Source organism: Leuciscus leuciscus, assembly GCF_965113295.1.
Source record: "Leuciscus leuciscus genome assembly, chromosome: 10".
Classification (NCBI taxonomy): Eukaryota; Metazoa; Chordata; class Actinopteri; order Cypriniformes; family Leuciscidae; genus Leuciscus; species Leuciscus leuciscus.
The window spans coordinates 11,138,866-11,266,802 of NC_138734.1; the positions used below are offsets into that span (position 1 = coordinate 11,138,866).

Consider the following 127,937-nt stretch of genomic DNA (forward strand, 5'->3'; position numbering starts at 1 on the left):
TTTGATTGAAAGCTGCCATATACCTATCTCTAGTGGAGGCAGCAGGCTCATTCTGTATAGACCCTTAGATGAGTCCAGCATTGCTAGAGGACCATCAGTACCAGGAAGAGATTGTTGAACACCTGAGAGAGAAAGATAGATAAGACAAATCATTCAGAGCAACTTACAAATGAGGAATACAACAATGCAAGTGATTGATCCTCGGGAGACTGTAACATGTGAAGTGGCTGAATATGAAGTTCCATAATTCTTTAGAGAGGTACAAGATAGTACAAAGATGTACTGTAGGTGATACAGAGTGACGCAGAGAGATAATGAAGTGTTTTTCTTTATAAGACGAAGTGCATCAGCAGGGATACATCAAGGGATACTTCTGTCTTTAGGTGTTTTAATGAAGGTACAGTGAACATAAAGATTGGTCTCTTTTTTTATGGTTAATTGTAAACTTGGAAACTTGTCTTTGGAGTTCCCCCTACCTCCTGACATGCATGTTTTGACTAACACAGACTATCATTCAGCAGTGGGCCCTAGAAGTCAGATTGCACTGTATCTGGCAAGTTTCCTGGGATCTCTGTATGTGCTGAGTCCCTGGTGTTCACTTCCTTTGGTAGTCTCAGGCCGCGTGTATAACGGGGGCCAACTAGTAAGAGCTGTACAAATTAAACACACTCCCCTGGACTCAAGTGGGACATTAGCGACTGACGCTAGAGGCTTTAGTGTCCTTGTTAGCACGCCCATCTGCCATGCCGCAGACGCCTGTTTGAATCTTGCTCAGAGCAGTGAAAGTAGAACTGGAGGGGTTACTTTGGTGCCGTGACCCGGATGAGAATGAGGTTCAGGGGGTGATTTTAATGGAGGGCAGCAGTAAGAGCTGCGTTAGTAAACCTCACTGCTCTGGCCTCAAGAGGTGCACTAGTGACTGACACTAGAGGCTGTACTCTTTGAGGGTCCTTGTTAGCATGCCTACCTCCCATGCAGGAGACGGCAGTTCAAATCAGAGCGGTACGAGTAGAACTGGAGGAGTTACACATGGAGTCCTGAGACTGAGCATTGAGCACACGCAACTCTGCAAGTGAGAGTTCTCCAGTTCTCCAGTTTCACTTTAGTCAGTTAATTGACTTTTTGCTGTTATTTTTTAGTTCACCTTGGGATAACCTTTAAGAACAGAGTGTAGCAGTGTGGTCTTTGCGACTTGGTATAGGACGTTAATCTGGTCATCAAACACCTGCAAGTTATTGGCTTATCTGCATGTCAATGATGACCCAAGATAAGTTAATGTTCAGGGGAGCATATTTGTCTGTGCTTGGTTGACTGTTTTAGTTTTCTGTATTAGTATGAGTACCTAAGGGACTGACAAGCTCACAATGTGTGAGCTGGCCAGTGATGTGCAGCATCACTTTCGTCACAGCTTTGTCCACTCTGAAGGAGTTTGATGAATCCGATTCACTCTCTGCGTGAAGCAGAGTGACCTATTCAGAGAAAGAAACATGGTTATGAAGAATTCTGTATCCAGAATCCTGAAAGGACTGTATATAATTCTTGAAACAGGCAGAGATTATGGTCTTTTGGTCCTCTTGTGTTTCCAGTTGACTGTACCTTGCTGGAGGTAGTGGTGTCTTCTACAATGGCTGACACTTGGTGGATGTCTTTGTTTGTCGTGAAGATGGTTATTCCTCCAGATATAGATGAAAGAGAGGAATACAGAGAGAATCTACCAGGAGATAAAGTTTCTCTTTTTCTCTTTCTTTTCCCTCTTTCTCTTCCTTTGAAGCTTGGATCCTCAGTGAGCAAGAAGTTTACCTAGCACATGTATTGATTAAATGGAGGAAAACACTGTCCTGAACATAGTTTCCTACATAGACAACTTCTTTCTAAGGCAGCTTCCTAGCTGAAATGGAACTTCATAAATGACTGATCTGGAATATGCATCACATGTATAGCTTTCCTCTCATGAGACACAATACAGTTTGGCGTTAGCATGCTGCTATAAGAAAACAACAGAACACTTTAATAAATAGACAGAACACACAAAGTAGGAATGGATAGTAAATTTGTAATTAGACTGAACTATTAATACTTTTCATACATTACTGAATGAATAATAGCATTACTGTTTATTGCTTTTAATGCAGCCTGTGTGTTTTTGAGTTACCTTTGTTTGCTTCTCCAGTATGAGAGCCTGGACTGCTCTCTGTAGATGACGGTCTTTAGGAGAGGCGTCAGTGAATACAAATATCTCTGACAGCGGAGGGCTGTGGGTCAGAGCCAACTGATCCACAGACAAATTCACACACAAAAGACACACACAGATGGAGACACACTTGTAAATAATTGTGTTTAGTTGTGTTCAGTGTTTTCTAAGAATGTCATGAAGAGTCAATATGGTTACCTGAAGAGCAGAGAGACACATCTCTGGTTCATCCCCACCTCCAAGAGCCATCAGATCCTCCATGTATTGCATGAACTGATGAGGGTCATCTGTCTCCCTCACTGGCCCGAAATCTGATATATAACAGACTTCATCATCAGTGTGCTCAACATAGAATTAAATATAAATACATACCATTTTCTTCAAATTTTTACATATGCCAGTGGCACAAATTGTTGAAGTGACACAATAATGTTTACTAACTCAGATTAGGGTTTTGTTCAGTGTTGTAATGTGCTTGTAATAGGCAGAAGATATCACTCTAACCAGGGTCGTGAAAAGGCACCAGAATGAAGGTGCCAGGCAGAGTAGTGCGTTGGCTCTTTTCACGAGCCTGTATGATGGAGAAGGTTCGGCGACGTGCAGCTGTGATCTCCTCAAACATGCTGCCGGTGGTGTCAATGACGAAGACCAATGCTGGGGGCTGCTGGACACTGAAAAGCCTACAGGTTTCCACAGAATTCATCACTTATGTGTCTTGCATCTTTGGACAACTCTGTTTCACAAAACTAGAAACAGGAAAGTAAAACTTCACAGGCAGACCAATCTTTTCTCATGTACTCAATATTAAAAAGAGGTGTCATCATATTTCAATCATATTGAATCATATTTCTTGCTACAAAAACAGCCTTCTTCCACCTCAGAAACATAGCTATGCTAAGGAACATGCTATCTGTTTCTGATTTCTGTTTCTGCAGAAAAGTTAGTTTATGCATGCATGACCTCTAGACTAAATTACTGCAATGCATTACTACACTCTAAAAAAATAATTCAGTGGCTTAGTAAATATCACAGTAATAATTAACTTGATTAAGCCACCGGCAACTATAGTTGCCGCAGTGTATAGTTGTCATTTTCCTTTTGTAAGTATTTTTCTAGATGTTATCCATGTTTTATGTCTCAATGACATGCAAGCAAACAACCAAGTAAAGGATTTAAAAAAAAAAGGTATTCACTTCCTTCCTGTTACATGATGCTGTCAACTTCCTACCCCTACTTCCAGGAAGCAATGGCGAAGGCAAACCCTCCCAAAGAAAGGTAATTTTCATGTTACTAATAAGTATATATATAAGGTCTCTAGAATCATCCAAACAAAACAAATCTTACAAGAGATCTGTCTATAGTTTGTATGACTTAGTCAAAAGTCCAAGCGGCAACTATATTTATTTTCACTTAACTTTTTGATACACAATGCCCTTTTATGGCTGCACTTTGTTCTGCACTATGTTCCACCACTACCCTTGTGCACTGTTTGTTTGCGGTTTACAGGCGGGCTGTTTGGGGATTCAGAGACCCCTGGCAACAAAATGTAATTTAATGATTTTACTCCACAAAATGCATATAAATAAATATTTTTTAAATAGGTTTTTATAAAAAAAAATAAATAAATTTAAATTCACCTTATAAAAGACCCACATTTCTAAATTTCATTCATGGGGATAACATGGATAATTTGACATGGTTTAATGTAAGATTTCTGTAAGATGGCTTTGCCCATATTTTGGAAAATGCAGTTTTAAAAGTAAAAAAAAAAAAGAAAAAAAAAAGAAAAATCGCTTTAACCAGTAGATGGCTGCAGAGCTCTAAAAGTACCAAAAGTTTAAAACTAAAATACATCTTTTCACAAGTTTTTCCAGTTAGATTCATATCTACATATTATGAAATCACAATTATAACAATAAAAGTTACTTTTTGTCAAAGTTTGCAGCAAAAACTGCATTTTCCAAAAGATGGGCAACCTTACACTGAACCATGTCAGATTATCCATGTTTTCCCCATGAATGAAAGTTAGAAATGTTGGTCAAAAAGACCCCGAACAGCGCACAAGGGTTAAGACAAATGGATTTGTTATTTGTTGTGTTTTCATATTCAAGAGATTAAGCTAGATGCAGCTTTTTTGGGTTCACATCAAATGTTCTTCGACTTTTATACATAATACATTTGTTTATGAATAAAGATTGATCTGTTGAAAGCAGTTATTTTGAGATAGATGCCAAATGTTCTCCTCCTATTCATATATGACATTGAGGGGATGCATACAACATATTTGCCCACCAGCAACTATAGTTGCCGCACATTCAAATATGATTTTCAAGAAAATAAAAAAATAAAGAAAATAAAAAAAAAAACCTGGGGAAAATAATTGCAGAACATGTTCACATAGGACACTATTAATACGACTATATGCATGAAACCATTCAGAAAAATGTGGGCACAAATGGGTTAAGTTAATAAAATCTCTGAATATCATGTACTTGATGGTTTGAGTTGAACATACCAAAATAATTGACTAAAAATCCAACAGTTAATTTTGTCAGTAAAAATAAAAAATGTAGTTATATTTAAGTTTTTTTTTTTCACAAAAAGAATTTAGTATTTGATAATACACTTAATATATTTGTGAAATTTCTATAAAAAATATTTGACAATGGAGAATTAAACTGATCTGTTTCAAGAACCACAAATATTACTTAATTCAAATCAATATTATTAATATATTTAACACATTCTTAAAGTCCCCGTGAACCGGAAGTTGCAAACAACTTTTCTCCAGTGTTGTGACGTATTTCCAAGTGAAACTGAATATTGTTGTACAGAGGGCAGGGTTTTACTTTAGCGCTCCTCCTCTCCATCTTTGCTCATAGCAGACCAACGGTTTGAGGGGAGTGGTTAAGCATTTTCAACCCAAGCCGTCAAACTGACGTCATCAGAAAAGGAACGCCATTCCTGACCGGAAGTAACTTTTCAGATTTTGATTAAAGATTACCACGGCAAAAAAAAATTTCTGTGTATTAACTTGCACAAATTAATTGTCCTCCACAAGACTAGTAATATGCGCTAACAAAGTAAATAGGTTCAATTTTGATTTCATGTCGACTTTAAGAAATTGAGTGAATAAAAAACAATGCACCCTCCTGCAAGGACTTCAGATGAAGCAAACTCTGAATCAACATGCAACACTGCTAAATCTTTCTATATATCCAAATCATTTGTTCACAACATGGATTTATTACTTCAATTAGCTCATTGTTTCTGCCTAAATGAATACATTGTTTAAATGAATACATTGTTAGATAAATGTGTGATTTGTATATATGTACATTTGTGACCCTGGACCTGGACCTGGTCACATGGTTACATTTTTGGAAATTGAGATTTATACATCATATGACAGCTGAATAAATAAGCTTTCCATTGATGTATGGTTTGTTAGGATAGGACAATATTTGCCTGAGATAACATTTTGAGATAACAGAAACATTGAGAAAATCGCCTTTAAAATTGTCCATTTATGTTCGCAATTGTGCTGCATTCACTCACAAAGATAAATGTTTTATATATTTACGGTAGGAAATGTACAAAATATCTTCATGGAACATGATCTTTACTTAATATTCTCATGATTTTTACCCATACAATATATTGTTGGCTATTGCCACAAATTTACCCGTGCGACTTATGACTGGTTTTGTGATCAAGAGTCACATTTCTGAAATACGTAACTTGGACACAGTCACCTATGATAAAAGATCACTCTAAATTGTGCATTTTTTGCACACATGCATTTTCTGTAAAGCTGTTTTGAATCTATATGTATTGTGGAAAGCGCTATACAAACAAATGTGAATTGAATTGTGTCACACATGAGGTGTCTAAAGTAAAACAGAAATTCCTCTCTTTGCCTCATATATAGATCCCTTTTAGCAGTATTCAAGTTAAATTAAAGTGATCTCTGACCTGAGGAAGCTTTTGGGCCCCACCTCTTTGTGGAGGTCTTGGAGCACTCGAAGGGTTGCTGTGGTAGCCAAATGGGCAGCTTCTTTATGGAGGAAGTGATGAGGGGAGAACAGCGGAGATGTGCTGTCTTTGTTGATTCCGCCCTCAGCTCCTTGGTGACGACTACTGTCCAGAATTCCACCGTGACTGCACTTGCCTTTAAATAGCAAGACAATGCATGTTGCTTTTCTTATGTAAGTTATTTACTAAATCATCAGAATGAATTGTAACTCAGTTTACCTTTATTAATTCAGCAAACATTGTTCTCTAAACTGACATACAATTAAGGGGATCCAATTGTGCATATTAATTCATTCCAGTAATCTTATTTGTTGTTGGCATTACAAATAAAATAAAATAAAATAAAATAAAATAAAATAAATAAATAAATAAATACATAAATAAATACATAAATAAAATCTTAAAAGTAACATTACAGTAACAATGTTTTGAAAAGGAAATAATGTCACAATGCAAAATCTTATTATCCTAAAAATAGGTTTCATTTTAATTTTGAGGTGAAATGCGACCAGGACATGTTTTAGTCAATCAAGTTACACGATGATGCCTATACCTGGCGGTTTGACAGGGTAGGTGCTGAAATAGCCAGTAGTCAGTAGCGGTTCTGTCTGATGAATCATTTCCTCCAGGAGATTGCTGTAACAGCTAAATCTGTAGCATTCTGCACAGGTAGGGGTGTCCACTGAAAACAATAGAGATTTATTTATTTACAATAAAAGATTTAAGGTGAAGAGTGACTGTTTCATGATTTTACGAAGGACTCACCTGAGGCTAAAGGAACTGAAGGTTCTTCTGGGTGAAGAAGGTGGAGATACACTTCTTGCTGACCCATCTCCACCCAGTTACTATGACTGTAGAAGTCCTACACACAAACATAGGCACAGAGTTTGCTTAATATATTTTGTATTGCTAACAATATTCTGATTAAACAAGAATCTTGTTTTACATTTTGAGGATATTAATCTGTTTATGTGTTTTAAAGATGATTTTTTTTTTTTAAGTTACAATTTTGATCTTTATTATGATAGGACAGTTGACACAAAGACAGTAAGTGATAGGAGAGGGGAATGGGATAGGGATTGGACCATGAGCAGGGACTTGAACTTGGGTTGACTCGCCTGAAGCACAATTGCATATTTGTTGGATCATTGCCCTCAAGGATATACTGTAGTTCCGACATAATCTTTTATGTTAAAATACTTTCTGCTATCCAAGCAAAATATATAACTGTTAGGAAACCATTATAGGTAGATTTCCCCTGAAAGGTGTGAATACTGTGACTTTGGCTCTAAAACAAACTCCTGATACAACATTGGCTCCACCAATGGCATGAGATTGGGGTGGGAATATCCTAAACCTGTTTGAAAACAGTGCATATTTTTACAATTCCAACTGGTGACATTGGTGGTGCAAAAACAGTGTTGCTATTACATGAATGTGTTTGCCAACCTGTAATGAGTGAAAAAGCTGGCCCAGACTACGTCTAGCCCCCTGGTACTCTTTAGTCCGGGTCAGCAGCACTGTCTGACGCCAGAACTCTCGCAGCATCTGCGTGGCTCCTTCTACACTCTCAGAGTCAAAGTGGTACACTGGATCAGACCGTGTGGCGCTTAGGAAATCCATGGCAGCGTTAGCGCTTGCAACCTCACCCACAGCATGCCAAAACCCCCGACCAAGCCCAGTATACTGGAACAAAAAGATCAGTGAGACTATGCAATACTCCACGCAAACAAAGGCAATAAAATCATCATTGGCTAGTAAGACTTTCGTCGCACACGCATAAACATGTAATATGGCCAATCTGCTCCTCTTTACAAAATGACACATTTACGAAGATAAATTCTCACGTGATATAATTTGAAAGCATAACAACTAAACTTTTAAGAAACATCAGGCAATCAAGCATTTTTTATGATATAACTTTAGTGATTAGAACCAAAATGTGGCAACCTTGTGGGTGCTTGAGACGTTAATTGTTTTCAATGTTTTTGTAAATATTTTTTTATTTTTTTATAATAACAATTAATCTACTAATAATGACTTACAGACTTCTGGGCTCATGGATTTTAATCTCATTGCATTCGCTCAAAATTATTTGCTTAAATGTGTGAAATAATTTATAATTCCAAAAATAATAATAATAATTTGAAAGAATTTAATTTACATTCACAACATGCAGTGAAAATATCTGTTCTAAACTTATTCTCATCCTATAACTCAGTCATTGGCGTGTGAAATGTAACAATTTATCAGACATTGGCCAACAACATGCATTATTTAGTCACCTAGTGCAAAATGAATCGCATATGCGCATAAAACCTACCAGCTCCTCATTATTTAAATCTTGTTGATGTTCCACCATTCTGCTCAGAGTTTCCATTGTGATGTTGAGTATAGCTTGTTCTGTCATGTACTGATGGGTGTATGAATCCCAGGACAACGTAAGTACGCGTGACCAGAAGTTGGGCAGAAAGGCTTGACAAATTGGCATATAGATGAACAGGACCAGGGCACATAGGTGGGTCAAAGCCGAGGAGTCCATCCCTTCACATATCATTCCACACCGGTCAAAACACCTGAACTGTTTTAGAAAGATACATCAAACCTGCAAAGGATGATGAGAAAGAGCTTACCATAAGGCTCAAACAAGCAGTTGATATCTATTCTACAGGATGTGGTGAGCTGTTTTACCATACACACACAACTCCATCCAGCTATCCATAACTGCAAACATAAAACATATAAAACATATATTTTTGCCTATTTAAATAAATAAAGCAGTTGTGACACATAATATTAAGAATAATATATCATATACATTTTTCAATTTTAGTTTATTTTACTCTTAAGGATTTAAATGTAAACTTATTTTGATTAATAGATTGAAACCAAATGTTTGGTCTTATTTTTTTCAGGCTTGCCTAAACATGATTAGTCTGTTTTTTAAAATGTTTTGATCTAGGTAAAAAAAAAAAAAAAAAAAAAAACTATTTGAATGTATTTTATTTGGATGTTCTTGTAAAGCGCTTTGAGATGCAACTTTGAATGTAAAATCAAGTTTATTATTATTATTATTACAGTATTAATACCATGCAGAACATTAACTGTAAAACCATACAATTAAATAATTATTTTTTTCCTTGACAGATTTGGGTGTGGCTTCATCCACCTGCTCTTTCAACTGCTGATTAAATTGTTAATTTATTTTTGTCATAATGCAACCATACATTTCTAAGATTTGTACAGAGTGCTGATACCAATACGCATATTATGTAATCACAAACGAGATATAAAACACAGGTCTTTTTTTTCTTACCTCTACTGGCTTCTTTCCTTTTGTGGTCTCAGTCTGGCTTTTTTCAGCTTGTTCGTGCATTTTACCATTTGACATATTCAAACTCCAATCAGCAATCAGAAATGCCTTGTGCACATGTTGTGGTTTTACCCACAGACTGTCTACATTATGTGCAGTCTTTTGAATAACAGAAGCTGAATAACAAGTTTTAAGACTCTTGTATTTCTGGAGGTGCTCCTAAGCTAAGAAAGAGACAGAAACATGCCTGCAACCTGGTTAAGATGGATGTCCACGAGACTCATATCCTCAATGCATGTGCTTCCCTCCTTGTCTTCTTTCTCCTCTCTCTACAGTTTTTTTTTCTCCCTCACTTGCCCAATTTTAGCATGCTGCATTGACTCCACACAATAGTGCTGCATATATTAAGGGCCACTGTGTCCCCCTTCCCTGCTCTTCAGTCCTGTCTTTAGCTTGACATGAAAACACACACCATGCCCACTTCCCCCAGTGCTTCTATTGTCACTTCATGGTGAAAGACTTAAGACGTGTTGCTAACCAACCCCTCTCCTGGCATTAGACTTCAGACTCAAGCTTTAGGAGGGCTAGAAGGATAAAATTGCTTTGTATTGTGGATCTTTTGTAGTTTGTGAATTTTGCCTTTGGAGTGCCTAGGCTGAATGTTTATATAGATTATTGCTTACTAAATGCAATTCAGTACATACAATATTGCATGCACTGCAACAGCACTGGTGAAGCTACTCCAAGTTGAAAATAAGAGTAGGGCTCGCAACTTAAACATGGACAATCAAACAATCAAGTGGACCGTTTAGCAAGCATGAGGAACTTTGTCCCCCTACCTCTTTCTTTCACATCCAGCCAGATAATCATCTACAGCACTCCCAATGGTTCAATGGCATCAATCCTCAGTGTTACATTACTTTGAAATGTATTTGTCAAGCTACAAAATACTCATAACTTTTTAATTATTATTATTATTTGGTAGACAACCTAGATTTAGGTTAGATCGATTTATTCTAGATCTAACTCAAAAGAGTCGACTGGTACAAAAAGACCTGGAATGCCACCTTGAATCAGTAAACCTTTTGGAATCTGATCATTAACAAGAACTGTCCAAGCGAACATACATATGTTACTCATCCTCCACAATGAGGGAACATTTGCTGCTTTTGACCTCTAAGTGGCATTATAACCATAGACTTCCACAAGTTAGCAAACAAACACATCAAAGCACATTTTTCCAAGTAGTATGAGAAGGACATTTAGTGATATATTTAGGACATTTAGTGAAATATGGACTATAATAACTGTAAAAAAAAAAAAATGTTGCTGCAAAATTTGTTGAGATAACTTAAATATCCAACTTACAGTAATTAAACTAAAGTTAACTAAACATAATATTTTAAGCCAAGCACGAACACATACTTTTTTAAGTTAAAACAACACATTATTTCTTATTCTAATGTTGAATTTTAAGTTGTGATAAATAATCACAGTAATCATTTTCTACAGTGTAAATACAGTACCGGAGAGAGAGAGAGAGAGAGAGAGAGAGAGAGAGCTGTGTGTGTGTGTGTGTGTGTGTGTGTGTGTGTGTGTGTGTGTGTGTGTGTGTGTGTGTGTGTGTGTGTGTGTGTGTGTGTGTGTGTGTGTGTGTGTGTGTGTGTGTGTGTGTGTGTGTGTGTGTGTGTGTGTGTGGTCGGTCCTGATAAACTCTAGTTTATGGGGAAAAAATATCCCCACAAAGATGGCAATATCTGAAATTCTTGTCCTTGTGGGGACATTTTTATAGTCCCCATTACGATAACAGCTTATAAATCATACAAATAATGTTTCAAAATGTAAAGTTTTCTGTGAGGGTTGTGTTTAGGGGTAGGTTTACAGTATAAAATATACAGTTTGTACAGTATAAAAAGTTGAATTTGCTATCAAATATGACAATAAAACAACGTTTGATTGCACTACGCTCATCGCTGGAAAATGTTGCTTATTACTGGAAAGCTACATTGTTTCGAAAGCAGCTGAAGTACTGTAATGCTATAATTAATGTAGTTGGAGTGTCATCATCATAGTGGTTTGTGTGTTGGATGTTAAGGATGACATGACAAACTACCTTGGTTTAATTTTCTTGTTGTCGTTTTACTCTGCATCAACCCTTTATCCACATATCACACAACTATGTTATTGTGCGAAATAATCACTCTTAAAGTGTAAAAATGATCTGTGTGGATCAGCTGTGCTACACGCTGTATTCATAGAAATAGCGGTCGGAAGGATGTGAACTATATGCTAAGAAAGTATTTTGAAATGTATGTTGAGGAATAATGAATATCCATCAGAAAAATCAGGTGTGAGGTAGATTTAAAATAGATTTAAAATACACCTGTCAGCGCTATTTGACAATGTTTCCGGCTTTAGAACGCCTTCACAGCATGACTGCTATAGATTCTTTAGTGCAAGCACTGCCTATTCTGTTCAAAGAGCAGTGACACTGCAACAGCGTATTGACTGCAAGCTAAGAATAACTCAGTTATTTTGTAAAAGAAGAAAAGTCAAAGAAATCTTGATCAGCAGCCATGGTTGGTGTGTTTCTACTTGCATGTAAGTAATGAAATTACAAAATCTTAAATGTGACCCTGGATCACAAAACCAGTCTTAAGTCGCACGGGTATATTTGTGGCAATAGCCAACAAAACATTGTATGGGTCAAAATTATCGATTTTTCTTTTATGCCAAAAATCATCAGGATATTATGTAAAGATCATGATCCATGAAGATATTTTGTAAATTTCCCACCTTAAATATATAAAAAATGTATTTTTGTGAGTGGATGCAGCAACAATCGCCTATAGAAATGGACAACTTTAAAGGCGATTTTCTCAATATTTCGATTTTTCTGCACCCTCAGTTTCCAGATTTTCAAATAGTTGTATCTAGGCCAAATATTATCATATCCTAACAAACCTAATATCAATGGAAAGATTATGTATTCAGCTTTCAGATGATGTATAAATCTCAATTAAAAAAAATTACACATAAGACTGATTTTGTGGTCCAGGGTCACAAATATTCAATAAATAAAAAAATAAAAAAAATGCTGGTGCTTTTTTTATGAAAATATATTATTATTATTTCCTAGATATCTCAGTGAATCTATTCCTTCAAAGTCAAGGTATGTTTGAATAGTGCACTGAATAAACACCTTTGCAGTAAATGTAATATTGTACATTATTAGGATGAACAAACATCTTATTTCCTTCACAGGCCAAAAGCTTCAAAAAGCTAAGATTTTCAGTGAAAATAGAGAAGTACCAGAAGGTGGTAGACTGGAGGTTACTTGCAGTACATTTGGTTTAGCAAAGTCAGAGGTAAAGGCAGTTTATCTGTGTAAAGATGGTAAAGCTATAGATGTGAAAAACGGACCCACTCGACAAGACATCACCTTTAAAATAGAGAGAATAGAAATGGACCATTCGGGAAACTACAGCTGTATGTTTTCTGAAGAGCAGTTGGAAATAACCGAAGTGATGGGATATGGTTATACTATCATCTTCATAAATGTGATTGGTAAGATGCAGCCTACAACATTTCTGCTTACATTTGAGAGTGTGTTTGGTTCCTGTGCACAGATGAGACATGTTGAATAACACACTTGTGCAGATTAACCACAATAGACTCACTGTTGTACAAAATTGGCTTTAATAAGAGAGACATTTTTGAAATTGTGTTTTTCTTTTTGTTTTAGACCCTTTGTCCTGGAATGCATTAAAGGCCATGCTAAATATTTAACCATAATTGTTCCCTTTCTCTCTACAGAATCTTTATTTAATTCACAGATACATTTGCTAAAGTCTGAGGTGGCAGTGGGAAGTGATGCTGAGTTTAACTGTACAACATCCAATCCTATAAACAAAAACCTGTCCAATAATATGATTTTGGCTTTTCTCATGAAAAATGAAAAGCCTATTAAAGTCAATATTTGGGACACAAAAGAGACAATGACAACATTCACCCTCAGAGAGGTCCGGATGGAAGATGCTGGAACATACAGTTGTGCTATTTTGTTAAACATTCTCCCTTACCATGGAATGAGACTAGATCGAAATAATAAAGTCAACCTTCAGATCGTTGGTAAGAATGGTAAGAAACTTTTTGTATGGTTAATGTGTTTATAAGGCTGTACAGGGTGCCATGCATTCTTACTATTATGATTTACTCAGTTTAGTGAGAGAATATACCTTTGTGAAAAAGAAGTACACTTTAGCATACCTTTGAAAATAGTTGTTATTACATAAATAATGTACATACTTTAAAAGAATAGTTACATGCAAACAGATGTTTTCAGTGACTACATTGCATGTTAATTAAAAAATAAGTTCAAATTTATATGAAATACAATTAGGTGAAATTCAGAGATTTTTTTTTAACCCACTTAAGTACAGTAGTACGTACTACCGAATGTAGTGACAAACATTTATAGTACCCATAATGTTGCCGTAACTTTGCCAAGTAAGACATGTTCCTGGATCATTTGTTGACCCTGGAACAACAATCCTGTCCAAAAACAGTAAACCTAACCCTGCCCATAACTTATCCCTAAAATCAGAGGGTAATTATAGGTGTAAAAGAGTGGTGTAGAAGCCCTTTACAGTTAAACTGATAGCCAAGTACTTTACATGTGATTTAGTATGTTAGCCAACAGATCAAAAATAAATGTCCTCCTTTAAAGCATAACAAAAGATTATTTAAAAAATATAATGATTTTATCATAATGAAAGGTTACTTTATTGTTTTAAAGGGTTAGTTCACCCAAAAATGAAAATTCTGCCATTAATTACTCTCCCTCATGTCGTTCCGAACATGCAAGACTTTCGTTCATCTTCAGAACACAAATGAAGATCTTTTTGATAAAATCGGAGGGATTTCTGTCCCTCCGTAGACAGCTACCAAACTACCACTCTGACGCTTCAAGAAGTTCAAAAAGAGATCGTAAAACTAATCATGATTTGAGCGGTTTAGTCCAAATTTTCTGAAGAGACTCAATCGCTTTATATGATGAACAGATTGAATTTAGGCTTTTATTCACATATAAACATTGATCAGTGAACATAAACAGAAGCTCAACCGAACCTGCTTGACACGCAAGAAAAAACCTCTTGTGGAAGCTCAAACGTGCCGTGTAAAACAAGAGAATGAACCTCATTTGCTCTCGCACGTCAATCTCACATGCTTGAGCTTTTGTTTTCCACAACTGATGTGTGAGTTGATGATTGTTTATTTGTGAATAAAAGCCTAAATGAAATATGTTCAGCGTATAAAGCGACCGAGTCTCTTAAGAAAATTTGGACTAAACTGCTCAATTCATCTGGATTAGTTTTACGATCTCTTTATGAACTTTTTGAAGCATCAAAGTGGTAGTTGTGTAGCTGTCAACGGAGGGAAAGAAATCACTCAGATTGCATTAAAAAGATCTTCATTTGTGTTCCGAAGATGAATGAAAGTCTTACTGATTCGGAACGACATGAAGGTGAGAATTTTAATTTTGGGTAAACAAATCCTTTAAGAAGCATAGACAAGAGTGTGTACTTTCTAAGTTCAGTCAAGTGGCCTTTTATTTCATTAATATCATATTACCTGCAAGAATAGTTTAAAAAATACACTTTATTTTAAGGTGTCTTTGTTACACTGTAATTATACATTTAACTACTGAGTAAAATTAAGTAACTACATGTATTTACTTAGGATTAGGTTTTGGTTTAGGGTTAGTTACATGTAATTATGCATAATTTGTAGTTATTACTACTGTAACAACATGTAACAATGACACTGTACAATAAAGAGTTGCCAAATATTTGTAAATATTAAGTACACCACAAATACACATTCAATAAGCACACTTTTTCCTTTTACAAGGGTAGTTAAATACAGTATTTTATTGTAACATTTAATCAAACCTAGAAAATAAGAGTTTTTTGTGTTTCTGGAATTTCTTTGACAGTGGCATCTAGCAGCAGCTATGACAAAATCATAATTGTCATAATAATGTGCTCTACCATAGTGTTGTTCCTCAGTCTGTTTCTGGGAATTTGGGCAGTAATCCGAAAGAGAGGTACTGGGGCACTTTCTACCGTGAATGAAGGTATTCATTGTATGGTTCTTCTTGCTTTGTTAAACTATTTTCTATTTACAACAGGAGATTCGGATGGGACCAGTAGTGACAGAAGTAGTTGGGGAGGAGAGGGGTTGTAAATCTGTCCCTATACATAACAACTGAGCTCATGAATATTAATTAACTCGTGTTGCTTAGTAATCTTCCCATAGTCATTCTTAAAAGTTTTGCTTATATTTTTCTGTGCATAAATGTAAGTGGCAATGGTATATATTTTGAAGGGGTAGTTTGTCCAAGAATGACAGTTCTGTCATCATTTACTCACCCTCATGTTATTCCACCCCTGTATGACTTCTGTGGATTGTGAAAGATGATTAGAATCAGAAGAATGCTGGGATCCAAATAATATTGAATGCCATTGACTTTCATTGTATGGACAAAACCATTATTTTTTCTTATTTTGTGTTCCACAGAAACAAGAGATGCATACTTAAATATGTACAATTTAAATATTTATCTGATAAAAGTATATTTTGTAAGCATTTACGTGTCCACTACCATACCAATAGCCTCAAAGCTAAACTGTTAAACTCCAATTTCCAAATTTCATAGGGTGTTTTTGTTCTCTTTGCTTCTGTTCTGGGTAAATTTTGTCTCTTACAAATTTATATTCTAGAAATGCCCAAACCTGATACAGCTGGTACTGGTGAAATACGAACTGTTGACTGGTAAGCCAGTAAAAAAAAAATAAAAAATGAATGAACGAACGAATGAACGAATGAGCTTTGCACTGTTCAATCTTTAATATTCCAGTCTCTGATTGATTACATATGTATAATGTCAGCTTTCAGATTATTGATGTTTTATTATCTATTTTTGTTCCTTATTTCTTTGACTCTCCATGCAAATGCTGTAAATCAATGTCCATGATGGCTTAGTTCTGACACAGTGTGGGATGAGTTCTCTGATATCGGTACGTCTGCACTCTAAAAGATTTCTTGTAAATTAACTGTTGTGTTTTTTTAATGCAATATTACAGTACTGGAAAACACAATAATTAGGCTATACGACAAACAATATCATCTTGTATTTTTAGCGTGAAATTTGTCAATTTTGTGCTGCACAATTACAATGATGTCTGCATTACACAAATTACTTGTATTTTTCACAGATGAAGAGTATGATGATCTGGTCTTCCAGCAGTCTTAATGGCCTTCCTGTGGCTCAGTCAGTAGAGCATGAGATAGCAATGTTGCATAGGTTCGATTCCCAAGGAAAGCAAGAACTGATCAAATGTGTTCCTTGAATGCAATTTAAATAGCTTTGGATAAAAGTGCTAAATGCATAACTGTAAATGTGATAAATTGGGTGTCTTTTTAATATTATTTGTTTGTCACTATTGTTGTTGTTTTTATGACCATAAAACCTGAAGAGTTGACCATCTCTTTAGTCATTGTGACATTTTTTTCATGACTTTACTAAAGTCTAAAAATCTCTCAGAATGAATAACAAAATACAATATACATGTTGTTTATGTGACATACTGTATGAAAATTCAGAATACATGTTTTTGAATAATTAATTAAAAGAATAAAAATCTGCAACCTGTTACAATGTTCACAAATGTACTGAAGAATACCTAATAATAAAATGTTTTGAATGAAAATATATTTCACCTGGTAGGCTACAGACTGTATTTCATCCTTTTTAAACATTGTAAAAAAAAAACGGTCTTTTAAATGTTGATTAAACAAAAAAAAAAAAAAAAAATTGACTACATAAAAGAAAAAAAATATTAAAAAAAATATTGTATTATTTAAAATATTAAATAGCTAGTACGTACAATGTCACATTTGGTGATGAGGGTCTAACTAACAAACTGGCCATGCTCAGTTTGATCACTGGTGAGGCACTTGAATAATCACAGGCACTTATGATGACAAATCTGTTATTCAGAATTAAAATATATTTTTTTAGCTCTATGTAATTTTTTTTGATTATATTTTGTTGTAAAAGTTGTGTTATGATTTAAGTCAAGAGTGATTAGTGTTCTCTCGGGTGAAGTTTATTCCATTTCAATGAGTATATACAACTTTTTTTGTAGAATTAATTCTAAATTAGACAAACTAGAAAGTCCCACAACACTATTATGTTAATGCTCAGCCTAACTCCAAACGTAGGATATTTGAACTTGTATCCACAAGTAATAAACTTTACTATTTTTGAGTTTATAGAATTTATATTTGATGAAAGCACAGACTAAAGCCTGTTTTATGCTTCTGCGTCGAATTGACGGCGTACCCCCGCAGACCCTTCAGCGTTGACGCGAACCCCTCTCCGCCCCCTCCGCCGTAGCTCGACGTGCACCTCCAAAAAATTGTAACTACGCGTCGAGGCGACGCAGACCACAAGGGCTGTGATTGGTCAGATTGCAGAGGAAAGGCTCAATGTAATTTGCCAATGCATCCAGTGATTACAGCAATTACTTAATGTAATTTTCAGTGCAGGCTGTCACTAAAAAGAACATGGGAAAGACACTTGGTGTAAGTGTATCCCTGCTATACCTCTAACCCATTCACATCTGTGATTAGGCTACTCTCTAATTACACTGACATATGATCTTTCTAGTATGCTGTTTATTTATCTTGGAGGTGTGCGGTCAACATAGGGACCATGTCAAAAACAGTATAATTATATCTCTGATTACAAAACCTAAAACAATAAGGGTAAAAAAAGTTCTTGGCTGTCAGCAATCTATGTAATTATTGTTGATGTAATTGGTACTGTAGATCCATTGGGATAAAATGCCTAAAATTCCCAAGGGTTTGTGTGTTTCAAATTCGCCAATCCTTTCCCTGTCTTTGTGCACTGGTCGTACAGACCACCTTCGCTGACGTCTTCTTTTTCTTCTGCGATTAAACATTTGCAATAAAATCATTTGTTGTTCAACGTCGATTAGCTCCAGCTGCAACAACACTCTCTCTCTTTCTCTCGCCATTGTCGCAAATGAAAAAGCGGAACCGGCGCACGGAACCAAAACAAACTAGCAAAGAGATTCGCGTATTTTTACAACATAAATGAATCAATATCTTTGCAATGCTTGTAAGCATAGGCTACTAAATGTTTATAGAGATATCAGGTGAGCAGAATGTTACATATTTAACTGTGTTTAGCAGTTAGCAGTATCCTAACCTTGTTTGATAGGTAGAAATATATAAAACTGGTCTTCTTTCTGTTTCTGAAGAGCCAAATTCAGTTATGTATGTCAGATTTTAAATTATTTCACAAAGACATATGAGTGACATTTGAGATACGTTGAGTTTCTTATCAGATTAGCTGGACTTCAATGCAAATGTTTAAAATAGATTAAACTGGCCTAAACACGTCATCCCTAATCTGAAATTATTAATATTAGAAATCAGAAATAAATACTTACATACATAGATTATATATCACAGGGAGATGAATTTGTCTTTTCTATTTCTTATACGAGTACAAAGTAGAATGCCATACCAAAGAAATGTCAAAGAAAAAAGTTTGGTAACACTATATTTTAAGGTGACGTAGTTAGACGCTACTAAATGTACTTACTAAATTATGCATAATTAGAACTAACCCTAAGCCAAACCCTAACATGTAACTCAGTTTAAAGTAAAACAAAAAAAAAGTTTAAATAAATAGAGTAAGTACATTAATATTACATTAATATAAAAGTAATTAATATTACTCAGTACTTATCTGAGTAAGTACAATGTAAGTATGTCACCCTAAAATAAAGTGTAACCAAACGTTGTTCTCTGCCACTTCAGCAGTGTGTTTAAAATTATACCTGATGGAAAATTAGTTAGGTTAGAAAATGTCTCTGAGCAAGACCGTTATGACACACGCAAAACTGGCCATTTAAAAACTGAGATAAATTCAATCAACAGACATTGACCCTTTGAGTCAAAGCAAACAGATTTTGTGTGTATTACAGGTTTTTAACTAAGTGTCAAGAGCATATATGTGCAGCACATGTATAACCACACTCAAACACACACACATACACACACACACTCAACTGACATAACCACCTTCACATCATACGCCTCAGCAAATTCCGCTTCACGAGAGGCGAAACTAGAAATAGAGCAAAGCTCTTTATCACACGCTTAGCATTGTTTATCTGTATAATAATTCTAACCACAGCTCTCTATAAAAAGCAGTGGAAATTTACAAAAGGACCTTCTGTAACTTTGATCCACTGAACTTCAAACAACAAAAAGAAAGCAGCACAAATGTGCTTGCCCAGTGACAGCAGTTAGTATCCATGAACTCTGTTCAACCATGTAATTACTTTATACCAAGTCTAATTTAAAATCTTGTGCAAACTGCCGCAAGAAGATAAAATGCAAGTTTGTTATGGCCACATAATTTAGCTATGGCCTAATTTCGAATTATAATGTGAACAAATGGCATGATTGTAATGCTTTAATAAATCTTTCATTAGATTTTATATGTCTGAAAAGTAGTGAAAATGTCTCAGTTAAAAGGACACTTCACCCATTTGCATTAAGCTTTGTATCGTTTGAAACCCAGTCATATTTTTGAATGGTCGTGTATTATTCCCTAATTTTCCCCTGAGACGGGAGAAATACGGATTTTAGTGTTGCAGTTCCTGCTTATAATGATGTAAAAATCGTCATTTAGCGTCATTCTAAGCAGGAAGTCCCATATTTTTGTAGAGGGGTTGAGACTACAAACACTTGTTCCTCATTTTTCCAGGGGGTGGGACCCACTCACGCTACAGACCTATTACATATCAGTGGGTGGGACTTCACTTGCAGAAACTAAAAGCAATATCCGCCATCTTGTTTGGAAGCTAAGCTAACAGGCGCTGTTGGAGCCAGATGTAAAGTTACGACAATGGCGGAAGGTACTCAATATGATGTGGAAGAAGAGGATTTTGAAATCTCGAATCAGATGTTCGTGGCTATCTTTATGAGCCGCAATATAGCGAAGAGCAGCTGAGGCTGATGGAGGAACAGGAGGCGGCTGCAGCGGCTTCTGCAGCCGAGGCAGAAGACCTGCCTGTAGCGGGTGAGGAGCCCGGACTGGCTGGAGCTGGGGTGGACTGGTGGTGCCTGTGCTCTCACTGTGCGCCTACGGACACAGAGATAGAACCCGTCTGCTACAAAGAATTTCAACGATGCCAATTTCTCCTGGACGAAATCTCTGAATCAGACGAGGACACGGACGTTTGTGTTGTGAAAATTAATGGGAGTGGCTTGCGGAGCTGTGCAATGTGGTGCATTGTGGGAGTTGTCTTCCATACAAATGCGCCCTAAAGTTACTTTCTGTCTTTCCTCGGTCAAGAAGGCACCAAATTCAAAATGTATGTTACATTTCGATTACATAATGACCCACTTTCAATAAAGATTAATGTTCCCATGGGTGAAATGCTCCTTTAAAAAAAAAAAAAAAAAAAAAGTAAAAAACCTTTATTAAAGTCCGCGTGAACCGGAAGTTGCAAACAACTTTTCTCCAGTGCTGTGACGTATTTCCCAGTGAAAAAGAATATTGAACAGAGGGCAGGGTTTTACTCTAGCGCTCCTCCTCTCCATCTCTCGCTCATTACAGACTAACGATTTGAGGGGAGTGGTTAAGCGTTTCCCAAACCAAGCCGTCAAACCTACGTCATCAGGGAAGGTCCTCCAATGCAGAGGGGAGGGGCATTTTCAGATTTTGATTAAAGATTACGAAGCCAAAAAATGTTTTTCTGTGTTTTAACTTGCACGGATTAATTGTTCACCACAAGACTAGTAATATGCGCTAACAAAGTAAATAGGGTCCATTTTGATTTCAGTTGGACTTTAACATTCCATTTCATCTTGTGCTACTATATTTATTTTGGAAATCACATGTGAAAATGTAAAAAAAACTTGAAACTAATTCAGATGCAACTTTGCTGCCTTGGAAGTACTGAAACCATGTCTTAGGGCGTTTTTCCACTGGGTTCGTTTGCTGCGGTCCGAACCCGAGTGCGCTAGTTCCCGGCGCCCCCCGCAGCGTTGGTCTGGTTTCACACTCAATTAGTTGTATCGAACCCAGGTGCGTTTGCAGTGATCTTACGTCATCGCAAACGCAATCAAACAATGATATCGACAGTGATACGCATGCGCGGGATACTATACTTCCTGAACAAGCGCGCACCCGAGTCCGTGTTGCTTGCACATTAACGCGAACTGCACCACGGTTCGGGAGCAACCGAGCTCAGACCACCTCCTCCAGGTAGTCTCGGGTTCGGTACTCTAGTGCGCACCCGGGTCCGATGACAGCGTTCACATTAGCGATTTTTCATGCGAACCGTGCCCCGGTCCGCACTAAACTGCCAGTGTGAAAGCGCCCTTAGTGTTTCAAATAACATACATTTTTAAAAAATAAATAAACTTTAACATTGTTTCTTTCTTGGAATTCCAAATCAACTATTGTAGCACAAGTGAAAATCAACAAGACTTTTCTTTTTCAGTGTACACCACATTTTTCCACACGTAACTAGATTTTGACCTGTTTAGTCATAATTTTTGGAGCATCCCAGCTTGTCAGTGTAGTGAGGCCAATAGGCAGTAGCATATTTCCTAACCTCTGGTTGTATTATGGATCACATCTTCCAAACTGGCATAGGATACTCTACTCAAATGCCTGACTTCCATAACAATCTATGACTTATTTTCTTCATCTCTACCCTCATCCTCATAGCTTATCCTCATTGATCCTCAACCTCTTCTTTTCTTACTTCTTTTCTGATGCTCTGTCATCACCATCATCAATACTTTCTGGAAAAAGTCTTCTATATACAAACGTACTAACATCAACCTAAAACACAGGCAAACAGGCTATTATACTGCCTGCCATTACTGAACAATAGTGCCAGCTATACGAAATATATACATCTCCTAAAAGGAATTTGTCATTTATGCATAATACACAGATTTTTTGGTCTTTGAGTTATTGATTTTACAAAATGTGCAATAAAAAATGACCAAAAACTTTAAAAAACACATTTTGATGTACAATTATATTTTTTACTCTCAATGGAGCCTTGACAGCATGTGACCTAATATGGGCTAGTGTCTCCTTCACTTCCTTGTTGCAAAAAATGTCATGCACATGGCACAGATTAAAATTGTATTGACTTGTCATATTTTTATGGGGATACATTTATTACAACATCAATTTATTGGGATGTCATATGATAATGTTTTTTTTTGTTTTTGTTTTTGTTGGTTGTTTATTATTGTGTTTTAAATGCAGTTGTCTCTGCGTCATTTATAAATGTCGATACACCACTGAGTATCATACGTGAATATATTAAATCAACTTATATTAGTAGTTCACAACCCAAGTTAAGGTCTTGGTGAGATTAGCAGAAAATTACGAGCAAGTTATTATGTTTTTTGATTAAAGATTACTAAAACAAGCATTTTTGGAGTAACATGAATCGTTCACATTATGACCGGGAATGTCCAGAACGAAGGGGGTTAATTTTCATTACTTTAATATGGTACTAAACATGTGTGTTATTTATAGTGCAACCAATAAGCCTGTCAATTTTACACATTATGTAATATAAGTTCTTTGCTGTCTCTCTATCCACAAAAAGCTAATTAGCCTAAAAAGAATGGAAGGACCTCTGTTGTACTCTCATAAACATGTGTGCATATTTTTGAACAGGAGGGGGCAGACTTTACAAGATAATGAGGGATCCATGGCTGTGATTGGCTGTTTTTTTCCTGTGCGGGAAATTGCAAGAGGGTGAGGGGGTGGGGCTGCCTTTATGAAGGAGGAGGAGGAGGAAGAGGAGGAGGAGAAGGAGTTGGAGGAGACCATGACTGCTTGTATGTGAGTAAGCAGCCACACACATGCTGGTTGGCATGGACACACGACAACCAAATGGAAAAGAAAAATTCTAAAGGATTCCGCTCTCTTCCAGTCCATAATCAGGTAAGGAAAAGAAATTGACAAAGAAAGAGAAAGGGAGAGAAACAGAGAGAAAGAGACACTGGGTGTTTGCAGACTGATGAATGCGAGTAATCTCAACAGACAGGTGGATAGGTACATGCTTTGTGTGCTTGTGTAAAGGTCTGTTCACATGTGCATGATGCAGAACATTTTATGTGATCAATTGCACACACATGAAAGATGCAAAATATGCAGCGTTCAGGTGCATGTGCAATGTCTCCACTGCATATCACATATATGTTTAATTGCTAACAGGCTTCTGAGTCTTCAATAACAGGTCGGACTGTATTTGTGTGTAATAAAGTGCATGCATGCCTATGTCTGCTTGCAGGTCTTCTCTGTGGCTTTGCTGCTCCTGATGGTATCATGGTAACAGCTCACAGCATTATTAGAGCTCTCCTCCTGCTAGTCTGCTGTGCGGTCCTCTGCTCCTCTTTAGGTAAGTGTCTCTGACCTTGGCTCAATGCCCCACCTTCATGCCATCTGTGCCAGGGTGAAATCTCACAAAGCCTGTCATGCCCATAATTCAACCCAAAATTTAAAGAAAGAAACTGTAATTTATATATAAAATATAGACAATTTCTAAGAATAGATACATTTCATAGAATATTATCTTAGGACCATTAAGAGAAGAAAAAACATAGGCCTTACTTTTTATTTATAAAAAAAAAAGTGTTACAAGTGTGCTGATATCTCGGAACACTACTGTTCTAATCTTACTAGTAAATCTAGGGTAGGCAATTTCGCAGAGGCTAGCAATAGCAAGCTAGCTTTGAAAGCATGAGATCCCACCCTCCCTTCAGAGCATCTCTAAAGCCATGCCTCCTTTAAAACACATGAACTCACACAGCAGAGTCTGCAAAGCGTCACGAGAGACGGCGTTATTTTACCTCGTATCTCAAAGCACATAACATTACAATAATAATTAACAGAATTAGAAATCATTTCGACGTTAATAGTGTTGTGAGCAGGGTGCTCGGAGGTCTGCAAATACATACGTTACAGTAGGTCATCCTATTATTGCATATACATTTTTTGGTCCTGAGACTTCCACAGAAGATATGTACATTTTAAAATATTTAGACCACTTCTATTATTGAGTGCTATCAGAATGTGAAGAGACTTTCAACCAGTATAACATTTTTTTTTTTTTTTATGAAAAACATTGCCTACATTAGCTTTAATTAAAGGGATAGTTCACAAAAAAAAAAAAGGTCATCATTTACTCACCCTCGTAGTTTCCTGAAACTGTATGATGTAAAACAAATTTTGTTTATTTTTATTTTTGATCTGTTTTTTGGTTCATAAAATGGAAGGGAGTTGTTCCCAAAACGGTTTGGTTACAACACTTCAAAATATACACGCATTCTTCGAATAACCCACTTTAAAGTACGCTTTACAGAATTAAACATGAAAAACAGTGTCAGTGTCTCTTTCTTTTATAATTACAACTTTAAATTCTACTATAAAGTAGCTATCAGTTTTTAATCTTTTTTTTTCTTTTTGCCGATGTAAAGTGATGCCATGGATGACAGTGATCTCTGGCTGGCGTGATTGGCCAGAATCGATTATTCCAGAGCAACTTTAATAATATAATATAATATAATATAATGTAATGTTATGTAAAATAAAATAAAATAAAATAAAATAAAATAAAATAAAATAAAATAAAATAAAATAAAATAAAATAAAATAAAATAAAATAAAATAAAATTATATTATATTATATTATATTATATTATATTATATTATTTTGGGATAAAATGTGACCTGTGATTCAGTCGCTTGTCCATCACATCACATCTCTTCATCCAATTATTATTTACGAAAGCTCTCTCGCTCTGTGACCCTCTCTGTGATAGAGGTTCTCAGTGTCACTGATAAGATTACACTCCAAAATGGATTGTCTCCTGCTGGGGCTTGACAATCAAGACCAGACAGAGATGAAGACTTTTATGTTTATAGTATAAAATATCAGGTGCCATAAAACTGTAAAGAATGTGGCATGCTATATAAGAAGTCACAAAGGCCACAGATAATCCAACTGTTGGATTTAGTTGATTTCAAAATGTTATGTTATGCAAATGAACTGACAGCAGCTGAGAATAAGTTGTTTGTGAATTGAAGCCAAACTGATGATTTTAATGCACACACAGTGCATACAGATGTTATATTAGGCTGCAGGGCTCATATAGCTTTAGTAAAAACACTGTAGAAAGTGAAAATATAGGAAGGTATCTGACCCTTAAATTACTTTTGTTTGTGTAACCTAATGTAGTCATGTTGATTTAGTCATATTTAATAATATAATTCGAATACCACTTAGATTGTAGAACTGACCACCTAAAGCCTTGCATAATTATGCTTGTAGTGCATATGGGATACACGATTAATTGAGCATTGCAATTGCATTTGTCACGGTAATTTTTTTTGCATTTTAATTAGTAATGTTCAATTCAGTTCATGAATGTGTTGCAAAAATATTTTATTCTAAGATAAAATAGTAAAAAACACAACTATGTTCTTTGAAGATGTACATAAACAGAGTTTAGAGCAGAGATCAGATTCTGCCTGCAGTGATTCAGAGTGTTTTAATAAGTCATGGTCCACATGTTCACCCACACTGATTATCCCTTTATGAGTTTGTTCAGGTCAGTTGTAACAGTGTGACCTGAGGATTAATGCATTTTTTAATTAGTCTTATATTGATCAAGGGAGACCAGAACCACAGATATTGATCAATGGCAAAACAAGCTGAAACTGGAATACCATCTGTGGTTGTCTGTGGTTGCCTTACAGATTTATAAGGACAGAAACTGAGCTTTGGGGCAGAGATAAAATTGTAAAATCCAATCAATATCTAAATATGGAGCTGAATAATCGGCACAGATATGCATCAATCAATATAAGGTATTTGTGTCTTACCACATTTTTATTTTTATTTTTATTTTTTATGATAAATGCAGCACCAATGGTCAACAACCTCATTTTAGACAGAAATGAGAAAAATGACACTTGCAGTGTTTTATGGATTCTGGGTCAAAACATTCCCTTGAGTCTCAGTGAGGCTAGATGATTTATTCGGTCTTATATTACATCCAGCTTTAGATGTGCAAAAAAATTAATTCCAGCAGGCTACCAAATATTATATACGGTTTAGATTTAAAACAGCCCGGTGAGTGTAGTATACTTATACTATATACTATACAACTTTAACATCATAGGATGTCCTGTTACTTTATCCGCTACAGTAAAAGACCTGGGTGTTATACTCGATTGCAACCTGTCTTTTGAAAATCATATTTCATATGTTACAAAAACAGCCTTTTTCCACCTTAGAAACATTGCTAAGCTACGTAATATGCTATCAGTTTCTGATGCAGAAAAGTTAGTTCATGCATTCATGACCTCGAGACTGGATTACTGTAATGCCTTATTAGCTGGTTGTCCTGCATCCTCAATAAACAAGCTACAGTTAGTCCAAAATGCCGCCGCTAGAGTTCTTACGAGATCAAGAAAATATGATCATATAACACCGATTTTATCATCACTACATTGGTTACCTATAAAGTTCCGTATTAATTACAAGGTATTGCTACTGACTTATAAAGCCCTAAACGGCTTAGCTCCAGTCTATTTAACGGATCTTCTATCGCCCTATAATCCATCGCGCTCTTTAAGATCACTAAATTCAAGGCTTTTGGTCATACCTAGGATATTCAGAACCACCAAAGGAGGGAGAGCATTTTCAAATTTGGCTCCAAAACTCTGGAATAGTCTTCCTGATACTGTTCGTTGCTCAGACTCGCTCTCCCAGTTTAAAACTAGATTAAAGTCGCATCTCTTCAGCCAGGCATTCATATAATCCTATAGTTCAAACTACAATCCGGCCTCTAGCTCATAAATGCCAGAGGAGAACTGGCCCCCGACTGAGCCTGGGTTCTCCCAAGGTTTTTTTTCTCCATTAGGTCACCTGATGGAGTTTTAGGACACCATTAGGTCACTTGATGGAGTTTTTCGGTTCCTTGCCACTGTTGCCTTTGGCTTGCTCAGTTGGGGATATTTTGGGGATATTTAATTTAATTTTATCAATCAATAAATTCCTCTTGAAATAAACTTTGTTGTATTATTTAAATTTAATACTGTGAAGCTGCTTTGATACAATCTGTATTGTGAAAAGCGCTATACAAATAAACTTGACTTGACTTGACTATATATAGTAATGTGAAAAAAGCCAGCAGATTAAACGTAGATATGAATATGGTGTTATTAGTTTATCAACATGCTTATGGCAAACTAGTTTGACATCAAATGTACTTCAATTAGGCACATGAAGGGTATTTGTCTGATGCATAGAATTACTGCAAATTTAAAACATTTTAAATCAGTCCTGTTTGAACTTCCATTTTAGTTAGGATGCTTCCTTTGGATACAACTTCCTAAAACAGTAGACAGCTCACTAGGTTTTGGAACATAAAGTAGCTTGACATTCCACTTTGAAGAATATCCCTCGCACCAGCGATGGTAACACAGCCCAGATCATCTAAACCAGTTTCACATTCAGAGATTCATAAATCTCCATTCATAACTCTATCTGCCCTCACAGACAAGGACACATGTTTAGCAAATCATGTTTCCCTTAGTGACTAAGACTTTGGAGGCCTTGAGAGGCAAATCTGATCAGGATATAGGCATGATAGCAGCAGCTGCTGGAGATCCAATAACAATGCCAAATGAGCTTCATTCGAGTTCATCAAGTATACACTGCAAGTCATTTTTAAAACAGCTTTGAAAGGCTCAAGATATTCACTGATATCCCATAATTTCATTAAGAATTTATTCTATTGGACTGAATTTGTATATGACACCAAAAGGTGCAGGTGCAAGCTTGTTACAAAGCCTATGTGAGATGAATATGTTCATTGACAAAGTGTCAACCAAATTGTCACACCTTCTATAAGCCTGTGTGGTCTTTGAATCTGAGACTGTTGCCATCTAATTACTGTTGTTTAGTGTCCCAGTACCTCCTGATTGAATGGAAGAGAGATTAACATGAAGTTGTTGTTTTCTTGTAGGGCCTCCTGTGCTGTCTTCCTATGCCAAGACAGAAGACAAGTTGTTTAAACATCTCTTCAGCAACTACCAGAAATGGGTGAGACCAGTGGAGGATCTAAATGGAACGGTGCAGGTGAAATTTGGCCTGGCAATCTCCCAGCTGGTGGATGTGGTGAGAATTAGTCCTTCTGAAATAGCATTCTCCTCCTTTAGGCAAAATGTTACCCTACAATAAAGATTACATTTTTAAATATATACATTAGGCAATTCTCTATCATTAAAATAGTTCAGGAATTTATTTATTGTTAATCTTTATGTTCTGTTTGGAGTCAGTAGCAAAAAGAGTTAGATTAACTGGGGTTAGTAAATAATCCATAATATCTGTCATGTACAACATTGGGGTATCTGGGGCATAAAGAACATAAAAATCAATCTCAGCAGAACATGAAGGCACATAGAATAACACAGATATAATATCAGATTTTTTGTTGGTTAGGATGAGAAGAACCAGCTGATGACGACCAATGTATGGATAAAACAGGTAAAGCAGGACTTAAGAACCCAATGAGGTTTATCTGATTAATATGAAATATACTTTTTCTTTATTTTGCCTTCATATTGTCTGCATTTTGATAGTAGTTAACTTTTTGATAAATTCAATTTTAACTATGGCCAATGTGTCCAATTGCTTTCTTTACGGTTTTATTTGGTGATCAGCTTTGCTGATAAATCAATGTCTCTCTGCATTCAGGAGTGGACAGACATGAAGCTCCGATGGAATCCGGATCACTACCTGGGCATCACTTCTATTAGAGTTCCCTCAGACTCCATCTGGAGACCCGACATCGTGCTCTATGACAAGTACGTGTATGAGTCTGAAAGGAAACCAGAGAGGGGCTGAACAGTATGTTTAACATTTCTGTTAGAGCCATAAATAACAATAAAAGTCTAATAACATTTTTGTGATATTTTATATTTTAATACACACATATTTTGAATGTTTATACTGTGACTTTAGTGAATTTCATATAGTTATAATCCTCCCTGTTTTGTCTAGGGGTAGGAGAGGATGTAACAATTATTGGAAATAATAAAAATAAATAAATATAATGAAAAAGATGGACAGTAACTTCAATCCTCTGATCCAGAAAAGAAGCAGAACAACAAAATGCAGTCCTGTTTCACATGAACATACTATGTACTTACTGTGGTAATGAGACTAACTGGGTAATAACCCAAAATTAAACAAATAACACTTGACTTTAATCAAACTCAAAGGTAGCAAAAAGAAAGCAAATAAATAAACAACACAGTCTTATATCGCTCCCTGTCTAACATAGACATTGGCAAATTTCAGATTCAAAGAAAATGGCACCCTCTTCCTACAGCTTCCAAATTCATAATTAAAAAAAAGTATTCACATAAAACTAAGAGTAGAATAAAATAACAATATTCACATAAGGGAAGAGCTCACTCAGCATTCCCCATGCTCACTGTAGCAGGTACAAATCAATAACAAAAGTGAAAAAGGGAGGACCGCACTCTGGTCGAACATGTTTACACAAAAGAGAATTCACTAATTCATATACAATCCGTGTATCATTCGTTCAGTCGTTTTTTATTTAATATTGAAAGTATAAGAATGAGAAAACAGTCCCTTTTTCGATTTTTCATTTTTCCCCAAAAAACGAAAAACAAGAATTCAGCTTGATTTGTCATTTTTCGTTCTGAGGTAGAACAAATAATAAACAGCTTGAATATTCGATTTCTACACATGGGCGGGAATGAAACGCCCCTTTCCTCTGATTTGTCAGCCGAAGATTTTCCTCAGTTCTGCACTGCAGAATAAGAGTCCTCCGTTGTGCAGATTCTTAATGCGTTTATTGCAACTAGGCTACATTTCATCTTTTTTTCATCAAACAACCAGACACAGGGCTTTCTTCTGTGTAGATATAAATTCACCTACGCTTTGCATCAGCTGGGTATGCAGGGTAAATGACGGCTGTTAAGCCTACCATGGTCGCCTCACCCAGTAATTTTTTTTTTTTTTTTTTTTTAATAAATGAAGATATAAATCAATATAATTAGTTGTAAATTAAATATTTTGAACACTAATACACAAAGAAAAGAATAATGCATTGACAATAGGCCTATTTTAACGTAAACGCATGAACTGTCATTCAGACTGACTATCTAACAACCGGAGAACAGAGAACAACAGAGATATTAAAATACATACTCTTCTGAGTTTTATTATGTAGGCCTTGTGTTTTATTAAAATGTATTAATTTATATCTCAAAGATGTGCGTGCAGCGCACGGTCATGTTGAGAGGGAAACAAACGCATTTTATTATTAGCCTATTCAGAAATAGTGTAAAAGACCGTAAATAAAATACAACATTAACATTATAAACACTATTAATAACATATAGGCTATGTCTATGCGTATTTTACTTCCCCTTACTGTAGCCTATGTCAAATCCTTAAATGAATGGTATTCAGAAAACAACAAGAATGAAAAATAAGTAGCCCGTATAATAAAAATATAGCCTAACCTAATAACTTATAATAATAGCCTATTATGTCCTTTATTGAAACTGAAACTGTACGGACATTGGTTTCGCGCATCTCTCATTCGGTCCAAGGTTTCCATATTTGCAATGTAACATTTGGATGCTAACTAGTAATGTAAAGAAGGCTTCGTACTTCAGTCGAGTCCCAATATACACGTATGCTAAATCATCATCTTCACAGCAAGGGAAATGAGTTTGGAATAACAGCAAGTAGGACTGTGCAGCACAGCCTTTATATTGTACAAAAGACCAATTAAATTAAGCAGAATCATTTTTATATATTTGGTTGACTGTGTTTTATTTTAATAATGAATAGGCTGCGATGTCAAGTTAGCAATGCCAGAAGTGAACTGATAATAGCCTAGATGTTGTGTGAGCGAGCAATGCGCCAGCACCATCACTTGGAAGTGCGTATCTATAGCACAAATGATAATATCTCGTATCATTTATACGCCAAAACGAGTTTTAGCGTAAATATGGTACGCAGTTTTCGCGTGTATATGATACGCACTTTATGGCGCTTAATATGCACGCCCTCCTCACCCCTAATCCTACCCAAGGGGTTTGCAGTGCGTATCATTTGAACGCTTAAACTCGTTTTGGCGTATAAATTATACGAGAATTATCATTCGTGCTATAGATACGCACTTTTATGAGATTGTGTTGGATTTGTTGCTCAGCAGGGGAAATAACTTAATATTCTGTCGTTTAATACTCTGTCATTCGAAGCAGTAAAATGTTTATTTTTATCTGTGTACATTCAAAATGACTACAAATGACCTTTAAAAAATAAAGAAAACAACATGATGCGCTGCGTCTCAAACTCCTTGAACATCTTTCTGGCGCACACCAAAAATGAACCAAAATAGAGTGAATAGCCTTCTGACGCGCCTACTTTTGAAAGTCAACATTTAGATTATTTTAAGTAAAATGCATTATATAGTCACTTAGGATTAAAACACAGCGTGGTTCATGATAAATAAAAATAAAAAAGTAAAAAAAACGTGACTTTACAGTTCGGAAAATAGCAAACCCCTGGCACTTGAGAACTCTGGTCTACACAGAAGAAAGCCCTGTCTAGTCTATTCCCCAGTACGGGTTGTGTTGAGCCATTCGTTAGTCTGGTTGATGGAAAAAATATGAAAAAGTTGCAATAAACACGTTAAGAATCTGCACAACGGAGGACTCTTATTCTGCAGTGCAGAACTGAGGAAGAACTGATGACGGGACAGTTTGATCTTCGGCTGACAAATCAGAGGAAAGGGGCGTTTCATTCCCGCCCATGTGTAGAAATCGAATATCAAGCTGTTTATTAATTTTGCTACCTCAGAACGAAAAACGAAAACTAAAGCTGAATTCTTGTTTTTCGTTTTTTGGGAAAAAATGAAAAATCAAAAAAGGAACTGTTTTCTAATTTTTCTACTTTCAATATTAAATCAAAAAACGACTGAACGAATGATACACGGATTCTGTTGTCACATTTTGGTTTTGTTTCATGTTCTTGTTTCATGTCTGTCATGTTATCCCTGTTCTAGTCATGTGATCCTGCCATGTGTTCTGTGTTGTCATTGGTTCATTGTTTCATTGTTCACAGGTGTCCCTTGTGTAGTCATTAGTCTTGTGTATTTAAGCCCTCATGTTTGCTACTGTATGTGTCTTTAAGTATTGTTTCCTGTTTGGTAAGTGTCCGCGTGTCCAAATTGCACTTGGATTCTCAACAAGCTCGCCTTCAGTGGACTAACTTTACAGAATACTTTACCTAAAATTAACCCAGCAGTTGCCCTCCTATGCCTACGTCAAGGTAACAGGACTATTGAGGACTATATTTTTGGGAATTTCTGGAAATATCTTACCAAGTGGATTTTAAGGACGTTGCCCTTAAGGACATCTTTCAAATGGGGCTAAACGAACCAGTTCAGTCTCGATTGCCAGGGGGAAAAATTAATTTTTCCCTGGCCCAATTCATTTACTATGCCCTTCTGTTGAGCAGTTCATTTACTGTGGGTTTTGCGGATGAGGAAACCCGCAAACCCGCAATATCCAGTAAACCTTAGCCACTTCACGTCATGCCTGCCAAGTCTGACTCTCTTCACGTCATGCTTGCCGAGACTGAGCCTCTTCACGTCATGCTTGCCGATCCTGAGCCTCTTCACGTCATGCCTGCCAAACCTAAGCTTCTTCACGTCATGCCTGCCAAACCTGAGCTTCACGTCATGCTTGCCGAACCTGAGCTTCTTCAGGTCATGCCTGCCAAACCTGAGCTTCACGTCATGCCTGCCAAGCTAGGTGTCCCTTGTCTAGTCAGTAGTCTTCTGTATTTAAGCCCTCATGCTTGCCATGTGTCTTTAAGTATTGTTTCCTGTATCCACTGTTTGGTAAGCGTCATGTTCATGCCACACCGTTCTTTTGTTTTCGGTTTGATCACGTTTTTGTGAATAAACTGCACTTGGGTTCTCAAGCTCGCCTTCAGTGGACTTACTTTACACCTGTACACTCTCAGCTAGAACTCCATTAGCAGCCTGCGAGAGGGAGTGAAAAGAGCAAGCACACAACACACAACATGTCCAATAAGGAAGTATTACACTCCCCAGATCACGCACATATAACATACGTCCACAGGACGTAAAAATACATAACGTATGTGAGTAGGGTCAAATTTTTTTTTTTTTTTTTTTTTTTTTATCTGAAGAAAACGGAAGGGGTTTGGTGCAAGACCGTGGAATTTGTTAAAATCAGATTTAATTTAAAGCTTGATCTTATGTGTAAAAAGTTCTTAAGTTTGATTTCTGAAAATCGAACTGAACTGTTACATTGCGAGTTTATGGACCCCGGTGGAAATGGAGAATGGAAAATGCTTTCGACTCCATTATAAGTTCTATAGGTCAATATTAATGTTTCCAACTTTTTTTTTTTTTTTTTACTCTCAAATGACTTAATTCTCACTAAATTTGGACTCTGTATCTCATTACTGAATGTTTCTCACCTGCAGTGCAGATGGTAATTTTGAGGCTACAGTGACAAAAGCAGTGGTGAGATATGATGGTACTATCTCCTGGACCCCTCCTGCCAACTATAAATCTGCCTGCACCATCGACGTGACATTTTTCCCCTTTGACCTTCAAAACTGCTCCATGAAGTTTGGCTCCTGGACCTACGATGGTTCCCAGGTATGTTTTTATCTATTATTAGAGGCATTAAAACTAGTGTTTGCTTGTTGAAAGGAATAGTTAACACAAATTAATTCTGAAAATTATTTACTTTTTAAAAACCTTTATTATTTACCTATCTATTGTCAGTTCATAGTGACTATTAAAAGTAGCTAATATGACTTGTGTTCTATATTCCATGTCTTCTGACACCATATGATAGTTTCTGTGTTTAACATTTGGATATTTATATAACAACTGCATAATATTCTTTTTTTTTAAGGTGGACATTCTCCTTGAGGATGTCCAAGTGGACAAACGTGACTATTTTGACAACGGTGAATGGGAGATTGTGACGGCCACAGGTAGCCGGGGTTTGAGAAGCGATGGGACATTTTTCTATCCATCCATCACCTACTCCTTTATTATCCGACGTCTTCCACTTTTCTACACACTCTTCCTCATCATTCCCTGCATTGGATTGTCTTTCCTGACCGTACTGGTGTTTTATCTCCCATCTAATGGAGGAGAGAAAATCTCCCTCTGCACGTCTGTCCTCGTCTCCCTTACTGTCTTCCTTCTGGTGATAGAAGAGATCATCCCTTCCTCCTCAAAGGTGGTAGTCCTTGTAAAAATTCAAAGCTATTTTTTTTTTTTTTTTAACAAAGCTTTTATCATTTCATTTTTGTCTTTCTATTTTGTAATGCAATTTTTGTTGGAGATAAAAAAAAAAAAATGTTTGTACCTTTTAAATTACTAGATTTTATCAATGAATAATATATTTAAGCACAAACCTCACATTATTTCAACCTAAATTCAAAATAATTATTTAATACATGCATAAACCAGCTCAAATTAGCTCAAAAATCTCACATAGGGTCAATTTGGGTGTCTCTGACGACCTCTATATAACATGATATTTCATGACTCTTGCCATTAGATGACCTCATAGCAATATATGGAGCAAATTAGTTGTTCTGCTGGGTGCTAAAGTCAGTTCTTGAGTTTATCTCTTCAGTATACATTCAGATACACATGTAGACATTATAAAATAATTTTTGGTAAGGTTTTTGCATTTATAGTTTTAATTTTGAGCATTCTTTTTAGGTTTTTCTATGTATGCTATTACTGAAGCATTCTTCGCATTCCATTTATTCCTCCTAAGGGGGTTGAATTGACCCTCGAGGGAAGGATTTGTTACTTTTTTTTATTACAACAAAAACTCCTAATCCGAATCCAGTATTTTTTTTGTGTGTATTCGTGGTTCAAGTGCGACAAAAGTCCTTAAGTCTTGGACCCCTCCAATGAACACTCAACCACAATTTTTCGGGTCAAAGTGACACGAGGGAAGGATTAAAACATCTAAAACACTAGGTGGGTCCCTAGGACTGGAGCTGAAAAAAAGAAAGAAAAAACAACCCTGCTTTACGGTATTAAATTACCATACATAAAATGTTATATTATTACAATATTTTTATTTTGTTTTTTAAACGCATATTGAGATCATTTCCAATGATTTTTATGTTTACTTTCAATTCTTTCATTCTCATTTTTAAATAGCTCTGCAATTGTCAAATGACTTATTTTTTCTGCTATGTTGTTTTCTGTCCCAGGTGATTCCTCTCATTGGAGAATATTTGGTTTTCACTATGATCTTTGTGACCCTTTCCATTGTCATCACCGTCTTTGCCATTAACATCCATCATCGCTCCTCATCTACTCATCACAGCATGGCACCCTGGGTCCGCCGTATCTTTCTGCACCACCTGCCTAAACTGCTGTGCATGCGCAGCCATGTGGACCGCTACGCCACCACCGCAGCGAGGCAGAGAGCAGACAGGACTGGAAGAGGAGGGCTGGGGTATGAGAAGAGTTTAGGCCATGATACCACTCTGCTCAGTGCAGAACACAGTCTGCGGGCAGCCTTAGAATCTATACACTACATCACGCTTCATGTGGTGAAGGAGAATGAAGTAAGAGAGGTAAGCGTCTCACTTTAGATTCCCAGGCATGATGTGTTTTTATTTTTTTTTGGTCTAATGTAATGCCTCTTTTTAGGTTGTTCAGGACTGGAAGTTTGTGGCTCGGGTCCTGGACCGGGTTTTCCTGTGGGCATTTCTCTTAGTATCACTGCTTGGCTCTGCTCTCCTTTTTATCCCTGTCATTTATAAATGGGCCAATATCATTGTTCCCCGCTATGCTGGAAGTACCAGCTAAAACACATGAATGTATAAAATTACTAAATCTTTTGCTTGGATAAAGTTTTCGCATTATTGTTATTTATTATTGTAGTCTTCAAAACATCTATGCAACTTCGAGCGCTGTCATTTATGCTGTAACATGCTGCATCACATTTATTGTTATATGCTGATTTCATTACAATAAAATTTACAATAAATAAATTCTTCTGAGAAAATTAACAAAAAATATAGATTACTCATCTTGAACTCATGGGCGTGTACATTTTTTTTTTTTTTTTGTCCAGTTAAATGCTCTCTGGTATGAGAATGCCCCTCCCCCTTATATCATCTGCTACATAGCAATATTAAGCAGCTAAGCATTTTTTTTTTTTTTTTTTTTTTTTTTTTTGGGGGGGATGGGATGTTAGCTAAAAGCTTGTGGCAATTTAACACTTGTTAAATAGCCTAGCCCTTACCCTTAAATGAGATTTTTGTCTTTCTCAGGTTTAATTTTTTTAAATCATTTTGCCTGTTATTGTCAACTACATAAATTTGGGCAAATGTGTGTTTTATTTTTTTTATTTTATTGGAATATTGGTATTTATTAGAAAATTTATTTTGGATGCAAAATAGTTACACTTAGGACCTTAAAGGGTTAGTAGGACCAAAATGAAAATTCTGTCTGTAATTACCCACCCTCATGTTGTTCCAACCCCGTAAGACTTTCGCTCATCTTCGGAACACAAATTAAGATATTTTTGATTAAATCTGAGAGCTTTCTGACTCCTTAGGCTTCTAGGCAATTTCATTCTGCCGGTCCAGAAAAGTTAGTAAACCCATTGGGTAACACTTTATTTTACGGTGCCCTTGATACAGAGTAATTACTTAATTAGGTACTTAGTAATAGACGTTGTAATAACATGTAACAAAATGTACTTAACATGTAACTAAGTTATGGAACAGCCTGTACTTACAGATTGTAATTACACACATGTAATAGGCAGCTACTGTTACACATGTGTAACAAGCCGAGTTGGATGAGGTTTATAGATACACATGAAGTACACTTAAGTACATTCTTGATACACTTTATTTTACGTAGCTTATACCTGTGTAATATTATGTAATTACAGTGTAATAAGGAAACTACTGCATGCATTTAAGCTGTGAACTAGTGAGTTAAATCAAACTAAGGCAGAGAAAGATAAGGTATGTATACACAAAGTACACTTAAGTACATTCTTGATACACTTTATTTTACGTAGCTCATCCCTGTGTAACATTATGTAATTACAATGTAATTAGGAAACGACTGCATGCATTTAAGCTGTGAACTAGTGAGTTAAATCCAAGTAAGGCAGAGATGGATAAGGTATGTATACACAAAGTACACTTAAGTACATTCTTGATACACTTTATTTTACGTAGCTTATCCCTGTGTAATATTATGTAATTACAATGTAATTAGGAAACTACTGCATGCTAGAGTTCTCAACGGGCCTGAAAATTACAACCCGACCCGACCCGGCCCGTGGTTTTTAAAGCCCGGACCCGATGTAACCCGACACATCAACTTGAATTATCTGCCCGAACCCGCGTTTTTTTTTTTTTTTTTTTTCATACACCTATTATCATGACCAGCAGACGGGAATTCAAATCAACCTTTAATGTTCACGCCTTTTAACAATACAAACAATAAACACTTTCCAGACCTCTGATTTTCCCACTCCTGTAGTAGCGACGGTGAATTCACCTGCGGCAAGTTTACTTTTCACCAACTCCATCTTCTCCAGGCTAAAGGCTTGCACGCAGCGGCGTCAGGTCTGCCCCCACCCCTCTCCATGATGCACGTTGCACGCAGCAGCCAGACTTTCTTTACGGTGAACAGCAGCGATGATTAATAAAAAATTGTTTGTTGTTGTTGTTTTTTTCACTGAGCGGAAAAGATTAAGCCCGAGGTCCGACCCGACCCGAGTCATTTGCTTATATTTCCGACCCGAACCCGGACCGAACCCGCGGGTCCCGTCGGGTTTGTCGGGCCGACCCGACCCGTTGAGAACTCTACTGCATGCATTTAAGTTGTGAACTAGTGAGTAAAATCAAACTAAGGCAGAGATGGATAAGGTATGTATACACAAAGTACACTTAAGTACATTCTTGATACACTTTATTTTACGTAGCTCATCCCTGTGTAATATTATGTAATTACAATGTAATTAGGAAACTACTGCATGCATTTAAGCTGTGAACTAGTGAGTTAAATCAAACTAAGGCAGATAAAGATAGGGTATGTATACACAAAGTACACTTAAGTACATTCTTGATACACTTTATTTTACGTAGCTTATCCCTGTGTAATATTATGTAATTACAATGTAATTAGGAAACTACTGCATGCATTTAAGCTGTGAACTAGTGAGTTAAATCAAAGTAAGGCAGAGATGGATAAGGTATGTATACACAAAGTACACTTAAGTACATTCTTGATACACTTTATTTTACGTAGCTTATACCTGTGTAATATTTTGTAATTGCAATGTAATTAGGAAGCTAGTGCATGTATTTAAGCTATGATCTAGTGGGTTAATTCAGATGGATACCATTTGTAGATACACAGGAAGTGCACTTTAGTACAATCTTGATACACTTTACTTTATGTTACATACAAGTAATGTGTATGTAATATGTAACAGACTCGGCTTGTTACACATGTGTAACAGTAGCTGCCTATTACATGTGCGTAATTACAATCTGTAAGTATAGGCTGTTCCATAACTTAGTTACATGTTAAGTACATTTTGTTACATGTTATTACAAAGTCTATTACTAAGTAATTAATTAAGTAATTACTCTGTATCAAGGGCACCGTAAAATAAAGTGTTACCAAACAGGGTAAAAATAGTCTAATTGACTACATGGCTCAACCTTAAGTTTATCAAGCGACGAGAATGCTTTTTGTGTGCAAAAAAAACCTAAAATAATGACTTTATTCAACTATTCATTTTCTTCTGTGTGGGCCTCTGACGTGAGTTCACGAGAGCGCCACGACGCATGAACTGAGAATATGGCGCTCACGATCATTTGATGGGAAAATGTGAAAGGTAAGCCATTCATTTTGCGGCATTGGTAAGGCACTTTTACGTTTTCTCGTTGGTTTCTCTTGGATTCGGACATCCAGGAAATGCACACTTTAACCATTTTAAACACTTCATCGAGACCCATCTGCGTCATCTTCTCAGTTCTCGCGCATGCGTCGTGGCGCTCTCGTGAACTCACGTCAGAGGGCCACACAGAAGAAAATGAATAGTTTAATAAAGTCGTAATTTTTAAGGTTGAGCCACTGTAGTCACTTGGACTATACTAACAATGTTTTCAAAACTTTTCTGGACCGGCAGAAAGAAATTGCCTAGAAGCCTATGAAGGAGTCAGACAGCTCTCAGATTTCATCAAAAATATCTTAATTTGGGTGAGTAATTACTGACACAATTTTCATTTTTGAGTGAACTAACCCTTAAAGGACAAAAATGTCTATTGAAACCCATTAAAATTTATATTTTAATCCCAGGGTCATTTGACTATTCAATTATGCTGACTTTGTTAATAGGCTTTCATTCTGTTGGCAAGGCTTCAGATTTATTATTATTTTTTATTTTTTTATAAGATGGCACCATTTTCTCAGGTTTGGCCTATAAAACAAATACTCACTTTTTTCCTGTTTTCTGCATCTGTGAATTATAGAGCCAATTGGATAAATTATGCAGCTATAATTCTGTGGGTGTGTTGGTATATGGATGTCAGTGTGGTTTGTATTTATGTAAAAAATTGTGTGTGGTGTGTGTGCACGAAATATATGAGAGAGAAATTATTATACTGCAAATCATAAAACCAACCACTGTGTATCAGTGGAGCTTTGCTGGGATCAAATGGAGAAAGTTTGGTACTGCGCCCAAACCAAATTTTATGTAAGCAAATTTTTTTGAGATATCAAGCTCAAATTTGGAACACAACTTGTTTAGATTAATGGCTTTGATTTTGTTATTGTTTTAAGCAGAGATGAAGAGAAGTGAGAATCCAATTGCATACTGTCCCGGTCCTCCTTTGCCAGATCATCCCTGCCAACAGTAAAAAACTATCTTCTTTATTAACACACACTCACATAATTGTATATTTTGAAACAGTATGCTGAATAGACTTATTTAGATGAATTTTGCTCAGCTTCTGCCTTTATAATTCATTTTGTAGCAAGGTTAGTGATTCAGGGAAGAAGGAGGCGGGAACCAGCGAACGATCAACATACTTTAATATCAAAATAAACAAACACAAAACGAAAGTAAAGCGGCAGCCCCTCACAGACAACTGCCAAACAAACATAAAAAACACAATGTAAATAGTCCAAACCTGGTCCTCTCTCCAAAGCCACTAGAAAACAAGCCTGCATCCTTTAGTCAAAAAAGCGTAACGGCTAATGCTAACGCTGCTGCGGTGTCGGTAGGCAGGAGAACAGAGGCCATTTTTTTTAAATGGATCTCAATGGAGGAAGAGGCACTACACTAAATAAACCGCTTTTGTAAGGAAATGATTTATCATTTAATGAATCGACTGCCTGTCCTCTAATCTTCAACATGTTTTACACTAAACAATCCTTTTGTTGTGAACGATATGTAGATTTTACTATGATAAAAAGGTTATTTTACAAGAGAAGGCAGAGAAGGGAATGTCGCGACAGGTAGGACTAATTTACGCCATTACTATAGTATTTAATAGCAATATTGAGTGAAATTGTATATTGTCAAAAGAAAGTAAAAAATACAAATGTTTTCTTTCTTTTGCTTTCAGGTTTTACCAATTATGATAAGACTTGAATTGTAATGACTTATAACTGCATTTATGCATATGACGCTGATATTTTGCATTTTAATGAATAAAGAGAAAATAAATAATTGAATTATAATGTATAACTGCTGTGTGCACTGTAAAAAAAAGAGAGAGAATTTAAAAGTTTAATCTCAACTTTTCTCAACTTTTTTCATGTTAAATAGTTGAATAAACTTTAAAAACTGAATTTGTCATACAAAACGTAAGTTGGATTTTTTACAGTGTGCCTATGATGATGATATATAATGCTGAATAATAATGAATGATGGTAAAAAAGTTTGCAGTGACTAGTACTTTGCAGCTAATAGAGATATTCACACTCTTTTTTTCCGCAGTAAAGCACATTCCACAAACATTGCAGTCCTGCTGTATGTACATTTACTAGCGATATAATACCAAATATAGAACATTTATTCACAAGACCAACGCGCTAATCCACAAGAAACTGATTCACGTAAAATTGTAACTGACTGGCATAAAACTTTGAACTGCGGGCACTGACGTCACTGCCATTACACGATAGGATGAGGTGCCTCACGTGATCCAAGTTAGCCATTACGCTTTCTCCAATGGTAAGAGATACAGACCCTCTTATCTCCCAATAATAAGACAATCTCTGGCCTCGCTCCGTTCCCACGCCTCTTGGACCCACTCACACATTTATTTAAACCTCTGACTCTACACTGTGAGACATTCACTCACTGGCTTCATCTAAGGGTAAGATTTTAATTTTAATTTTAAGAATTTAGACAGATCTTTTATTGTTTGTTCATGTTTCTGTTGAAATTTCTCTTCTTAAATTTTTTTTCAGTAACACTTTACAATAAGGTTTCATTTGTTAACACAAGTAAGCTAGTTAACATTAACTAAGAATGAACGAGACTTCTACTGCATTTATTAATCTTTCAACATTTCCTAATACATTTTTAAAATCAAAAGTTGTATTTGTTAATATTAGTTAATTATCTGTGAACAAACATTAAAAATAACTAAATGTAAAAATATATTGTTCACTGTTAGTTCTTGTTAGTTAATAGGCCTACATTAACTAATGTTAACAAATGAGACAGAAGATACAATGAGATAAAACAGTAAGAAAAACTCATTTTTAACTTTGTTTGTAGCTTCCATGCTCCCACATCTTCTTAAATCTTTGTTTTTCACATCTCCATTCCCACTTCCTATTGTTTGGTTGCAATTTATGTTGTATTTAAGTAACTTTTTATGAAATATCACCTGCAATTCACATATCAGAACATATTTAATTTTAGTGACTACAGAATGTAGGAAATGTTGTTGTTTAGGTACAAAACATAATATTGTCATAAAAATTGTTATGCAGTTATCTTATATCTATCTTATATTTATCATATATTCTATTTGTTTTTCCAGTAGAAATATTGAAACATACTTAAAACAAGATTACCATTGAAGCAAATTGTTGGGAAAAAAAAAGAAAGAAAAAAGATTGTTCTAATTTGTTTTCTGCTGTGTGCCCTATAACATTAAAATTCAAGTCCCTACATTTTTCTTAACACTGCAGAATGGGCAAATTCTATTAAAGCAGAGCAACCCGCTTCACCAAAAAGAGCTGCAAACACAATAAGCTCATTTGACATGACAAACCCCTCGCCTTGAATGCAAATGAGAATAAACAGAGAAAAGGAGCCTGAGAATGAACCAAATAAGTTCTGTCAAGAGCTGAGAATTTTCATTTCTCTTAGTCGACAAGCAATATATGTGAGCAAAAAGCAAATTATTATTAAAATGTCACGCACATTTTTATTTTTAGTTATAAGTGGATGCATTTGAAATGTATTAGAGTTAATATTTAACAGAACAACATTAGATACGAACAAAACATCTCAGTTGTGAGACACGCTGCAAATGGTGTAGGCTTCTTATAGTTGTCACTACACATTGAATAGTATTTAATAAGATGAGGAAAACATATTTCAGCTTTAAAATTGTTTTTGCATTGTTTCTTAAAGGACTCTAATGGATCTGAGAGGGTACTTCAACAGGATTGGGTTTACTGGCCAATATGACAAACCTGACCTGGACACTTTACGCACCATCCACAAGCTGCATGTTATGAAAATTCCATTTGAGAACCTCAGCATCCACTGCGGAGAGAAGAACACGACAGACCTGCTCATCATCTATGATAAATTAGTCAAGAGCAATCGGGGAGGCTGGTGTTGTGAAAACAACCTCTTGTTCTCATGGGTCCTAAAGGAGATGGGTTACAAATACACCACACTAGGCTCCAAGGTGTTCAACAAGTTCCAAAATGATTTTCACCCCGTGGACTCTCATCTCATCAATCTGGTGGAGATTGATGGGAAGCCTTACATTACTGATGTAAGCTATGGAGTGTCATGCCAACTGTGGTATCCCTTAGAGATGGTCTCGGGTAAAGATCAGCCACAACCTCCCGGTGTGTTTCGCCTCCTAAACGATGGGATGAGGTGGGTTCTTGAGAAGACCTCAAGAAAGCCAGTGGTCAAAGATAAGGTCTATGCTAATTCCAGCCTCCTTGACCATCGCCTGACGAAAACAATGTATTGCTTCCCATTAACACCCCGTAATAAAGAGCATTTCGTGGAGACGCTGGATTGCCTGCAGACCAGTCCAGATTCTCGGTTTGTGCTGAAGTCCATTTGCTCCCTTCAGACGCCCACAGGCTTCAGAGCTCTGATTGGCTGGACCTACAGTGAGATCACCTATAACCCGGAGGAGGACTCTGACTTTGTGGACATGAAGGAAATTCCTGACTCTGAAATAGAGGCTGTGTTGAGGGAAAAGTTTAATGTGGTGTTAGTTAATAAGTTCACACCTAAAAACAACAAAGCTAATTATTGCATGTAATGCTCAGAAGCATTACATAGGAATAGGAAGAAGAAAGCAGCAGTCAATAGCAGTAGGATTAGAGCAGCAAAAGCCAAGGCTCAAACAGATTATACAAAAGAAAACAAAGCAGTGAAAGGGGAGTATAAAGAAGGATAAGAAAGACTATTTGAGAAGACTGGCAGCTGAAGCAGAGCAGGCAGCATACAACGGCAATATGAAACACGTGTGACATCTATAAAATAATGGGTAGCACTTTATTTTACAGTCCTGTTCCCCATATACATACTATCTACTTATTTTAGTAATTACAATAACTGGGTAATAACTAACCCAGAACCTACCCCTAAACCTAACCTCTGTGGTGTCTTGATGTTTCTTATGATTTCTGAATGTTTTATTTTATTTAACATAGACATGGAATCAATGTACTAAAGATTAAAAATGATTGACTCGTGTTTGTCTCAGTGACTGACAGATTAGCATGTATGCTAATACAGCTCTATTTGTGTCAACAACAAGGCATTTTGAATTACTGTCTGTTGAAAGAATCAATAGGGGATAGAAACAATAACAAATGAATTGTAAATTTGATTTTTGTTTTGTTTTTATTTACTTCAATAAGCCATTTTGGTCATCACTTGATGTTTAATGTACAATTCAAGTCCAGATGAGAATTATTCTTTTAAACCTCATCAATTTCTAACAAAGTTTGTAAATGGTTGTCAAGACCCTTGCTGAAATAGCACACAGCACAGCATTGCTAATTAAAATCAGTTACTAAACTACTGGTCAGGTTAAGATTTAAAAAATCAGCAGGTCTAAGTTTTGTACAGGTAAATAGTTTACAAACAAAATGGACATGACATTTTTTCCCAATATCGACATTTTAGATTAAAAAGTGTATAATTATACTTTATACTAATTATAACAGAACTAAACTACATGTATAATAATTGTACATTTGTGGAATAAATTGGGTTTATTCACTGCACAATATATTTAAAATATGTTTGGGCTAACCCTGTAACATTCAAAATGTTTGAAGTTGAATTTTATAGGGCAAAAGTCAGAGTAATGGCATTAATTAGGAAATATCACTGCCTCATTTTTTTTATTTTTTATTTTTTACAGTATAGTAAATGTTATCTGATATTGAGAAATATTTTTCTGTAAAAAAAAAAAAGATTATGGCAAATTCAGATACATGAACGCATAAAATATTTTAGAAAAATAAAACTACACATAGACAGGGAAAGTAACATTTTATTATTCTGTACAACCCATTAAAAAAAAAAGTGAGTCATACAAATTGTCATCTGAGATTCAGATGAAAAACTTTGGAAAAACCTTTAATTTTTTTTATTATTTTGCATTAGTGTTACCAGACCTGCTTACTAGAGACTTTTGGCTTGCCTTTTGAAATATCCTGATGTTTTCCAGCCAGACATAATGTCATCATTAATTAGTAGGTAGTTTCTCTTTTTCTCTAAAGTTCAGTGTGCAGTTCATTACATAAGTAATAATCAAAGTCATGGGACAGACATATAAGAATAATCCATGTCTATACTAAATATGCAAATGTGTTACTCAGTTTTCCTTTTTCTGCTGCAGCACTTGACACACATATATCGAACTGTTAAACATATAGATAGAGTGAATATCAAAACAACTGCAAACAATGTAACTGCAACATCTACTGAGTAATAGGAGTACCAAGGCAGTTTGTAGGACTCTGTACGTAGGTGAGCAGCACCTTTGTGTCTCATTACAAACTCAATCCAGAAGAGGGCGCTGTCCAAAGGTTTTACTGGCTTGTCTCTGTGCAGATGAGAGAGTCTCTGCATACTCAGTCTGTAAGATGGTTCATTGATTACTTCCTGTATGGCTGCATGCAATGTGTTTTTATCTAAATTTGCGATGGAAACAATCTTGGCTCCTCCCCTTTCTTGCAAACGAAGAAGATTGTCGTACTGGTCAAAAAAGAATGGAATTCCAACCACTGGAATACCATGGTACAAAGCTTCTTGAACCCCATTGGTTCCGCCATGTGCAACAAAAACTTTAGTCTTTGGATGCCCTAGAAGATCGTTCTGTGGCATCCAGTCAACCAGTAATGTGTTGTTCCCCAAAGTAGATGGTCTCTTTCCAGTGTATCTCCAAATTACCTTTTGCGGGAGCTGAGCAAAAGCAGTAGCTATTTCCGCTGTTAAATCATCTGGTAGGGCACTGATAAACGACCCTAAAGACATGATGATGACTCCATGCCCTCCAGAACTTTGCATGAAGTCTTCCAGATCATGTGGAAGGGCCTTTGCTGGTTTACACTGAAAGCCTCCAATGTAGATAATATTTGGCATTGTTGGACGTGGAAATTCAAAAACAAAATCAACCCTCATAAGCCATATATCAGCTCCCTGGAGAAGTTCATAAAAATTGACAGGTGGATGGAAATATTTGTCACAAAGTGCTTGGTACTGTGGCAAATTAAAATAGCTGTACTGAAAGGCCATTAGGAAATAGTGGAAAACATTTTTTACTCGTTGAACGAAGTTCATCTTATCAGTGTTTCCAGATCCTGTGATAGGGATGTAAGACATTGGTGAGGAAGCGATGTTAAAGTGTCCCTCACCAGTAGTGGTCCATCTCACATTATATACCATGGGTAACTTGAGTTTATGAGCCAAGAAAATGCCTGCACCCCATACTGGATCAGTAAGCATCAGATCATACTGCTTTTCCTTCAGTGCCTTCATAATTTCCTCACTTTCAAACATGTTTATTATAAGCTGACATATCATTTTATGCATTTCATACATGTCACTAACCACATCCAAAAACAGCTGTACAGTGCTCAGCCAGTGGCTCTTTCCTCTTTCATGGTCTATTGTTTTGGAGATCATGTCTTCTACAAATTCTTCATCCATTCCTTTGGTGTTTGGTATGGTTATAGAGTTGTAATAAGTTGAATTCTCCTTTACGAACCAGCTATTATAGGTGCGTATTACATCAATGCTGTGCCCTTGACCATGTAAAGCCTTGATGAGGATGTCCATGTTCACCCAGTGACTTCCTTCCAAAGGCACCACCAAGATTTTGCCCCCATCACAGAGAGAACCAAAAAGGACTACGACTGTTATCCAGAGAGAGACAGAATCCATGTTCTTAGAAAATGGTGGCATCTTGCCTGTAAATAATAAAATAATGGGATTACATAAAATCAGATAACATTATTTGTTTATTTACTTCAGTTAATGTTTCCGACACTGTGCAGTACTGACATAACAAAATAAATAAATGAAATAGATTTAGAGTAGTAGCCAAGTTTATTTGTGTTACAGGCAAAATAGTTCATATTGAAGGCTCCAAGGTGGAATGACTTGTTCCGGAAAAGCTGGTGCCTAGATAACGCAGTTCTGTGACACAGGGGGTCACCTCATACCTAACTCAGGGTCTGGGTGTCAGCCTTATCATTGATGAAGAGATGCTTCTGCCTATCAGTCCATGTGTGGAAATTTACTGTGTATCTATTTCTTAGCCAATCAGAATCATTCAACCTGACGTGATGACGTATAGTAAGTGATGTGTTAGAGTATAATTAATGTTGTTCTGAGAGTGTAACTCCTTGTGAATCTTGAAACTGACTTCTGCCTGATGAAACGGCAAACTATCTTCAGTAAAATTGTCTTCAATTGACTGCACATCTGACTCAGGGTCTTCATTCATCATTCTGGGTCTTTAACTGTCCCCAACAATATAGTTTATTATCTTACACAAACAGAATACCTTTGAAAATGTGAACAGCAGTTATGCTTAACGTCAAAACTTTATCAACTTTTTGAAGAGCATGAACTAAGTGTGAAGAGCATGATTAATTTGCTTGCCATCTCAAGAATAAAGGGGCTGCTGATGAATATTCATGAAGCCTTGTCTAGTGGAAACAAATACCTCAGGATAACTGGCTCTTGGATCGTCAGTTTAACGCTCACAGTAAATTTTTCAGACCACGCAAATGCTAAAAATAAATAAAAATAACAATAAAAATCAGAGTTCTTTTTTACTTCATCCATGGATAATTATATGTACATGCAGGGGCGTCGGACTGGGGGGATAAAGGGTACCGAGTTCCCAGGGCCCGAGGCAGGGGGGGGCCCTTAGAAGTCAGTTTTCTATACATACATATACATGCACTAACATTTGTATAGCATTTATGTACAAATAAAAAAGTTCCTGTGCAAAACTAAACTTGTAGTTAGGCACTGGTTTGGTATAAAAAAGTCATTTTCATGCTGTGCAGGGCCCCACCACCCCTCTCGAATGAATGTAAATGGTACGACTCGCAGGTCAGGTGCTTCTGCTACGGACCCGCGGTGAATCAGTTGATGAGAGACAGGAGGAGCTGGAGTGAGCTGTGATAGGAACTAGGAAGACAGGGGAAGAGTCATGTTTTTCCTTAAGAAAGGAAAATAAGGGGCTCAAAAACGAAAAGAAAAGAAGATTAAAGAGAGAAAGGCAAATGAGGGCAAGCAGTTGCTCACTCAGTTTTTTTTAAAAGAAAGGTGAGCTCCAAATGCATCATCGAGCATTGACATTGTTTTAACATAAATATCTACTCCAGGTAGAATAGCATACATTTATGTTCGTACTCTGTTTGAATAATATACCAATACTTTATAGTATCACACAGGGATGCAAACAGCGCGCTTTTCGGCGCCTCGCGCTTTTTTCACGTCAGTTTGGGTGACAAAGTCATCTGAGGCCATTCCATAGCTTAATGTGAGGGACAGATGTCGTATTACATCATTAAAGTTTACGGAAACTCGTTTTCCCTCCTCTGCGGCTGTCAATCTCCATTCAGTAACAGCTAACTAACGTTATTCAAACAGCGCGCGCGCCTCTGTCGGTTACAGCAGGATGCACGGTAAAACTCTCTCCAATATGATATATTAACATTATAATGCTTGATCTGTAGAGAAAAGGCTGTGGATTTGCATAAAATGACTTTATTTTGTTGGAGTTTGTTGCTGTTTTTAAACGACTCGCTACCGTGTGCCTGTTAGATCACAAACAGCACAAAGACTATGAATCGGCATCAAACGCACAATAACTGGAATTTAAAACTGAAGAAACAAATGATCAATAAACTGTTGGACGGATAAACACTAGGATTTGTGTGCTCGACATGTCTTCGCTTTGTGCCGTGAACTTTTAAATGCACACTTGCTGTGACTCCATGTCGCTTTGAGCACATCATTCTGCACCCGCGATGCGCATACGCGCTGTTTTGAAGCGTTTCATATTATCATGGTTTTGCGCACTGAAAGATTATTAAAAGCCTATATTTTTTTATACCTAGCCTGCTCAATGCATTTAAAATAAGCATAATTTAATTGTGTATTATTTCTGTGTAGTGTAGCGTAGGCTATATAAATACACTTCTAAATTCTTGACATTAATATATAAATATAAAATTGAGAAATGTATGATTGCCTAATTGAATTTTATACTAATAGTACTAATAGCAATTTGTTTTTATTAACGTGTAGATTTGATAAAATTACTGTGCAGATTTTTTCAAGAATTACTTTTTGCTGCTGATTTATAGGCATATAATATAAAAATACATAATAATACATTTATGTAATATTTAAAGGTGTTAACCGTAATCTTACACTGCAAAAATCAGATGTTTACATGAAAACACTGTATATTTCCCTCCGTTGTCAAAATCTAACACCCGCAAAAACACAGATCGTTAGCGCCTATTTTACCGCATTGCTATGCAAATTAGCTCGCGCACGCTCTTACATTAAGTACAGAATTGTTCTCAGTTTAATGCACATCTTAATGATTGAAAATGACTAATTTTAAAAACGTAATTCAAAGACTGAATGTCTAGTTTGGCGGTTAGTGTACCCTGTGATTCTATAGTCTGCATTTATTTTAAACAGACAAATAATCATCAATTAACTTGTACTTTTGACAATAAAACAAAAATATATTAATCAGAGTGTGGCTTATTTTGTTTACATTTTAAGTGTTTTTATGATAAAAATGCAATACCCCACCCATTGGTATCACTATGGTATTTGGTACGGGGGCCCAGCAAGATGGTTTGTACCCAGGGCCCAAAATTTGGTGCTACGCCCCTGTGTACATGTGCTCTCTTTTTTATTTGTGACAGAGTGATCTGTCACCTCCATTAACGGATGCACTGGCTAGGGGTTGAACGACTTCAGATTTTTTGAAGTCGACTGTTATGACATCAAAGTCGAGTCGACGTTGACTAGTCACTCACGTCATTCATAAAAACACAAGAGATGGGACTGCTTTGCAACATGCCCCAATTTGCAATTTATTAGCAGAAAATGATACAGATGCTGACATACAGTTCATAATATGTTGCAACTTAACGGTAACAATGCAACAATAACTCCCGTTTTAGTGCAAACATTTTTTAGTGATGCATTATGTTGGCATAACAATGCCATTTATGCAAGATGGGCTGTAAGTAAGCCTACTCACTGTCACAGTCCTGCTCATTCACAGTTTTTACTTTTCGATCATGGTTTGCATGTTTAGTGAAGTTTCTAATTGACCGTTCGCAAAGACCCTCCCCCTTTAGTTACTGTTGCTATGTCCGACACAGTGAAATAAACATCGCGGAGCAGAGAGGACAGAGGACACTGACAACGTGCTGACAGACAGGACAGAGCAGGTTACTTTTAATATGTAAACAAAGTCTCAACTTTCATATTTGGTCATTTTATAAAGAAATTTAAACAATAAATACCGTTTTGTGGCTCTTTAATGTGTCGTGGCAGATCGCTGTAGAGCCTCTTAAAGCTGCTCGTGAACCGATCATCTCTTCCTTCTAGTTAATTTATAGCATCAAATAAACATGAATATACATAAGAAGGAATGTTGTTTTAACTGCAGAAAGACGTCAGTAGCAGTACACGCCGTTATTCAAGTTCAAATCCTCCAACGTTAATCTACTAACTCTCCTGACTGCTTTGTCGGACAGAAATGGCGGATTCGGCGGATTATGATTGGTCAGATCGCCTGTCAATCAAACTCCCTGCGAAGGGTAAATTTACTGCTGTCGAGATGATTTGCATTCCTCACTTAACATTAGCGGATGCCTTTTCAGATGAGTGTGCATTGCACTTGTACTTTTGTTGTACTTCAGGACAGACTTACTTTCCAAGTGACATTTTTACAAGCTTCATCTTTAGTGAAGTATTTCCACACACTTGATGGTGACAATCATAGTGTCACATGATCAACGCGACTAGTCGACGTCAAGCTTAAAACATCACGGCATTGCATTAAGGTCGACTAGTCGGTACAACCCCTAGCACTGGCTTTGATAAATTCTAAGCATTTCAAAATAATCTATCTGTTATTTTAATATTTTGAATAGAATATCATCACACATATGAATTCCCTCACATCTGCTGCAGTTTAGTTGTGTTCACATACATGCACTAAAGAACATCCGTTAGGGCTCTTAGAACAAAGGAGCACATATTTGGAGACATTGATTTTTTTTATCACATGTTTGCGAAATATTTCATCATACAGAATACCATTTCTATTCATTTCACACTGAATTACACTGAGCTAAAACAGTTTGTCAGTTATGACCTTAGCTGTACTTGAATCAACATGACCATAATTCTGCCAACTGCATGACGCTGTCCTGTACACTTCCTCATTCTGAGCTCTGTGAAAATCAAAGCCAAATAAATATTTCTACACATGAAACAAGAAGTTAATAAGCACACGATTACGATAGTTTATGGTTTGTGTGTGATTTTCATGCGATTTGGGGTATATGCATATGAATAAAGAATGTTTACAGTATACATGCTAAGCAGGTGTAACAATTAGCTCCATATAAAATGCTAAATATTACATATTTTAACAACATTAGATGACTAAAGTCTACATTAGATTGCGACCGGAAGTTCATACAACCAGTCAATGGTTGTTTAAAGGGAGTTTTGAGTAAAAGTATAATCTTTTAAATTGTGTTTTTTTTATTTTTAGAAATACTTCAGATAATAGGTAGATTAATGTAGACTATAGTAGGATGAAAGTGGTGTAGATGGGCAATAAAGGCTAATAATGGCTGAATACAAACAAAAGAATAACAAAAATAAATTAAAATGAGATTTAATACCAGCAGAGGTGTGAAAGTTTTGTGAAGTGAGAACAATAGAACGTGAATTGAGCAGAACTTGCCAGACATTAGATACTAGACTGCAAATGGGTGTTTAAAGGGCAATACAATATTTTATTAGCATCTTATCAGCCTTCTCTAAAAACTCACGACGTAAAATTCATAGTTCTCTTACGAGAGGTCTCTCGTACTTGCGTAAGTATCTTACGCTAGGGGAAAACCTCTTTTCCTCGAGATATTGAAGCCAAAAATGATCCTTAATTTTGCAATAATGTAAAACGCATTGCAGCAGCATGCAGACATGGGCGAGACAGCTCGCGCGCCCATTGGCTGCTCTGCGGCAACTGCACCAGCCTATCGATAGAGGCCCCTCATGACGTCAGAACCAATGAGTGTGCTTCGCGCCCATTACGTCATGTCCCGCCGAAAGCGGGTGGGGCTAGGGCTATAAATACGGCCCAGAGAGGCTGGTGTGGTCAGTTTTTCATCTCTTCAGCGGGCCTACGCATCGCTGGATCCTGAGAGGAAGCCGCGCCGTCTGATTCAAGCACCCAGCGGGATTATAGTCTGCATCTGAAGCTGCCGGTCGACAACTCGCCGCCTTCAGTCGCCGTTCCTGCTCACGCTTTCCGGCGTACATATCCTTTTCTCTGCTACTGTGTTTTGTGTATGTGTATGTGTGTGTTCGCCGCCGCGACACACACTCCCATTGCACTAAAAGAGCCGGGCGTCTTTTTCAAGACGCCCCTTTCCTGAGGACGCGCAGCTCTCGCGCTCGCTGACGGCGACTGCCCTCACTGCGAGCTAGTTACTGCCTATGGTGACTCTGCGGACTCACCTGGCATCCTTCTCCGAGACTGCGCCTTTATGTCCCGCTGCGGCCGGGCCGAATTCTATTTCTCATACATTTCTCATTCCCCTCTGAAGTTCAGACGACTGGAAATGTCAATACTGCAGTGAGCGAGCCTGTTGTAATGCACGCACGCACGCCTGCATACAAACGCCAGCATGTTGACGAAACCAACATGCATTCGCTCTGCTCAGGCGGACAATGCTCTCAGTGTTGTAAATGTGCCCGCTATCCCACGCCCACATTCACACATAGACATGACAGGTCTTACGGGACTCGCCCAGCCCTCCCCCTCTCGGTTGACCACTGCAGAGGAGTCGAGCGCGGGCAATCTGCCCGCTGTTATCAGCGCGCCCCCTGCCTCAAATGTCATAAGCGCGACGCTTATGTTGCAGCACACTGAAGCCCCTCTGTCGCTGAGCGACCAGAGCGCGCTTCGCATTCAACCCCTAGCCATTCGTGCAAACGCATGGGCAAGGCTACCCGGGGTTTTCGAAGTGGGTGCTAGACATTATAGAAAGAGACTATTCGCTACAGTTCGGTCGACGCCCGCAACGCAAAGCGGCGCGAATCGATACTACAGTGAAAAGGAAGTAGCACACCTACTTCGAGCCAAAATAGCGAAGCTACTGAGCAAAGGGGCTATAGAACCCTTACCACAAGCTCAGAGCGGAGGGGGCATGTACAGCAGGTATTTTTCTGGTACCCAAAAAAGACGGGGGTCTCAGACCCATTCTAGATCTAAGACGACTAAACAAAGCACTTCTGAAACTACGGTTCAGAATGCTCATGACCAAGAAAATCCTCTCGCAAATTTGCCAAGGGGACTGGTTCATGTCGATAGATCTGAAAGACGCTTATTTTCAAATACAAATAGCGTCACGTCACAGGCGATTTTTGAGATTCGCCTTCGAGGGTCAGGCATATCAGTACACAGTCCTGCCATTTGGCCTATCCCTGGCACCTCGCGCATTCACGATGTGCATGGATGCAGCACTCGCACCTCTCAGGCTCCGAGGCATACGAGTGCTGAATTATTTGTACGATTGGCTGGTTCTAGCTCGATCACAGTCGGAGCTCATAGAACACAGGACCATATTACTCAATCACCTCGAGAATTTAGGTCTCAAAGTCAATTGGGCGAAGAGTTTGCTGTCTCCCAGTCAGAAAATATATTTTCTGGGCATAGATCTGGACTCGCTGTCTAGCTAAGTATTCTAAGTATTCAGCGCATGACAGAGATTTTTCGCCACGGCGCTTTAGTCCCGCTCAAAAAGTTTCAAAGGAAGCTGGGTCTCATGGCTTCAGCATCCTCAGTGCTTCAGCTGGGTCTGCTTCGCATGCGCCCGCTGCAGTATTGGTTAAAAGTGCGCGCCGCGCAGAGCTTGGACCTCCGGTCTCGCGCACCTCAAGGTCGATCAGAAATGCGTCGCAGCTCTGAAACCTTGGACAGTGACCGACTGGTACCGGTCAGGAGTAAGCCTGGGGACTTCGTCGAGTGTGAAGGTGGTGTCTACGGATGCCTCAACCTCGGGATGGGGAGCGCTGCTCGAGGGCAGACCGGGAACGGGAGAAGCTTCTGCATATAAACTGCCTGGAAATGATGGCAGTCGACAACGCGCTGAGGCGTTTTTTGTCCCCAGATAAGACACCACGTCTTGGTCCGTTCGGACAACATGTCAGTGGTGGCTTATATAAATCACCAAGGAGGTATCAGATCCAGAATCCTTCACAGGCTGACGGAACACCTCCTGGTCTGGGCTCAGCACAATCTGCGCTCGCTCAGGGCAGCGCATGTGCCCGGCCATCTGAATGTGGGACCAGAAAGACTGTCCAGAAACTATCTTCCGGCAGGAGAATGGTCTTTACACCCAACAATCAAAACTGCTATGGAGGACATTTGGCAGAGCGAAAATAGACCTATTTGCGTCTCAAGAGAACGCTCATTGTCAGGAATTTTTCTCCAAGAGCAGGGATGCGCTGGCTCACGTGGCCCCGCTGCCCGCTCTATGCGGTTCCCCCTGTCACGCTCCTACCCCAGGTGTTAGAGCGAATCAGGGAGAGCGGATGCCCGGTGCTACTCGTCGCCCCATTTTTGGACAAACCAAGTCTGGTTTCCAGCCCTGATGCAGCTGACGAGTACCGCCCCGTGGCCGATACCGGTGAGGAGGGATCTCCTCTCGCAGGCAAACGGCTCGATCTGGCATCCTCACCCAGAGCTTTGGTCCCTACATGTGTGGGCCATCAACGGGTACCCATTAACCTCCCAGCGGGAGTGTTAAACACGATCACACAGGCTAGAGCTCCATCTACGTGGCGACTCTATTCCTCAAAATGGTCTGTGTTCACTAGCTGGTGTACAGCGAGTGGCACTTCACCCTCACGCTGTGGGGTGCCGGAGGTTCTCTCCTTTTTACAAGAGCTTCTGGATAAGGGCAGAACCCCATCCACGCTCAAAGTTTATGTGGCGGCCATAGCAGCGTTCGCTGAACCACCGCTTGGCCAGTCATTAGAAAGGAACGATCTGGTCATTCGCTTCCTTAGAGGAGCTAAGAGGCTGAACCCTCCCAGACCTTCCTCAGTTCCCGTTTGGGACCTTTCCACGGTTCTGGAAGCCATGAAAGGTGCCCCATTCGAGCCAATACAGTCAATAGACCTGAAACTCTTGTCTTTCAAAGCAGTGTTTCTTCTGGTTCTCGCTTCAGTGAAGCGCATAGGGGATTTGCAAGCACTCTCAGTGAGCGCGACGTGTATGGAGTTTGGGCCTAATGACTCGAGAGTCATACTCAAACCAAAGCACGGATATGTTCCTAAATCCCTCAATACACCGTTTAGGGCACAGGTTATCTCCCTGTAGGCCCTGCCGGTATCTGAAGAGGAAGGGGATGCAGTCCTCTGTCCAGGCCGAGTTCGCCCTGGCTGTGTGGAACACTTGATATAACATGCTCTTATCAGAGCTCCATATTACAGGAATGATGCTATTCTAGCCCCTCTTCCCGGATTCTCTGTGAGTCCCTTGTGATTAGGCACTGTATGAGCCCCGGGCACCTGCCCTTGGGACTTTAGTGTTATGTCTCAAGCATGCACGGCGTTTTACATTGTGTTCCCCTAGCGTAAGATACTTACGCAAGTACGAGAGACCTCTCGTAAGAGAACGTACTCGGTTACTAACGTAACCTCGGTTCTCTCTAGAAGAGGGAACGAGTACTTGCGTATCTTGCCGTGCATGCGTCATGTTCTGATTCGCTTCAGCGATGAAAAACTGACCAAACCAGCCTCTCTGGGCCGTATTTATAGCCCTAGCCCCATCCGCTTTCGGCGGGACATGACGTAATGGGCGCGAAGCACCCTCATTGGTTCTGACGTCATGAGGGGCCTCTATTGATAGGCTGGTGCAGTTGCCGCAGAGCAGCCAATGGGCGCGCGAGCGTGCAAAATTAAGGATCATTTTTGGCTTCAATATCTCGAGGAAAAGAGGTTTTCCCCTAGCGTAAGATACTTACGCAAGTACTCGTTCCCTCTTCTAGAGAGAACCGAGGTTACGTTAGTAACCGAGTACGTTTAAGAGATATCATCCTCAGATCTGAAATGAAGCATGACCACACTCGTGGCTTCAGTTTAATGGTGGTTATAAGTTGTTATACTACATTCACATATTTTTATACATTTAAAAATTATATTCTTAATTTTATTTACATTTTTTATGTTTGAGCTTATATATCTCCATATTAATAACAGTCTGAGTAATTGAGTCTTAAACTGTAAACTCTAAAGTGTTGACATTCTAAATATATGTTGGTTATGTGTCTATTCAGAATGACTTATGAGCAGATACCTTTTTTTGTATGTCATTTATGCCCCACTTGCCAAAATGGGGGTGTTGGGTAAAGGTGTTAATGGCAATCCACTTTTTAGGAGCACTGCCATCTGCTGTACTGGACAACGAACGAAAGTTTTGTATTTTGTTTGGTTTACTAATTAACATTACATTATCACTAGGGGGCCAACTTTAACATTTATCTTAAAGGGATAGGTCACTCATAATTTACTAACCCTCATGTTGTTCCAAATATGACTTTTTTCTGTTGAACATAGAATTTATTCTGAGAAATGTTTTTTATTTTATTTATTTTTTTTTATCCATAAAACTGAAGTCAATAGGCACTAAAAGTGGTTGAAGAAAGAAGTTCACACAGGTTTGGAACAACTTGAGAGTGAGTAAATGATAACGTTTCAGTTACGTATGGTAACCCTCGTTCCCCGAGGAGGGAACGGAGACGTACGTCATGACTCTATGAATGGGGATCTCGCTTGAGAGACCAATCCACTTCGAGTGTAAAGTAAACGAGCCAATGCACATTGGCATTTCTCCGTTCCCTCCTCGGGGAACGAGGGTTACCATACATAACCGAGACGTTCCCCTTCATCAGTCACTATTATGTACGCTGATAGTGGAGGAATACACATAGTCGACGCAGGGGCCGCTACATATGGACACCCAGCCTAGCACAGGTTCCACAATGCATACGAGTGTAGGCCTGGCGTCAGACGCTCCGCAACGTCTGACTGCCGCAGGGGTGACGGAGGAACTCCACAGGGTTAGCCATTTCTAGGGAACACTACTGGAGCAAATAGACGCACGTATACGGCCCAGCGGGCGGGAGTGGTGTTGCAAGCCGACAATAAGAACGGGTCCTTCGCGCTACTGGCCTTGGGCTAACCTCTGCTTGGAGACAGCCTTTCCATTCTGCTGGCCTTTGTAACAGAAAAAGAGCTGGTCTGAGGTCCTAAAGCTTTGCGTGGTTGACAGACCTCTGAGGTAGGTCACCTAGAACCTCCGTGTCCCTTTCAGGGACAGAGGTCTGGACACGGGTAACATAGAGTGCCCTGTCTCTGAGAAAGCAGGTCCTTCCGCAGAGGAATGGGCTAAGGAGGGGCTGTCACGAGGAGCATAAGTTCTTTGAACGTACGCGTCCCTCAGGTCGATCACTGCAAACCAATCTCGGGGACGGATGCATTTGAAAATGCGTTTCTGCATTAACACTTTGACGGGAGCTTGTGCAGGGCCCGACTCAAGGTTTGCAGTTCCAAAATTGACCATAACCCACCACCTTTCTTGGGTACAATGAAGTAGGGGTTGTCGAACCCTGTCTTCATATCAGCTGGAGGGACCAGCTCGATCATGTCCTTCATCAGTAGGACAGATCTCTGCCCGCAAGACAGGGGCATCGCTGTTCAACACAGAGGTGAACTGGATGCCCCTGAACTTGGGAGGGCGCCGGGCAAACTGAATCACATAGCCGGGTCTAATGGTACAGATGAGCCAGCGAGACGGGCTGGGGGCGCTAGCCAGGCTCCCAGACACCATGCAAGCGGGACCAACGGGACCACGGACATAACCGGGGTGGAGCAGTGAGGTGGAACACAGGGACTCGACTCAGGAGGCACTGAGGAGGCCTGAAGTGGGGTCTGAGTGTGCTGTGCAACATTACCTGGTTCCAGGGTGGGGCAGAGAGTGCGTGGGAAGGCCTGGTGGCATCCCCGAAATGCACATTGCTGCCCGCTGGCGATAGAGAGGGACGGGAGTGGCAAGGCATGGAATCGTCACTCACTGCCATCCGCACCATCTTGAGACCCAGAGATAGAGAAGCTGCTCTTACTGAGAATTTGGGTACCGCTGACTCAATGTTATATGTATGTTATGTATAATTTAATGTCAGCCGGAACCGGGAACACTCCCCATAAATCCTGATGTACGTTACATCATAAGAAGGATGGCGTCTACACTAATGTTAGTCTCTCTGTTTATCCGAGGTTTACCGCAGCCCGCCGGATCCAGGCCGTATCCAGATCTGATGAAGGACCTGCACCTGGACACGATGACAACGCAGTCCTGAAGTGTCAACCAGTCCCTTCCCTGTTTACTGAAGTCAGCCGGATCCCGGCCATATCCAGATCAGATGGTGGACTTGCACCTGGACCCATCCATGACGCATCCTGAAGTGCCAGCCTGTGCCAGCCCTCATCGACACGACAGCCATCAGCACTGATCCTCAACAAACTCGTTTCCATACCAGCGTGATGACTCCAACTTCCAACCAGATGGAACAGGATAAATATTCTGAATGTTCTGATCTAATCTGACTTCTGACCTGTAATGCTGGCTGGATCATAATCATACACTGTTCGCTCGTTGGCCAGAGGAGAACTTGCCCCCGACTGAGCCTGGGTTCTCCCAAGGTTTTTTCCTCCATTCTGTAACCTGATGGAGTTTTGGTTCCTTGCCACTGTTGCCATGGCTTTTGGCTGGCTTAGTTGGGGACATTTAATATTCAACAATATTATTGATGTGCCTTACTTAAGGTGGACGATGGCGCAATTTTCTTCTAGAAACAAACTTTATTTTAATGTTATCACTGTGAAGCTGCTTTGATACAATCTGTATTGTAAAAAGCGCTATATAAATAAAGATGACTTGACTTGACTGAGACATTGTTTGCGGCGGAACAGAATTTGATTAAACAAAAGATTCTCCACCTGGCCCTCCACCAGGAAAGAGCAGCTGACTCTGGGTCGACAGTCTCAGGGCTGCTGAGGCAGGAGACAGGTCATCTGACCGAGGGGCCAGCGCTGTGACTTCAACCACAGTCAGTCACTATGCGCAACTCAACCCCGACTTAGAACTACCCTTGTGCATTGAGTGTTTTGGCCTTCCACAGACTTGTAGGGTGGCCATCACATGCAGGGAAGAGGCGGTCTGCAATTAGCACAGCCGCCCCACCACCAAGGGTAGTGAGAGAGGAAAAACTTTTTCTGCAGATTCATGTTTGGCTTGCCATATTGGCGCCAGTATGCTTCCATACTGCCAAAGTTTTTCACACACATCCAGGCAGGCACGAGGGCGGGGCAAGGCGATTACACGCTGCACAGCGCCCCCAGAGTAGCCCGGGAAAGTGTGGCTGTCAAGTCTGAATCTGATTCAGCATGAGCACACACACCATTATAGTGGGAACTCAGCATTATCTTCATTTCCAGAGCGTAACAGCCCTCTCTCCGATGCAGCGATCAGCATCTGATCCTCCCCTGGAGCCCCGAATGAAATGCTTGGTCCCTCATGAGAAGGACCAGTAATCCCATCCGAAAGCTGCCAGGCATGCGAGACAGTGAATGTGGCCGTCAAACTCGATGGCAAGCTGAACACTCAAGCCCTCATGAGAAAGGCAAGACGAACAACGTGTCGACGTGGTCATGCTCTCATGAGAGCATGAACCACCCACGAATGCAGTCTCAACATGTTTGTGATGCGCTAGAGGAGAGAGGGGCCCGAGGAGGTGGTCTCGTCGGGGAACGCTCACTGTAATCCTCAGATCACCCATGCTATTAGCCAAAGTAGCCCTTTTCTGGTGGTCACCAGAAGAGGAACTAAATCAGGGAATAGGCAAAGGGACTCCACCTCGTTTGAGGCACTTGAGTCTCGATGGCGCATCTAGAGCGCCAAACGGCACGCGCTGGGTTGCCGTGACAACCTGTGCTGTCAGCCGGCAGCTCGACGGCACGCTGAGCGGCACAAGCCATTACGAGAAAGGGGAGGCGAACAATGTGCCGACGTGGTCATGCTCTCATGAGAGAACATGAACCACCCACGAACGCAGTCTCAACACGCTTAAGCCCAGGCATGTGAAACAGTGATCGTGGCTGTCAAATGAAGACAGGAAACGACCGCATCCAGATACACACGGTTTGAATGACATCTTGAAAAAGACGCAGTGTCAAACCTTGTATGTTCTTTCAGGAAACTGCTCTCTCTGCTGCTGAAGCACCCAGGGATGACCGCGGCTACACAAACAGGACAATAGTTCAAGCCTGATGTGAGCACTCACATTCTCATTGAAGGTGCAACATTCTGAGCTGTGAAAACAGCTGTTTTGTTCTCTGTGAGCCAGCACTGTGTGCGCTGTAACACCAACACCAGCTTGAAGAGGTGTTGCACACTCAATTTATAAAAGCAAAACCAAACCATTTTAGAATATCTATTTATATAGGAATTTTAATTTATATACCATGTTTTATAACTTTTTATTTAGATTAACTAGAAATAATGATTAATTTACAAACTTTTTTGAACTATTTTGAAATGTAAGTCAATTGACTGAGGCCAGAGCCAATGGCAAAAGTCTTTGCACGTGGAGAGCCCGCCCCCTTTTGGAGGTTCTGCCCAGTTTTGGAGATTTGGAGAGCTCCGGTCTGCAGCTCTTCCTACTTGGTTTCAGCAGCAGTCAGTTCTCACCATAGTTTTGACAGAAGTGGAAATGGTTGAGCTGTGAAGTGGAGGAGAGACAGACAACACAGCAACGGCTTCTGATTCAGACAGTTTTATTTCGATTTCATTAAAAGCATCAAAGTTCCCACAAGTGCACAATGCAAATTACCATTACATGCAACACAAAACACACAAGGTTTTGTAAGCTCACTGTAAATTACACAAATACATACATATCCTGTGACAGCTGTAATTTAATGCACAAATAATGCACAGCCATTCACATCTCTGCATAGAAGATATGTGAACATGATGTTGCATCTTTGATAACTTTTGATGCTTATTGTGCAGGGTTTTTATAAGCTTTTTGATCGGTTAAAGGGCCATAAATACCGGTTTCACTCACAGCGTGGATGAATCGTGTTTGTGTCAAAGACTCAGGATCTTATAGAGAACTTATGCAATGCAGAAACTCTTACAAAGCAAAACCTATGAAGGTAATATGATGCCATAAAGAATCGCATGCGCAGGGTAAGATTTGTGAAAGTGTACATAAGATTGCAAGCGTAAATTAAATTAGCCTGTGCAAGAGAAGATTTGTAAAGGTGTAAATCACCTTTCAAGTGTAAGAAAAAACATTTGCAGGATTTTACAGTTATTCAAAAGTGTAATTTATGTATTGTGAAGCTGTAGCCTGGATGCCAGCTGAACTTAGCCCCACCCACAACATTTTTAGGTCAGGAAGTTTGGTCTGGACTTGATCCGTTGTGGAGCAATTATGCTCGAACCAGAGCTGTTCGGACCAATCAAATTGTCAGGGCGGGATTTATACGATGATGGACAGATGATCAACAGTAACGTAATAATCCACGTCACCAAAAAGCACTTGGGTTGAATTCTTTTACAACAAAGATGACTGCCGCTGGAAAATTGAGATTTCACCAGTTCACACTTACTCACACGTATTCAGCCCGAACCCAAAGTACTCCCCCCGTATTCCTGGCTGTGGAAGAACAAGCCAAGAGTGAGTGGAGGGATGCTGAAAACTCTCAAGGAATGTTAGGTGAGTTGACAGAGTGATTAAATATATGCTTCCTCTCATGCTGATAGGGTAGACATGGTTATTGTTTGATGACAAGTTGATTGGATTGATTTTGAACGTGCTCCTCCCGAACTTTGTTTATGAAACATCATGTGTAGATTCCGCCATCGCGTGTGTTATAGAAGATATCGACAGTGCACTCATTTTAAAAGAGGAACAGAGAACCGCGATAAAGGCATTTGTCGATCGGAAAGATGAATGGAGAACATACGTCACTTACTCCGTTGCTCTGATTGGTTGTAGGTCTATCCAATTGAGTGCAGAGGCATTTTCTTTCCTGGTTCGGTTGAAACACACCCCTTAATCACAGCCCAATGGAGCAGTATCAGATTCATATTCTGACTAGAATCTGAGTATGATGACGTCAGGCTAGTGAAGCTGCAGCTTCATGCTAACGCAAAATAAATATGATCTGTATTCCTCTGACTTCCATTTTTCGCACAAATACGGCCAAAAGCACTGCAAGCCTGTGAACAGCAATTTGCAAGCGAAAACAACAGAGTCTGGAATTTCAAAACAGATTGATCGCGTAAAACCATCCTTTGTGTAAAAAAATGAACTGTTGCAAATGTCTGAATGACTTCTTGTGTACATGGGGCAAAAAGGTTTCCGAAATAACCCTATTTGTACAGTTGCGTCTTTCTTTTAGCTGCGCTTACAGTTTTGACACGATTCTCTCACTGAGTTTTGCAAGCGCAAAGAGGAGGGCGGGTCCACCTTCTTCATGTAGCCAATCAAATGAGCTTCTCGCTGACCCTCGATTTACTCTTATCTGATTGGTTCAATAAACACGCCAGTCACCAGAACACATCTTTATCTTCTTTTGGCTCAGCATAGGATAAGGACATCCAGTTTCAGGAATAATTATGATACACCGATGAGTCATCAATCTACTATTGTACAAGTAAATGTCACATCCCGTGACACTCACACAAAGACAAATGTATACACGGAAGTTGAAAATAGCGCAAAAATGTTTAAAATTAACTAGTTTTCTCCTACATTAAAAACTAACAGATAGTAATTAACTTTTATGATGTTCAACACTCATAACTCACTTAAAATTACAGGAAATTTGGTTTATGTCTTCATGACCCTTTAATATGCAAATATGTCACTCAGTTTTCCTTTTTCTGCTGCAACACTTGCCACACACAAATCTAATGGTTAAAAATATGAAGAGAGTGAATATCAAAACAACTGCAAAAAATGTAACTGCAACATCTACTGAGTAATAGGAGTACCAAGGCAGTTTGTAGGACTCTGTACGTAGGTGAGCAGCACCTTTGTGTCTCATTACAAACTCAATCCAAAATAGGGCGCTGTCCAAAGGTTTAACTGGCTTGTCTCTGTGCAGATGAGAGAGTGTCTGCATACTCAGTCTGTAAGATGGTTCATAGATTACTTCCTGTATGGCTGCATGCAGTGTGTTTTTATCTAAAGTTGCGATGGAAACGATCTTGGCTCCTCCCCTTTCTTGCAACCGAAGAAGATTGTCATACTGGTCAAAAAAGAATGGAATTCCAACCACTGGAATACCATGGTACAAAGCTTCTTGAACCCCATTGGTTCCACCATGTGCAACAAAAACTTTAGTCTTTGGATGCCCTAGAAGATCATTCTGTGGCATCCAGTCAACCAGTAATGTGTTGTTCCCCAAAGTAGATGGTCTCTTTCCAGTGTATCTCCAAATTACCTTTTGCCGGAGCCGAGCAAAAGCAGTAGCTATTTCCGCTGTTAAATCATCTGGTAGGGCACTGATAAACGACCCTAAAGACATGATGATAACTCCATGCCCTCCAGAACTTTGCATAAAGTCTTCCAGATCATGTGGAAGGGTCTTCGCTGGTTTGCATTGGAAGCCGCCAATGTAGATGATATTTGGCATGGTTGGACGTGGAAATTCAAAAACAAAATCAACCCTCATAAGCCATATATCAGCCCCCTGGAGAAGTTCATAAAAACGTACAGGAGGATGGAAATATTTGTCACAAAGTGCTTGGTACTGTGGCAAATTAAAATAGCTGTACTGAAAGGCCATTAGGAAATAGTAGAAAACATTTTTTACTCGTTGGAAGAAGTTCATTTTGCCAGTGTTTCCAGATCCTGTGAAAGGGATGTAAGACATTGGTGATGGAGCGATGTCAAAGTGTCCCTCACCAGTAGTGGTCCATCTCACATTATATACCATGGGCAACTTGAGTTCATGAGCCAGGAGAATGCCTGCACCCCATGCCGGATCCGTAAGCATCAGATCATACTGTTTTTCATGCAGTACCTTCATAATTTCCTCACTTTCAAACATGTTTGTTATAAGCTGACATATCATTTTATGCATTTCATACATGTCACTAACCATATCCAAACTCAGCCGTACAGCGCTCAGCCAGTACCTTTTTCCTTTTTCATGGTCAATTAGTTTGCAGAGCATGTCTTCAACAAATTCTTCATCCATTCCTTTGGTGTTTGGTATGGTTATAGAGTTGTAATAAGTTGAATTCTCCTTTACGAACCAGCTATTATAGGTGCGTATTACATCAATACTGTGCCCTCGACCATGTAAAGCCTTGATGAGGATGTCCATGTTAACCCAGTGACTTCCCTCCACAGGCACCACCAAGATTTTGCCACCATCACAGAGAGAACCAAAAAGAATTACGGCTGTTATCCAGAGAGAGACAGAATCCATGTTCTTAGAAAATGGTGTCATCTTACCTGTAAATGATAAAATAATTGGATCACGTAATTTTGGATAATATTATTTGTGTAGTTACTTCTGGTAATAATAATGTTGCCGACACTGTGCAGTACTGACATAACAAAATAAAGAAATTAAATAGATGTAGAGTAGTAGCCAGGTTTATTTGTGTCACCTCGTTATCGAAATGCCTTGTCAGGTAAACCAGGCAAAATAATTCAGATGGTTACTCTTAAAAAAACTGAATTCATCTGAAAATGTGAACAGATGTAGTTAACGTCAAGCCTTTATTACCTTTTTGAAAAGCGTGAATAACAGTTATAGTTAAATTCTGTAACGAAGTATGTTGATAAAGGAAGAAGGAGACTGGAACCGGCAAATGTTTCACATTTGGTGTTGGTTTCTCGTTTGGGATTTGGCGGCTGTATTCTTTTTTTTTTTTTTATATATTTCTTTTTATTACGTTTTCTGCAGACATATAAAGGGTATTACAACAGATGTAAAATGAAACAAGGCATCTGAAAGAAAAAGAAAAAATCAACAGAACAGTTCCATACAGCAATATAGACCCTCACTCGTCAACCCTCCCACCCCGCCCCTAAGGCCACCTGTAGCACTCACAAATAGATAATAAAAACTAATAAATAAACCAGTAAATACATACACGAGAAGGTATGTGACGAGAAAGTATGTGAAAAAAAAAAAAAAAAAAAAAAAAAAAAAGAGGATAATAATTAAACAGTAAACAAAAGAAGAAAATCTCCCCCGTCCCCACAGAAAACTAATCAGGAGGTTTTAAAATCCCGATAAGGCCTTCAATAGTAGTCAGTACAGGGCTCCAAGTTTTATGAAATGATCTCAGCGAGCCTTTAAGAGAATATCACATTTTTTCAAGGTGGATGTATTGCAATACATCTCTTATCCAGTCGTCATGTGATGGAGGAGAAGCATGCTTCCATTTAAGGAGGATGGCACGCCTGGCCAGCAAAGTAGTAAAGGCAATGGCGCAGTGCGCTGTAGCTGGTATATATGTGATTGGGGAGAGGCCGAACAGAACAGTCAAGGAATTAGGGCCAATAGTGTAATTGAGGGCCTGTGAGAGAGTTGCGAAAATGTCGGACCAATAATCTGATAGCACCGGGCATGACCAGAACATGTTAACATGATCGGCTGGAGATTGTTTGCATCTGTTACAGGCATCATTTCTGTTAGGAAACAATTTAGCCAGTCTGGCATTAGTGAAATGAGCTCTGTGGATCACTTTACATTGTATTAGGGCATGTCTAGCACAAATAGACGAAGAGTGAGCTAAACTGAGAATGTTTTTCCACTGGTCATCGGAAATGTCAATGCCCAAATCATGCTCCCAGGTTAGCTTAGGGGAGTCAATCGGAGAAGGAGTTAGGGAGATAATTTTACCATAAATAGCTGAAATCAGTCGTTTTTGACCAGAGTCTGGCGGCTGTATTCTTATTATCAAAATAATCTTTAGCCCTAGATTAGTTAAAAATTTCAAAATGCACCTGCATTGTTTTGCATTTTGACTTTCAGTCATATACATAATATTTTTCCAGTCATATATTTTGTCATTGAAGATTTAAAAAAAAAAAAAAACTTTAAAGTATCATCTTGTGAGCTAAGTGTATTGTCACACACCTAATAAAACAATTTCACAACAACAAGTGAAAATGCTGAGTGCCTAGTAAATTTGGAAAACGTCTAAGACTGAGAGGGAACGAGATGCTGCGTCGAGACGCGGTGGGAACGCCCTGCGTGATTGCGTCGTGAAGCACGTGTATAATCAGTCTAATTGAAAGACGAGACGTCATAGGCGGGTGACGTCATCGACCAGGAAACTATAAGGCAGCCCCGCTGACACAGATCGCGTTAGCTTCTGAAAAGCCGAAGCAAGTCGATCACAGGCATGCAGGGAGTATGGCAAGGCGACGCAGCTCGAGCTCGAAGGGAACTCGAGCTGCGTCGAGACGCGGTGGGAACCCTGTACCCACGACGCCATATGACAAATGCCTGTTCTGTATGAAGACCGTGCACATACTAGGAAACAAGCACCCTAGACCCTGGAGTGGAGCCTAGGTCCAAGTCATAAAATCTAACAAATGTATGCGGTGAGGACCTGCCTGCCGCATTACAAATGTCATAGAGTGAAACTCCTGAAAATAAAGCCTTAGAGGCAGCCATACTCCTGGTAGAATGGGCCGGGACAGCCAAAGGTGAAGGCTGTCCGGCCGCTTCATAAGCAAGTGAGATAGCCTCAACTACTCACTTGCTCATTATCTGTTTAGATGCAGGGCAACCTATCTTAGGTAACCCGAAGCAGACAAATAACTGCTCTTATATATACACCACAGGGCAGCTCTGTGGACATAAGCATCCAAAGCCCAGACAGGGCATAACAGATTACGTTTTTCCTGATCTGGAGGTGGAGGACAGAAGGCCTGCAGCACAAATGACCCGCAAATTTAGTAGGGACCTAGGAATACAACCCGGCAAGGGGTGAAGAAAGACTATCACCATACCAGGTGCAAATCCAAGTACGTGCAGGCCTCAGCCTCATGTACCACGGAGAAGACGAAATAAGAATCTCTCCTCAGAGATAACCCAGCAAAGAAACAGTCATTGCAGAAATCAAGTACTGTACCATAGGGCAGATAGCAAGATTCAGATATTCAGTCTTCTCGTGGAGGGAGCTCTAGACTGGAGTATGGTCTCCACAACCTCAGTCGAGAGACCTGAATCTGTGAGCTGGGCCCCCTCAGAGGCCGAGCCCATAGTATCCATAACTCCGGATGAGAGTAACTCCCGGGAGCAAAGATATCGGGAAATGCGTACAGGTGTAGCCTCAACCACACCTAATACGTTGCATCCAGTTCAAGCAGAGCTGGATGTGTCAGGGAGAACCACATAGGGCAATGCGTTGTATAAAACGATGCGAAAGGTAGACTTGAGTTTTGACCGAAGTTCTCCCAAAGGAGCTCCACCACCTTGGGGTGAAGTCTCCATTCCCCGGGCCTCAGCCCCTGTCTCAACAGGATATCTGCTCTGATATAAGAGACCATCAGTGTGTTGTCTGGAAGCACAAGCACATGGTGACCTCTCAGGTCTGGCAGGAAGTATTTGAGAGCTCGAAATACCGCCATCATTTCTAGCCGATTTATGTGCCAAGAACGTTGATGGTCCTGCAAAAGACCTTTCGCCGAGCGGCCACTCATGACCGCCCCCCATCACGTGAGGGAAGCATCCGTCGAAAGCGTTACGCGTCGACAAGAAGCCCCCAGCACTGGGCCCTGGGCGAGGAACCAAGGTTTCTTCCACATGACCAAGGCACGAAGGCATCGCCGCGTGACCTTGATCGTGCGAAATGGATTTCCCCTCGGAGAAAACCCCTTGATCCTGAGCCACCACTGCAAAGGTCTCATGTACAAAAGGCCAAAAGTGATTACGTTGGACGCAGCTGCCATGAGCCCCAACAGTCTCTGAAACTGTTTCACAGTGAGTGACTGGCCTAGTTTTACCCCCTTTACGGCTGTGAGAATCGCAGAAATACGTGCAGGAGACAGACGTGCTTGCATTATTGTCGAATCCCATAAAACACCCAGAAAAGTGGTCCTCTGAGCTGGGAGGAGCACACTCTCCTTGGCGTTGAGCCACAACCCCAACCTCTTTATGTGAGACAGAACGACATCTCGATGCCGAACTGCCAACTGCTCGGACTGAGCTAAAATCAACCAATCGTCGAGATATATATATATATCACTCTGTGGCCACCAGCAGGAAAACAACCGAACTGGCAGCGCTGCGACCCTCCTCAGAGAGTCGCCCCCCAGAGGACGCCGAGGAGAAACGATTTCTCGAAACCGTCCCTCCCCGGTATAGTTATCTGTTGCGCGACGCAATTCTCGAATAGCGTCAGTGCTGACATCCTCACATTCATCCATGTCCTTATATACTTTACCCAACAGCGCTGCCTTTTTAAAATTTTATTTATGATGGCTGGTGGGTAACGTCGGGGTTATGATGACGCAGACTCGGGAGAGAGATAGCTCACAAGCGTCTCTTAAACTCGAGGCACTGTCATACCATGATACTTAATACCCACAACATTACTATAGTAGAAGTTTGGGAATTAAACACATAAATAGAAACCGGTTTATTCCACGATCTCGACACCTCAGTGTGGAGATAGGGAAAAAACGGCATTCCCTGACGAGGAGGCTGAGATATAGAGTTTTCCTTATATTTTCACTCTCATTATAACCGGCTGGCCAGTAATATTTAACTTAGCAACAGCACTAGATAAAACCTCCTTTTAAAAGTTTATTTTCTTTTTCTCCTCTTTATTCAACAGAGTTATGAGCTGACTTATTTATTTATTGATTGAAAACTCATACATCTGCTTTATTCTTTATATTTTTTATTGTTTTGTTCTCTTAACAAAAATACTAACGATACCAATTCCTCGGAACTGGAAATCGCAGCATGAGTGCCTCATCCCGGGGAGGAGAAACGGCAGAGCGTGCTTTTCCCCGAGATAAGGCACTGGATCTAACAGGTGAAGGCAGAGATAGGGCGGGGCCCGTCTCAAACCCCGCTGTTCGATCCATTCGCGATCCCCAAGATGCGCGTCGACGCCGTGCCTCGGCAGCAGTGGGACCCGCGCCTCGGGGAGCGCGCACCGAACCGTCCTCCTCGAAGAACGGCCGGCGGGAGCGGAGCGTCCTCACGGACAGCTTCTCGCAATGCTCACAGTCAGCCCCCTCGATAACTGACTGTTGGCATGCTCCACTCCCAAACAAGCAACACAAAGCTGAAGTGTGTGTCCCGTGATATAACGTGGGCAGGGAACAACACAACGCTTGCTTGCTCTCTTTTGCCATAATATATATATATTGCAACTTGACAGACAACAATAAATATGACAAGGACAGAATACACAGATCGCTTGCTGAAGGCACAGAAGCTAACGCGATCTGTGTCAGCGGGGCTGCCTTATAGTTTCCTGGTCGATGACGTCACCCGCCTATGACGTCTCGTCTTTCAATTAGACTGATTATACACGTGCTTCACGACGCAATCACGCAGGGCGTTCCCACCGCGTCTCGACGCAGCTCGAGTTCCCTTGAAAGGGAACCACTAGCTACAGAGGCTGGTGAGCAAAAGAGTTAATATCAAGCCCTGCAGGCCTAATTTTTTTCTTGTTTGAGAAGCCATTTCAGTCGGATATACATCACAATAGGGAAGAAAATACCTTTGCAACTGCTGTTTTATGCCGACTTCAATTTATTTTTATTTTTTTATGTTAACATGCACTAGATGACTGTCTCCGTGTCTCACACTTGAGACCCTGACTTCTTTTCCATTCATTAGTGCTTCGATTCTGCAGTTACTTTTTCATTAAAGCCTAGTAACCGCTGTACTATAGTACCTACAATATTAAGCATCTATTTTTTTAAAGAGCAAAAACACATTCTGTGTTGTAGTGTCATTCTTGTCTAATTAAGAAAAACAGCTGAGGCAGAAAGAGTTCCCTTCCGATACGGTTTACTCACAGTGTGACAACTACTGACGCTTATGGGGAAAACTCTGCTTTTCTCCAAATACTGAAGAATGATGGGTTCACATGCACAGACAAATGGCTTTTCAGCCTGCCAAAACGGTTAGGGCCAACTGCTTAAGTCATACTGAAAGCAATTTTCGTCAGAATTTTTCTCCTTCAGTGCAAAGATCATCTCACTGACTCAGAAGAAGAAAATAAAAAAGAAGCCTTCCTGCTCGCCGTGGAAAAAAACCCCAGCAGCAGATTAATGGCGCTGACAGCTCGACAGCTGAGAATGGTGCTTCTCCCCAGCGGCTATCCTGTGAGACTAATTGAGAAGATTTCACTCTAAAAGAACATATATTTGCCAGCGTTTGTTTCAAAACTCTGCGCCACGAGTATGTCACATACAGGGCTTCCCTGTTCTCCACCATTCTCTCCCTGAGAGGAAGAAACAACAGAGTCGCAGGGCTGAGCAGATGGGACTGAGTGAGCTCACGCTGGCCCATATCCTACGTGCCTCATTCTCCCTACAGCGAGGGAATTCCCTGGGTGCCTGGAAGTGCCTGCCCACAGTCGTCTCAATGAATGGTTCCTGCAGCCGGGACACCATCAATGAACTCCCTGCCAGAGACCAACCCCTTTCGTTCATGATGAACTTGCCAGTTGTGCTGCGCATCACCCACACCATTGGTGGCGGCGGCAAAAGCTTCCCCCTGGAGGGGGCTGTCACCACAACTCTGCCCGCCCACGGCCCTGGGATGAAAATCAAGGCTGTTCATCCCTCTAAGCCATGCAGGGCCACATCTGCCTTCTGGCCAGAGCCTACTCTGCGGCCTGTCAAGCTGGATCCACTCTCCACACGATGGCGGTCCTTCAAGTGTTCCAAGCCAAACTCCTCTGCACTATGAATGAGTCCATTCCAGACCTTGCTGCTTTCTAGGAGCTGCTCAGCGCAAAAGACCTTGCTCTGCGCCCTACAAAGACTTCGGCCCAAGCAATCAGCCGTATGATGGTCAGTTTGGAGGTGCTCAAGCTCCACCCAAAGTGCCGGTCCTAGACTTCTGGGGGCCCTAAGCAACACTTTGTAAGGGTGCCCCTTTCAATGCGTTCATAAAAACCCCAAAAGGACACCCGACCCCTTAATCTGGTTTTCAGAGCAGTTTCACTGTTAAATAAGCAACAGTCTAAAATGACAAAGAATAGGACAAATACAATAGAAAAAAGATACAAATTAAATAAACAGATTAGCCTACTAAGCGAGAGTACCACCAAGGCCGGACCACCTCCCATGAACATTGGTCCCTTCCCCCAGTGTGGTGGCCAGCCCCTTGCTACCCGAAGCCAGGCTTGGTAAGCCACCCCCTCAAACGTAAATCTCAAGAACGGTCTGTGATCTGGAAATGAAAGTATGCGTCCTTCAGATCCACTCATAAAAACAATCCCTGGGTCAAACCTGCAAGAAGATTTATTAAGTTAACATTCTGAATGGCTGTCTTATCAGGGCATGGTTCAGACATCTCAAATCGAGGATGGGCTTGAGGCCGCTATACTTCTTTGGATCAAGGAAGTTGCGGCTGTAAAAGCTTGACTCACCTTGGAATGTGGGAACTTACAGAACCCTTCGCAAGCAGAGCTTGTACCTCGGCTCGGAGGACGTGAGCGTTGTGCAAGCGAACTGGAGAGTAGCCTCATCTGATTGTCTCCAAAACCCAATTTGACACACCCGGAGGCTGCCCATGCCACGGCTTGGGTGACGAGAGGCTGGAGAGTCGTGAGAGACAGGTAGTGTTGCTTTCGTCAACGAAATGATGACTTATGAATATGAATTATGACTAATTATCAAATTATGACTAAATATCGTCGTCAACGAACCTTTATCACGTGACGCAACGTAAATGCTGGTCATGTGACGATGACTATAATTAAATGTATAATGCAATATTGTTGACGAATAAAAACGAGACTAAATGTGGTTTACAAATAAAAACGATGCTAAAATGTCTCTTCATTTTCATTGACCAAAACGAGACGAGACGAAATGTTATGACGTTATTTTGTCCAGTTTAGTCACGTTATTATTATTATTTTGCAGTATTTCTGTTTCCTGTGTCTCACTTCAGGGGCTGCATCAGGTCGCACTGCGCAGACGCAGGTGACGTCACTTCCTCAAGCCCCATTTGCAGCATTATTTAGATATTTAGACTGCGGTGAGTTAGCGTAAATGACAACAAACAAAGTTAAGTCTGACACAGAGAAAGGGACCTATGGCCAGCCAGCCGGGGTTCGTCTTTGGGAGAAAAAGAAGAAACGACATTTGGAAAAACTTTCATTACATAGAAGTGGAAAAGAAAACGGAATGTGTTGTAGAAAAAGACGGGGAGAAATGCAGCCACAGAATCACAGGAAAATAAAATAAAAATAAAATTTTGGTTTCGTCTATATAACTAGGTACTTACACTATATTGAATGGGTTAAATAGAATTGCATTACAAAAAGAGACTAAAATACAATAGAATAAATGTCATCAACTTTCGTCGACTAAAACTAGACTAAAATGTCATCGTTTTCGTCTACTAAAACTAGACGAAAATAGTCATGGATAATTGTGACTAAAATAAGACTAAAATGCTCAGACTTTTAGTCGACTGAAACTTGACTAGACTAAAAAGAGTATGAATGTGAATGTAAAACAGGCTGCCAAAAACAACACTAGAGACAGGTCATGTCACTAGGTCACAGGTCACTGATGCTCATGAAATTCAATTGTTTCTAAGACCCATGCTGACACCCCCGGAACGGCTTCCCAATATAAAGTCCTACCGTTTGGACTGTCCATAGCTCCATGTATTTTTACGAAATGTGTGGAGGCAGCCTTCTCCCCCTTGAGGCAGATGGGAGTGCATATCCTGAATTACCTCAACAATTCTCTGCTCTTAGCCCAATCAACGGAGGTGCTACAGTATGCGCGCATAGATCCTTGCTCCTCAGCCATTTGGTAAGTCTGGGGTTCAGGATCAATCTAAGCAAGAGTTCACTGTCCCCCAGCCAACGCATCTCGTTCCTGGGGGCAGTCTTCAACTCAGCTGACATGCAGGCCTGGATTTCGCCAGAGTGCTCTCTGAAAATTCAAAAGCTACTGGGCCTCATGGCAGCAGCCTCCTTGAAGAGTGACAGGCGAGAACGGAGCGGCAGCCTCTCACAATGCTCACCGTCAGCCCCCTTAAAGGCTGACAGTGCATGTTCCGCTCCCAAACATTACACACAGTTTGTGTGTATCCCCACCTGTAAGGAAACTAGGGCAGGGAGAAGCAGAGTCCTGCACAGGTCCGATTTTGTAAACCCGCACCCGCCCGTACCTGCAGTGCTTCAAACCACATCCGACCCGTTATCCGTCAACAGCACTAATTAAAATCCGCACCCGACCCGACCCGCTTAAAATAGAACCGACACCCGACCCGCACCCGAAATAAAATAAGTTTAGCCAATCACATTATAGACACAATTACAAAAATGTTTATTGCCAGGTCATACAGAAGTTATAACGACAATTAACATAAGGAAAAAGGCCGGCACATGATGGCTAACGTTACCACAAAACTGAGTAGCCTAACAGACCCGGCTACAACACTATATCTGCCACACAATTTCGTCTAGCCTACATCTAACAATTTTGGGTTCAAACACGCCCTGCACACCACACATACTGAACAGTGTTAAATTTGAAAAATACTGTTCGATAGAACTGCTTGGTTTGTTACCACAGTTATTGTTGAAGATTTTATTATTTAGAAAATAAGTAATTTAACTGTTTTTTGTACACTATTATTTCCTTTCTGTCTGTGTATGTCTTTGGGTGACTTTGGAACCTGAGAGCTGTGTGGTTACAGCAGAGAATTCTATTTCAGTAATGTCACATGGTACAAACTATTTCTCAAAATACCTATAGAATGTATTACCATATTTGGGAGAAGGAGAAGGTATATACGTTTGCTGGACAATCTTTCTGGAGGGGCTCTTTCTGCGGAGAGTCTCTCGGCTTTGTTTGTTAATAAAGTCTAATATTTCTGGTATCAAAAATCTCTGAAGTCGTTTCCCTGAAAGGAAAGAATTAAACCACAACAAATGGCGACCCCGGCAGGACTTGGCTTAGGAGCTGAAGAAGCCACGAAGGGCTCGCTGGTGACTTACACAGACAACAGTGGCCGCTGTACTTTGAGGTGAGCAGTTTTGCTTTTGAATAAGGTATGTGTTAGTCACCAGTGGCCCGGATGTGGTAAGAAAAAGCTTCTCCAAATTTAAAGAACTTAAAAAGTGATGTTTGATATCAGAAATAATTGCATGCATTGTCTTTGTAAATGTCAAGTAGTTGATAATAGCTTGGGGGAGCTCCCGATAGTGTTTGCCAGTACTTGTTTAATCCTGAGTGGATTCTATAACTACTGGTACTGCTGATTTAGCGCTAAGAGTTTTGACGTACGTACGTAAAGTTCTGTGTTTGTTCAATCAAGAGGGCCTTGAAGGATGATGAGCAAAAAGCATGCACACAGAGTGTTTGAGTTTATTGATAAGGATATCAATTATTGATTTGTGGGTTCTTGTAAGTGGGCCTTGATGGATACAAGAATAGCATGAACACAGAAGAAGTTTTGTCTTACTTGTCAAGTGGGCCTTGATGGATGACAAGCGTACTGATATAAGGATATCAGTTATTGATGTTTTATACCTGTAAGTGGGCATTGATTGATACAGGTGTAGTTTAGCTTAAATAGATGGTTGATCTGCAGACATTTGTAAGAGGGCCTTGAAGGATACAAATGAGCATGATTGCAGATTTAGTCAATTTCCGGGTACCTTATTACTCTAATAAGAGTTTGCTCAGGGGAATTAAGATCATATATGACTCTGTTGTGTTGAGGAAGTGAATCACAGAGGTTTATGGAATAGGATAGTTAAAAGTGTAATATTTTAATGTATTGTTCAGATCTGACAGAGTAGAGAAAAAAAAGTGTGTGAGATCATGTTGGTGTGCCTGTAGGATCCTGTGACTGTGCCTGTGGTTGAAAATAAGTGACCTCTGACCCTGGTTGCTTGAAGGGACAGAGAACGTGTGAATGACCAGTGAATGAAAGGGATGTTAAATGGTGTGTATTAAGAAAGAAAAGTAAGGGAAAACAATTGTTCCAAGATATTAACTATAAAGAATGTTGTAGTATAAAATAAGTTAAAATAATAAGATATATGTTTAATCAATAAATGTAATGATATATTAATAGATGAATATAAATAAGATTGCACGTGCTTAATATATTATATATTATATCTGAAGACGTCTAAAATTTGTATCTCATTATCCCTGAAGACAGAGTGGAAAAAGTATTCCATTGCAGATTAATAAGTTTGTGTTAAGAGAAAAATAACTGGTGCAGTGCTGAAGGTTAGCAAGATTGAGTGACCAAGTTTCAAAAGTCAAAAATACTTTACAGAAATTTTAAAATCTTAGAAATGGGATTTGTTGATTGAGAGTAAATAAATAAGAGGAACTCATTGATGTTTGTTGAGAAACTAGATTATTGTGAACACTGCATGCAAATATAGAAGAAAGATTGAAGTCTAATTTTATGATAGGGAAAATAATTTAATTGTATTATTCTTAGATCATCAGAGTTATTGATGATATAGAAAAACAGAACTAGCTTGCTTTTTCCTGCAATGAAGAACTGCTTTACTAATAGAATGGGGGAACTGCTATTGTCAACCAGTGAGATTTTTTATATAAAAAGGAATAGTGAAAAGATGCAGGTTAAAAAGTGGAATGTGATAAAGAACTGATAGCTTATATGTGAAAGTTCAATTTGATTCATGCAGATCTCTGAGTGTTCAAATTCCAGATACCTTCAGTGTCCTGTGGAAGCAACAAGAGGGCAAAGGGCAAAGACGCAAATGCAGAGAGAAGAAGAGAGAGTGGGTGAGGGGTTCTCAGCTCCCCTCCTGAAGTTGACCAATCAAAAAGACTCAGAAAGACTGAATTAATATGGGAAAAGGTGAAACTTTCACTTGAGACTTTTCCTGAGGACAAAGAGAAATACTGAGATGCAAAACTGGCAGGATCGATAAAAAGCCCAAACTAAGAAGAGGCAGAGAAACAACAGAGCCTATTCTCCACTCTGCAATGGCCTGAGTGACAGGCTAGGCTGGCAAAACATGCAGAGCGACAGCCAAGCTAAAAACGGGACACGACAGGTGTGACAAACCTTATGAACACTCTAGAGACTGCTTCAAATTTGGTTAATTATTATATTAACGTTATTCATTCTGATTATTCACTGGTCTCATAGCAATTCTTTATATTCTCTGCTAAACTAACCCTCTCTGCTTTTTCAGTAGGTACAAGTCCAGCTCTATAAGAAAAGAAAATACAGAGAAGTGGGTGCTCAGCTCACCAAATAGTTAAAACTGAGGCTGGATTTGGTATAGTGAGGGCTATTATATTAGACATATAGGACAAAGAAAAAGATAGATACAAAATGTCAAAGAATTATTATTTTTGTTTGCAAAACCATGATACTGGTCACTCCATCTTGTTTTAATAATTTTCTAAAGATAGATTGGAGAAGAAAAAATTCTGAAATCAAAAATGCTGTCAAAACTGGGATAATGAGATGGAAATGTTGTTGGCCATGGATCCAAGATTAGGTAGAGATTTCCAATTTTCTTCTTAAAGCAGCTCATGAGCAGAAATAAAAAGAATATGAAAAAGTAGACCAAACAAATGAAAGAAAAAATGCATTTGAGAAATTACAATTGGCTGTCTTACTCTCAACTGCACCATGTGAAGGCCTATTATTCTGAAATATTTAATATATTAGAGTTTGAAAAAAGAAAAAGAAAAAAGGGTTTATAACAACGGTGTTAAACTAAACGTTAAGATCACTGACACTTCTGAATAGTGTTTGCGTAGCTGTGTGTGACGTTGTCCGTCAGACCTTTGGCATTCCACAGCTAAATTTACAAGTTCCGCATATAGAGGACAACCTGCGGAAGAAGAATGTGTGATGGCCAATGAGTGACTGAGTATGAATGAGTGAGAGATGGTGTACACCAAGGCAAATCCATTATTTTGCCTACAGCTGTATCTAAATTTGATATGTGGGCCCACAGGCATATTCTGCCCAATAAAATAATGACCATGGATGGATTTGGTTAATTTCCTGGTCGAAACTGTAGTGACAATAGAAAAGAAAAGAAAAAACAGTACCACAATTGCGCAGCGCCTAACACATCTGACTTTCCTTTCAGAATATCATGATGGAGAATAACACATCTGATTTCCTTTTCAGCATATCATGAAGGAGCTTACGTTTTGTCAAAAGTATGAAATATTGTTGAGTAACTTTTTTCTTGTTGCAAAGTGGGTTGAGTGTTGTCCAAGATGCCAGATAAATAGTGTGCTAACAGTGGGACTCAAAACAATGAGATAACTGAGCTGAATTGACTAATTGTAAAAAGTAATATAGGGGTTAAGACCCCCAGAAGGGGACAGAACACCACTCAGCCCACATGATCATTTAACAGGTGACAGCAAGAAGGACAATGGAGCAGATGAGCAGATGATTTAATATGTTGTTGTCACTAACTGAACTAACAGAAATAATGAAGGTTTCATTCACAGATGAGAACAGTTCAGTTCCAGGAAGGTTACTAAGACGATTCAGACAAAAAGTACCAGTGACTGCTTTGTCATCTCAGAAAAGGCTTGTGCATTGATCAGCAAACTGACATTTGAGTCCATACCTCTCAACTTAAAATACACCAAAAAGCCTCAACCCTGCACAACAGGAAGTGAGGGATCAAGGTCTTGTGCTAGTAACAGCCTCCCTCGCCGCCGAGGGAAAGCCCATTGCAACGGCTCGTAAAGAGTCACCCTGGTGAAACTGAATGATCAACATGAATGCAAAAAGACGACAAACGACAAGAAAAACTTTAAATGAAAATTTGCAGAATGTGGAAAGCTCACAAAAAGTTGTGCAAAGAAAAGAGAATCAACAGAGATGAGTACAAGTTCAAAGTCAACATCAACCAAACTTTATTTTAAGGTAATGTTAAAGCCTTTGAATATACTAGTAGCAACTTAATAATAAACCCACCAGAAGGAAAAATATTGAATTAAAGAATATATCAAAAACAACATAGAAAATAAATTATAAATGATTTAAAAAGAAACAAAATAATGAATAAGCGACTAATTCAAGTAATTGTCATAGCATAGTGAGAATTAAGACAAGTCATGAAGGAAAATACAACTAGAACTAAATGACATTTAAAAAAAAAAAAAGATCATAAATGGTGGGCCTACTCGAATGTAATTTGTCAATACAGGAGTATAAGTAATTAATTTAAGGCTATACAGTTGAAAATTAAAGAAAATATTAACACTGGCTATTAACAAACATTTGATTTCAATTTAAGTTATAAGATTATGATTTGATTCAATATGCTATTGACTAATTTAATGTATTTTAAATGGTGCTAATAGAACGACCACCTCAGTTGTAAGTTGTTCAAATTCAATAACAAACAGGCATTATGAACAATTTATATGGAATCAGAGGGGGGTAAGAATGACAGGTTATTGCACAAAAACATACTTTTGAATATTCTCAATCCAGATGCGCATTGTTTTCACCAAGTGCGCAAGGGGGGAGTAAGGAGGGATTAAGAATAAGGAAAGAATTAAGGCTAAATTAAGAATTAAAGGAAAATTAAATAAAAGGCATTTCTGGCAATTTCTGACTGTACACATATGAAATTTGTGCCAAAAATAAAGGTAAAAAAGGAACAGTGACACAAATAGGCCATATATCAGTACCAGAAGGACTAATAAAACACCTAATAGATTATATGAGCAAGAAAGAGATGGGTAAAGGCAATGAAATCAGCAGAGGAGGGTCAGGAGAAGTAATTAAATATTCCCAGAGAAGTATTCCTTAGATTTTAAATTCTATCAGAAATAAGTTTAGATAATGGGACAGCAGTCATTCCAGAGAAATTGAAGATTAAATTATTTGTGTGCAGAAACTCAAATTATAGAAAGGAAGTTTTAAGTTATAATGCTTTATGTTTGAAATGATTAAGATTAAAATTAGATATACAGAAAAAGAAATGTACGTACAATGAATATGTAAGATAGTATAAAAAGTTATTTTTGAGAGTTATTTTTTCTAATTGTCTAATGAGTTTATTGAATGACTTGTATGAAGTAAATGTAACATTGCTCTTAAAGCTTTCTTAGTTTGAGTGATTACATGTGACATAATTAAGTTTATTCATGATAGTTCATTTAGAAATTAGTAGAAAGGAAGAAAAGGTATTCAGTTAAAGTATGCTTGAACTGAGGAGCTATAATGAGAAGAAGCTGCAACACGTGAGATTAAACATTTTATTTATTGTTTAAATTTGGTAATAAAGTAGACAGAATTTGAAATGTAAAACGTTATAACGAAGCATATTGCGATTTAATGGATAGAAGGTGCACTACAATGTTATGTTTGTTTAATCAACTAAAAATGACTGACTAAAAGATTGATTCTTCAAATTTAAGAATTGATATTCCTTCATAAAAATAAGAAGCGAATAAAAATGAGAGGAAGTAATTTTTCCCCAGCCCTATTTTAAATCAAAATTCATATGGATTATGCAAAATGAAAAAGCAAACTAAACCAATGATTCTACTATAATCAGCAGAGATTTATTATAATGATTTGTCTTTATTATAATGAAAACATTACATGAAAAAAGTAGAATGACTTATGTTTGGAGAAAAATTAGCAAATACGATTGAGTCAAAAAGTTAAGGAAAACTTGATTTAAAGATTAAGGATTCTGAAGTTGTAATATTGAAAGGGGGTTATTATTCTGTTGTGTACGTTCCATATCAAGAAGATAATGAAAACTAATTTTAGAGGGCAAATAAATCATTTATTATTAAGATTGGGTTTATAAACCAAATTGAGATTTACAATCAATGGACGTTGATGGAAGTACCTCGATTGAGAATGAAGAAGAAAATGAATAAGCCAGATCCTGGGTGTATGTGTCAAAGAGGATATCTACAATGCAAGAACTTTATAGTATAAGGGATTTTTATGTTTGACATATTATACATAACTGTGAAAATAACAGACAATGCTGAACCAATTTCATCCACACACTTGTAACAATGTTTGATGTCTGATTAGGGAGGATTCGAGTCTTTTACTTTCTCCATTGAAAGAAAAACAACTGAAAGAAAGAAAAATGTATGGAGAAAGATGTTTGGCTCGATTGCTCCTCCAGGAGTGTGGTGGCATAATTTCAGTCATTGAAAATAAGAATGAGTGACTTAATTTAGTCACTAAGGTAGTATAACGGAGGGGACTGGATTTTGAAACTACACTCTGGACAAGGATAGCAAATGTGGGGCTTAAATAAGCCCCAGAGGAGGGAATGTTGAAGATTTTATTATTTAGAAAATAAGTAATTTAACTGTTTTTTGTACACTATTATTTCCTTTCTGTCTGTGTATGTCTTTGGGTGACTTTGGAACCTGAGAGCTGTGTGGTTACAGCAGAGAATTCTATTTCAGTAATGTCACATGGTACAAACTATTTCTCAAAATACCTATAGAATGTATTACCATATTTGGGAGAAGGAGAAGGTATATACGTTTGCTGGACAATCTTTCTGGAGGGGCTCTTTCTGCGGAGAGTCTCTCGGCTTTGTTTGTTAATAAAGTCTAATATTTCTGGTATCAAAAATCTCTGAAGTCGTTTCCCTGAAAGGAAAGAATTAAACCACAACATTATCTGCATGCTTCCTCGGCGATGAAGTTCCACATGTGCGGCTATCCAACACGAAAATGCATGCAGCAAAGCCTTTCACAATATTTTCTTCAGATAACTCCAAATTTCTCCCACACACTGGACTTGATTTTTGATGACGTATTGTCGACAACTTTACAATCTCCACTAGCTATTCTTTTCTTCAACTCCTCAGCATCCATCTCGACGACTGCAAGCAGATCGCGCGCGCGCGGTTATGATGAATTTTTAAAAGTGAAAGTAGCCTAGGTAACGTTATAGATCCCGGGAGGGCGTGGCGTGTCGGCACAAATAAACTGATGTGGATTTTAAATTATTTTATCAACTTGAAATACAGGAATATTTTTGTAGATGTGTTCCTAAAAATATGCATATATTTTTACGTTTGCATGTGATTGTTTTAAACCCGTGTTTAAACCCGTGTTTCCCCCGTGTCCGACCCCACCCGTACCCGTATCCGACACAGTTGGATATTTTTCACCCGTTTGAGCAAAATACCCGAACCCGTGCAGGACTCTAGGGAGAAGCACACACCTTGAATGATTGTTATATATATATATATATATATATATATGATTTTCTTATATTGAGCTGTACTATATCAGGACAGACAACAATAAATAAGACAGACTGTTAAGAAGGATTCATCCAATCAGAGCGCTGTTTACCGAATGACGCCAGTCAGTGCCTCAAGTCAGCAAGAGACGAACTATGAATGCTCCTGTGCAGAATTGATATCTCCTTTTTCTTTTAGTAGTAGACTTATGTTAGCAAGTTAATGACCAGAATGTAAGTTGTTTATTTCTTATTATCCTGTGACCTTTTCGATGTTTGAAAGCATATGTGTATACTTTATTGATATATCACAAGCTCATTGGTTTTCCATCACGGCAATCCACGTTAGCACCTAACCACCAAAGTTCACCATTTACGATATGTATAACTAATGCTTAAGTACCATTATAGTGTGAGCAATATCTCTGGATGGTGATTTATATTGTTATTCACTTATATTTGTGTATATTACATTATGTGTAGTTTCTTTATCTGCCATTACTGCCTATAAGGACACGTTAAAACGGCGTCTTTCATATCTAATGCCATGTCTGAGCTCTCAAACTAAGTACTGCAACGACTTTAATAATGTAACCTGGATTATTGCATATGTGAATGTTATTGATGTATTTGTATATCTAATATTTATTGTTATTATTTGATATTTCAGACCACTCACTGTTACCATTCAAACTGAATCATCAGTAAACTTCAAACTCTGGTTCAACTGAGTCGTATGTGTTCTTGCCGAAACACCAGTGCGGATACAAATCCACCTGTTCCAGCAGAAATACAGTCCTTACATAAATCTCCAAAACACAGACAGTATGAAAACAGAGCACTTGCAGAGGCACAGAAGCTAACGCCGTTCATTCCGGATGTGCTTTTATCCTTTCCTGGTCATGACGTCACCCACCTGTGACGTTCACTCTCGCTATTGGACTAGTTGACATGTGCTTCAGACGCAATCGCGCGGGGGCATTCCCAAAGCATCATTGACACAGCGCAACAGATATTTTCCTAATTCTGAGTATCTGAATTGTTGTGTAGGCTAGTCCACTGCTAGTGTACATTTAGAAATTTATTTCAAATCTACTTTACTCTTTCTCCGCCACAGACTGAATTTTCCAGATATCCATGTTTTCAATAGAGGGCACTATTATGCATCTTCTGAAAGAGTACAGAATCTCCAGATCGAAACACAGGGGAATGAGAAGCAGAATCAAGTGATGGAAGATTGCTTATGCAAATGTAAAACAACAGCATTTAAATTTAAAACTCCCTAACATTACCGAATGAAATGTCAACCGAGGAAGGGTTAACGACTGTGAAGCTGTGGGGGCAGGGCCGGCCCGAGGAATAAGCGAACTAAGCGGCTGCTTGGGGCCCCCTCGCCACCAGGGGGCCCCCAATCGAGTTTTTTTTTTTTTTACATATTAATTAACTTAAACAAGTGACATAAATGAATGAAAGGATTAATAATTCAAGACAAGAAAATTCTGATTTCATGATCAATATACCTGCCTACAACTGCTGCTGTGTCTGCCAGTGTTTGAGTCATGCGCATAACCTCGCGCGCATAGACAATTTGTGCGCAAAGTCACGGTAATGTTAAGCCATGTCACAAAAATTGGATTTGATCAATGATTTATCCTTTAAATGTAATGATATTCAGAACAGAACAAGAATAAAAAAATAACTATAAACAAGCCAAAACGAAATAATTTAAAGCGAAAGTGAAAGTAAGCGGCGTTGGGCTCACGTATCTCTCTCATTAGAATCAGAATGTTTCAACATTCGCGATGGATTTGGATGGTAAACTATTCTTTATCATAGGCTTTGTACTTCACTCATGTTCCAATATCGACGGAAAAAATCATCCTCTTCACACGCGCAAAAATGTGCTTGGAAACATCACAGTGGAAGATTACAAAGCTGGAATATGTTGTGTGTGTGTGTGTTTGTGTGTGTGTGTGTGTGTGTGTGTGTGTGAGTCGCGGGCGCGATCGAACAGTGGAAACATAAAAACATACTCCGTCATGTTCATACAAGACATCATTCAAACTGCAAAGATATTCTGCAAATAATTTTTTTAATATGTTTTGTGACAGTTTGTTTTCAGAAGTTTCCAAGAGTTAGTAAAAGAGTAAAGAAAAAGTTAAAACTTTTTTAAGTATCTATTTTTTATTAAGTATTTATTTTGTATTAATACATAACCTCATTGTATTAATTTATAATGTAACATTATAGCGTGACATTGTGTCAATAATCGTCAAGCACAGGTGACTCTGCGTGGTGGGAGGGGGCCCCCAAATCAAATTCTGCTTAGGGCCCCCAAAAGGCTCGGGCCGGCACTGTGTGGGGGTGTTGATGGACTCAATCTACTTAATTTATGTTTTGATCATTGTTCCAAATCCCATCCGGATGTAGTATATATATATATATATATTTTTTTTTTTTTAACTTACCCACATTCAAGTGTTGATAAAAAAGTATGTATGAAGCTAGAATTGTTCTTTTAAAAACATGAATTGTAGAATGAACAGTAGTTAAAGTGCAGTTAAAGGTATATTTCAAGTATAAAAATTGAATACCTAATTGGAACATAGTAGTATACTTTAAGTGCAACAATAATAAATATAGTAAATTAAGTATAATTTTATGTTCACTTAAAGAAAACAAACAATTATACTTGCAGTATACTTAAAAGTGTCCTTTCATAAACTTTTCAAAACTAGTACTACAAGTATTAAAATAGTAAACTACTATTATTCTTATAAGTTCACTTGTAGTACAGATGCAGTTCAAATGAGAAACATAGATGTGAACTAGTTGTGCACTTAAAGTTTGCTACTGTAACACTTATAGTACACTTAAATGTATATTTTATATACTAAAAAGTCAGCCAATTTAGTCCCAAACCATATTGAAATAGTACACTTACAAGTTTACAACTAGTACATTGATATTGTATACTTACTACATAAAGTATATTTAAAAATATACTTGAACATTACTTAAGTATACTTCATAAAATGTATACTTCATAAAAAAATAAAAATAAAAATAAATATATATATATATATATTTTTTTTTTTTTTTTAATGTCGAATTAATTCTTGAAACTGTAGAAACCTACAGATGATCCCTAAAATAATGGAAATTTCACATTTATTTTGAATGAATACACTTTTGCTAAAAAAGCCTGTTGTTTTAATCCATAATTGTAGACTACTTACAGTTATATTGACTGGCATATGCTTCTTCTTTGTTCGGTGCTGATATCTTTATCTTGGCATATTACTCCTGAAAATGAGCAAACAAATCTAGTGAGAAGCCCACAGAAAGTCCAAAGTGCAAAGTTTATTTGTAACATGATCTATATGGCACATATATGTTTTTTTTTACTCCCATGTAAATTTGCTAGTGATATCAAATATACAGTAAATAATTTCTACTACTTCTCAACACCATAACTATCTCTTTGAACATTTGCTTATTATAAAACAAAATAATGATTGATCAAAGAGTACTTTGGCTCAGTGCTCATTTAACTGCCTACTATCAGAATCTGGATGGTAAACTTGAAAGTGAGGGCAATGAGGGAATGACAGATCACATGAGGGAATGAGAGTTCATGAGGGAAAAGTTAGCTAAGTTAGATTTTATACTCATAGATCCATTTGAGAAAGGTTAAAGAAACTTATCTCTGTTTGAAGAATATGGTCAAAAATACAAATTTCACTGTAATGACTGAATAATCAAACCATTATTCAAGGCAGTGGGATAGGGGGTTTCACAACACAATTTTTTTTTTTTTTTTAAGCATACATAGAGAGTAGAATAATTCAGTATTTATTATTCCATTAAAGATAATGTGATGAATGCAGTTTGAATGCTGTTTTTTTTTTTTTTTTTTGAAAACTAGTTTATCCCTAAAATAATGAAAATTTCACATTTATTTTCAATGAATACACTTTGTTAAAAAAAAAAAGCCTGTTGTTTTAATCCATAAACTGTAGACTACTTACGGTTATATTGACTGGCATATGCTTCTTCTTTGTTCGGTGCCAATATCTTTATCTTGGCATATTACTCCTGAAAATAAGCAAACAACTTTAGCATTACGCCTTATTGAATGTTATCATTTGAAATGTAGTGAGCAGCCCACAGAAAGTCCAAAGTGCAACGTTTATTTGTAACATGATCTATAAGGCACATACATATTTTTACTGGCATGTAAATTTGCTAGTGATATCAAATCTATACAGAAAATAATTTATACTACTTCTCAACACCATAACTATCTCTTTGAACACTTGCTTATTATAAAACAAAATAATGATTGATTAAAGAGTACTTTGGCTCAGTGCTCATTTAACTGCCTACTATCAGAATATGGATGGTAAACTTGAAAGTGAGGGCAATGAGGGAATGACAGATCACATGAGGGAATGAGAGTTCATGAGGGAAAAGTTAGTTAAGTTCGATTTTAGACTCATAGATCCATTTGAGAAAGGTTAAAGAAACTTATCTCTGTTTGAAGCATGTGGTCAAAAATACAAATTTCACTGTAATGACTGAATAATCAAACCATTATTCAAGGCAGTGGGATAGGGGGTTTCACAACATAATTTTTATTTTAAAGCATGCATAGACAGTATAATAATTCAGCATTTATTATTCCATTAAAGATCATGTGATGAATGCAGTTTTAATGCTGTTTAAATGAAAAACAAGCATTTCGATATTTGTATACATTTTATATTTGTAATATTTTCTTAATATTACAATAATTTTTTTTATATTAGTTGCAAGTGATCAGCATCAAATGCAAATGTCACTTAGTTTACCTTTTTCTGCTGCAGCACTTGACACACAGATATCGAACTGTTAAAAATATAGATAGAGTGAATATCAGAACAACTGCAAACAATGTAACTGCAACATCTACTGAGTAATAGTACCAAGGTAGTTTGTAGGACTCTGTACGGAGGTGAGCAGCACCTTTGTGTCTCATTACAAACTCAATCCAGAAGAGGGCGCTGTCCAAAGGTTTAACTGGCTTACCAATGTGCAGATGAGAGAGTCTCTGCATACTCAGTCTGTAAGACGGTTCATTGATTACTTCCTATATGGCTGCATGCAGTGTGTTCTTGTTTAAAGTTGAGATGGAGAGTATCTTGGCTCCTCCCTTGTCTTGTAAACGAAGAAGATTGTCATGCTCACCAGAACTTTGTGGAACTTTTTTGTCTTCCAGATCATGTGGAAGGGCCTTCACTGGTTTACACTGAAAGCCTCCAATGTAGATGATATTTGGCTTTGTTGGACGTGGAAATTAAAAAACAAAATCAACCCTCATAAGCCATATAATCAGCCCTCTGGATAATGCACATGTGGATGGAAATATTTGTCACAAAGTGCTTGATAATGTGGAAAATTAAAACGGCTGTTCTGAATGCCCATTAGCAAATAGAATAATTTTTTTTTACTCGTTTGAAAAAGTTAATTTTGTCAGTGTTTCCAGATCCTGTGATAGGGATGTAAGACATTGGTGAGGGAACAACATCAAAGTGTCCCTCACCAGTAGTGGTCCATCTCACATTATATACCATGGGTAACTTGAGTTCATGAGCCAGGATAATCCCTGCATCCCATGCCAGATCAGTAAGCATCAGATCATACTGTTTTTCATGCAGTGCCTTCGTAAATTCCTCACGTTTTCAAATATGTTTTTTATAAGCTGACATACCATTCCATGATTTTTATGAACAGTGTTGAATACATCCCGAAACAGCCGTAGTTTCATAGTCGATCATTTTGTAGAGCAAATCTTCTGCTAATTCTTCATCCATTCCTTTGGTGTTAGGTATGGTTATAGAGTTGTAATAAGTTGAATTCTCCTTTACGAACCAGCTATTGAAGATGCATATTACATCAATGTAGGGCTGGGCGATTTTTTCGATTAATTCGAATTTACGTTTTAAGACGATTTATTTTTTGATTAAATCGAGGTATTGCGATTTTTTAAATAGAAAAAATAGATACATTGTATTTGCACCAATGGCAGAATAATTAAGAGGCTTGTCCGACTCCGACCACATGATGGCGCGCCTAATTAACCGCTCACCTGTGAGAGTACAGTGCTCTATGAAGGAACGTAATAGGCTACAGAAATAATATCAACGAGATGGTCAGGATGACCTTGTGCCAAAGAAAGGTAGTAACGTTTCCTCTGTGGTTTGGAAATGGTTCGGGATTTGAGAGTTCAGACGTCGAACAAACTTTTGTCAAATGCAAAATATGCAGAAAGTCAGTTTCAACCGGCAGTGGCAGCACCACTAATTTATTCCAACATTTGCGACAAAGGCACCAAGCTGAATGGGAAGAATGCTCAAAGTTAAGAGATGAAAACAAGCTAAGTCCAAGTGCAAAAGGTCCACCTAAAATTGCAAAACGCCAGATTTCATTAGCGGTATCATTTTCCAATTCCGTTCCATACGACAAAAAGGCGCCCCGATGGAAAGAAATTACAGATGCTGTGGCGTTTCATAACGCTAAGGACATGGTTTCCCATATACACCATCGAAAAGCCAGGGTTCATAAAAATGCTACACACTGCTGATCCAAGATACAAGTTGCCGAGCCGCAAATATTTCAAAGACGTAGCTATTCCCCGAATGTACACTGAAACACGTGAAAAAGTAGTGGAGCAGCTTGAAAAGGCATCTTTTTTTTCTACGACGACTGACCTGTGGAGTAGTCGTACTCTTCAGCCTTACATGAGCCTTACAGCCCATTATGTTGACGCAGAATGGAAACTGCGAAGTTTTTGCCTTCAGACATGTTATTTTCCTGACGATCATACTGGGGAAATAATTGGTCATGGGCTTAAAGATGCGCTGGCGTCTTGGAAGCTTGTGGAGGATCGACAGGTGTGCGTGACCACTGACAGTGGAACGAACATGATCAAAGCAATGAAGCTGAACGACTGGACCCATCTTCAGTGCTTTGGACATCGTCTTCACAATGCCATTGGTAAGTATGATTAATAATTCAAGCATTAAAATTGAAAGTTAAATCACAGTTATTCAGATGTTATTTCATTAACCCTCTGAGGTCGGCAAACGCGCCCCCGCGTTTTGCTGGATTTTCTTCACATTGTAGCACAATAAACTTAAATTACTCCGTCATTTATGGTCATACAGAAAAAAGAAATATAAAAAAAGAATCTGTGATATTTCTACTTTTGTATGTGTCCACTTACAATCAAATCAAAACATTGTGCTTTTGTAAAATAAAGAAAATAAACAGGGTGTGCGTTCTGCCTCTCCGTCGCGGTGAACTTTTTTTTCTTGAGCACGTCTATAAACTGAAACAAAACTCAGCGAATTCTTGTCACACATTTATGAGCCTTATACCTTTATACACATTTAAGTGTGTACTTTTAAATGATCGGATTCAAACTGAAAACAAATATTCTCTGTTTATGTAATTTGTATAAAACCAACAGGATGTTCAGTATCTCAAACGCTTGTAGGGCTGGACCCGAATATTCCCTGCATGTCCCCATGTTAACAGGTTGGAGTTTGCACAGTGCCTGCGTGAGACACGGCTCAAGCCACGCGGAAAACGCGTGCATGCTAGAAATAGAACCGACGTGCAACGGGAGCGTTCTCTGGCTAGTGCGCAGCGGAGTTTGTATGGACCGAAGTGCATGCCTGAGCTTGTGTTTTGGGTTAAGCTGCATTGCTTTGACATTGTGGAAAATAGAATAATAGAAACAAAATGTATTAGCCTTTTTTACCCGGTATTATCAATCTAAATTAATCTCGTTTTTAATTTAACTTAATTTCGTTTTTCTTTATTTAAATTTCGTTTTCGTTTTTCTTTATTTAAAGGTATAGCGGAGGATGTTTTACTTCCTGGTGGGTAACCTATACAATTGGTCCTCCTAATTGTCAATCATTCTGGTGAATCAATCAAACTTTTCAAAAAGTGGAGAGGGCGGGTCTTATCTAAAATTTGGAAAGATCCTCCGCTATACCTTTAAATTTCGTTTTTTCTTTATTTAAATTTCGTTTTTCTTTATTTAAATTTCGTTTTTTCTTTATTTAAATTTCGTTTTTCTTTCTTTAAATTTCGTTTTTCTTTATTTAAATCTACCCTTTACAGTGTCAGTCATTTGTTAGTAAGAAAAATATTAGACTACCTTAAAAGTATTGCTTAATTTAACAGACCTGTGTGTGTGCGTTTTATATCACTAGTGCAGTGTCCGTTCTCGGAGCATATAAGCCCTGCCCGCGTGAGGTACGTGCGCCGCTTCCCGCTCGCGCTGTTCTGTAGTTTACTAAAAGTTTATTAATTCGGAATGTGTTGCGTGTCGCGTCTCGCGTGTCCATCTATATTGCACCAAATGCAACACTGCACTCCCTTGTGAAGTCGATTGGATGAACGGTTCTCGAAATAATAAAAATGCAAAAGGACATACAGATACATAGAGATTCCTGCCTTTATTAGAGAGAAGAATATGTTCAGCAACCTCTCTCCGAAGCTTCGAATATTCGATGTTAATTACTACCGAAGCTTCGAAGCTCAAAAAATGGTATTCGGACCAGCCCTAAACGCTTGCTAATTATTTTTAATTCGACCACGCCCACTCGCGCAAAAGTGATTCACATGCAAATCTCCACATGGAACGCGAACGTGCTCGTTACCTCAAACACAAAACACTTCACAGGTCTCTGCTTTTCGTCGAGTTTGGAAGACGCGCTGTGAGCGTACATTGGATTTACCTCAGAAGAAGAAGAATGCGATTTGAAGACAAGAAAGATGTAAGGTAAGAAATTCGTACTTATTAGTTTATGGTATTGTTGCATAAACTTCACATTGCAGTTGAACTGTTGCTAGATATATGGTGAATATTATAATATTTAGACCCGTGTTTACATACTGTTTGTGGATATCTGCTCAAATGTAGATATGTATAATATGGTACCATAATGTTTCATATTTTAGAGCGCGATCGCGTTTGAATGTATCATATTTTGGAGCGCGCTGTGGGTTTGAATGTATCATATTTTGGAGCGAGCTGTGCGTTTGAAAAGCAAAATGCACCAAACAATAGGCTTTATATGTTTACTATTATCTCATTTCATATCATCATAACGAATGGAAACATTTGAAGTAACATATGATAATCAATATATTTTTCTCTAGCATAGTTGTTACTGAAATCTTTTGGAAGATTTATAGGCTGCTATAGGTTATTGTTATTATTATGTTATGCTGGCACAAAGGTCTCTGTCTTTGGATCATTGTTTTCAATGTGCTCTTTTGTCATTTGTTGTGTATCTTTGGATTATGTTGTGTTGTAAATAAATCCAAACAATCTAAAAGCCATTCTTTTTTAAATCTCCTCATTCTTTGTGCAAGGTTCCTCAGAATGACAGGGCCTGATCGCTACTAATAGGGCAGTTAGGGGAGTGTCTTCGCATATGGCTTTCTCTCCCACAAAACACGTCTTAGAAATTTTAAATCAATATATTGTCTTATCTGAATGAGCAGTCAGGGTGATTTTCACATAGTTTTGGAGCAAATATTCTAGGCTACGTGATACAATTTTCAAAAGTCTTGTGAAGAAATAATCAGTATGGGTTTCATGGCCTTATTTCAGTGACAATTTTTTTGGGGTATTTTCACAAACCACGCATAAATGTCATTATCTCAAAACTACAAACTTTTACATACATGCTGCTGATATATTATTGTAGCAGAATTTGTGCTAAATACAGTGTAATACGACTTTAGCCATGACAATGTCACAAGTAACAGAAATAAGCACAAATGTCAGAGCATGTCAGAACACCTCCAGGGCCAGAAAACAGCTCAGACCTCAGAGGGTTAATAGCTGAAATGATGATGATGATTGTTTTGCTTTTGTAATAACAGTGCCAATCACTTAATATGAGTTTGTTGGTTATAGATTCATATTCTGCAGTTATGAAGGAGAAAGCTCTTTACAATATTTCTGTCAAAGTACAATGAACTGCTATTTCAGTTCTTTTTATTAGTTCTATTATTTTTTTATTTTTTTTGCTTTATTTTAACAGAACATGGTGTGAAAGACCACAGAGTTGACCGTGCAGTTGCAGTGTGCAAGAAGGTTGTAAGTGTGTTTTCCTTCAGCTGGAAAAAGAGAAGAGATCTTGCATCTGCACAGGCTGAGCTCGGCCTACCTGCTCATCAACTCATTACGGAGACCCCCACCAGGTGGGGTTCAAGACAAAAGATGATCGAGAGGGTTTTAGAACAGGAGAAAGCCATAGCTCGGGTTCGTGGCTCTGATAAAAAAAACTCGGCAGCTTGTTCCAATGTGGCAAGACTGATGCATTGTCAGGTGAAGCATATGTGAGTGTCTCGTACCTCAAACCAGTGCTCTTTAACAGTAGCATTCTACGAGCACAAGACGCTGACACAGATTTAACAAAACGCATCAAAAGCACAATACTGCAGTACCTCAACTGCAAATACAGCGACCCTGTCACAGATGAACTCCTCAACATAGCTTCTCTGATGGATCCCAGGTTCCGTACAACTTACATCGAACATGACAAGTTGGAGGGAATCAAGCAAAAAGTTGTTAAAGAGCTGACATCTTTGTTGCCAGACAAAAATCTTGAGACAACAGTTCAGATGACTCAGGGCGTGGAGCAGGAAGAACAGAGAACAGAGGCTGGGGCTAAGAGGAAGAAAACCTTGGCAAGCTTTTTTAAGACAACGGCACCAGCATCACAACCTGTCATTCAGTCAGAAGAAGACAAAGTCAAAGCCGAGCTGACAGCCTATTTGCTGTCTCCTGATGTAGATTCAGACACAGACCCACTTCACTGGTGGAAGGCTAATGAGACAATCTTTCCCAGGCTCAGCAAACTTGCAAAAAAATACCTCTGTATTCCTGCAACCAGTGCCCCTTCTGAGAGGGTGTTCAGTGCAGGTGGGAACATTATAACCTGTCACAGAGCATCTCTAAAGCCTGAAACAGTAGACAGACTGGTCTTCCTCTCAAGAAACCTGTAAAGAACATCTAGCCTACAACATGCTTTATGTTTGCACGATGGTCTACAAAGTGTTGGTTTTTTGGGGGTTTTTTTGTTGTTTTTTTACTGTTGAAAATTTGCATAACTTTTTGAGTTGACTGATGTAATGTTTACATTGGTTAAAATGGTTATTTTCTTACTATATATTCAGAAGTATTTAATGTTTCATTCAAATTGCACAATATTTACTTTCATGTCATTCAAATCTTCTGCAAAGATATTTAACTTGTGAATTTGTTTTACATTTATTTACACCTTGTTGACCAATTTATGTATGGCATGGCCATTCAAAATATAATGTTCCTTAACCAGATGGTTTTTCAAGTTACTTACAAAGAGAATGTTACTTAAGTCATGTTCAGGCATGAAAACAGGTCAGGGGTAAAAAAGGTGAGAAGGATGCGGCAGCAAAAAATCCAATTCAATCAACTTATATATATAGTGCTTTTTAATGTTAAATTCATCAATCTGGTGAAAATTAAACAAAGAAAAATGATTTTAGTTACAGTGTCTGTCTACATTACTACTAGGCCTACATAATAATAGTTATAATTATTAATCCCATGATAGTAATAGCCATATATTGTAAAACAAATGCACTGAAAAATAAAGGAAACTTTCATAATAAATTTTGTACTAATTTCTATACTTGAAAGAGTATATTTCTATACTTCACATTAAAGGTGTGATTGGGCTAGCCCAGTGTCAATCAAGAAAAGAACCAAATGGGCCGCTGATCTACGCGTTTCATGGGGTGTCAGAAAAAAAAACTAACGCTGACTTTTTATTGACCAATGCATTACACACTAATTACGCACTAACCCAGCGCCGCCAATTAAGCAAAACAAAACGAATGGGCTGCCGATGTACGAGTTTTATGGGCCGTTAAGACAAAAAACGAAACAAAAAAGTATGAGATGTATCGGCCCAAAAAGCACGTCGGCCCACCGGGAATCTCCCGGTAGTCCCGATGGCATTAGACTACATGCCTGGACGTGTGTGACTCCGACACAAAACAAAATCCTACCTGTAGCCCTTCACCATCCACTTATTTAGCTGCTGTCGCATCAGTTGACATGCCATCTCCTTTCCCCTCTTTCTTTTTCTATTTTTAGCCCCCGACAGCTTTTTTGCGTTATCCATCTTTTTCGACGACAACTCACTAACTGTTACTTGTTCCTGCTCGCTCAGCGCTCACGGCGCCCGTGCCCGCTCGCGATATTATCCCGCCCTCTTCTATGTCAAAATAATGACATTGGCAACATCGCTGTCTGTATCTGACAGGACAGTTAACATTGTAAGCTAACTTACCTCAGGCTTGCTTTCCGACGTGCGGTTCTTTGTTCGGCAGTGTGTCATCAGACTCGCGGTGTTAAAGACTTTGAAAACAATTCTGCCCTACTCTGACTCGGATTGGCTGTCAGATTTCGGCATTAGGAATGATGATTGTTTTTTTAAAGCTGCTAAGTTTATGGTAACTATAGAGATATAGCGGGTAAATGCTGGCCACGACCACGACCCCCCCTCCCCCCCATAAACATTTTCTCATCGGATCTGCACAAATCACGTAGGTGACCCATTTTGGTTTTAAAACGGCGAATTTCACCGAAAGGTGAGGAGTTTTCATGCCTGCATGTTGTTGTAATGTTTTAAGTTGACTAGTTACACAAGAAAAAAAATCGAAATCGAAATCGTGAATCGGTCAAACTTTATAAAAAAACCTAGATTTTTTTTTTTTTTTTTGCCATATCGCCCAGCCCTACATCAATGCTGTGCCCTTGACCATGTAAAGCCTTGATAAAAATGTCCATGTTCACCCAGTGACTTCCCTCCAAAGGCACCACCAAGATTTTGCCCCCATCACAGAGAGAACCAAAAAAGATTACGACTGTTATCCAAGGAGAGACAGAAACCATGTTCTTAGAAAATTATGCCCCCATCAAAACAAATCTCCTACAGCCAGAGGAGGAAGAACTCACTAAAACAATAAAAAGAAACAATGCGGTACCTTGATGACAAATACAGCGACCCTGTGAAGAATGAACTCTTGGACATGTCCTCACTGATGGACCCCAGGTTCCGTTCAACCTACATTGACCCAGACAAGGTGGAACAAGTCAAGAAAAGAGCTGTCACTGAGCTGATGTCTCTGCCTGCTGAAAAAAGTACACCACAGCAGCCTGGTCCAGCCAACGCATTCTCATCCTAGGGCGTCATATACTGACGCTTTTGACATTCCGTCTACATCCAACGCACATGGCACCCTTTAGCATCAATATGACACGCACAGAGCTTTGTTCGGTTATGGGTAGGTTTAGGTCTGGGGTAGGGTTAGGGTTAGACCGCTAGGAGGCGCCTTCTGGCCCATATCTATCTGCGTCTCATATTGACGCTAAAGGGTGCCATGTGTGTTGGATGTAGACGAAATGTCAAGAGCGTCAGTATATGACGCCTTGGGATGAGATCGGGCTGGGTCCAGCTGTGCAAAGGAGAAGCACAGCCTCCGCCCAACAAGAAAATGACTTTAGCTGCTTTCTTCAAGAAGAATGTGCCAGAGCCATCTTCTCACCAATCGGAGGCAGTGAAAGTAGAGACAGAGCTGGAAACCTACCTAGTGACTCCTGAGGTAGACCCAGACACTGATCAACTTCAGTGGTGGAAACGTCACAAACCAAACTTCCCAAGGCTCGGTAATCTGTCCAAAAAATACTTGTCTGTACCTGCTACAAGAGCCCCATCAGAGAGGCTTTTCAGTGTGGGAGGGGGCTTTGTTACATGTAACCGGGCATGCCTCAAGCCAGAAGTAGTAGACAGGCTTGTCTTCATGGCTAAAAATGCATAAAAGAAGAATGTTGAAACTAAAGTAATGGATGCAGATGTTTCATTTTGTTTATAATTTCAGGGATTCAGGAAAACTGTTTAAAGTTTTGTTTGCACTTTATAAATACCCCCTGTTAAAATTATGTATTTTTGATCTAATTATTATTATTTATTTTTTTACATTTATTTAACCAAAAGTGTATTATCAAAGAGGGACACACAATTTTATTTATTATTTATATTTTAAGTTATTTTGAAGGTGCATTGTGTCACTGTAAGTTTGAAGTTATTAGAAAACTGATAAGCTACATGTCCACTGTCTACAATGGCAGGGCCAGCCATCTCGTTTACAAGCATGTTTTGAGGCTTGTTTCCTGTTACACTTATGCCTCAAGGGGAAATTTAGATTAAACTGCATAAGGGAAAATCAGAACAAAATAAAGAGTATATTTGTTTTGAGAAATTTCTTTGTCGGTTGTAGTTTGTTTTTAAATAGAAAAACATAAAACACGGGTTTGATGTGAAAAAAAAAATAAAAAATCGAAGATTTTTTTTTTTTTTAAGCCATATCGCCCAGCCCTACTATCAATGTATTATTTTGCTCATCAGTGAGAGTAGGTAACTTCAGGATATCTAAAAAACAGCCAATTTCCTGGCTTCTGTCTTCTGGTATTTTAGAATATAATTTTCTATAAAACATTTCAAAAACATCTTGAATATTCTCTTGTTTGGTTTGTGTTGTGTTGGTTGCAGGATCCCTTATTTTATATATTGTTTGATGTGCTTGTGTTTTTCTTCTTCTTAATTTCAATGCCTTTTCTCTATTTCTTGAGTATAAAGCAAGCATATTAATTTCATTTAAATTTTTTTTATTGATTGTAATATTTTTGGGTCCTTTCTGCCCTTATGTTCTCTTTCTAACAATTACCTAGTTCTGACATGAAACTGTAGATGGTGCAGGCTGAGGCCTTGTCCACACGGACACGGGTATTTTTATAACCGTGACTTTTTTTTACACGGTTCGGCCGTTCGTCCACACGGAAACGCAGTATCAGGTCACTGAAACCGAACATTTTTGAAAACCCCTGCCAGGGTGAGGATTTTCAGAAACGCCGGTTGCAGTGTTGTCGTGTAGACAGTAAAACCGGGGTTTTTGCTTCTGATTCAGGCTTCTGATTGGCCAACGTGGCTTTACGATTAGGGTTATATCGCCGCCTGCTGGTGTGGCATGCTCTTGACAGCGCGTGATAGCGTGTTTTTGTGTTTTCATGTAGGCGGAGATTTCTTTTAAAGGAGAACTCTGTAACTCTAGCGAACTCTAGTCACTTCTTCGCTGATTTTCCCTTTTGTTGTCGCATGTTTTCCCCACGAGCTCCCCCTACAGCTGTGGGGGGGCGTATATTTCACAACACAGTCGTAAAAAACTCACTTGCGGCGGCCTCCTCCCCCTCTCTACCGCTGCTCATGTGCGTTTGTTTTGATCGGAGCAAGCCAACTGTATCGCGTGGAGCTATGTCTACCGAGGTGGGTAATCTGGTAATACATCATACATGCGTGTGTGTTTATGTCGAATTGCCGTAAAGCAATTTGTGTTTCGCGCTCGTTCTCGTTCTAGTTCTCGCTTCTCACGAGACTTCCAATTTCACTTTGCCGGGACGGCAGTGCGCAAGTTGCAAGGTTGGTTTTCCGCCTGGGAACGCTGGGGGGAGCGGGGAAAGTCACCAATATCACCAGAACAGGTTGTTTAACCATCCAAATGATTTCTAGACAGTTTTATTAAGTTAAAAAAGTTACCAAGTTCTCCTTTAAACCGAGCATGTATGGACTTTTTTTTTGTTTTGTTTTTTTTTTTTTCGCAGGAGGAAAAACTCTGGTTATAAAAATACCCTATATAAAAATAGGCCTGATAGGTCTTAAACTTATTGGTAGCAATCATGTCATTATCTACATACCACAGCTGATTGGTTGCTGTTGCATCGGCGGCTAATGAGCTTGCTGCTCAAACATTCAAATACTTGGCATTGTTTGCTGTTAACAGTCTTGCACTTTTAGACAGCAAAAAAACACAATAAGGAAACATGGTCCAATAAATGTACAGAAACGTTCCCAAAAATAAACCAAAGTATACAAACAATCTGTAAGAATACTTAAATCTGGAATAAATAACACCAGTGGCTTTTTATGCTTTCTGGATAAAAAACAAAACACAGAAACATTATTAAAGATACATTCTCATAAGTCACACACTTTTACACTCTTCACATTACCAGTGACATTACTATTCATTTCCATCTCTCAAGACAGAGTATTAATAAACTTGAATGAACACAGACATCAAAAACAGTACAGGCCTATAGCTCTGAATCTATTTCTTTGAGTATAAACATTTACAATCAAGCATAAAATAAGTGACACTCACTCAGTGAAACGTTGCACCGCACGGAACTATAAAACTCACGCAGCTGTCAACTCACGTGTCCTCATTCTCCCCTCTGATATTATTTTATCAAAAGAGAAAGAAGTAAGCTATCGTTTACTTTCCCCTCAACAAGACCACGTGAACTACGATACAAAGATTCAAACAACACACTGATCACACGGAACAATTACTCACGCTCAATCGCTGTCACTGCAGCCTATACGATCTCGTCATATCGAAATATTTTGCATTCGAGAGAAATACAGAATAGTGCGATCGAACTGCTCCACAAACGAGTATTGGGAGGCTAGTGGGAAGTTCGGATCATTTTAGTGACTCGGATCATCTTTGAATCTCGTTCATCAAAATGAACGAATCTTTTTTCGAGTCATTTCGTTCATTTCAGCAGAATGTATTTAAAATGTTAAAATGTTAATTGCCAAATTCCCCAAACAACACATCAAATGTTGATCGCATTTAAAATAAGAAAAAAAAATTTGCAATGCAAGGGAAAGGCCAAATTATGAGAAACAGAAACGATTAATTCATTTATCTGGGTCTATGCTGTCTGTTAGTTTACCTCACCTCCCGATCTGAGTCGTTCGTTCATCCAGCGACATCCTCATAAACTGAGCTGTGCGATTAGGGTTAGGTTAGGGTCAACGCGTCCGCCATATTTCCGAGGGCAAGACTGCGCTGTATACAAATGCAAGTAAACGGGGTAAGCTGTGGTTTTTCTGGATAAAAACATTTATCAACCGATTTCAGTGGTTTGTTCGTGGTGTACAAAAAGTTCTCAAGTTATTTAAAATCTCGATAGTTAGACTTATATATATATATATATTTTATAAGGAATTGTCAAAGCTCAGGCTTGTCATGTATTTGGCTTTTTATTCTTGGATAAGATTTGTGAAGACCCCCATATAATAACATTTTCACATTAAAGCTGCAGTAGGGAGTTTTTAGAAAACGTTGACTTAGCCTGAAAATTTGAACAAGCACAACTTACAGGTCAACTCCCCCTTGCTCTCTGCTGCGCTACAGCCCTCCCTCCACAGCTCCTCCCCCACAACGGAGTAAGCAGGGCCAGAGACAATTTATATAAGAGACATGCCACTTCCTCAATCCTCAATACAATTATATAAGGAAAACCCGTAACGGCAAAGATGGCGGTTGTATGCACATGTCCCGCCCCTCCCGCTGGAAAGCCAATCACCTGCTTTTAACAGTCAAGCCAGGAAACATTTAAGCCTATCGTCTGGTTCCACTGACGCATGCGCACAGTTGAGGTTTTGCGACAGCGGAGACGATTTGTCGCGCGCGCGCAAAATGTAAACAAGACTTCACCGTCTCCAAATTAAGCGCTGTCTTGCTCTCTCTCCCGCACGCATATTAATCAAAATAAAACGACATGATGGTAAAAGGTCGGAAGACCAAAGATTCATGTGGAGCATTCAGAGATTTTTTTTTTTTCCTGAATTACCGCTGGGTGTGAATACGTTGCCTTATCTTCTCTGAAATGCGTTCCGCACATTCAGCTGACATAAAATTACTCTCTAAATAAACGAAAAAACCTATCCAGTGAAGTAATGTTTTCTGTGTTGACACTAACCTTGTGGGATGTCCATGTCCTAACTGCTGGGATAATCACACAACCGTATGACACGTCCAATTCGCGAACTAATGACTCATTTGAACCGATTCATTTTAATGAACGGTTAAAACAACTGATCTATACAATACATTGTTATTACTGATAAACCTGCTTATATTTAAATAATGGAGAACAATATTGACATGCACAACACCGGCGTTCTGGATAGAGACGTAAATGAAGTTGGTGTCGTGAACCCTTGCGCATGCGTAGTAAAGTATAACCTGTGGGGGAAATGCGTTTTAAACTTTATTTTAGGGGCAAAGTCATCAAACTTTTTCAGCGATTTTTATCATATTTTACTGCTGTTTCTATACATGCAGTTTTTATGTCCTGGTGACCAGTGAAAGTGCTGTTCTGACTCTCTGCCCATTCATTTAGATAGGAGCCTGGTCTTGTTAGTCCAAAATAGCTGCCCGGAGGCGTTGCCAAGATGGCGGCCGAGTGGCACGACTTGCCTAAAAGGACTTTGGCAGGGCCACCGATGACGGCGGATAAACAGTTATGGCACATTCACTGGTAGGGACGAAACATCAACAATATGCTTTACATTGACTATGGCCTGCCCATACTTTGACTACAAACTTGGTCCTCAAATCATTACGTATTTTGCAATACATGTAACGTAACTTCATAACGTTGCACTCTTTCTATAAGTTATAAATTGCTAGTAAAATTGCAAGTAATTATTCTAGCGATATGTAATGCTAAAGAAGGTTTGCTAGTACATTATTTCAGCAACATGACAAGCCAGTAAATTAGCAGGTTTCAATTGTTGCTTTGCACAGTGCGTGACATTTTATCTGTAAGTTATGCGACTAGAGTTTTGACACTGAGTCAATGGGCTCCGACGGGCTTGTTTATCATCATCGGTCTTTTTCCGTTTACCTGTCTTTGTTGTATGAGCTGGTGCCACTCGAGAAATTGGCAGTTTTGGCTGTTTGTCCGCCATTAGCACAGCTGCAGCACACCGGCAATCTTGATTTTGAACGACGGTACGCGCTGTGCAACAGAGGGGTGTGATCAGCGCGTACACGAGCTTGATTGACACTGCTAAGACATTCCTCCTGGCTCTGATTGGTTGTTTCTGACCGGGAGCGGTGTATTTCTGCAAATGGCAATAGGACCACTGGGAGGAGCCAGAGGAGCTTGATTTTTTTCACAGATTATCTGTCTCATATTCTACTGTCAGGACATAATGCCAGTTTTAACAAATATGTAAAAAATACATTTTTACAAAAGTTACCTACTGCAGCTTTAAATGAAATAAAGTTTTCTTATTGTGGAAAAAGCATTTTCTGTCTTTAACGCGATTTGAGCTTTTCTTGTGCATAGAATTTGACCGCCATTGAGAAAATGAAACTAATCGGCAAATAGGCTACACATCACACCAGCAGGCTGCTTTCTGTATTTTTATAGCAAATTATAGATATTTACTGATAGATACTCCAAATAACAAAGATAACTGATGGATCCTTTATGGTAATACATATTATATGGTACAACTACAGTGCAATGCAAATAGTAAATATAAGATAAAGTTAGAAGTAATAGTAAATAGTTTAGTGTATAGTCAATAAAATAAACAAACAGTATACAGCAAATAAAATAGTAATGAATAGCATAATTATATAATATGAAAAGCACAATGATATAATAGTAATATATTGATAAGCATCTAATTTATGTATAATACTATAATAATAGCAAATACAATGTAATATCAATTGCAGAATAATAGACAATAATACAAATAGTAAATTAAATAGTGACTAGTACCTACCTGAAACAAGTACTTGTCATAAACGTAGGTTTTAAGAAAATATAGATGAATATTTAGATTTCAGGAAATTTACTTTATAATAAAAAAAATAATGTAAGCTAAAACTATAATATAAATCATGTCAACTCATGTCTCAACTTTCACAGCTAAGTTAACTAGCGACATCGCTAGCTATTTTAGTCTGACTGACTCCAGTGGCCAATTAACATTACTATTACTAATTATATAATGACCAAATACAACCAGAAACAAATGTTCAGTCTTGGTTGTGAAAGGTAATTCCCCGAGACCTGTTAACAATTGTGCGGCGATTTGTACAGCCCCAAGCAGCACACAAAGCAGGCATTTTTCTCAATTCCCGTTATGAGAGTTATGGGAAAGTTGCCCTCCGCAATATGGCGGTGCTGTTGACGTACAATCCAGCGGCCAATAGGGCGTCTATGTATTATTATGTCTATGGTCTGTAGTACCGGATGCAGAATGACCTACTTGCGCTGAGCTTCGTGACGCACCTCCATTTGGAAATAGTACGTCTCACTTTTTTCCGGTTATGTTTACTTTCAATGTTCTGTGGTCAATGAGTTGAACAAACACCACCTAAATGAGTGTCAGCAATAAGATACATTTTTTTGGCAATTTGTATTGACAGTAGAAGGTATATTCTGATGTTTACTGTGTGCAGAATTTTCCAAACTTATCGGAACATGAAGTCTTAATCCAACCCAAGCCGATCTGAGAAAGCAGCGGGTGTTAAAAATATGCCATTATTTTACCACAAGGTGTCAGTGTTCATCTAAGCTAATGATCGCGACGCTGAAGTGTAAGAGAACAGATGAATAACATCAGTACGAACCACGAACATTTATTTATTTGGATTTAATATTTTAATCATTCTGTGTCATTTTTCAATGTCTTCACTATTTACATGTTTATGCCCAAAATGCTATAATATTCAAAGTAGTTTACTGTTATTCTCCTCTATGCTGTGTGCATTACTGATTAAATAGCCTAGCCTATTTAACATCGTTATAGACACCTCGCGAGCATTCATTTATTTAACTATTTTATAAGACTGGAATAAACACCAGCGCACACAACCAATCCCTTTAATAGTCAATTTCATTTCAAAATGTAAACCCAACAGGTATGAAATGTCACAAAAAACAAAACAAAAAAAAAACCTGTTAATGAGAAGACGAGCATATAGGACTGTTGCAGCTTTGTGGATAAATATATTTAGCCTATTTATTATTCAGAATGCACAGTTGGAAAGCAAATATATTTATAGGAACATTTCAGCAGGCTCAAGATAATTAATACAGAGATCATTAGTTATTGTTTTATTCAATTGGCAGCCATAAAACATAGTGATAATCTGCATTCTCATGTATGTAGGTGCGCTGAACGCTCTAACCGGAAACACCCGATGTAGCCTACTAACTAGAATGCGGAAGTAGCTGTGCAAGTAGTCCATTGATTAGTTCACGCTTCGAGTCTGTCGACTTCGGGTTCGAGTCGCTCGTTCATCACGTGACAGCCACACAAGTTGAGCTATGCAGTCTGTCCCGGATACAAAATTGATTAGTTCATCTTTCGAGTCTTCGGGTTTGAGTCGTTCGGTTTTATGTCACGTAACTGCATGTTTTTTTTTTAGGCTATATATAGGTATCATTATCAAAGTGATTTTCCCCATCATAGATAAAGTTTAAAGAATTACCAACTCTTTAGTACCACATTCATATGGAAAAGAACCATCATGACAGAAATTCAAAAAATTATACATTTAAAGAAATAAAAAAGCTATAATTTGAGACCAAAAACGCAGCATGTAACTGTTAAAAAACTGACTACGCGCTTGTTTATAAAGTTTGGGAATTATTAACTTATTAACTGTCCAGCGCTGTCAAATCACGTCACGTGACAAAAGAACGAAAGACTCAGACCCGAAGACTCGAGAGATGAACTAATCATTTCTCTTTCCGGTACTGACATAGCCTCTATAGGACTGACAGGAAGAATGAAAGACTCGACCCACTGACAGGAAGAACGAAAGACTCGGACCCGAACCTGAAGACTCGAGATATGAACTAATCATTTCTCTTTCCGGTACAGAACCTATAGGATGTTGCGCATGCGCGGTCAGCACAAACTTAACGAATCACTCTCTGAAACAACTCAGTAGTCCCGAGTCATATTAAAGATTCGTCCCATCACTACAGTGTAGACCTGGAGCTGATAGATATACGCCCCAGGCAGTTTTATGGCCCTGTTGTTCCTGATGCATCCAGTAGGGGGAGGCTGTACAGCGACACAAATTGAGGTATGTTAAATAATCTGCTAAAGTTATTTTTGTTTAGCAATGATGCAACATTTATTATTTATAAATGTTTAGCTAGATAGAGCTAGGGTAGGTAGATATCAATTCATTTCTATGTATCAATGGATGGGTCTATAATTTATTTAGAGAGACAAAAAGTTCTTGACGGTCAGGTTGATGTTCTGTCTGGCTCAAACTTAACTAACCACGTGTAGGTTTAGCTGCCCCTAGTATTCTCTTCTCACTTAAAAAAATATATTTTCTTTTTAATTTTCTTTTGTTGCCTGTCTTTAGCTTCCGTGAGATGGCCTCTTCCGGTAAGACCCTGTTTACTCCTTGCATTAAAACATACTCCACATGGTTTCTGGGGCAACATTACAGTAGATATTGAAAATATGTGAACTTGTTTTTTTACAGTCTATGGTGTGAACACACAAAAGACACATTTATAATAGGTATATATGTATGTAAATCTCTCTCTCTAAGTAAAGAGTCTAAGATTAAAGAGAACTGCACACTCACTCAAATATTTTGATTATTTCCAACTTTACATGATAAAACCCACATTAAAAACTTTTTCCATATGGTTTGAATGTAGATTCTGGTTTGAGTTGTTTCTTATAAATGAGATGATCTAAATATCTAATTTATATCTTAATATTTCTTAAAATAGCTTACTGATATGGACTAAAATGTAGGCTATGTGCACTTAATGTGGGTTTTATCATACTCTTCCTTTACCAAGTTCTCTTTAACTTGCATCACATAAAGGTGTGTGTTTGCTTTAGCTACTAAAGGAAATAAAAATATCTCTCTCTCTATAAACTATAAACAAACATCTACTTTTTTAACTGCATTCCAAACCAATAGCTTGTCTTGTAAATAAACGACTTACAGAGACATACATGGACATGCTTTTAATGTAATTTTCAATTTTCTCTGCACAGTCCATCATCAGTGGCGAAAAGTGGCTTGACATTTTTTCCAAACAAGTGCCAACAAGTGCCTGTGCCGTTGTACTTTGAAGATCAGGAGCAAATTGATGCAACCCACACTCACCTGACATCAATTCTGGGGCCTGTTTCAGAAAGGAGGTTAAGTGAAAACTCTGAGTATGTTAACCCTGAAATGAGGGAAACTCTGAGTTTTCTGTTTCAGAATGGGAGGTATGTTAAACCTGAGAAAGCAGAGTAAGTCAAGCCTGTTTCAGAAAGAGAGGTAACTTATACTCAGAGTCAGTTACCATGGCAACTTACTCTGTGAACCTAACCTGGTCGGGAGCAGGTTTTCTTCGGGAAACCCAGAGTTTCTTTCGGTCTCCTCCCCTTTTTTAAAGAGGAAGTGGTATTTAAACACCTCATTCATTCTTTCGGTATTCATTCATTGCGCACATTTCAGTCACACAGAGCGCATCAAATTAAGTGAATGAAATGGCATGTCCTTTTATGGACGATCCTGTGGATGAAGAGGCTGCATTAATCCGTAGGGAGTTGCATTTACGTCGGGAGAGGATTTTGAGACCCAGAGTGGATTTTTTGTCATATCCATATTCATTTTTATTTGAGCGGTACCGTTTTTCTTTACAGTCAATAAGATACATCCATAATCTCATCCATCCTTACATCAGAAACATCAGCCATCGCGGCCGTGCTCTAACATCCGAGCAGATGGTTTGCGTTGCATTACGTTTCTTTGCAAATGGTAGTTTTCTGTATAACATTGGGGATGCAGAACATATCAGTAAGGCTACTGTTTGCAGAGTTGTAAGGAAAGTGTGCCTCACTCACAGAGTAACGCTTTCTCCGAATTTTTGTGCTGTTTCCTGGGCACAAACCCGTGAGAGCCATCAAAGAGGAGTTTCACAGGATTGCAGGTCAGTGATGTATAAATCGGTTTAAATGAGGCTAACCTGATAAATGACGTTCAGTTAAGAGCATATTGCTGCGACCCCTGGAAGTAAACTAATAATTAGAATTCATTTTAGGATTTCCGAATGTGGTTGGATGCATTGATGGCACACATATTCCCATCATTGCACCTTCCGAAAATGAAGCGGACTATGTCAACGGGAGGTCCATCCACAGTATTAATGTGCAGGTACACTGACTCATTACAAATGTGGAGGCCAAGTGGCCCGGTTCTGTTCATGACTCACGAATGTATCGTGAGTCAACGCTGAGCAACAGACTGGAAAGGGGTAAGTAAATGCATGTATTTCAATGTATGCACTACACACTTACTGGGGAACTTCTATGCAGCTCTAAAGCAATGTGAACTTTCTTACAGGAGAGATTGATGGCTTTCTGCTGGGAGATAGGGGTTACCCATGCCGACCAACACTAATTACCCCTTACCCAGAACATGAACCAGGCCCCCAGCGCCGCTTCAATGTGGCACACTGCAGGACGAGAGCCCGGGTGGAGACGACCATAGGCCTGTTGAAAGGACGTTTCCAGTGCCTACGTCACCTCAGGGTAATCCCTGAAAGGGCCTGCGACATTATTGTGGCCTGTGTTGTTCTCCATAATATTGCCATAATTAGAGGGGAGCAACACCCTGCCCTACAAATACAAGACCCAGAGGAAGACCCCATCAACCCGGCAGATTTCCAGGAGGGAAGGGTAGTCCGGGATATGATATGCCGAAATGTCTTCACAGATTAATACACATTATATCCACCACCACAACCAACCAACCACAAAATAAAATTAAAATGAATAAACACAAAATCACAGCAATTTATATGGTGTTCTTTATTTCCTACACATAAAAAAAAAAAAAAAAAAGATTTAAATATATTTTCAATACTTAGAATTCACCTGTGACCATGCACTCACCTCTAGCTTTAGTTTCAGAATCTCAATTTCCAGATCTGCCTTTTGGATCTGGCGGTCCAAGTATACAAGTTCTTTGCTGTTTTTTTTCTATATTTTTAATAAGAAGAAGTCTATATAACTCCTTAACTGGCAACTGAAAATACAGTAGATTACAGTTACATAATGTAGTTCTAAAATTCTACAATATTAAACTGTGGCATTTACTGAAAATCACTGAACTGTGTTCATCTGTGCACCAGAAGTTGATGGACCATCCTCTTGCTGTTCTTCCACACTCTGGGGAGAGATAAAAATACATGTTTATACTTAGATTTAAACTTAGATTCTATAGGCTACTCCACATAAAAAAAGGTGAAGAAATGTGAATGTGTAGATTGTTTGATAGACACATAATATTAACATTACCTCTGTAGGCATCTCTGTGGCAGCAGAAACTGTTTCTTCATCCCCATCATCCTGTGAAGATGAACATTTGAGTACACTTTATAACACTATTTGTAATCATTTCTGGTGTATTGAGTTGGCTACTTACAACTGCCTGTGGTTCTGTTGGGACAGGAGGCTCCAAAAGACAAATTTTACCATCAGAATCTGTTGGTACCAACGAAAAACCCACCCCAAAGTAAAATAAATGGAAATATCACAAATAGCCTATATAAAAACACAACACATAGGTAGACCTCTTACATTTTATGAAGGCACTTAAATCTTCTGGAGTGACTGGCTCTGGAAGTCCCTCCAGGAATTCCCTCAGCCATTGGCCTTCCAGCATTCAGGCTCAGGGCCATCTCCTCTGCATTTGTCAGAGGTGGTGGTGCAGGTCCTCCCCCCGTTTTGCGAGCCTCTGCCTTCTTTCTGTTGGCTGAGTAGTCAAATGAGAATGAACATTTAGACCCATGTCAAAAATGCTGCTGCACTGCTAGACACTGGATGCTATTTAGTTATTTATATGTCAAATGTTTGTAAAGTCAGGTAGACTACAACCATGATATGTTCAAGCCTCACCTGATTGAATTATGTTTTTATATTTCATTTTCAGCTGCTGCCATGTTCTTTTAATGCCTGCAGGATTGCACCTACATGAAAATTAAAATTAGGTTGAATAACATACTGTTCTTCCAGTTTCACCTCTGATATTATAACAGTTGGGCAAGTCACTTATATTACTAACTACAAATGACATCTTCAACAGTGTAATTAGATTAATGTAATAATGACTATCTCTAGGAAGTATTGGTCTACTTATTAGCCTACTAATTACTTTCTAAATCCCATATCAACCTCAACCACTTGAACAATACAAGGAGAGACAAAAAAACTGCACTTTTAATGCTTTCAAATAAACATTATACAATTGCATGAATTATTCTTGAAAAAATATATCTTTTAAAATTTGATGTTAAATCCACTATTGTTTTATACAGAATTGCTTAGTTTATGCAGCATTTAATGCAATTACATCAGATTTTACTTTAAATTACGGAGTAAATTAAATTACAGTTTTTAGATTACATAGAAATTAATTACACTCAACACTGTATAACAGTAATTCAAATGTAAACTTACGCATTGACTCGAGCAGCTATTTTCTCCCAAGCTAACTCTCTGTCCTTCGCCGCTGCAGCCTTGTTGCTTTTTTTTTAAAATATATGTTCGTACTCTCCATATGCTTGCATAAGCACATCCAGTTCTGCTGGTGAAAAATATGAAGACCTCTTTTTGTCTGGCGCTGTTGCCATGGTGACTCATAATATCTGCGCTCCATTGATAATGGCTTTTTATAGTTGTGGTGCACGCGCTTAACTCAGAGTCAGTCAACTCAGAGTTGATTGAACTAACTCATTTCAGCTGTTCTGTAACCGAAAACTCAGAGTTTCCCATCTCAGAGTAAGTCAACTCAGAGTTCAAGTTTTAACTCAGAGTTGGTTGAACCTCCTTATTGAAACAGGCCCCTGGGCAGCACACCCACACCCAAAAAAAAAAAAAATAATAATGTAAAAAAAAAATGCTATCATTTCGAGATTAAAGTCGAAATGTTTCGAGATTAAAGTCGAAATGTTTCGAGATTAAAGTCGAAATGTTTCGAGATTAAAGTCGAAATGTTTCGAGATTAAAGTCGAAATGTTTCGAGATTAAAGTCGAAATCTTTCGAGATTAAAGTCGAAATCTTTCGAGATTAAAGTCTTCCGTAGAAGTTGTGTGTGTGCTTGCCGTTATTTCACATTGCCGCACAGGCATTCATGCGTGTGCGTGTGTGTAAATACATGCTCTTGTGAAGTCGAACTGCCGTCTATAATAGACACCGTACGTTCTGGATACATTTTAAGTGCATCATTCTGTATCCAATCATTTGGCCGGATCCCGTGATTTCCTCAAATATAATAACCACTGGTGGTTGAGGAAAGATTCCCTGAAATGATTGTAAAGCGCTTTTAAGTGTAGGCCTACAGTAGACATATGAAAGCGCTATATAAATGCCTCATTCATTCATTCATTCATAAAGCTTGATATCTTGATCCAGTCTGACAGTATATTTTATAAAGTCCTATAGCCTAATGTCATGTTGTAGAATATCCCTTTGTTGAAAGCCCAGATAAAAGTAAAAAGCTATTATTTTGTATAGATCCAGTTCACACACACACACACACACACACACACGCACACGCATGAATGCCTGTGCGGCAATGTGAAATAACGGCAAGCACACACACAACTTCTACGGAAGACTTTATTCTCGAAAGATTTCGACTTTAATCTCGAAAGATTTCGACTTTAATCTCGAAACATTTCGACTTTAATCTCGAAACATTTCGACTTTAATCTCGAAACATTTCGACTTTAATCTCGAAATGATAGCATTTTTTTTTTTTTACATAATTTTTTTTTTTTTTTTTACGTAATTTTTTTTTTTTTTACGGATTTTTTTTTTTTTTTACGTTGCGGTTCAGGGCTTCCGTACTAATGGGCTAAATATGGTTAATATCTAAATATAACTTTATATAAATTTACAACAACATATTTCACTCGGTCTTTAGCTCTGAAGAAATATTAATAATCAATCATAACTTGTTATAATTGATTATAAATATTTGGATCAGTTAATATAATTAACTTAATGTAGTAAAATTAATATTACAATCAACCCACCTGTTCATCCCATGAACACTCAGCGTTAATTGTTTATTAATTCTAAGAAATATTCATTTCCGGGGGAGGGAAATGTCTTTCTTACTGTACAGTACTACTAAAAGCCTGTAGTCAAAATCTAAATCGTAAAGTAAACTTTGTTGCAAGCAGAGAATCAGAACCAGTGGTGTAGTCTACGTGATACGCAGGTATACGCCGTATACCCACTAGAAAAGGCCAAGGATTTGCGTATACCCACTTAAAAAAGCGTGAGGATACGTATCAACTTCGTTTTGTGTCAGAACTTTCACACTTTCATTCATAAATTCACCCCGTCTGTGTTTGCGAAGCGACGGATCGAATCGCGGAATCCAGTCACAAATGGAACTTGCTATATAAAGCAGAACGTCACGGATTTTGGCTATTTTTGAATGAATAAATCAAAAGTAGCTGCTGTACAATGAATCAAATCTCGATATGGACTAGTGTCTATGAATATTAAAGCTAAAAGAGATGCGCGTCTCTGGGAATGAGCGCTCAATGTGTGCTCCACTACACACACACAGTTGTCACTTGAAAGCGAAAAACAGTGTTTGAGATTCGTCGCAGCAGATTCAAGCAGCTGTGGTTATGTACTTGTGTTTGTGCTAGAAAAATATACAAGACATTTGTGAGAAAATATTCTACAAGTGTGCAACTCTCATTGGATGAATTCACATACTGATTTGCAGATGAGCAAAATTTCTCCGTGACTTCACATTTTTTGATGCGGGTGTGTAAATGCGTTTTGCACCATATTCACTGCAGCAACTGTAGCAAAAATGTGAGCGTATGAGTTTCTTAATTTGTGATTTGTAGAATAAGATTTGTGCACCTGCAATGAAGAATTTGAGAAGGTGTAACTGTTGTGTTGTGTTTGTGGAAGATAAAAAAAAAGTCTACAAGTTTCTTAAAACATTTCTCTCTGTGACTTCAAATTTACTGATACACATGTGTGGCTATTCTCTACAACTACAAATTCCACTGTCACAGGCGTTCAGTAGTTTTGCACCAAAAATACCTCCATATAAAACTGCCTGGGCCGTATATCTACCGGCTCCAGGTCTGTAGCCTCCCCATATAGCCACAAACAAACACCTGAATGAGGCTTTCCTCTTTTCTTTCAGAAAAACGGTATTATTTCTAAACTCACACGCTGCAGCTCACGCGCGCTCAGGGATTTCTATCGTAACACTCTTCAGTTATTCTTCCCTTTACAACTGCACTACACAAATGCGCAAGGGCGCCCTCCAGAGGTGAGTAGGCATGACTACAGTCTATTTTTGCCCTGGTTACACACACACACACACACACACATACACATATATATATATATATATATATTGTGGCAAGCAAGACGAGGCCGAGGGCCGTGGGAGAATATATATATACTTATATAAATTTCTTTTTGTTTTATATTTGTTTATTTATTTTATTAAAAACCTTTAAATGTTCACCGGTTCTCGCCTCCTTCTTCCCACAACATCTAACCTTGCTACACTGGTGCCGAAACCTGGGAGGTAAGAGGGATATGCTGTCAGAGAGCCCTTGCTGCTGAGGGGGATCGTGGTGCTGAAGAGGTCGGGCAGCAAAGCAGCGGAGACCACCAATGGCTGCCCGAGGCATTGGTGCTGGAGTGATTGAAGAACAGGTGGGATGGAGAGCTCGCTGCCATGCTCCTGGGTCAAGGAGGGGTGGCTGCCGTTCAAGAGGAAGTGGAGGAGTCGCTCCCATTTGCCGTGCAGGGGATGGGGGACTCGCTGCCGGCTGCCCTTGAACGGAGGAGCCATCGCCGTCCGCCAGGAGGCGGAGGATTATTATTATTTTTTGATAGAGGAGTCGTTAAGAAGGTTCAAGTTAAATTTCCACAAGGTATCCTTAGGTTTATTATCTAATCTTACTTACCCCTTTTCCACCAGCAAGAACCAGGTGCTAGTTCAGAGCCAGAGCTATTGCCAGTTCGGAGTTGGTTCGACAGACGAGCTTTCTAAGAACCGGTTTGCCTTTCCACAGGCCAGAGAGCAACCACAGAGCCAGATCTTACGTCACTGTATGCATCTCATGTTGCCCAGCAACGCTTGTTTGAGTTGGTTCGCCTTCTCGCAGGCCGATCAGCGCATTACATCAAAGCACTGCGAAAGCGATCCAAAAGCGCAAGGAGTCGTATGCTCTCCAAACACTCCCGCAGCTCCGATCGGTCCACACCGCTCCGATGCATCTCAGACAAGCCTTCCATCAACAATGGCGGTCGTTGTGTTACTATTGATGTTCATGGCTTTGCAAACCTACATCAGCATCCAAACACGGCGAATCATGCAGCTCGCCGTAACTTGCATAGACGGAGATTACAATCGAGCTGCTATTAGCTCGATTAGCTGCTATTTAAAAAATGACGGTCACAAGTTTCTGTTCGTCTTGTTGGTCACGGTAACCCCGCCCCCAGCCCCTGACGCAAGTGGTTCTTACTTCTAGACCAGCAATTTTTTGGTGCTACGTAAAAAACACTTTTCCTGGTTCAGAGCTGGTGCTTTGGGTGTCGAAAAACAAAGAACCGATTTGAAACTAGGCTCTGGCTCAGAATCAGCACCAGCACTGCCTGGGTGGAAAAGAGGTAACTGTTAGGTAGATTGGAGCATGATTACTGATATCTATTGTTCCGATGTCACAACCTTTCACCCTGGTTCTATCTCGATTAAACATGAGTTAATAATCTATCCTAGTGTAGATATAATATTGGGGAGAAAAATGTGTATAATCCTTAGCATTCGAATATAGGTTCCTCTATACATCAATTGAGCCAATATCATTCATCAATGTTTTAATTTTCTGATGGATTTAGGAAAAGTTGTTTTCTTGTTTAAGGAGTCAAATTCAGGCTGTAGATGTACATTTAAATCACCTCCACAAATCAATATACCCTGTGTTTCAGAAGCCGCAATCTGAAATCTTTTGAAAAGAGGTAACGGGCATACATGTTAAATAAATGAACAGATGTTCCATTCATCATTCCATGAACAAAAGTTAATGGCCCTCTTTGTCAACTTATTCATATTTGTATTGTGTTTTTTTTTTTTTTTTTTGATCTCTGAAATAATGAAAATACCACATGAATTCTGAATAAATATCCTTCCATTAAAAAAAACCTGTTGTTTTAATTAATAAACTGTAGATTACTTACGGTTATACTGACTGTCATATGCTTCTTCTTTGTTCAGTGCGGATATCTTTATCTTGGCATGTTACTCTGTCTTTGAAAATGAGCAAATTTCTCCTTTAGCATTGCACCTTACCAAATACAGTGAGCAGCCCACAGCAATAAAAGTTCAAAGTACAAAGTTTACTTGTAACATGTTCTATATGGCACAGTCAGGGGCACCTTTAGGTAACCAGAGGCCCCTGGGCTACAACTGCTTGACTTTAAAGGTGGGGTAAGTTGTTTTTGAAATATGCTTTTTGGAAGTTAGTCGGGCTGACACAACTACAAACGTGTAGCCAATCAGCAGTAGGGGTGTTTGATGGTGGAGGAGAGAGAATGATCAAGAGGGAGATTTGAACAGAAGAAAGACATAAGAATAGAAATGCAGAAATAGAGATGAGAGTGAGACACAATACAAAAGAGAAAAGCTAAGTAGAAATCACTAGAAAATAAAGGGTTATTTTTGGGCAAGAGCTTTAGGACCCGTGTTAATATTAGAAACGCTGTCCAGTGCTGGAGAGAGCTAAGTGGGAAGATTTGAAAATGCGGAGGTTGCTTTGATTTGGGTCCACACGTGAGTAACACTGGGTTTGAGTGTCATTGTGTGTCTGGAGCTTCTGTGCTGTCGGCAACTAACAACCAACTATTGTTTGTAATTACTATTGTGTACTGTATGTTAATTATGACCGCCGCTAGCGTAGCTAGCGAAAGCGGTCATATAGGGATGGCTAGTGTGACGTCACGACATCACTTCCGTGTCCAAGCCGCTGCGTCTAATGTAAACACAATGGCAGTAGCTAAGGAACCGGTCACTTTTTTTACGGTGACATCGTATTTTGCGGACACCCCAAAGTCCGTGAAAAAGGGTTTGAACTCGTACAACTCCAACAGAGTTGTAAATGTTAGTGTGCTGGCAGGTGGAAGTCTGAAAGGGAAAGTACAGGCTTCAATGAAAAGTAAAGTTTACGAGGTTGAGGTGAGGTCCCGACTCTTGAGTGACTCGTCAAATGGCACAAATTTCTATGACTTTTGTTGTTTTATATGAGCATAAAACAAATTGTTAATCAAACATTAAGCTGTCGCCCTTTACCATAAAAAGATTGTACATTTGTCACGGTTCAAACGTTACAAGTTTTTAGTAGCTACCGTTACCTCGCTAACATAAGGCTGTCGGCCACCAAGCTAACTTTACTGTACAAGTGTAACGTTAACTATTGTACTTAGCTATGTTAGAATAAGTACCTATGGTTTGTTGACAACTTAAAACTCTGGAAAAGTATTGCTCGCCCAATACAGATTAGACGTTACCTAACTAGTTGTTGGCTCCACCTAGTGCAACACAAAGATAAGAAAAACCTTTATTGATCTCACAATTCACTTGTTACATTCAGCTCTCAAGAAAACACTCAGGGTGTGCAGAATAGACAGGAAACGAACAATTAAATAGTAAATATAGGAGGTATCTTATACAGTGACTACCAGACTTCAGGGGGCAAAAAGTATAAACAATAAAAAAATAAACATACTATAATAAAAAAAAGTTAGCAGTGCAGGCTTACAGAGTGCACTACAAAGCTTTGCCTCTTAGCATTGTTAAGAGTTTTTTGTGAGGGTTAGCAAAGTTGATTTCACTCAGGTACACGTTGAGGGACAGGAAGTGAAGGCAAGTTCTTGCTCTTGTGCCATCGGGAGGTCCAAGTGCCACCATGTTGCAGCCCTCCTCATTTGGGCTGAGAAGAACTTCACCCGCACGGATGTCGAGTGTATGTGGAAGAGGCCCACGACACCCAAAACAGAGCAAATCACGGCCAAGAAAGTGTCTGTGATTGCACCTTCCACATCACAAGGTTAGTTCTTCGAGTAACTTGGAAATATCTGTCATGCTTTCTGTTTTGTTATCATTGGAAAAACAATGACCATATGTTTTCTTTTCATAGTAAAATCTAAGCCTGGGTTAGATAGCAGTTACCATCATATCCTTTATGCTATTTTTTCAGCTGGAATTAAACGCCCTGTCACCCCGGAGGACAGAGAATGGGCATCGTCATCTCTGGCACAGCTTGACCGTTTTACAGGTCTGGGTTGGATATTAGCTCCAGAACCTCCTGCACTGCCTCAGGTTTGACTTGTGTTTTGTTGTTTCATGTCCTGCTTTATCAGAAACTTCACATGTACACAACATTAAATCAGTTACAAAGATTGACGATATCCCTAGTAAGATGGTAAATTTAGTTTGACATATCCACAGATTTAAATTGCAAATCAGACATAAACCTGTTCAGACTTTAATTTTAACTTTATTCAAACCGCGCATTTCGTACACAAGGCAACTCAATATATGTATGTCTGTGAACAATGTTGACATGAAGGGATCTAATTGTTGTTATTCTGATTCAATGATATTTGTTGGGACAGACTTTTGACCCCTGCCATCACGTCAAAACTTTTGATGGGATATTGGCCAACTCCGGGTATTGTGAGGACAAAGCTCAACATCTCCTTTCATCCCTTGCTGTGAGCCCACAACAAAAGGAAGCCATCGAGAGGGCCACAGTTGGGCAAACTCAGAATGACTTATGGTAATAATACATACAAGGATCGATTGATTTCATGTGTACTAAAAGTCATTAGTGACTGTGAGGTTAACTGTTGTGTGTTTCTTTATAACAGGATGGCATATCGCAAGAAGAGAGTTACAGCCAGCAACTTTGGTCTTGTGTTGGCGGCAGTGAAGAGGAACTCTTACCCTCCTTCATTATTCAAAACGCTGCTTGGTCATTACAACTTCAAGCAAGGAGCTCATGTAAGTGATGGACACAAAGTTCTTTTAACCCTTGGGTACTGTAATAAAACATATCCTTTAGTTATATTTGTTATATGCTATCACACTCCTGGATCTTCCAAAGACTTGTGAAAACATCTGCTTTGGCACATTACTTTTTCTGCAGCATCAAATTTTAAGTAATACTCCCCAGCAACTCCCATTATAACCACAATTTTTCATTCAACCATGACACTGCAGTGAAATCACATATGAAAGGCATTCACAAGGTTAAAATCCATTATTTAAAAACAAAAAAATAATTGTTTTGATCAGGTCTGAGCTTGATGAATAGTGTTTGGGGAAAAAAGGTTGATCAAATTTTTTTATCAGAGGTTTTTTCAGCTGTAATGGTTGTGGCTTTTAAACAGCCAAAACTAGGTTTGAAAGGGTTGTAAATTTGCCCACAGTGTATTTTAGACCGTTTACATTATTTTTTATCACATATTCAAAATTTATGTACAATTAAGTTTCTTCACCAAAAATGTTTTTACTCTCAAATACATTGAAGGTTATTGTCAATTAGTTCTACATATCACCCTTTGGTGGCAGAAAAAACCCACATAGAGACCCTAGGGTAATTTTTAAATCAAACAAGTGTAAACAAAGATTGTACTACAAGGGTTGGGCTGATATTTCTTTCCTTCTCTCCCTTTATAAAGCACCTTGTGATGCCATTGTGTATGAAATTCCCTTTCAACCCCCAGGCTTGTGATTGGGGAATCGTTCATGAGCCAAAGGCTAAAGAAGAGTACATGAAGCGCACTGGTGTGACCATCCAGGAGAGCGGAGTGTTTCTCTCTGACAGTGGCCTGCTTGGTGGCTCTCCAGATGGGACAGTATCTGCTGACTGCATCATTGAGGTGAAATGTCCTTATGCAGCCAGAAACAAGACCATAATTCAGGCAGCAGAGGCAAAGGACTTTTATCTCAAACTGGATGAAGTTACTGGCCTACTGAAAATGAAGCCGACTCACAACTACTGGCATCAAATTCAGGGCAACCTGTACCTTACGGGAGCTGGCACATGCCACCTGGTGGTATGGACTCCGCTGGATGTTGTAATTCTGTTCATCCATAAAGATCCAGCTTGGGCAAACAACATTAGTGTTTTAGAAAAATTTTATAAGGACATTTTCCTGCCCCATATTCTCTCCGATATTAAATGATTAACCCTGCATTTGTTTACATGTTCTAAATAGGGATGTCAGGATTCAAATATATATAAAAAAGTAATATAATAAAAAGTAAACTTATAAATAGGCAGTAGAATATCATTATTATTATTATTATTATTATCATTATTAGCAATACCTATACCTACCTAGCTAGCTATAAGAAAGCAGATTTATGTGGATGTTTTTGAAAGATCTATGTCTTTCCATGTGCTTACACGGTTCATGTCCATTTTTACGTGACAAACGCGGCTGCACATGATCCTTTTTTTTTTTAACTCTTCCTTTGGCCGCTATGAAAATAAGATTTTCACATTTAACTTATGAACCTGCCATTGACTTCATGCGTTTGAGTGGATTTATGGACCGCGGTTATTGTAAAAATCAGTTAATCTTGACATTCCTAGTTCTAAAGCATTATTTTCAGTTTGAATGTTGTAGCCTCTCCCAATTTGTATATATCAATATCTGTGCATTTGTACCAGTTAAAATGATGTTTGTGTGTTTTGTTGTTTTATTTATTCTAAAAAAGAAAAAGAAAAGCAGTAACATGCAGTTCAAATAAATTGAGTGGGAGCAACATAATCAGTGTGAAGACTTTTTAATTGTCTTGTTCAGCTTCAGTTGCATCCAGGCTGTCAAACGGAACAAAATTATTCATTCAGCTTATGGAGGATCAAACACAGTTGTGTTGATAATATGTATAACAAACCTTTAAAAAAATATAACATTTAACATGTGAGTTTAGGAAAATTGATTAGCAAGTAAAAAACAACATTGATACAGTTCATATGGAATACAGTTAAAGAAAAATTCAATGCTGATGATGGCATTGTGGCAAACAGTGAGAGGAAATTCATGCTATTTCACGGAGGATGGGTGTCTGTAAATTTGTGAGAGAAACACACACTTTCAGTATCTTGTTTGCATGCTTTTTATACTGGTACGGAATGTATGACAAAATGTGAAATGTTTTCAGGCGCTGAATAGAACGCTCCACATGAACTCTTGCACTGGCAATAAGTCTGTTGTGGTTGATTTCCTCCATTGTGAACTGTCCGTTGACAAGGAATGTTGGGATGTTCAGTGAAACACCTGCAGGTAAAATGTCACGAATAGTGAAGCCCTTGTCAGCCATCACCATGTCACCTGCTTCTAGCTGTTGAAGTACTCCGCAGTCTGCTGTTATTGCTTTGTCCGATGTGCTTCCACCATACAGGTCACTGGCGAAGGTAATGAATCCATTAGGTGCCACACCAATCAGAGCCTTAAGCGTGGTACCTCCTTTGTAATGACTGTACAGATGACTTTGGGTGTCCAAACTTTCTGTGTTGGACACAGGTACTTCAGTACAGTCGAGCACAATCCGACAATTGGGAAATGGTTGGAAGCAATGTGGCAGGGAGGTTTGGTTCTTGAATCTGGAAGGAATTTTGTTTTCCATCATGCCGACATACAAAATGTCATACAGGGCACTGGAGATGGTGATAAAGATGTTGGTGACTGTGGCCCGGCAGCAGTTAAACCTCACAGAAAGGTCAACAAGACCACAATTCAGTCGGAGTTTCATCAAAGTCAAGAGCAGCTGATCGATTAAGGGCATTTTTTGGACGTTCCAATCAAAGTGATACTGGAGATCAAATTTGGAAAGAAGGGTCTCCAAAAATAAGACTGTGGCAGCATCTGGCAAGCCAGTGTAATAGTTGACTATGTCTGGGTGGGAGGATATTTGACTAAATGAAAATGTTTGTTTTTGTTTCTCCAATTCTTTCTTCAGTTTGTCATTTTCTTTTCTGAGCATCTTATTCTCAATTTCAAGCACCAAAACACTTGAACTACTTGGGGTCTTCTGAGCAGTGTCAAGGTGACTTGGGCCTGGTTCAGCTCCTCCTTCGTCCTCTACAGTCGCCGGGAGCATTTTCTTTTGCCGTTTGGTCGGCTGGCTGATGTGAGGAAAAGCCTTTCCCTCATTCCAGGCAAACCGTGTGGGCCCCGCTGCTTTGCCATGTGGAAAATGCCATCCACAGACCCTTGAGTTGTAGTTAGGTGTGAAATCTTTACGCCTGGATAAAAGAAAAAAACATTACATAAAGAACTCTGTGGCGATAAACAAAAAGAAGTAGGTTCTGCCAGTGCAGAACCCTTGTCCCTCTCACCCCTGTTCCACAAAAGCAACACAATTTGGCAACTGTATATACATAAATAGTGACTTTTATATTGTTAATGGCTTCATTCTCAAAAATGTAAATACTGACTTTATTCTGGTAAATTGTCACGTAAATCTAAAAAAAGGACTTGTAAACGACTTAATTCTGTAAAATATTACGTATATCTCGTAATTAATCTCGTTCATTCTTGTAAAATGTTTGTTTTTTGTAAAAAAGTTTAATATCTTACAATATGACTTTTCATAAATAACTAGCTAGTTGATTCTCATAAATAACGACTTTAAACTCAGTCACATTAAACTAGTAAATGGCAACTTTATTCCCGTAAATAATGACTTTAATCTCGATTATTTTATGTGGCCCCACTCCATCGTTAACAGCAACAGGTAACGTTATCTCGGCTAACGTTTAGCGCAAATACTGGCGCTAGCCCGCACTTAAATGTATTTTTCATGGTTAGATATCCAGCTTACCGTATCAGTTTAAGCCATCTCCTCTTCTCGTTGTCATCCAAAGGAAAGCGGTAGTAACTAATCGTTTTATTGACATCATTTCTGTTGTTACAACTTGGGACACAGCACTGCACCATTCTAGCCCAATTCGGTTTGGACACGGAAGTGACGTATTTGGCTACGATGACGTAGGCACTAGCCATCCCTATAGGGATTGTCAAAGTTTTTTTTTTTTTTTTTTTCGTCACCTTACTGAATTTTTCGTCAACGATACCAGGGACACCGAAGCACCGGGGAACATGAAATTTGGTGGGCATGTAGCCCCACTAGACTTCTAAGGAAAAATTTCGTTTGGTCCCCGGGGGCCACTCCCCCCCCGCGCTGGGCCCCCCCAAACCCCAAAAAATGCAGTTTTTCCTAAATAACTACCTGAACCGTGGCACCGAGGATGAAGAAATTTTTATGGTATGTTGGTCTACTAGACTTTTACGGAAAAATTTCGTTTGGTCCCCGGGGGCCACTTCCCCCCCCGCGCTGGGGCCCCCTTAAATTTTTCGTCAACGATACCAGGGACACCGAAACACCGGGGAACATGAAATTTGGTGGGCATGTAGCCCCACTAGACTTCTAAGGAAAAATTTCGTTTGGTCCCCGGGGGCCACTCCCCCCCCGCGCTGGGCCCCCCCAAACCCAAAAAAATTCAGTTTTTCCTAAATAACTACCTGAACCGTGGCACCGAGGATGAAGAAATTTTTATGGTATGTTGGTCTACTAGACTTTTACGGAAAAATTTCGTTTGGTCCCTGGGGGCCACTTCCCCCCCCGCGCTGGGGCCCCCGTAAATTTTTCGTCAACGATACCAGGGACACCGAAACACCGGGGAACATGAAATTTGGTGGGCATGTAGCCCCACTAGACTTCTAAGGAAAAATTTCGTTTGGTCCCCGGGGGCCACTCCCCCCCCGCGCTGGGCCCCCCCAAACCCCCAAAAATTCAGTTTTTCCTAAATAACTACCTGAACCGTGGCACCGAGGATGAAGAAATTTTTATGGTAGGTTGGTCTACTAGACTTTTACGGAAAAATTTCGTTTGGTCCCCGGAGGCCACTTCCCCCCCCGCGCTGGGGCCCCCGTAAATTTTTCGTCAACGATACCAGGGACACCGAAACACCGGGGAACATGAAATTTGGTGGGCATGTAGCCCCACTAGACTTCTAAGGAAAAATTTCGTTTGGTCCCCGGGGGCCACTCCCCCCCCCCCCCGCGCTGGGCCCCCCCAAACCCCAAAAAATGCAGTTTTTCCTAAATACCTGAACCGTGGCACCGAGGATGAAGAAATTTTTGTGGTATGTTGGTCTACTAGACTTTTACGGAAAAATTTCATTTGGTCCCCGGGGGCCACTTCCCCCCCCCCCGCGCTGGGGCCCCCGTAAATTTTTCGTCAACCATACCAGGGACACCGAAACACGGGGGAACATGAAATTTGGTGGGCATGTAGCCCCACTAGACTTCTACGGAAAAATTTTGTTTGGTCCCCGGGGGCCACTCCCCCCCCGCGCTGGGCCCCCCCAAAACCAAAAAAATTCAGTTTTTCTAAATAACTACCTGAACCGTGGCACCGAGAATGAAGACATTTTTATGGTATGTTGGTCTACTAGACTTTTACGGAAAAATTTCGTTTGGTCCCCGGGGGCCACTTCCCCCCCCGCGCTGGGGCCCCCGTAAATTTTTCGTCAACGATACCAGGGACACCGAAGCACCGGGGAACATGAAATTTGGTGAGCATGTAGCCCCACTACACTTCTACGGAAAAATTTCGTTTGGTCCCCGGGGGCCACTCCCCCCCCGCGCTGGGCCCCCCCAAACCCAAAAAAATTCAGTTTTTCCTAAATAACTACCTGAACCGTGGCACCGAGGATGAAGAAATTTTTATGGTATGTTGGTCTACTAGACTTTTACGGAAAAATTTCGTTTGGTCCCCGGGGGCCACTTCCCCCCCCTGCGCTGGGGCCCCCGGAAATTTTTCGTCAACGATACCAGGGACACCGAAACACCGGGGAACATGAAATTTGGTGGGCATGTAGCCCCACTAGACTTCTACGGAAAAATTTCGTTGGCCCCGGGGGCCACTCGCCACATACATACACGCACAGACACACACACACACACACACACACAGACACACACATACACAAACACACACACATACACACACACACACACACACACACACAGACAGACATGCACATACTATTACTTTTTTTAGGTATATACATAAACACGCAATACAGCCAAATTACTCCACGTCATTTATTTTTGTGGAAAGCCAGTGCAGGCCTGAGCGGCGGTCATATTTTGTACCGCGATGCGGTACATCTAGTTTTTTGTGCTTTTCTTAGTTTCTGCATGTGCTAATTTTTATTTGGTAAAATGTAATATTCTGTTTGAGTTTTATTAAAATTAACCACATTGGTCATCCAGTATCATGCATTTAGATCATGATAACCACAAAAAAAAAAAAAAACACACAAAAAAACAGGCATAGCCTATAGCACCTCACTATCATGGCAAAATGTAACTTTATGGTTTCTATGGTATTTGTATAAAAAACAGTAGACTAAATACCATTGGCGGCTGGTGAAAAATATCTTAGGTGGGGCTGTGTCACATTCAGTCAGTTTCAATAGTCTGGTAACCATGGGAGTCTTTTAGCGTAGTGGCTTTTAGCGGGGTTGTGGAATGCTCTTCCTCAAGACATCCGTCAAACATCCACCCTTCTCTCCTTCAAAAACACATTTTTATCTGAATATTACTCTTCAGCTCACAGTCTGTAAATTCTAACTTGTTGTTGATATGCTATTTGTTTGAATTCCTCTTTAACCTAACTTTGTAAGTGACCTCTGGATATTAGGCCTACTTTATGCCCTTGGTATGTGTACTGTGCTTTGATGTTGATGTTTATTTTTGTTCTATTACTTAACTCAGTCCCAGTGGTTCTCAAACGCCTCACCACTCTTGTCCCCCTCTGTCGCCAAACTCCTGTCAGAGCAGGCCCCCGTGGAACGCTGGTCCTTTCCTGGCCTACTCTGTCAGGACGCGGCTTATGACCGTGCCCCCACACCGGGACGCTACGCCTCCCTTGTCCGGGCCAGTCATTCCGCTTCGCTGCCCCACCGAGGGTACGTCTGTGGTTCACATGACCCCGCTGGTTCAGTTCTTGGGAGCCTGGCTAGAGCTTCCCAACCTGTCCTGCTGGGTCGCGAGAACCATCAGGCTCGGCTATGCGATTCAGTTCCCACAATCTCCTCCCCGCTTCTGGGGAGTCCGTCACACTATGGTGGGTGGCAATGCCCCTGTCATGCATGCGGAGGTCGCTACCTTACTGGCGAAAGGTGTGATCGAGATTGTCCCTCCAGCCGGGAAATGAAGTCCGGGTTCTACAGCCCCTACTTCATTGTACCGAAGAAGACCGGTGAGTCACAGCCAATCCTGGACCAGGGCATCTTGAACCGATCCCTTCACAGGCTTCCATTCAAGATGCTCGCGGCCAAACGCATTTTCGATTGTGTGCGGCCGCAGGATTGGTTTGCAGCGATCGACCTGAAGGACGCCTACTTTCATGTCTCCATTCTTCCTCGACACAGACCGTTCCTACGGTTTGCTTTCGAGGGGCGGGCATATCAGTACGCGGTTCTCCCATTCGGGCTAGCCCTGTCTCCTCGTGTCTTCACGGAAGTCGTTGAGGCAGCCCTTGTGCAACTACGGCAACACAGGGTTCGTATCCTGAACTATCTCGACGACTGGCGGTTCCTAGCTCACTCTCGAGACCAGGTTTGCGAACATAGGGACCTTGTGCTCTGGCACCTAGCCCGTCTAGGCTTTCAGGTCAACTGGGAGAATAGCAAACTTTGCCCCGTGCAGAGGATCTCTTTTCTCGGCATGAAAATTGACTCGGTCGCCATGTGCGCGCAGCTTACGAGCGAGCGCGCACAGTCACTGCTGACTTGCCTGAGATAGTTCAAGGGCAAGAATGTGGTTCCACTGAAGTTATTTCAGAGGCTCCTGGGGCATATGGCAGCCACAGCAACGCCGCTCGGATTGCTTCAAATGAGACCGCTTCAGCTCCGGCTTCGCGATCGAGTCCCGAGGTGGGCATGGCAACGAGGCACGCTCCGAGTACCAGTTACTCCGACCTGTCGTCAGACCTTCACCCCGTGAATGAACCTCAGCTTTCTACGGGCCGGAGTGCCCTTAGAACGAATTTCCAGGCATGTTGTTGTCTCAACAGATGCCTCCACCACGGGCTGGGGCGCCATATGCAATGGACATGCTGCCGCGGGCTCCTGGACAGGACCCCAGCGCCTTTGGCATGTCAATTGCCTCAAGCTGCTGGCGGTACGTCTGGCTCTGCACCCCTTCCGTGCGTTGCTCAAGAACCAGCATATACTAGTCCGATCAGACAATACCACGACAGTAGCGTACATCAACTGACAAGGTGGTCTACGCTCCCGCCGTATATCGCAACTCACCCGCCACCTCCTCCTATGGAGTCAGAAGCATCTGAGGTCGCTTCGAGCCATTTATATCCCGGGAGACCTGAACTGTGTAGCCGACGAGCTCTCACGGCTTCAGCCTCTTCCTGGAGAATGGAGACTCCATCCACTGTCAGTTCAGCTGATTTGGGAACAGTTCAGGGACGCACAGGTAGATCTGTTTGCCTCCCACGACTCTTCCCATTGCAGCCTGTTTTACTCCCTGACCAAGGGCATGCTCGGCACGGACGCACTGGCACACGCAAGTATGCGTTTCTCCCAGTGAGCCTTCTTGCACAGACCCTGTACGAGATCAGGGAGGACGAGGAGCAGGTCATATTGGTTGCGCCTCTTTGGCCTACCCGGACCTGGTTCTCCGAACTAGTACTCCTCGCGACAGCACCTCCGTGGCCAATTCCTCTGAGGAAGGACCTCCTTTCTCAGAGACGGGGCACACTATGGCACCCTCGTCCCGATCTTTGGAAACTCCACGTGTGGCTCCTCGACAAGACAGGTTTGAGTACCCTACCACCAGCGGTGGTGGCTACCATCACTTCTGCTAGAGCATCGTCCGCTAGAGCATCGTCCACGAGACATGCCTACACGTTGAAGTGGAACCTCTTTGTCACCTGGTGCTCTTCTCGCTGAGAAGACCCCAGAAAATGCCCGATCAGTGTCGTGCTTTCCTTCCTGCAAGAAGGGTTGGAGCGAAGGCTGTCTCCCTCCACCCTTAAAGTGTATGTTTCCGCTATCGCCGCATGAAGGAGACTGAATCCTCCTCGCCCAGCTCTCGTACCCTCTTGGGACCTCTCAGTGGTTTTAACTGCCGTGCAGAGTGCTCCCTTCGAGCCTCTGCTACAGTGGAGCTTAAGTTCCTGTCAATGAACACAGCGCTCCTGGTTGCATTGGCCTCCATCAAGAGGGTGGGGACCTGCAGGCATTTTCGGTTGACAAAGCGTGCCTGGAATTCTGGCCGGCCTACTCTCACGTGATCTTGAGACCCCGGCCTGGATACGTGCCCAAGGTTCCCACCAATCCCTTTCGAGACCAGGTGGTGACCCTGCAAGCGCTGCCCTTGGAGTGCCCTCCGTCCTTTCATAGACAGAACGCAGTGTTTCAGGACCTCAGACCAGCTCTTTTTCTGTTATGGTGGGAAGCTGAAGGGAAAGGCTCTCTCCAAGCAAAGGTTGTCTCACTGGATAGTGGACGCCATTGCTTTGGCATACCAGCAGCAAGGTCGACCGTTCACCCTTGGTGTGAAGGCACACACCCGGAGTGTGGCTTCCTCTTGGGCTCTAGGGTATGGCGCCTCGCTAACAGACATCTGCAGAGCTGCAGGCTGGGCGCACCCAACACGTTCGCGAGATTCTACAATCTCCGAGTGGAGCCAGTGTCCTCTCATGTACTCGCTTCAACCAGCCGGTACTAGGATCTGCTCAGGTGTCTTCGCTTGCTCGCCATTTCACTCCGCAGACTGGATACGTGCGATATTTTCCTCAGGTGAGCCTCCCCGAGAAGCACTGAGTTTCCTCCAGCACTGTTGATGTCAACGCCAGAGTTATGCCACCAGCAGCTTTCGCATTGGCTAGGTGCCTCCATGTGCATGATTTCCCCTCTGGGGGACCCCCACATGTGTATTTCCACTGTAAGCCTCTCTGAGCATGTGTCTTTCCCTTGGCAAGCCATCTTGCCACCCCTGGGGTTCCACCCTGCGGGCTGGACACCCCAGTGTTTTTCCATATGCAGCCCCCTTCCGGGTCATATGTTATTCTGTAAGTAGATTGCATTCCCGGGGGGCGTGCCTCTTTCTGGATTGTAGTACAGATCGCCTGTGACTAACTGTATTCGTCGTCTGACTGTATGCAACAAACTGTGACCTCCTTTGATGCACCTCTATAAATGGCACCGTGAATGGGCTGATCACACAATAGAATGAAAATGTAATGCCCCATAGAAACTTCAAGGGTTCATAAAAACATTTTGGTATAGTAAAAACTGACCAGAATATTTTTTTAGTCCATTGCCACTAGTATAAAGCTTGAATGTTTAGCTTTAATGCACCTTAATAGAAACGGCACTGTGAAATGGGCTGATTGTGCAATAGAATGATAATGTATTGCCCCATAGGAACTTCAAAGGTTCATACAAATATATTGGATATCAAAATTTGACCCAAAATTGGACCCTTCATTACATCCCTCGGCTCATTCAACTCTAATAGCACTCAATTAAAAAAGATGAAGTGCCGCAAAGGAGCTCCATGTGTCAATATACTGCATATTAACAGAGGCCTATATATATATATATATATATATATATATATATATATATATATATATATATATATTAACATTATTAATATATATATATATATATATATATATATATATATATATATATATATATATATATAGGCCTCTTTTGTGTATGCACATAGGACCATTTCCATTGTGTTTTGGCTTGTTTCCAATGTGTTTCCGATTTCGTTTGTGTTGTGGTGCTCTCATTGTATTGTGGCTTGTTTACATTGTGTTGTTTAAATTTCATGTGTTGTGCACTACTGGGCCACCTGTATTTACCCCCTCCGTCACCTCACGTACCCCGGGTAACATGTACTCCAGTTTGGGAGCCACTGAATTAGATCAAACACATCTTCTCATACACATGTTCTACAATGGCCTATTGTTTTTTTTTTTTGTTTTTTTTTTGTTGCATTATTGTAAAAAGACAATGGTTGTGTAATGGTTAAAATGTTCAGTGAATTAAGTTTGTAAACCCTTCTTTCTGCATTGTATTGTGAATTGTACCTACATTGATATCAGACCTTCATATAAGTCCTATAAAACAAGATGAAGAGAACCCATTTAGACAAATTACAACAACCACAACAAAAAAGTTTTTAGTATGGAATGTAGTGTTTGGTTTTTGCCACACCATTACAGTTAGATTTTAAACTCATATAGGTCAGTTTGTGAAAGTTTAAAGCATGTGGTCAAAAAAGACAATTTCACTATAATGGCAGAAGGATCAAATCATTATTCCAGGCTGTGAAATAGGGGGTACATTAACCCTCTGGGGTCTAAGGTGTTTTTGGGGTCCTTGAGA

At 39.3% G+C, this 127,937-nt stretch overlaps 8 protein-coding genes and 1 long non-coding RNA gene across 17 annotated transcripts in view; 5 read left to right on the plus strand and 4 right to left on the minus strand.

Moving 5' to 3' along the window:
• The window catches only part of vwa7 (von Willebrand factor A domain containing 7), a 14,400-nt gene extending 3,830 nt beyond the window's left edge, over positions 1-10,570 (minus strand). Inside the window, exons 1-13 of one of the 3 annotated variants that reach the window (XM_082182887.1) lie at positions 9,543-10,326; positions 8,918-8,950; positions 8,550-8,831; positions 7,676-7,912; positions 6,992-7,088; positions 6,780-6,908; positions 6,167-6,362; positions 2,696-2,871; positions 2,390-2,502; positions 2,153-2,269; positions 1,597-1,800; positions 1,343-1,469; positions 1-122 (exon numbers count right to left, since the gene is read on the minus strand). The exon at positions 1-122 is cut by the window's left edge and continues 31 nt beyond it. In XM_082182887.1, the coding sequence (XP_082039013.1) occupies positions 1-122; positions 1,343-1,469; positions 1,597-1,800; positions 2,153-2,269; positions 2,390-2,502; positions 2,696-2,871; positions 6,167-6,362; positions 6,780-6,908; positions 6,992-7,088; positions 7,676-7,912; positions 8,550-8,783 (1,752 nt within the window). In that variant the 5' untranslated portion in view covers positions 8,784-8,831; positions 8,918-8,950; positions 9,543-10,326. Of the gene's footprint in view, positions 123-1,342; positions 1,470-1,596; positions 1,801-2,152; positions 2,270-2,389; positions 2,503-2,695; positions 2,872-6,166; positions 6,363-6,779; positions 6,909-6,991; positions 7,089-7,675; positions 7,913-8,549; positions 8,832-8,917; positions 8,951-9,542; positions 10,327-10,378 lie in introns of those variants that run through there. The other 2 variants (XM_082182888.1, XM_082182886.1) reach the window with 2 other exon arrangements.
• Positions 10,571-12,023: 1,453 nt separating this feature from the next.
• LOC309507252 (uncharacterized protein) lies at positions 12,024-17,238 on the plus strand. Its single transcript, XM_082181393.1, has 8 exons — positions 12,024-12,140; positions 12,679-12,711; positions 12,804-13,106; positions 13,356-13,679; positions 15,538-15,678; positions 16,325-16,376; positions 16,587-16,621; positions 16,820-17,238. Exons 1-8 carry the CDS (start codon positions 12,116-12,118, stop codon positions 16,855-16,857), a joined length of 951 nt encoding a protein of 316 aa, XP_082037519.1. The 5' UTR covers positions 12,024-12,115; the 3' UTR covers positions 16,858-17,238.
• Positions 17,239-23,486: 6,248 nt separating this feature from the next.
• Positions 23,487-36,821, plus strand: chrna5 (cholinergic receptor, nicotinic, alpha 5). 3 transcript variants are annotated; one of them, XM_082183179.1, is made up of 9 exons: positions 23,487-23,631; positions 23,981-24,088; positions 28,725-28,876; positions 29,201-29,245; positions 29,456-29,565; positions 34,268-34,445; positions 34,708-35,040; positions 36,038-36,406; positions 36,483-36,821. In XM_082183179.1, exons 2-9 carry the CDS (start codon positions 24,016-24,018, stop codon positions 36,639-36,641), a joined length of 1,419 nt encoding a protein of 472 aa, XP_082039305.1. In that variant the 5' UTR covers positions 23,487-23,631; positions 23,981-24,015; the 3' UTR covers positions 36,642-36,821. The 3 variants fall into 3 exon arrangements, with proteins under 3 accessions (XP_082039305.1, XP_082039306.1, XP_082039307.1); XM_082183180.1 differs by lacking the exon at positions 23,487-23,631 and having other exon boundaries at positions 24,030-24,088; positions 26,449-28,876; XM_082183181.1 differs by lacking the exons at positions 23,487-23,631; positions 23,981-24,088 and adding an exon at positions 26,210-26,559.
• A 5,128-nt stretch (positions 36,822-41,949) lies between these two features.
• LOC309508450 (arylamine N-acetyltransferase, pineal gland isozyme NAT-10) lies at positions 41,950-44,923 on the plus strand. Its single transcript, XM_082183090.1, has 2 exons — positions 41,950-42,196; positions 43,471-44,923. The coding sequence occupies exon 2, from the start codon at positions 43,478-43,480 to the stop codon at positions 44,348-44,350; it is 873 nt and encodes a 290-aa protein (XP_082039216.1). The 5' UTR covers positions 41,950-42,196; positions 43,471-43,477; the 3' UTR covers positions 44,351-44,923.
• Positions 44,924-45,577: 654 nt separating this feature from the next.
• On the minus strand, positions 45,578-98,755 carry LOC309508392 (UDP-glucuronosyltransferase 2C1-like). Of its 2 annotated transcripts, none has more exons than XM_082183006.1 (3): positions 98,734-98,755; positions 86,427-86,493; positions 45,578-47,516 (listed from the first exon to the last, which is right to left on the minus strand). In XM_082183006.1, the coding sequence occupies exon 3, from the start codon at positions 47,509-47,511 to the stop codon at positions 45,916-45,918; it is 1,596 nt and encodes a 531-aa protein (XP_082039132.1). In that variant the 5' UTR covers positions 47,512-47,516; positions 86,427-86,493; positions 98,734-98,755; the 3' UTR covers positions 45,578-45,915. The 2 variants fall into 2 exon arrangements, with proteins under 2 accessions (XP_082039132.1, XP_082039131.1); XM_082183005.1 differs by lacking the exon at positions 98,734-98,755 and adding an exon at positions 85,635-85,701 and having other exon boundaries at positions 86,427-86,473.
• LOC309508391 (UDP-glucuronosyltransferase 2C1-like) lies at positions 56,933-99,041 on the minus strand. 3 transcript variants are annotated; one of them, XM_082183003.1, is made up of 6 exons: positions 98,929-99,041; positions 98,734-98,806; positions 95,503-96,322; positions 87,249-87,285; positions 86,427-86,493; positions 56,933-65,444 (listed from the first exon to the last, which is right to left on the minus strand). In XM_082183003.1, the coding sequence occupies exon 6, from the start codon at positions 65,437-65,439 to the stop codon at positions 63,844-63,846; it is 1,596 nt and encodes a 531-aa protein (XP_082039129.1). In that variant the 5' UTR covers positions 65,440-65,444; positions 86,427-86,493; positions 87,249-87,285; positions 95,503-96,322; positions 98,734-98,806; positions 98,929-99,041; the 3' UTR covers positions 56,933-63,843. The 3 variants fall into 3 exon arrangements, with proteins under 3 accessions (XP_082039129.1, XP_082039130.1, XP_082039128.1); XM_082183004.1 differs by lacking the exons at positions 87,249-87,285; positions 95,503-96,322; positions 98,734-98,806 and having other exon boundaries at positions 98,929-99,030; XM_082183002.1 differs by lacking the exons at positions 87,249-87,285; positions 95,503-96,322; positions 98,734-98,806; positions 98,929-99,041 and adding an exon at positions 85,635-85,701 and having other exon boundaries at positions 86,427-86,491.
• Positions 65,470-73,073, plus strand: LOC309508623. The gene is made up of 2 exons (XR_014209615.1): positions 65,470-65,750; positions 70,627-73,073. It is a non-coding gene; the product is annotated as an uncharacterized lncRNA (long non-coding RNA).
• A 15,367-nt stretch (positions 99,042-114,408) lies between the features above and the next one.
• Positions 114,409-118,119, plus strand: LOC309507731 (uncharacterized protein). Of its 2 annotated transcripts, none has more exons than XM_082182077.1 (5): positions 114,409-115,532; positions 115,683-115,804; positions 116,101-116,264; positions 116,356-116,488; positions 117,169-118,119. In XM_082182077.1, the coding sequence occupies exons 1-5, from the start codon at positions 115,451-115,453 to the stop codon at positions 117,673-117,675; spliced, it is 1,008 nt and encodes a 335-aa protein (XP_082038203.1). In that variant the 5' UTR covers positions 114,409-115,450; the 3' UTR covers positions 117,676-118,119. The 2 variants fall into 2 exon arrangements, with proteins under 2 accessions (XP_082038203.1, XP_082038204.1); XM_082182078.1 differs by having other exon boundaries at positions 117,214-118,119.
• Positions 118,120-118,266: 147 nt separating this feature from the next.
• LOC309507730 (uncharacterized protein) lies at positions 118,267-120,506 on the minus strand. The gene is made up of 2 exons (XM_082182076.1): positions 120,323-120,506; positions 118,267-119,744 (listed from the first exon to the last, which is right to left on the minus strand). Exons 1-2 carry the CDS (start codon positions 120,502-120,504, stop codon positions 118,538-118,540), a joined length of 1,389 nt encoding a protein of 462 aa, XP_082038202.1. The 5' UTR covers positions 120,505-120,506; the 3' UTR covers positions 118,267-118,537.
• Between the last annotated feature and the right edge of the window lie 7,431 nt (positions 120,507-127,937).

Coding starts and splice junctions, on each gene's coding strand:
- LOC309507252 (XM_082181393.1), top strand. CDS start 12,116: ATGGTTGGTGTGTTTCTACTTGCAT. Junction 15,679..16,324: donor ACTTTCTACCGTGAATGAAG/GTATTCATTGTA, acceptor TTTATATTCTAG/AAATGCCCAAACCTGATACA. Junction 16,377..16,586: donor GAAATACGAACTGTTGACTG/GTAAGCCAGTAA, acceptor ATGATGGCTTAG/TTCTGACACAGTGTGGGATG.
- chrna5 (XM_082183179.1), top strand. CDS start 24,016: ATGGTAACAGCTCACAGCATTATTAGAGCTCTCCTCCTGCTAGTCTGC. Junction 24,089..28,724: donor GGTCCTCTGCTCCTCTTTAG/GTAAGTGTCTCT, acceptor GTTTTCTTGTAG/GGCCTCCTGTGCTGTCTTCC. Junction 36,407..36,482: donor AGGAGAATGAAGTAAGAGAG/GTAAGCGTCTCA, acceptor GCCTCTTTTTAG/GTTGTTCAGGACTGGAAGTT.
- LOC309508450 (XM_082183090.1), top strand. CDS start 43,478: ATGGATCTGAGAGGGTACTTCAACAGGATTGGGTTTACTGGCCAATAT.
- LOC309508392 (XM_082183006.1), bottom strand. CDS start 47,511: ATGCCACCATTTTCTAAGAACATGGATTCTGTCTCTCTCTGGATAACA.
- LOC309508391 (XM_082183003.1), bottom strand. CDS start 65,439: ATGACACCATTTTCTAAGAACATGGATTCTGTCTCTCTCTGGATAACA.
- LOC309507731 (XM_082182077.1), top strand. CDS start 115,451: ATGTGGAAGAGGCCCACGACACCCAAAACAGAGCAAATCACGGCCAAG. Junction 116,265..116,355: donor CAAACTCAGAATGACTTATG/GTAATAATACAT, acceptor TCTTTATAACAG/GATGGCATATCGCAAGAAGA. Junction 116,489..117,168: donor ACTTCAAGCAAGGAGCTCAT/GTAAGTGATGGA, acceptor CCCTTTATAAAG/CACCTTGTGATGCCATTGTG.
- LOC309507730 (XM_082182076.1), bottom strand. CDS start 120,504: ATGGCTAGTGCCTACGTCATCGTAGCCAAATACGTCACTTCCGTGTCC. Junction 119,745..120,322: donor AGATGGCTTAAACTGATACG/GTAAGCTGGATA, acceptor TCTTTTATCCAG/GCGTAAAGATTTCACACCTA.